We start from the raw sequence: 115000 nt of genomic DNA, 5'->3' as shown, positions 1-115000 counted from the left end.
CAAGAGTGTGGAACCAAGGGAGATGAAATAAGTGTCGTGTTGTATTGGTGGTGCATGCATGTTTCTCCAAAAGGAATGGAGATGGCTAGTTAATAAATGAGGAAGTTAATGATAGGCAAGAATACACAAGGTGGGGAACCTCTGCAAGTCTTTTTTTCTTTTTGTTTTTTTTAGTTTTTTAATATTTATTTATTTATTTTCTCACTGCTTTTTTGGCAATCACAAGTAGGGTTACAATGTTTTATTTTTTTATTTATTTTCTCACTGCTTTTTTAGCAATCACAAGTAGGGTTACAATGTTTTATTTGAGGTTAGTGGGGATCTAAAACTTGTTTTAGTAATGGAGGGGAAAAGATTGGGTGGTCTACAAGAATGTAGAAACAATCATCAAAATGAGATTGTGTACCTAAGTTTCTCATTTGATACACTTAGGGAAAACTCGAGCAATTTAAGAGCTTCTTGGTTGCATCTTTCCCAATTGTAAAGGGTTGCTGGCATATGAACTTGAGGAGGACATGTTCCTGCACACTTCTTTCCATTTGCTTCTTCCATGTGCTTTTTGAATATTTTAAGTGCACTAAGTGCTCTTATAAGCATATGTACAATGAAATGCATGAGAGTGAGCTAATAAGACTCTTGATATAGCTACTCTCGTAGTCAAAACCTGTGGAGAGGCATGAAAGAATTAAGTTAACTTGTGAGGCTAGTAAAAAACTTCTTCACCTTCTTGAGAGAGGAACGCTAGGCTCATTATGTAAAGACATTGTTTTTTAGAGGCCCCCATTTTTGGTGAGATTTAGAATTTGACATAGTGGCATCATTGAAGACAACTATTCTACTTGCACATTTTCAAGGAAATACAGGTGATGGGTGGTACCATGGACTAGGTTTTTGCCCACCATGGTCCCCCATCTATAGATGTACCATGGACTAGGTTTTTGCCCACCATAGCCCCCCATCTAGAGATGTACCTGGAAGGATGTCGATGGTGGCGAGGCATGCATACTTGCATTTACATTTCATTAGTGTGTCCACTCATGAAGTAGTTGCATTTACATTCCATATCAAGAGTGTTCAAATGAATAATGTCATGACTCAAAATGTTCAAAATGCTTTTGGAGTCTAAACCATAAGTAGTAGAAGCTTAGTGGTAGACATAAGAACTTCCTCTCTCAAAAAGGAGGGTAGGCACAAGAACCTTTTGCTAATAAGTTGATAAAAATTAAAAAAAGTGAGGCTTAAAAGTTGTCTACCTAAACAAGGTAGAATGCCACAAGGTCTCTCCCACACATGAGAGCAATTTAGATCCCCATCAAAAATCTACAAAGCTCCTAAATAAAATCCAACCACATCAATAGGTAAGCTATTTGGCTTGCCATTCTTCTTTTCAAGGATGTGAAAGCTTTGAATGGTAGCTCTTCAAGTGTTGAGATAGTAGGCGAGGTTACCTATAACTTGCCCTTGTTGATGGGAGCACAAGTATGTTCTTGCAGCTTCTCCATTTTTTTGAAGAGGGTTCTTGTGGTTTCTCTGGCCTCCACACTATTTGAGACTTTGCTGCACTTTTTATGAATAAGATTGATGGCAAGGATTTTCTCTCTTTATTACACTCATATGATGGAATTGCCATCATAATACCCTTGAGCATAGAATAGACACAGGGGCACCTATCTTTCTTGAACTTTTTGGATCAGGGTTTGGTGTCTTTACTATTGGGGCTTCTTCGTTTGTGTAGGCTTAAGGGGGCTTGTAGGTTTCTTCATAATTCACACTTTAAGGTATCCTTGAGCTTGCAATTTGTTCTTTGAAATCCACGACTTTTGAGTTGACAGAGGATTTTGCGGGCCCCTTGTATGGGTTTTCATGGAAGAGGTGGTAGGCTACCCTTGTTTCTAGACTTTTAAGCTTTAGAGGCTTGCTAGGTTAGAGAGGTAGCTGCCAAATTGGATTGCTATACCTACATAGTAGTCTTGAGCTACAAGCAACTAGATTTCCACCCATCTTTTGATTCCTTGAAGATATCTTGAAAATGATCTAAGTGGTGGATATACATTCTTTGGTGGAGTTAAAGGTTTGGCTCCCTTCTTGGCATTATCTTGCAAGACATCTTGTGAGACATCATTGGGTTTTTTAGGTTTAATGATGAGATTTGGGTCTAGAATAGAGGGGTTCAAGATGTCAAGGGAATATTATTTGGGTCTAGAATAGAGGGGTTCAAGATGTCAAGGGAATATTATTAGATTTACCTTTATCAGCTCTATAGAGATGACCTTTGGTGTTATCATCATGACTTAAGGATATTTTCTATAGAGATGACCTTTGGTGTTATCATCATGACTTAAGGATATTTTCTAGAGGTGCTGATGCCAAAGTTTTGCTAATAGAAACCTTTTTTTTTCTTTGGTGAGGTTAGTTGAAGAGGGGATCTTGGAGTGGAGGCTTCATCATGGGAAACCGTCGACACATAGAGGATAGGTTTTGATCATCTATGATAATTGTGGAGATGCTGTATGCTTGCAAAGGCTTAAATTAAGGTTAAGGATGGGTGTGGAGTTACCTTTGTCAATGTAAAAATTTGACCCAACACCAATGCATGTTGTTGTAGCTGAAATGTGTCATCCCTGAACTCTTCAACCAGCTTCTCCTGCTTTGCAAAAAAACTCTCCCACCATGCCAGAGAGCTCACTAGAAAACACACATGTGCAGTATGTAATGTCTCCTTGATCTCGTTCAAGTATTGCAGAAAATCAATAGAGCGATTTTCTTTCTCAGCTTTTTGTGTCTCGCTTATTGTAGAGAGTAGTATGTACTTCATGGCAAGGAAAAAATAGTAAGAACTTCAAACCCTCTACTAGAAACCAATCTTCAAAGTTTGAGTATTCTTTGGACCACATGAGTATGTTCCTCCCCTTGCTTAATTCTAAATTGATGCTGAAAACTACGATCTTGAGCTGTGCAAATGATTGCCTGTTAGTGGCCTCGCTGGTTGCAAAGCATTTAAAATCATATGTTTCTTCTATGATTTTGATCAAGGGTTCAAGAACATATGCATCCTCTAACAAGGTGTAGATCTGTGGAAGGTCAAATGCCCTTTTCTTTATCAATTTGATTGAGTGTACCAGCATATTCAAGTACGGAAGGAGAACTTGGTTTTTGTTTTCTCTACTAGTGTTATCCAGTTGTAAGTAGAGAACGGGTGGTAGTTCACCTTGTCATTGTCCGATGATGTTTTGAATGATGGTGATTATCAAATTAGGATCATTATGAATGTTAGAAAAATTAACAAAGATCCTTGATGACATGGCACCATTGAAAACTAAGGCTCCTACAACACGGAGTTGGATAAAATTTTCCTTGACGCATAAAATGAGGCAACATGGTTTTATTTTGATCCATGCCATCAATGATAAGGCCTATTTCTCCTTGTTCTCTAAACACTTTTTCCTATATTTTGCTAATTTTTTGCGGTCTGTGCTCTGCTACTCCCTGTGGATCTTCAAGGCATGTAGAATGGGCACTGCAAAAGAGATTCAAGTGTCAATATTTTTTCAATATAAGAAATTAATTCAAAATAACCAACACAGCCACTTTAAAAGATCTAGAACTTCAAACTTAACTTACATTTTTCTTCTGTAGTCTTTACTATGTCTCGCTTTACTTTCAACTCCGCTAATATTTGGCAAACACCCATCCTACTCTTCTTGGGAATTTTTACGTGAGAGAAATGTTGTCTCCATATTCTCAAGAAAGATGGAAGTGAGAGAGTGGGGTTTAGACTCTCTTTTTGTGACTCCATATATAAATTGTGCACCTCTCTTTTCGTAAAATTATCGGGGAGATGTGTGAAGTTTGAGTTAGGTAGTACTTCTCTGTTAAAGGTGATAAAATTTCCCAACCATTGCTTTAGGAAATAATATTGGGGGGTTTCATGTGTGCTCAATGTTAAAGAAAAACTTTCTTGGAACATCTGAGACCGCATATTTAGTTGACAAGGTGGAGTGTCCCACACAAGACCTTAAGAACACATTTTGTGGACCTCTTCCTAAATTGAAAAAATTCCTACGCTCTAATTAGATGTACTTAAATCTTAAGCTCCTCGAACAATTTCTGACACAACAAAATCTCTACATGTCTCTTGAATCACTAGCCTTGAAAGAAGCTGTTGCTTTCTCTCATCACTTGCCATTCGAGGTCGTCGTTGCTCATAATCTCTCATTGACTCCTACATTCCAACTAAGTTGTGATTCTTGTTCGACCACATCAAAAGAAACTCTTCTCTTAAGCACCATCTAGAATAAGTAGTTTCTTCATTAGCATTCAAATTTGTGTTTACAAAAGGTGTTAGTGAGATAGAAGGGCAAAAGGGTTGTAAATTGCTAAAACTACTTAGATGCTCCATTTGTTAGAGTGTGACAATCAAAATGAACTAACTTGGACTTTTGAAGGGGTGCCTTAGTAGGGTTATTCTTTTTTCAAATTAAAATAATTTTAATATTTAATTAAAAAAATAATTCCAAAATTAGAAACCATGAGGCTTTAAAAGGGGAGGGAGGGGTTTATTTTTTCACATGCGCAAGTTGTGTTTGGAGCTTTGGAGCACTTGACTATCTTCTCTACAAATGTGTCTTTTTTGTGCAAACTCTACTTCAAGGTAAGCATATCTTTTTTAAATTTGAATTTTTAGGAGTTTTTTAATTTTTGTAAAATTATTACATTGCCTCAAAATCCTAAAAATAAATAAAAAGTATTAAATATTCTATAATTACAAATTAAAAAACAAATATTTTTAACCTATTTTTTTATTTTTAATTTTTTTTTTAAAATTATGTTGGTTGCTTGGAATTTTAAACTAAAAAACGACTCTCTTTTCTAAATTTTATTTTTTCAAAATTTTGGAGTGAAAAATAATGGTCTATATCTCAAGTGGAAAAAACCTTTGGATTCCAAAATCCTATTTGTAATTTTGTTAAAAAATAAAGCTTATTTTTTTGGGTAAAATGAAATCCAAAGTTTTAAGAAAAATATGTATTATTGTTAAAATCTTAATTGTTTGGTAAAAAACTAAACATGAAGTGGATATTTTATTTAAAATCTATGCTTTGAGTAAATTCTGATTCTAGAACTCAACTTGTGAGACAAAGTGGATTCTAGAATCCTGCTTTGGGATAATCTAGATTCGAGAGTCCAACTTAGCTTATGAGACAAAGTGGATTCCAGAATCCTACTTTGGGATAATCTGGATTCCAGAATCAACCTTAAGAGCGAAATTGGATTCCAAAATCCTACTTTGGGATAATCTGGATTCCCGAATCCAACTTAAGAGTGAAATTGGATTCCAGAATCCAACTTAAGAGCAAAATTGGATTCCAGAATCCAGTCTCCTTGAAGAAGTAGATTCTAGAATCCAACTTGATACAAAAAGTGGATTCTAGAATCCAACTTGACTCAAGGAGTGGATTTTGGAATCCAACTTGACAAAAGAAGTGGATTTTGGAATCCAACTCGACACAAAAAGTGGATTTTGGAATCCAACTTGATAGAAGAAGTGGATTTTGGAATCCAAAAAGCACTAAAAGTACAAGGGTTTGTGAGGAAGAAGGAGAGAAAACATGCAAGCTTGGTAAGGAGAAAGCTATTGAGCAAGTGGAGGCTACAGCTCTATTGAAGGTTTCTTGTGGTTGCTTTTGTATGAAACCCTTAAGCTAAGACACAGCTTTGTTGAAGCTATTTTGCCCATGTTGAAGTTTTGAAGGTTTTGTTCTGATTAGACAAGAGTCCCCAACGTTGTTGCGTGCAAGCTATGACCAAGGGTGAGCCATCTTATTTTGTAAAATTTGCTTCCATGATTTGTTTTAAAAATTATTGTTTTGTTTTTTGTTTGTGTTGGTTGCATTGGGAGCGCCTTCTCTTCTTCTCTTGGTGATTTTTTGGCCACAAAAGCAAGCTTTTTTGTTCTTGTTAACGCACGGGCTGCGGACATGGTGCTCTCCTCTTCTCTTGGTTGTGGACAAGTTGTTCTCCTCTTCTCTCAGTTGTGGACAAGTTGTTCTCCTCTTCTCTTGGCTGTGGACACGGTTTTCTTCTCTTCTGTCAGCCGTGTAACCATCGACTGCCACATTAGGTGTGGTGTGTGGCTTCCAAAATAGCCAGAGCAGGGGCTGGTGTGTGGCCATCCACCCTCAAGAGAAGAGAAGACGCGGGGGGTTGCATAGCGATTACCGCCGCCGCTGAGACCCCCAGAGCACACGCCAGCAAACAATCTCCGTCGAGAGCACACGCTAGCCAGACAATCTCCTTCGAGCACATGCTAGCCAGAAAATCTCCTTCGAGCACATGCTAGCCAGACAATCTCCTTCGAGCACATGCTAGCCAGACAATCTCCAAAATCCAACTTTGTGAAAATCTGGATTCCCGAATTCAACTCAAGAGTAAAATTGGATTCTAGAATCTAACCTCCTTGAAGAAGTGGATTTTAGAATCCAACTTGACACAAAAATTCTAGAGTCCAACTTGACACAAAGAGTGAATTCTAGAATCTAACTTGACAGAAGAAGTAGATTCTAGAATCTAGCTTGACACAAGAAGTGGATTCTAGAATCTAACTTGACAGAAGTAGCGGATTCTAGAATCCTACTTTGTGAAAATATGGATTCCATAAATTAACTCAAGAGCAAAATTGGATTCCAGAATCCAATCTCCTTGAAGAAGTGGATTCTGGAATCCAACTTGACACAAGGAGTGGATTCTAGAATCCAACTTGATAGAAGAAGTGGATTCTAGAATCCAACTTGATAGAAGAAGTGGATTCTAGAATCCAGTTTGACATAAGAAGTGGATTCTAGAATCCAACTTGACAGAAGTAATGGATTCTAGAATTCAAAAAGCACTAAAAACACAAGGGTTTGTGAGGAAGAACAAGAGAAAACTCTGTTGAAGCTGTCTTGCCCATGTTGAAGCTTTTTGCCCTTATGAAGCTTTGAAGATTTTGTTTTGGGGAATCCACTTTCTTCCCTACAGTGCTGCATGCATGCTACGAGAGGAGGTGAGCCGTCTTGCTTTGCAACCTTTACAACGTTTTTGCGTAGTGATTTTCTGATTTAATGTACTTGCGCTAGCACTCCTCTCCTTCGTTATTGTGCAAGTATTGGCCACACAAGCTTGTGCTTTTTGGCTACAAAGCCATGCGCTTTTGCATGTGCAAGTGCTATGGATTAGGTATGGTGGAGAAGGTGAATGCGCAAGGTATGCAAAGGCAAGCGCAAGGGAGGCCAAGGCAAAGGCAAGCACAATCTATGCAAAGACGGCTGCCTAAGGAATGCCACGGCTGTGCAAGCGCAAGGGAGGGTGGCTGCACAAGTTAGGGTATGGCAAAGAAGGTATGCAAAGGCAAGTGCAAGGCATGCAAAGGCGGCTACGCAAGGGAAGCCAAGGCAAAGGCAAGCACAAGGGAGGCCAAGGCAAGCGGTGACTACGCAAGGGAGGCAAAGGATTCATGGATGGGCAGAGAAGGCAAAGGTTGCTATGTACTCATGGATGGGTAGAGAAGGTGGCGGCTTGAAGCTTGGCGACGGCTGCGCAAGGGAGGCGATGGCGATGGCGATGGTGGCGCAAGGGAGGCAAAGGCAAGGGAGCGGAACACCGGGGGAGTGCACGGAGGTGACATGGAGTCAAAGGGCTGAAAGGGCAAAGGGGGAGGGGTGGGTAGGCACCAAAGAGAGCGGCCGGCGAGGTGCGAGGTGCGACCGGGGTGTGTGTTTGGTTATGGCTTTGAGGGGCCCCTATGCAATCTGCTGCCATGCTTAACCCATCCTGCTAGGCACATGGGTGGTGGGAGGCCAGGGGCAAAGTTACACAGCATACTTGTTTTCTCTTGTTGATGCACTGGCTGTGGACAGGAGGGGACTACCCATGTTGAAGCTTTTTTGTTGGATCTTTGAAGCTTTTGAGTTGATTGATGTTCTTAGCTTTGGATGGGGCTTGAGGGATGCAAAGAATGGGTTCATCCACACTATGAGCTGCTCCAAATACATTGCCCCGATTCTGTTAATACAGTCGATCCCATATTTTTGTACTACCAAACCTGGTTGCCTGCACTAACGTATGTGCACTATCAACCACCCTGCTTTGTAGGATTCTAGAATCCCACTCCTGTTTCTAGTATTTTTTTATTCTAGTTTTGCCAGTCACTTCTCTTGTCCTCTCTAGTGGATTTCAGAATCCATGATTAACTTTTAACCATAGTTGTTACTTTTTTTTACAGATCATGGCTTCTCAATCTCAAGTTTTTTTTCCTATTTTTGGATTCTAGTTTTGATGATCACTTCTTTTGTTCTCTTTGGTGGATTCTAGAATCCATGATTAACTTTTAGCCATGGTTGTTTCTTTTTTTTTTGTAGGTCTTGGCTTCTCAATCTCAAGTTTTTAATGCAAGCAAGAAGTCTAAAACTTCAAGGCAAGCTTTTGTGTAACCTCAACCTGATTTGAGCTCAAGGAGGGGACACTTAGGTGCACTGATGTCTTCTCAGTTGGTTCCCGCACCATGAAGTCCAGGTTTTGAAGTAACAAGGCTTTTTGAAAGTCCATCTCATTCTTCTCATTGAGAGCTTCTTGCTGCTGAATAGTTCCCTCACGAGCTAATGACTCAGCACACCAAAGAGCATGGCCAAAAGGTTAGAAAGGAGCAGGCATGCTTGGACGCTCAACTTTGGGCGTCATGGGGAGCGTAGGCAATTTATTGATTCAACAACCCCTTTTTTTATTGTTACTAAATTTTTCTCATTCTCTTTTGTACTTTTGTCTCTCTCTTTTTTTTGAAATGTATCATTGATTTCATTGTTTTTGGTTGTAGACATTTGGGAGAGCCTATAGTGAGGTGCTAGAGGGTTTTTTTGGCTCAAATAAGAACTCTTCAAGTGAGTGCATTGAAGAGGAAGGAGAGTAAGAAGAAGAGTCAATTTCTTCAAGTGATAAGGAGGTCGAGGAAGAACGCCCCCCCCTTCTCCATTGATGCAAATCCCTATCATCACAGGCAAGAAACAAAGCAAAAAGTCAAATAAATCAAAGGAGTCTAAGTTTCTTCTTGAATCAGCGATTGTTCCATCCGGTCCTGATGCCTCCTTACCCACCACAAGAGATTCAAGATCTTCCAATGTTTTAAGAGAGAGGGTCAAGCAAAATAATATGGTGGATCCTTTGCCTATATTTTTGCCCATAAGTTTGATTGAGTGTCCACCAATGGATCCCCAAATAGGAAGAAGACCCTTAGAGGTTCACACTATTGTTGAACATTATGTTCATAATCTTAAGTACAAAATGAAAAATAAGCCAAATGTCATTGTGTTACCCTTACTTGTTTTAGTGGATAGACAACAGTGTCCTAATAAGGAATCTTGGATTAAGGCCAATGCTGAGTCTTACAGATATTGGGTTCTTGGGGGAACTCATTCTTTGCTTGCCAAGCAAGAGCTTGCTACCGTATATGAGCATGTTGACACTTACAAAATGGCAATGTGTTGGGTGTATGTTGGTTTAACAAATAAGGAAGCAAAGGTACGTTCCCTTGACCATAATATTGACTTAGACTTTCGAATGGAAATGACTTTCATTCAAAAGATAAGGTTCTTTCATAATGAGTGGATTGATTCCTTGAAGCGTAGTGAGAAAATTGATGACAAGTTTCGAGCTGCACTTTGTGTGAAAAGTGTGATCTTGAATTAAAAAAGAAAGGTAGTCGTCGTGGAGCAAGTCCGAAGCCCAATGTGAAACAATATGATAACTATTTTCAACTTGCCTTTCGTAATGGAGAAATTTGGGATCGACAATGATATTTTTAAGCTACATGAGCAGGGAAAGTTAAAAGGTCAAAAGTTCAGCAAGTTGCCTGCAGCTTCCAAAGGCAAAGGTGCCTTAAGTGATGAAGCACCAAAACCCATTCCCAAAGAAATGAAGGTAACAGTGTGGAGACATTTACAAAGAAATCATTGATCATTGCAGTTCTCTCATGTGTGAAGAGTGGAATCATCTATGTAGAGCAAATGGGAGAAGAATTTGAAAGGTTTGTTTATTAAATTGACTTTTGAAGTTTTACTTGTTTCATCAGCTCTAATTTCTTTGGTTGTCTATTAGGCAAAAACCATGCTTCACATGCAGAGAATAATGATTGAAAAGTTGAATTGCTCTAATTGGGATGAGGTAGTGCTCTACCATCCAGACTCAAACAAACCCCAAGTGTTGGAGAAGTACATATTATTATTTGGTAACATGGTGAGTAGTTCATCTTGCTTTCATCTTTGTTTAACAAAACTTTTTTTTTTCACCTCTCACATCTTGCTTGTTGTTTTTTTTAGAACAAAGATCCACGAGTTGCCACCATCAAGCAAATCCCTCTTGACTTTGAGCAATTTCTTCCCTGTTGTCATCTAGAGAGGAGGAGGAGACAACCACCATAAAGCATTGAAATCACTCCTGGTCTCAAACTTTTCACTCATAATGATGTAGAGAAGTCTCCAATGCATTGGTGTGTTCATGAAGGAAGAGTTGAAGACATGGACACTTTTGTCACAACACATTCTTACACTTTGGCCATTGGCAGATACTCCTTATGGTTTTTGTGCTCCAAACCTAGTCAATGAGATGATGTGAAGTACGGAGTATCTACCTACAAGTCATAGAGGCTTTTAGCAAGGTCACTACTTGTGACTCTTGGGCACTAGTATTTTTTCATGTCCATGATCAAATTACTGCAGCGTAAAAAGCCTCCACCAACTCAAACATGACATGTCAAATGATGACATGGTAAGTAAAACCTTTGAATATTTTGATCCTAGCATTAAGGCATTATTATGTGTTGCCTTGTGTGTGTACACACACACATGTATATATTTATATTTACTCATGTAAAATAATATATACATATATGTATATATACATGTATACTAATGATGAAAGTATTATCAAGAGATACTTAATATATATATATATGTGTGTGTGTGTGTACACGCACATGTATATATTTGTATTTACACATATATGTATAAAAATATATACATATATAGATACGTGTATAGATGTATACTCATGATGAAATTATTATCAAGAGATACTCAAGAATATCCACCAACAAGCATCCACCATAGCTATACTTGAGAATAAACCACGTTGCTTAGTACGAGTCTTTGGATCCAGAAAAGACATGGAATATAATAATTTAATCAAAGGCACGTGTTTAATTCAACTACTAGGCTGCCATGAAACATTGCTGAGTCAGTAAAAACATTGTACTTTGATGGAGCGTTTCTCTCTATAGATGCCATGCGAACATCTCCATGTCCTTTGATGCATACTCTCTCTTAAGGAATAGATTTAAGAGCTCCTTTTGGTTCTCCATACCTCAAACACACAATAGCACCCCATATAATAGCCATGCTTCTACACCCAATAAGCATCTCTTTTGGCTCTCAAGAAGTAGAGAGCCGGGGTTCGAATCCCCGCCCCAACAACAAACCTTCGCAGAAAAAAAAAGAGTGAATTTAAATCCAAATTGAAGCCGTCGTGATCTACTCATTTTGCTTTGTCGGATCCGTCGCCTTGTATACCTGGAGGCGAGGTAAGTGTCCATACCATTTGTCACCTTTTTGCTGCATTTTTAACACTTTTCCATGCTCTTTCAAAGCTCAGTGCGCTTGTCAAGATCAGAAACCTTCGATTCTGGGTTCTTGAAGTTACTCGCAAATCTCTGTCTTTGATGATTAATGCTTGTTTGTTCTAATCCATACATGCTAAAACAGTCACTCTTGCATAGAGAATAGCCAGCCATAATGGCCTTTTCGGTACCCAAAAAGTTCATGCACATGCCCATCAACAAAGAGGCATACATTGGGATGGGTGTCACATTTGTCATTTATCCTAAAAACAAAACACAGTTGCATCTCCAAGCCCTAAAATATCAACAAGAATATGATAGTAAGCTCCTACAGGTCGCGGGCATTCGAGCATGACTCAACCTCCGAGGGACAAAGGACATTGCTGTTGGAGAGCATGGAGTGCATTGGTATGTATACTGACCACACAGCATGAATGGGATCAATCAAGAGGGCGTGTCTCCTTCCAAGTCAAAGTGCCCTCATGCCTTAGATGGGATTAATCAAGAGGGCGCCTCTCCTTCCAAAATGTTCTCTTGCCTTTGATGTCAAGGGTGCTCTGAAATGAGAATTCCATTAACATGCATAACTTGTTACGCCTTTGGCAATTGTTGCGTGGATAAGGCGATGTGATGAGATGCTACCACGTGACCCTTCTCTTTGATGCATTAGTGTTGCAAGTGTTGTCGTACTGGGTGGAAGCATTCTTGCAAGTGGATGAATGCATGCTTTAGTAAGAGTCTATGGATATTCTGTCTTAGCTGGTCCCATAAAACGAACAAATTAGCTTCGGGTTTTGTGGAGCTTGTTCATTCCATAGAGTACGGGCATGAAAAGCACCTTGATACCATGTGACAGAACACAACTATGTTGTGTGACCAACTTCACACTCACATGCAGGGTCTTTCCTGCAAACAAATCATGCGCAAGGTTACACAACAACAAAGATGGAGAATTTTTTTTTAAACTATTGAATGTCCCTGCTGATTCAGCAGATGGCCTGCAATTTTGGCACATGCACTTAGTGATTGAAGCTTAAATGGCTCTTAAACTGCAACCACAGAGGTTGTGAATGCCGGTCCTCAATGTGGATGAACATGTCCTCCCTTGAGGAAGAAAAGATGGTCATCTGTTGATGCTTGGAAGAGGCCAATACCGATGATGTGTCAATCAATCTCGAGTAAGCTAGTAAAACCACGATTTGGCATATCATGCTCTTCAAGAAATGGGCATTCATAATTGCATCCAGGTTCTTGTACTCCTCCGAAAATCTGAAAATAGTATTGACATTTTTCATTGATGCTTTTTTGTTTCTCATCCCTCCCATTGACCATCCATCACATTTGGCATGCATCATCCTCCCTAGTGGCAGGTCAAGTAAACCATTCACATTTTAGGTTTTGCATACTTCATTGTACACTCTTTGGGCTGAAACACGCTCTTGGAGCTGCTCGCATGCACACATGTTGGTGTTCATCTCAGTGCTAGGATATGCATCATAACCTATATAGGGTTGGTTGAGTAAGGAGCATGCACTCAAGATATGACTAGCTTGTACACCAATTAGACATAGACATTATCATATGCTAGATGGATTCAAGAGTCTTCCTAGTCTGCTACATCACTACATGTGAAGAGTCATTGGTGCATTGTGTGTTTCAATTCCGAGGAGGGAATGTCCTTGTCAAACCAAGGATCGTGTATGAAGGAGCGTCTTCAATGCTTTGGCCAAGTGCATGGGGTTAAAATGTTAGTTAATAAAAAAAAAGTGTAATACGAATTCCCCCATTAGTGCAGAAAACATAATTGCAAGTAACACCAGCCACAGTTTACAGTTTTGATAGGGCTTTCTCACGCAGTGTTTGGTACAAAAGTTCAGAGGTACCTAAGTCAGATAGATGCTCCTTCACGTTGCCACCTTTATAGGCATCGAAAGCCCCTTTAGGAGGCATCAAATCCATGCTCAGTATGATCCTCTCACGAGCTGGCGATATCACACCATTAAAATTAAAAAGGATTTTTGACTCCAGTGATCATTTGTGCTGTTCAAGGTTTGATCAAGGGTAGTGTCAAGCAATTGAACAAGGCAGCTTGTCTCTCAGAAGACTCAGGAAAAGTTATCAACAGTTATGAGTACTTGTTTAATTGCTGGAGATAAATGCTTGGGTAACTTAAAATTTGATTCTCTTCCTAAAAAGAAGATCCAGATGGTTTGGTGTGTTCAACGAAGGACACAGTTGCCAGTTCTTCATCTAGCCATTCATGGTTCCAGTCAGTGGAGTTTCGCTCAGATTGTTATTCGCAACGTTTTTACAAACAGTTCCCTTTGTGAAGAGAATTTTCCCAAAGCGATTTTGAAGACTTGCTCAGCGTTCAAAGGTGGAAGACCCAAAAGCTATCATTGGAGATACTCAGAAGCTGTTTGGAGTCGCAACAATAAGTAGATTTTGTGGAGCTTGAGTTGAAGGTGGATGTGATTAAAGTATGAACAATCCAGGTGAAGCGTCGAAGGTGTCACCTTGGCCTCATATTTGAGGGTAAGTCCGGAGGGGATGTCAGATGCATGTGCAATGGCTATTGATGCCATGTGTAGTGTAGACTAGGGAGAGACCATTGTGAGGATTATTAAGTTTACAGATAGGACCCTGCACTAGGGTAGCAGATAGGAGTATGCACTAGGGTAGCAGTAGATGCATGCTTGTGATTGGAGAAATCAAAGGCATATGAGAATGTGCAGTCCATGAACAAAGAGCAAAGAATGGAAAGCTAATTTGGGGCAAGAGAAACGAGCAGCAGTTTATGCAGTCAAAAGTGGTGCAAATGGGCTATAAATGTGATAGAAAAGTGCCTCCACCTCAGTATATGTTGAGCTGAGCCCTAAAAGTGAGCTTAAGGGTTTCTTTGTATAGGTGAAAAGTGGTTTAAAAGGGCTGGTTAGCTGCAATTACTTTATCCTCTAAAATTATTCAGCATCTATGAGAGGCCACTTCTCTTCATTTGTTCATTCAGTTCCCCCTCATCCCTCAACCCACATAGAGCAACAGAAACCAGTAGCAATCAGTCCCAAAACTCATAAAGTCCAAAAGTTGTCCTGAAAGCTGTCTTGTGCACATCTTCTGGCCTGATGCAAATTTGATGATATCCACTCTTTAGATCAATGCGACTGAAGTAGGTTGCTCCCTATAATCGATCCAAAATATCATCGATTTGAGGTATTGGGAATCTGTTCTTGATGGTAATCTTATTCAGTGCCCTGTAATCAATGCACATCTGCCAAGAACCATCTTTCTTTTGTACCAAAAGCACTGGTGAACAATAGGGTGAAGAGCTCGGCTGAATCAACCCTTTGTCCAATAGATCACGCACTTGGCTTATAATCTCTTCTTGTTGGACTTCACTCACCCTATAGGGTGGCTTATTCGGTGGTGAACTTCTAGGAATCAAATCAATCCCATGATCCTCAGGCCTAGCAGGCGGCAATTCCCCTAGCAAAGCCTCTGAAAAACAATCTTGAAAACTTTTGAGAAAATCCAATCTTTCCTTATCCAACTCAGGTAGGTAAGAATCTGTAGTATCCTGATTCTCTTTAACAAATAGTAAGTAAACAGAAAGATGTTTCTTTATTAGACGAGAAATGGCCGAGGCCGATACAACAGGAATAGATTGCCCTTTAAGCTTTACATCAAGAGTGTGTTCCTTATTCTTATTAGTGAGAGAGATTTTCCTGTTGAAAGTATCTACTACCGCTTTAACCTTATGGCACCTAGGCATACCCAACAAAACATCACAACCCTCCAAAGGCATTATGAAGAAATTATCCTCTCTGTTCGTGTAAGTCTGCACACTGAGACGCAGTTTCCCAATGATCAGTGTAACTTCAACCGAATGTCTAGGACAAGCCAAAGTAGCCTCATGTAACACACCCATCTTCTCTGGTTTGATGCCCAACTTTGCTGCAAGCTCGGGGATGATGAAGTTTGCACGAGCCCAGATCGAAAAAGATCAAGACCTCCTGATCTCGAAGTCCTCCCCATGCTCTGCATAACTCTGAAGATGCATCCCCTTGCTTCATCTCTATCAAGTCAGGTACTAGTCCAGTAGATGGTTTCTGTTTCTTTACTTTAGGCTCTTCCTGTGAATCATCTGCGTTTTCAGGTGCTCTCTTCGGACACCTATAGTACCGATGCCCTGCTTCTCCACAAGAGAAACATTTGTTGCTAGCTAAAAGCTCTTTCCTTTCTTCAGTAAGGGCTGAAATTTTCTCTTCTTGGATTGCCCCTTCTCTCGTGGTTCAGTGTTTTTGGTCTCTTTCGACTCCTTTGATGCTTTCTTGGAGAAGAGATGTTGATCCTTGAATCCTGACATCTGACCAGTAAGCATGGCATATCCAGTCTAAGCATTTTCTATCATCTGAGTCATATTAATGACCTTAGTTTTGATGCAATAGTCTCGAAGCTCCTTGGGTAACCCACATCAATAAGTCTCTATTTGTCAACCAGTGACACAGGCCTAAAGGATGTGACCGGTAGCAGAGCATCCCAAAATTTCTTGTTATATTCTTTCAGATTGTTACAATCTCTGGAATCTAATCGATGCCAAGCTGTCATAACATCCACCTCAAAAGTTGGTGTCAACCATAAGGACGAGAAGATTTGCTTCAGCTCCACCCAAGTGCTAGGTTCTATTCCTTGATGAAGAAGTGTCGACCACCATTGAAGAGCATTACCCTTTAGGAAAGAAGCTGCCTTTCGTACCTCAGATGCCTCTGTGAAGTTACCACTAGAAAATGCCGCATCAAACTGTTGAATGAAGGTGAGAGCCTTCAAACGATCCTTTGCACCACTAAAAGTATCAAACTTTACTGCAGCACCACCCTCTTTATAATCTTTTGGCTTCTCGCCTTGAACAAGATTATTATAGGGATGTGGTTTGAGAAAAGAATTGCCCACAGCATTAGATCCCATGCCCATCATACCACCTCCCATACGAGGCATACCAAAAGCACTTCCACCACCGCCACCATAAGTTCCATACATACCTTCTAGCATACATCCATGCATACTTGGTTGCATACCATAGCTCCCAGTCATGCCCATGTTGGGTACACCCGTCATGGAATGAAAGACAGAGACTCCGCCAAAGTAACCAAGATGAGAAGTATCGAAAGGGTTTCCATGGATAGGTGGGGGAAAAGGAGAAGAAGTATCAGGGTATGGCTGAAAATTTGGGTGGATGGGAGCCGAATGTTGAGGCTTAGCTTTCTTCTCAGACCCCTGCCTCCGTGGTTTAGAATCAGCTTTGAAGTTTCGTGGAAAACGTGAGTCCTTTGCGAGTTCCATTAATCCCTCCATCAAACTCTGCATCTTTGCTTCATAGGTGGCATCATCATCTTCAAGTTCTGGCATATCGGAAGTTATTTCTTGCTCACTTTCCTCGTCTTCATCGAAATAGTAGTCGTCCTCTTCCGAAGATAAATCCTTCATCTCCGCACTAGTTCCAGCCATAGAATTAAATGTGTCGATCATCACAGGCTCGCCCTCTTGAAAAAGTTGACAATGAATCTCGGCAATGCAACCTTGAAACTGGCCTTCAACAACTTGATGGGCGGTGAACACACTTAATCACACAAAGAAGTGGAGCTAGAGTGCTCTTGCACAAAAGACCAATTGGCCCCAAAGCGTGGCACCCCCGTAGGTATTTATTTATAATTCAAAGTCGGCGTAGCCCTTGCACAACTCCCGAGGAGATTCCTCCTTGATCCATGGGGAGGAGATCTCCTTCAAGCTTTCACCCAAGATGTGTTGTGGAATACAAGGGCCTTGGCCTCTTATTTATACAAGTTTGGGGGAAAAAGCTATGCTTTTCCCCAAAAATCTACTAGAAGAGCTTTTCTCAAAAAGACTATTGAAAAGCTCTTCTCTTCTTTAAAAAAGAAAAAAGAAAAAAAGAAAAATAAATGAAATACATGGCGCTTGAGCGTTTTCGAAAAAAAGAAATCCACGTAGCTTTTTTTCTCTTTTTCGCCGTTTGTTGCCCGGTGTTTCTCTTTGGCGCTTTTCTTTGAGTTTTTGGGCTGCCCGTCGCCTTTGCGTTTAGCTGCAGCCCGGCGCTTCTCTTCGCTGCTGTCCAGCGTCCACGCTTGCTGCACGGCGCCTTCTCTCTTGCTGTATGCGCCCGTAGGGCTGTTTGCTACAGGCCGCCTATGATATGCCTGCAGCCAGCCGCCACTCACACGTGCGCTGACAGTACCCGCAGTCCAGCCTTCGCTTCGCTCTCTCTCTCTCTCTCTCTCTCTCTCTCATCACTTGCAACCAGCCACACATCAGTGCCTGTACCTGCCATGTCAGTGCCTACACACGTGCAGTCCAGCCTGTGCAGCCGGCCATACCTGCACACGTGTCATCTGCCACGTCACCTGTGCCACGTGACAGTGCCACATCAGCTGCCTTCCATTAGTGCCACATTGTAGTGCCACGTGTCGGCTGCTTGTACCCGGTTGAACTTGCAGAACTAACCCACAGGATGCCTCAGCTGATGTTCCTGCAACAAGATAAGAGAAACACACATATACATGCATATGCACAAACATATGAGCATGCACACATGTACACACACACCAAACATGTATTTGAATCCACACACATGTACAGCCTTACACATGCATTTATTGGATTAAACATGATTAGTGAATGCTTAAACATGCTTAAAACATAATTACAATGCTTAAGACAAAGAGGTAAAATACTCAGTCCTGTAACACGTTCAGATTCGTCCTGGGAGCTTGCCTTTTAGGTGGCTGTAGCAGAGACTTGTCCACGTGGCTATCGTTTGAGTGATGCATGTGATATGAGACCAGCAACATAAAGCATGCCGACCTTCCCTATCAGTGCCAATCCATACTTTCAGCAGTTTTCAGCAATGATTATGCGGTAATCGAGATTTGGAGAATGAAATCGATTGGCCAAAATCCTAAAAAACTCGTCTTTTCTGCTAAATTTCAGCAATTTCAATAGAGTAAAGGTCAAATCCAAGGTTTTGGGACCAAATTGATCAGCAAATCACTATGGTTGTGATTGCAAAGTGATGTAAACCCCCAAAATTGTCATGTGTATCCCATGTGAGTACCACATGGACATGCTTCCTACTTCGAGCTGCGTCAAGGACAAGATGCTAGGAAGAGCATGGGCAGATTGTACCGTTTTGGGACAGCCAGACATGTGCTCTACAGGGCAGACAAGATGTTAGGAAGAGCATGGGCAGATTGTACTGTTTTGGGACAGCCAAACATGTGTTCTACAGGGCGGACAGAAAGGTGCCAAGTCCATTGAATGTGGTCAACTTTTAACATTGTATCTAGATTTACAGTTGGCACAGTTGGCCAACCAGCCAACCTTACCAACCAACCAACCCCTATAAAAGAGCTTCCATGGACAGTTTTGTATCACCCCAGTGAGATAGCTATGTTTATGTTTTCTTTCTGTGTGTTTTCCATTCCATGATAGGATTTTTTGGACATGCAGTATGGCTTATGGATTATGGATGAGATTGATCATCTCCACCACAAAGCACATACGCTTTTGCCTATCCTCATCTAGAGTTTGTGTGATTTTAAATTCTTTGGCCTGACCTTCCAATGGGCTGAACTCCTTGATCAAGTCTTCTTTGTCGGCTTGCTTGACTAGATCTACAAAAGTCCAACACCATCACGCTTCCATCGGGGGGTGTTCTCAACATGGACATTATTGTATCACTTTGGTCTCATAGGCCCATTGGGTCTTTAGTAGACGCTTAATATATCTTTCTCTCTCTCTCTCTCTCTCTCTCTCTCTCTCTCTCTCTCTCTATTTTTGCACATCTCTCTCTATGTTGTGTGTTATCTTCGTCTGAACGATTGCTAAATTTCTAAACATTGAAGTTACCGATTCTTCCACCAAGGTTCCGCATGTTGTATTGGTATCAGAGCCTTCTTCAAGTGCGAAGATTCAGCCATAAAACCATAAAAAAAGATTGATTTTTGTTCTGGCTTGTGTGGTTGGTTTCTAGACTCCGGAGGCCGGAGGACCACCCTTTTTGGTGTGACTCCTATCCCTAGAAGGACGGTTGGTTTTCAGCCTCCAGAAAGCCTCCCACATGCATAGTGGATGGTTAAATTGCGTTCCGGAAAGGAAGTGCATATTCCTACTATGGCGAGCTTCGACAAAGAGAGAGAACAAAGAACTTTGGAACAAGGAGCATCAAGGAGTCCTTTGAGTGCAGCAGACATGAGTGCACGACATGTTCCAGACGATGATGTGAGCAATCTCAGACCAGAACACCAAATTGGAAGAGCAGGTGTACATCTTGGCCTTGGAAGAAAGAACCCATTTTCTAGCCCCTTTTTCTCTGTCTCCTTCTTTTTTCCACATCCCGATAGCAGATTCTCTACCGGATAACCGTTTTGAGGGGTTACGACCCCAGCCGAGTTCGACCGTCGAGTTGCAGATGCGAGCAATGGAGATTCGATTGATGGAAGACCGTGCGGTAGCACAAGAAGACGCCACGCGATGCATGGAGCACGAAAGATTTCTTGTGGCTTTAGATGCAAGAGCAATACCAGCGGCTTCGTCGAGTCATCCTTCCAAGAGGATGAACTTCAGTAAGTACAATGGTAAACTCGACCCCACAACCCTTTATTCTTGGTTGCATCAATTTGAAGCTTATTTTGCTGCAGTTAGAAAAAATAATACTAACAGAGTGATCTTGGCTAGTTGGTATTTGGAAGGTGAAGCCATTTCATGTTGGACCTAGTGGGCTCATGCCCACACTAGATTAGGTATAGTAGCTTATGTCTGGGATGAGTTTGTCCTTGATCTTAAGCGACAGTTTCTACCGCCCCATTACCTTGAGCGACTCAAAGATGAGTTCAGGGGGCGCGTTTGACGCGCAACCAATCCTGTAGTTTGCCAATAAAATTTCTAACTTATGTTTGCAATTGGGCATATCTGACAAGGATAAGAAAGGGCAGTTCCTTTACGGCCTTGACACACAAATCCAGTGGGAAGTGCGTATATTTTGGCCATCCACCTTTAAAGATGCACTCTTGCTTGTGCAGAGTGCTGAAATGAACTACAATGGCAGAAAGCCCAAGACTTAGCCTTCCACTGTGAAGTGATGTAAACCCCGAAAATTTGTCATGTGCATCACCCATGTGAGTGCCACATGGACATGCTTCCTACTTGAAGCTGCGCCAAGGACAAGAGGCTAGGAAGAGTATGGGCAGATTGTACCGTTTTGGGACAACCAAACATGTGTTCTACAGAGTGGACAGAAAGGCGCCAAGTTCATTGAATGTGGTTAACTTTTAGATACATTGTATCTAGACAGTTGGCACAGTTGGCCAACCAGCCAACCCTACCAATCAACCAACCCCTATAAAAGAGCAGCTTAAAAGTTTGTGTTTTGACATCTCAATCTTGGACACCGGTAAGATGGCACAGCTGGCTAGAGACAGCCCTCAGCAAGGAAAACAAAAGCATCTGTAGATTATCAGAGAAGCTGTGAATCAGCGAGTCATCATTGTATGCATTAGAAGAAAGGTATGCATAAGCAAGATCTAAGCCAAGATCCAAGTTCATCATTGTAAATATTGGTTATGTTTAAGTCTTCCGCTACGTCACTCGTGTGACATTGGTATCCTAGCCTAGTGCAATCCTTATGGTAGTCGTGCATTAGGGTTTTCTGAAATCAGGGTTTGCAGCTAAAATTAGGGTTTCCCTGTTTTGCATCAGATAAGCTCTTGCATCAATGTTTTCAGCTCTAGCTTTATTGTGCAAACTATTGTTTTATTTCCTGATAAAGTCATCCATCTAGGTCAAGCTTGGGGAACCATGAACCACTTCACGGAAGAGTTCCTAAAACAGTTCCGTGTCAGCTTCAAGGAGCTTCTGAACTAGGCGTGAGCATGGGCAAGCACCATCATGGAGTCACCTAGGGTTGAGGAGCAGCCGAAGACCGAGAGCGTTGATCGAAGTGAGGGAGAACTTAGCACTTGGGTGACAGTGTCACAGGTGAGGAGATTCCAACAGATGTTTCATTGCCCACGTTATCAATGCTTGAACCACGGACACCAGAGAGCCAGTAGGTTGATCTCTCCAATCCTGAGAGGAGGACAAGGTCAGCCTATCAGTTTTCGTGAAACTTCCGAAGAGTCTCTTTGAGTCCGATACAGAGGTTACATCTCTGTAGAAGATAACTGAGCCTGGAAGCTTGGAGATCAAGCTGGTGGATATGGAGCAGAACCTACAGATGGACTGGAATAGAACTAGAGCAAAGGTGCATGATTTATCCTAGTGCTCCAAGTTTAGCAAGAGGGGATGCTACGTGATCACCCATGTGAGTGCCATGTGGACATTGCAGCTGCCTTAAGGGCAAGATGCATGGAAGAGTATGGGCAGATTATATGTGTTTTGAGACATCCAAACATGATCCATAGGGCAGTCAGATTGGTGCCCAAGTTCACTGAACGTGGAAAACTTTTAAATACATTGTATCTAGACATGCAATTGGCACAATTGGCCAACCAGCCAACCCTACCAACCAACCAACCCTTATAAAGGGGCAGTTTATAGTTCATTTTTGACCTCATTCTTGCACAGTTGTGAATTGACATAGCTGGTTAGAGGCAGCCCCTCAGCAAGCAAAACACAAGCATGTGGGGATCATCACAAAAGCTGCGAATCGGCAAGTCATCTTTGTATGCATCAGTAGATAGGTATGCATAAGCAGGATCATCACTATAAATATTCATGTTTTGCAATATGTAGTACATTAGGTCTATTTCTCCTTCTCTATTGTGTCTTTCTCAGTTTTGATCAGTGTTAATCCCTAGTGTGCTTAGCATTAATCTATAAATAAGTCTTCCATTGTGTCACTTACGTGACAAAATTGATCAAGGGAAAGCGGGAAACAGGCTCAATAATGCACACCCTTTTCATCAATTTTACAAATCCAAGCATCAAACGAAGGCTACTCCGACATTTGATAGGGATATTTATCCCCACATGCAAGTTTATTGGCCGTAATTGCCCCTCACGTGATACACCAAAGCAGCCTGAAATGAGCCTTGAATAGGAAAAATTGGCACAATTTCATAAGGAAATTGATTGTTTTTATTTGAATAGATCTCCCACAATCCTTGAGCGAAATTTTCCCACAATCAAGCTATAGATTAGATGTGATACCAATTGAAACAGACATGGAGGGAAGGGGCGGCTAATCATTGTAGACTTGGACCAAATTCTTGTAGCTCAAACTTACGAATCAAACCAAGCATAGCAAGGACCAATAAAGGGGGAGCTGGCGGCTTACCATCCAGCCATATATCCAAGTCCATGGATCTCCCTCCAAGTCTGACATCAGCCAAGCATTGTGCCCTGTCCTCGGCCACAACCCCTCAGTCCTATACCACATGGGTCCACCGATTCAGGTGTTAGGTTGAACTGAGCATAGGCCTGCTCTAGGTCCCGGTGTCCTAGGGAATCCTCCCATGGGAGCACCTACAATTGAGCTCTCAACTCATATTTATGGACCCGCCAGTGGTGTCCCTAACTTATGGCCACTTTGCACTTGTAACTTTTAATAATAAGTCCCTTGCTTGGACCTAGCCTTAGCGTATGACCTAGCCTTAGCGTATTGTGAGTGCCTATTTCACAACAATCTGAGTGCCAACGTCTACACTTATATTTTATAGAAGGGAAAGACTGTTGCCATTGCCACCTTCATCAGGCCATCATTGAGAAGCACTTGGTGGACTAGGCACATTCACACCCAGTTAGACACTAGCTTTTCCTAAGTTTTAAAAAATAAAAATAAAAAAATAAAATTGTGTAATCTCATTGAGCCTGCCTGAGCATGTTTGTGTGTTTGTTTGTCTTTTTTGGGGTGTGTGTGTGCATGCGCACATGCGCATGCATGCACTTGCATGTTACATTTTAACTTATTTCTGACCATCTATTATGGTTGTGCTTTGCTCTCAATTTCAACAAAGCACAGTGGTATTACAATGGCCTTTAGTTACCATTCCAGTTACGGTAGATGACTTGCACACTTTATGTGGTTTTGTTTCTTTCCCAACCAGGGAATAATAAGAGTCAGGAATCAACCAAATTTCAAGGAAAGTACAATAACTACTTGCAGAACCAGTCAAGGATATAGTGCCAATTGATCCTAGTAACAAAGACAGAAAAAGGGGCTGACACCCTGGATACTTATATAAGCAATTCATTTGGCCTCTGCTGACCTTTGAATCCTATTCCAAATAGAAGAGGGTATTTGGTGAGTGACCTTAGTAGCCGCTTTAAGTTTGGCCTCTGCTGACCTTTGAATCCTATTCCAAATAGAAGAGGGTATTTGGTGAGTGACCTTAGTAGCCGCTTTAAGTTTGACCCTCCAAATTTTCCAAGCTGTCAAGCTTTCAATAATTTTCCATGATCAGAGGAGCATCATATGGCCAGAACCCTTCAGTGCTTTTCTAGCATGTGTGAGGTCACAGGTCATTTACATTTTTTTTTCTTTGCTGCCATAGCATTTAGGGGCGTATTACAAATTGTATTACTGTACTTTTTTTGATCTCATAGGCCACTTTGGTCTTCTGCAGATGGGCTGCATGTCTATCCTATCTGAGTTCCCACGAGAGGTTTTCTTGAGTCTGCACCACGCTCTGATGATGGAGGTCATGAAAGGAGAGAAGGGCAACCTTTATGAGTTTCTAAAATAAAAATGTTTCCTTTGACTTTTTGTACATTGTGTGAGATGTTGAATGCTGTTTTATGTGAGGGTCCAGTTATCATTCTTGAAACGATCAAGAAGGTTTATTTGAGACATGCATTTACTTGAAAATACATTGGAGTGTGCTTTGATTTCTGGTCATACTTGCCCAAACATTCAATAAGTAAGTCATTGAGGCTAATCAGGTTGAAGATGACTGGGGGTGAGGAGCCTGCTCCAGTAGTGTTCAAGAAACCTTGGAAGCAAAAGAGAAAGGCTGCACGGAGTGGACATGGCTTTAAGGAAGTCGAAATATTTGAAGGCAAGCCTGTTACTCCAGGCCCGAGCTTGCTAGAGTTGACGTCAGCAGAAAATGGTTACATACAGATCATATGTATGAATGATTGCAACTTTTTGGTGCCATTAAAGGTGGTGGACTCCTTCAAATGTATAGATGTTATTCTTCACAGTGAAGGTAGGTGGATACGTTTTTCGTGTTTGCTCAATTGATAGCCCCATGGACACTTAGCTGACACTAAGCTTGAAATTAAATTTGAGTGAAAATCATATAATTAAACCTTTTATGGCCTTTGACAGTATCGTTCAAAGAGAGACTGGAAAATGTCATTCGTTTTCCAGATATGAGCCCAGAGGTAACCTCTTCAAAAGCATCTTAAACAATCTGTTTGAACAGTCGGCATTTATCCATACCTTAAAATCTCTCTTCAAGGCTTTCTTTTTTTGGTTGCCTTAGTGTAAAAAATCATCTTTTATTGGCTTGTCATGCACATGCTTCGACTTGTTTTGTTAAAAACAATGTTGCCTTTCCAAAACAATTGAAGAAGCGAAGCTGTAGCTGCCCCATCCAACTAGTAGGGGCTATAGAAGCTCCATCCAAAAGTTTCAAACCTGAGGGGAATTCATGCAGCAGTAGCACCTTGGATTGAATCACATCCACCTTGGATTGAAAGGAGAACATGTTGGAAAAATTCTCATGGTCATTTATAATAGAGCTCATTTATGGGACTCAAGTTTTTTATGTAGATAGGACTCCTATCTTTTGTGGAATGTGAAGCTCATTCTTGAGATCAAGTTTGATTGTTACAACGCTGGAGTCACATCATCTATTGGGTGGCTGCTAACTTTTTATAACTCTTCAGCTACCCTATCCCTCCAGGGAGAGAGTATCCCTGACTCCAGACATGTTGGCGCCTCAGATGTGTGACGTTATCAGAGAGAGGGTGCAGGTCCTCCAGAGGGCCAGATGCTTCCACCCTCAGAGATCCAGGCCAACCTCTTGGAAACTAGAACTTGAAAATCTGATCTAGGTACATGAGCAGAGCGCTCTCATATCACCCTAATACGAGAGAGAGAGAGAGAGAGAGAGAGAGAGAGAGAGAGAGAGGGGGGTGGGTGGGGGGCGGGGGCAGACGGCCTGAGCACAGTATGCAATAGAGCTTAAGTATGAGAAAGAAAGAAACTTTTATTAACGTCTTCAAAAAGACCACTAGGGTCTATGAGACAAAAAAGGTGTTACAAAGTATCCAAGCGTTACACTGATCCTGGTAAAACAGAAAAATAAAACACTGGAAAGAAGACTACTAGCTACAAATACAAGTAGCATCCTTAGGAATACATCATCAGGAATGCAATAGCACGTGTGGGCATCTTTGTATTGCCGGAGCAACTTGAATGGTACTCATTGTATGTAGAATGAAGGACCCAAGTACATGCTTTTATAGGCACCAAGGCCTTTGTCTTTTGACCCTAAACTTAAATAAGGGGGTGTTCACACCACAAAAGACACTAGACTAGACTCCAGACTAAGTCCGAAATATCCAACAGTTTTATGAACTTAGTTTACACATGGGTCATATGTACCACATTTTTGGTTGCATGGACCGATTGGGCTCTAGTCAACGTTATAAAACCTTTCTTTCTTTCTCAAAGCGAAGTTGTGATCAAGATTGGTCCTGATGGGTTGTAGAGCCATGAAACTCAGAGCTCTATCAGTCAATCAACTCATAACATAGACTTACCTCTTGGGCACTGATCAAATGCCTAGCTCTAGATGGGTATCTTCAAACATGTTGAAGATATTGTAAGACTTTGTTGTGAGGTGCCCAAGCAGAGATGGAATTGTGCATTTCTTTGACTGCCCACCAAGCAGCACAATCCAGTACTCCCAATACTAGGTCAGTGTTTTGTGTCCTCCAATCCTCTAGGAGCACTCATCCTAACTAGAAGCGAGGCAAACTACCTGACTGGCTCCCAATACTAGGTCAGTGTTTTGTGTCCTCCAATCCTCTAGGAGCACTCATCCTAACTAGAAGCGAGGCAAACTACCTGACTGGCTGTGGTGATATCTTGAAACCAGGCTAAACTGCCAGGCACACACCAGTTGCTCGTATATCACCATGCATGAAAAATGCATTTTGATGGACAACCTTGTCTCATAGACCCCTGATGTCTTTTGTTGGATGGAAATAAAACTCTCTTTTTTTCCCTTCATACACTAAGCTTAGTACACAGTTTTACGACTAGGTTCTTGCCTTGGATCCCAGTGTTAAGAGGAACAATAGGCAAAGCATACTCAACCCTGTCTGTAACACGACTTGCAGGTGATGGAAACTGTCCTACGTTTTGTCTTCACGGATTACTTGAACAAGTTGAAAGCAGAGAAGTATTGGGGCTCTGAAACTCCACGCCTTGTTTTCCAGTTTGAGGTGTGCAAACTTTTGACTGGATTTTGCTCATGTGCTGTTAATGTTTTGTGAATTTGTGCTGCCAAACTACTACTCAAAGTTATCAAGGATGAATGAAGTTTAGTTCGGTGTGGCATCATACTTATATTATGCCTTGTATAATCTTCAAGTGCTATGTCAGTTTGCAAACAAGGGTTGTGTGCCTGTGTGCGCATGCAGGCCTTGTGTTCCCTTTAAGTGCTGTGTCGATTTGCATACAGAGGTTTTGCGTGTATGGGTGTGTGGGTGTGTGCGCGTATGCAGGTGTTTAAAAGGGCCCTCTTACTTCTGTCCTCTACATAATTGTAAATGCCGAACATAAGAAAAGCGCTGACGTGTTTCATTTTGGTCTAAAACTTGGTAACCCATATATGCACATAGTAATAGATACCAAATCAGTTTTGAGTTCACAGTTCTGCTTGGTCATGTGTTAAAAATTGTCCAGGCTAGTTGTCTGACTTTTTTGTAACACCTGTTTTCTTTTTTATTCTTGTTTTGTTCCTTAAGGTGGCACCAACACAAGCTATGGACCTGATACATGCGGCTCATTTCCTTGGAGTAAAACATTTGCTGAGTGTGGCTGCAACAATGGTGGCTCACAACCTCACAGGTCAGCTCTATTTGCAAAGCAATCTATAATGGCATGGTGTTTCTAAAGAATAAGCATTATATGATCATCAAGACAAGCTGTTCCTAAAGGATACAAAAAAGAACCCCTAATTTCTAAAGTGAAAGACGAAAGATACAAAAAAAGGGTTATCCCATCACAGAGCTCCTCCACTGGGTTGTTTGTGACACTACTCTACTCATGCTTCTAGTTAGTTATTTATGTAATCATTTCTGCCATGCAGATGTGCTGGATTTGTCTTCTTTGCCTCCTGATCTTGCATGGTGCATTGCCGAACAGTTATCGGCACAGGATTTGTTTGTTGCAGAAGAACGCTTGGATTTTTTGGCATTGAACCTTGGTAAGTCCAAGACTCCATCATTGTGACATGTCAAATCTTCAAATGGGAAATCAAAACCATTGTGTGGGAATGTTTGACTAGAATTAGTTCTTCATAAAAGTGACTGGGAGCTTCAATACGAGGCACGCGCACACACACACACACAGCCCCCCACCCATCTACCCCCTAAATACAATGTACATACACTCACATATAGATATGCATCCAATGCATACTTATGTAAACATATGTGTGTATGTGTGTATGTATATATGTATGTGTATCTATGTATGTATATATGTGCGTATGCATGTACGTATGTGTATATCCACATGTACATGGACAACACACACACACATACACACATACATACATATATATATCACGTGTATATATACATACATACATGCATACAAACATGCATATGAACATATACATATACGTATACATATAAGTATAAAAATATATATAGATTTATGTGTGTATGTAATATATATATATGTGTGTGTGTGTGTGTGTGTGTGTGTGTGTGTGTGTGTGTGTCTGTATGTATGTATGACTATCATCCATGAAAGTATGGGTTGTAGCATGCAATAGGTTGATCGTTCGTAACATGCAACAAAGCCTTCTTAATGCCGTGAGTTTATGCAATTCCACCTTATTTTGAGAGAGAGAAGATTGAGAGTCGAACAGTATTGGGTCCCAATTACCCACTGAAGGCCCCCCGCGGGCCCCCTCAAGCAGGAGTATTTGCTTGTATTTCTTTGGAGAACTCTGTACAATGAGTATGAAAGATGATTGAGGACTGCCCAATGCAAGGATGAAGTAGACTGAACGCAGGCTGAGCCATATGCTGTCCAAGCTCCCTTGAATGCCTTGGGACTGTAGCATAGTAAAGTGCTGAATGCTGTTTGTATGTGCAAGGGCCGGAGGCTCTACGCACACATCACAGCTCTTTTACTGCTTGTAGACTGATTTGTAATGAATGATTTTTACTGTAAACTTGGTGCTTGCTTATATGGATTTTAGCTGCTGGTCGGTTTGCTACTGCTGCTGTCAGCCTGTTTATTGGGCAAATAATATGCTATTTAATAGCATTAAATGCTGTGCATATTATCAATGCTGTCCTTTATGCTGGCCAACTACAGTGCTGGCCGACTGATGCTTTTGCAAGTCTTTATGCTGGCCGACTAATGCTTATAAGCATGTTTTTTTTTTTCCGAGAAAAGATCCTTTCATTAGTTATAAAAAAACGCCCACTGGGCTACAAAACCCCTCTTCTGCTCATAAGAAGGCAGAGCAGAGATCCAATCAAGGCAGCTAGGGAGACTCTCCTCAGGTGCAAAAAAGTACAAATAACTGAGAGGCTATATCATACAATAGGAGGGGGGAAAATCTACGCAGGTGGCCTGTAGTGCCAACGGGGGGTACCCGTGTGTAGAGTATAGAAAGGGTTGCTGCGCCAAGTGGTGTGGAAGGCCTGGCGCCGCAAGATCGCTCGATCCGAGTCGCCACGGATGCGGTCATACTATCCTCGCAAGGTGTGGATCAACTCTTGCCAGATAGCCCGAACAGTCTCTGCTGGTGGCTTCAGTCTCCCCTCAAAGGCCCTGAAACAACGGGCTCTCCAGGTGAACCAGATGGTGAGGCTGCTGATGAGGAGCTCCCATCGTAAATCCCTCTCCTGTGTCCAGCCGGTGGACGAGAAATCCGATGAGGGAACAAGGCAAGGCTGGCCCCTAATGAATCTGATGGCCTGGCTGTCCTGCTCCGTCTCGTATCCCAGAGCAGGCCCTGACGAAGTCGACCAGGCAGCGGCTCCCCACCTATACATGCCCTCTGGAGAGGGGGGGGCCAAAATGCGCAGCATCCTCAGCCAAATCTGCTGCGCCTGTGGGAAGTCCCAAAGGCAATGTCTCTGTGTCTCCAATGGGTGGCGGCATCGGACGCAGGCCGATGGAAGGCCACTGTAGACAAGCCAGGTGCCAACTGCAGAGCCCCTGTGGGCAACCAGCCATTGGAAAGTCGAGATCCCGTGTGCCTGTCGACTAGCCCAGAGCCTAGTGCAAAAATCCTCTAGGAACTCCTGTGAGAGTCCCTGTAGCCGCCAATGCTCTGATGCAGCTGGAGAGACCCTCCTCCTCGCAGTCAAAATATGCCTCCCTAACCGAAAAGTGTACTGGAAGAAGGTGATCTCTGTGGCCTCAGGGGATGCATAAGGATCGTGCCACTCGTACTCGCCAGGGTCCCACTGGAGCCGGGCCAAGGGGCGCGCAGCATATGCCCATATGCGCCAATCAGAGTCCACATCTGCAGGGTCTGGATCAATATGCCACTTCCGAGAAGCGGCGGCCACTATCCGAATGCTCTGAAAGATGCACTCTGCAACCAAAGGCGACTCTGCCTCCACTCTCTGAAGTCTGCCCTCCTCTTGTATCTCATAGTAGAGGCATCTGCCATCCTCAGTGCAAGCTCTGACAGCAATCAGGATCTCCAACTGTGTAAAGGCTCCCATCCACCGTGGGGCCGCTGGCTCGAAAAGCGTGAACCACTCCTCAGTGAGTGCCTCCTGAATGTCATCCCTCATAATCAGCCCCCCTTTGAAGTGACTCAGCCTCTCCGCCTGGATCTCCTCAGGGAGACTGCAGAAGGCCTGCCAATCTCCAAAACTGTGTGCTAGGCCTGCTGCCAATGGTCCCCAGGCTAGACGAGGCCGAGAGCCCAGCATATGACCCTGCTCTGTGCGTACCTCGGGGCTCCAGATGAGTGGCTGTCTGGCCCGCTCCTCATCACAAGTAGGAGGTCTCTGAGAAAGCCCCGGTCTCAGAAGCTCCCAAGCTCGCAGGATGCTCAAGGCAAATCTGTCCTCCGATCCTCTACTGAGACCTGTCCTCCTCATCTCTATGAAGATCCACCGTATCTCTGGTGCCCAAGTGCCCCCTGCTGGGGGAGCTCTAGCCTGCAACCGTTGAAATAGAAGCTCCTTCCAAGGCTCAGCGCCTGGAAGCAGCCCCCGAACAATAAGCTTCCCCAGCAAGGCTCTACTCTGATCAGCTGGATCTATAATGTCCAAGCCCCAGGCCCGCGGAAGAGTAATAACTGCCCAAGCAACCTTAGCCCGGGCCGGCTGACCATCCCACCGAGACCAAAGAAAGTTCCTGATCAGCCTCTGTACCTGGCTGATGCAAGAGCTCGAGAAGATCCAGCAAGACATGATGTACCACATAGTCGCTAAAAGCACCTGATTTGTCACCACCACCCTCCCAGCCAAGGATAGCCGAGCTGTACTCCAATATAAAAGCTTCTTCCGAATGCTCAAAAGAAGCGGGGCGATCTGCTGCTCAGGTGACAAATCAAGTCCAATCTGGCAACCCAGATACCGCACTGCTGTACTAGGAGGAATCCATCTAAAACCTGAGTCTGGGCTCCATGCCGGAGTGGGAGCGCTACTAATCCAAAAGGCGAGTGTCTTGCGCCAATTGATCAATGGTCCCGAAGCCACACCAAAAACCTTTATAGCGACTGCTTTACCATCTGTAGGTTGGCCTCCTGGCCATGCAAAAACAATCCCGTGTCATCAGCAAACTCAGAATCGAGCAGGTCCTCACCCCGGACTAGGAGCTGCAGTCCTCTCAAACCAACCTCCTCTGCTGTCAGATACTTGCAAAGAAGAGAAAAAGGAACGGGGCGAGCGGGCATCCGTGGCGGACTGATCTGGTCAGCTCAAAACTCGGCCCTCGCCCTCCTGCCATCAACACCTGGCTACGAGCTGTGGAATATAGAGCCGCCACTCCTCGAATCCAGTCTGGCTCAAAACCCAGGCGAAGCATAGTGCCCTCTAGGAAACCCCAATCGACTCTATCATATACCTTCTCAGAATCGAGAAGCATCACGACCAAGTCCTCACCGAGAAATCTAGCTTGGGCTGTCGCCTCCCAGAAGGTGAAAATGTTGTCAAGGATACTGCGCTCCTTGACGAATCCTGTCTAGGTAGCATGAATCATCTCCCCAAGGAAGGGCTGGATCCTCAAACTCAAGGCCTTTGCTAAGACCTTGTAGACAGTATTGAGGATCGTAATAGGCCTCCAATGCCGAATATCATCTGACACTCCCTCCCCCTTGGGGATAAGAAAGATCAAGCCCTCTGAAAAGCTCTGCGGCATCACCCCAGTGTCCAAAACATACTGAAAGCTCCTGCGGAGGCCTGGCCCCAAAAGGTCCCAATAGCACATAAAAAAGGCAGGCGTCAATCCGTCCTCCCCAGGGCAACTATCACGCGGAAGGACCCTCAAAGCCTCAGCAAGCTCATCCTCTGAAAGGGGCTCACCCAAAACTGTGCGCATACGGTCTGTGACGCTCCTCTGCACATGGGCCCACACAGTCTGTCTGCAAGCATCATGTGCCTCCGTGGTTGGCTGGCTCCGCTGAAAGCAGGTCTCTATAGAACTCAGTGGCAATGGCTCTAATCTCCCCGGGCTCAGTGGCTAAAGATCCGTCCTGCCTCCTGAGCTGGCGTAGTCTTGCTCGAGCATGGCGGGGTCGGGTAATCTCAAAAAACTCCCCAGTCACTCTATCACCAAGCTGCGTCCCACTGAGAGGCCTGGCGATGATAGTAGAACTCATGTCTGTACTCCTCTGTCTCTCTAACCTCCTGGCGTGCCTGGCTTAGCTGGGACGCCACCCACTCACATGTAGGCAGCTGCTTCTGAAGACGCTGGAGCGAAGCAAGGCTACGTCTCAAGTGACGCTCGTGTCTGTCGTCCCAGTCGTGTCAAGGCTGTAGCGTGCAAAAAAGAGCTGAGCTCGATGAGTCCCTGGGCGCATTGGCCTGCTGCATCCATGTCAAAGCTGTGGCTATCATGCCATATCCCTCAATGTCCCCAGAAAGACTGGGATTTGTTAGTATCCTCTCTGGGATCCTCAACTGCAAGCTGGTCTCCCGTGTCCTCTCCTCAAGTGTCAAAATAACTGGCGCATGGTCTGAAAAAGAGGTGCCGGTGAGAATGCCAACGGAGCCACCACGCTCCCCGAACCTGTCGCCCACATAGGAGCGATCAATCCGTGATAGATTAGTCCCTCCCTGCCGGCGATCCGACCGAGAAAAACTAAGACTGTCCTGAGAGCGGGAGAAAGCCTCATGCTACCATGCATTAGTGATCCGCAGTGTCATACAAAATCGCTCCCAAGCTGCAAGCTCCGTGCCGTGCACTGCATATGCGAACCACCAAATGTCGAGTCCCGGAGGCATCCGCACTCCCAGTATCAAAGAAATGTGCCAACTCCGAGAGTCGGCCTATCACGTCTGTCATCTCCAGATCGCTCACATGGTGAGAAAACTCAACTGCCTGAGTATTCAAAATACTAAGAGCGAGATCGAGAGTCCACTCCCGGTCGCTAGTGCCGTAGAGAGGGAAGGAGAAGGCCACTGCTGAATCAAGTGCCTCCTCCCCTCGAGCCGGGGGTATCCCCACATGAACTCGGATGGGTGCTGGCTCATGGGGGCCCTCCGCTCCAAAGAGGCGTGTGAAGGAGTAGTCGAAAGCCTCCGAGCGCTGTCTAGTGTCGAGACTACTCAGCCGACTGCGGATAGAGGATATCCGTGAAGCACGAATCGGCATGGTAGGTCTCCTCTACGGTGCTCGAGCAAGGTCGGTGCTCAGTGCCCGCCGGACTGCAGGTGAGCGCTAGAGTACTGCCAGTGCCTCTCGGGGAGCAGAAGCGAGCGGAGGGGGAGGAGGGGGTGGGGAAGGAGCCGCTGAGAAAGTGGGATCGGGAACGGGAGGAGGCGAAGGTGGAAGCGAGGCGGGAGGGGGGGACCGGGGTGGGGTGGGGGCGAAGGGGGGGGTGCTGCCATCTCCTGATCCGCAGTCTGCGTTGGGGTCTCCTCCTGGAGGGGAGCAAAGCTGTTCCTCACGGGAGCCCATTGATGCTGAGGCTGTGACTGTTGCTGCGTCGGTCTCTGGGCATGCTGCTATGGCTGTCTCCCTCTACGGCGCCCCTGTCCAGGGTGCCAATCCAAGGTCTTTGTGGGCTGAGCAGGTGTCCCGAAGGCTGCCTGCCAAGCCGCATCTGTGGGCGGCGGGCCATCGGTGGTTTGCTGCTGTGGTGAGGGTCGGGGTCTCTTGCGAGGGCAGGCCTTGGCCAGGTGGCCGACCTGCCTGCATACGAAACATTGGTTCGGGAGCCCCAAAAACTCCACTCTCTGATCGATCCACCCCCCCCCTATCCTAGGTAACTGAATGACCTTCGGAAGGGAGGAGATGTCAGGAACCAAAACTCTGACCGAAGGCAGGTCAGCTGCTCTAGCCACCACTGAAGCTGCTGTGGGGCCAGTCTCAAGCACCGAGCCCACCAATGGGCAACTTTCTTCATTGCATGGAATGCCTCGAGTGCTTTGCCTGTGGCGGAGACTTTTTGTCGCGATGTGTCTTCATGCCCTTGAGCAGATATGCCCTTGCTTGGGGCAATCCCGGGTATAATGATCTTTGGATTCGGGTCAATGCTTGTAGGACGGAGCACCTTCAGGAAGGGGACTCTGGCTTTGGTAATGACCATATTCCCTACATCTATAGCAGAGGACGGGGCGATTGTGGGGTTGGGGAGGGTGAGGAGAACAATTCATGGGAGCTGATGCCATGGGGGCTGGTGCAAGAGGATTAGGAATGAGCGGTGGAAGGTAGGTCACCTAAGGAGTGGGTTGGCAAGCGGGAGGTGTAACAGCGTGGAAGATTTGTGGAACGGCAAGGGCAGCTGTAGCATAATGGGCTAGGTTGGGGATTGTGAAGGCGGGGTGAGGAGTTTGTTGTTGATGAAGTTGACGAAAACCCTTGAGGTAGTAGCAATCTTTGTCTTCATGTCCTCCTTTTTCACAAAAGGAGCAGTACCTCCTTTTTGGGCATTTTTGAACAATGTGTCCAAGTGACTGGCATATAGCACACCATAGGCCCTTCTTGGCTTCTTGTTGAGTCTTCAATTCTTCAATCTCCCTTTTGAGTTGGAGCAGGGTACTTTCCTTGCTCGGAGTTTTCTGGCTCACTTTGAGTGCCTCCAGCTGCCATGTCAGCTGGGGTCATCTGATGGCGTCACCGTTGGATGTACAAAGTCCGCATCACGCTCAAACATGACCCATGCAAGCGGGCCGCCAACACTATGGTCTGTGTCATGAGTTCCGACACCCTCTCCCTTGGTAGTAGTTCTAGCTTCCCTAGCTCGTGGAGAATGCTGTCCTCGTAGTTAACTAGGAGGGAAGGTGCGGATGAAGGTGTTCTTCAGAGTGGTCCAGTCTGCAAAGTGGTCGATTGGAAATTTACTGAACCACTTGTCTGCAAAACCTTGGAGAGTGGACGGAAAGAGCACCAAGAACGCATTCTCCCGCTCAAGGCCCCGGCTCTTGCAGATGGAGATGAACCGTCAGATATGGTCATCCACATCCTCAGTGGATGATCCTTTGAAGGTTGGAAGCTTGACATTGACTCGGCCCAGCACCATGGAAAGGGGTTCTGCGCTAGGAGGATTGGTTGGACCAAAAGGGTTGGCTTGGCCTCCCGCATTGTTACCAAGTGTGGGATTACCAAGGTTAGTTGCCATAGGAAGAAGTTAGGTGGTACATAGTTGAACCTCTTCCGATTGTAGTAGCATATTGAGAGAGGACTTTTGGATGGGTTGACCAGACCACCACGGGAGTGTGTATTGGGCATGTAGAGAGGACGCAACGCAGAGAGAAGGGTGAGCTAACAGGACTCCAATTTTGAGACTCCCACCGGGCATACCAAATTTAGTGTACCTGTAGAGCAGGGTTGGTTGCCTGGCACACTAAGTGGTGGCTCTTCTGTCGACGATATGTCCAGAGTCCTCGATGCTCACAGCGCGACACAATAGACACTATAGAGCGTAACACAACACAAGAGAAGACTGCAAGAGGAACAAGAACACTTGCACTACTCCAAGAACACTGATACATGTCCATTGTACCGTGCGGCGTGCACACTCAGCAGAGGTCACAGTGAAAAGGACGACACACAGCTCAAGTTGATGACAAGTGACTGCCAAACACAGGCTACAAAGTGGTATGAAGGATGAAGCATGAAGGATGTCCAATGATTGGCGAGGGATGAAAGATGTCCGATGATGGGCGAGGGATGAAGGATGTCCTCCAGGATGAGTCGAGGGACCATATAAGCTGTTCGGGGAGACGAGTTGGGTTAGTGGAGTAGGTAGCATCTCCTATCTTTGGTGGATGCTCTGACGTGGCAGCCTTGGTAGAACCTCCTATCTCTGGTGGATGCCCTGAGGTGGCAGCCTTGGTAGAATCTCTTATCTTTGGTGGATGCCCGTTGGAGTGTCGGTTGGTGCCTTCAACTCCAGTGCGTGCACGCTCTTTGTCCGTTGGGGTGCGCCTCTGATGGTCTCCAATACTCGGTGCCTTGGGTTGACCCCTTGGTGACGGTGTGACAGTGTTACGCTGTTGTGGTTAGTGTGACACTGCCACGCTGTTGCGGCAGTCCGTCCAGTAGTGTGGGCACCCTCAGTGGCTACAATTGCTCTGCTTCATGTGCACATATTTTACGATGAGTGAGGGACTGGTTTAGTCTCTGAGCCTGTTGGGCCGAGGTTTGTTGGCTCATAGCTACGTCTCGTAAAAGATGGGCACGTGTAGTGCGGTACTCGTCATCATACCAACTATTATGGGGCATCGTCCCAGTCCGAGGTTTGGCGGTGGAATGAGAGGTATGGGGGAAGCTAGCAATAGCAGATGAATGGAGTGGAGAAGTGCTGTGAGCTGTTAAGTGAGAGTGTCAAGAGGTGCAGCTGGATCCATTGATAAGAGCCGTGGTAGATGTGATTGCAGTGGTGGTGAGAGAGAAAGTGAGGTAGGCATGATCTACTCCAAGTGGGCATGTGGGGATAGTAAAGGCTGATATGTGCTGTGCCATCTCCATGGATCTCAAAATGTAGTCAACTGTGCTGGATCCCCCTCCATGTGGAAAGCAAGCAAGCCCTCAGGAATGTGGCCATTGTGTCATCCTGTTGTACGTCCCATGATCCTGAGAAAAGCGCTGGCCTCCTGTGTCTACCTGGTCAAGGGTGCGGAGCTGGATGGGATCCTCCAAATCAGTTCTCTCATACTGTTTGCTCCTGGTCCTGGCGTTGAATTCCCCGAGTAGGAGACCTTCACCTAGCCGCATAAGCTCGACAATCTGGTCGGAGATTGATGTATATGGTAAAACACCCCCCCTCCCCTCCTCCTCCTCCTCCTTCTCATGGACCATCTGAGTGTGCTGCTGAGGATATCGTGAAAAGTAGCATACAGCTTTAAAAAGTGGCCTGGTGGGTGTGAGCTGGAGTTGAATCCACATGTATCTCACCTCCTCGTCTCTCCGGACTATACTGATCATCCCCTGTAACTGGTCTCGAAAAAGGACTGCTACACTTCCAGATCCTCAAACTCCCCTGGATGTGTGGGTCTTCTTGCGGTATGTAGACTCCCACTGATATCCTGCAACCGTGGGTAGACCTCTCTCAGGACTCTGGTGTGTCTCTGTATAGAAGATGACATCTCGTCTAGTGAAAGTATCCTGGAAACCACCTACATCTGACCATAAAGTGCCATTGCAGTTCCAAACCGCCATGTCCAGGAAGGTGACTGGTAGCGTTCGCTGAAGCTTTCGCTCCCCCCCCTGCTCGCGCTGCCGCTTGCACGCACTCCCCCCCTCCCCGCCCTCGCGACTGCCCCCCCCCCCGCCTACCCTGTCCTCTCCGCCCTCGCGTTTGCTCCCCCCCCCTGCCTGGTCTTCTCGCGCCCCCTGCCCCTGCTCTGTAGCGCCCGCCGCCCCCTCTCCTTCGCGCCCCCCTGTTTCCCCTTCCTCAGCGACCCACCCCCTCCGCCCTCTCCCCCCCACCCCCCCTTTCGCGTTTCCTCCACAACCCCCCCCCCTGCCTTTTCGCCGCCGCCTTACGCCCCTCCCCCTCTTTTTGTGTTTTTCTTTCCGCCCCCCTCTGTTTCTCTGTCTTCCGCCTTTCCCCCTCCGCCTTTTGTGCAGCTCGGCTCTTGCAGGACTCTCCACCTTCGCTTTGCCTTCGACTTAGCTTCAGACACTGATGGAGGCTCCTCCCGCCCCACCTTAGAGGGACTCTTCCGCAGCCCCCTCGCCCGCCCCTGAGGATACCCCCATCAAGCTTTCTCTTTCGCCATAAGAGGAAGCGAGCCTCGCCGCAGAGGTGGAACGCCTCCAGGCACATTCCACCATCTGCAGTATAGTCGGCACTCGCCCCAGCAGAGGGGAGATCCGGGATCTTCTCCAAGCCCGCCTTCTTGCAGATGTGGGCAAGATCATGGACGTTCAGTTACTGGGCCATGGACACTACCAGATCGAGTTCGAGACAGCCCAGAGTATGGCCTAGGTCCTAGCCATGAGTCCCCTTGACATCAAGGGCGCTCGGGCATTCTTCAGACCTTGGCAGCATGGCTTCGACCCAGCAGCGGCCGAGCAGGGAGAGCATCTATTCCATGTCACAGTTTGCTTCCCTGGACTCCGCCGCGAGTACCTTCCGCTCCTTTCTAGGCTAGGAGCATTGGTGGGCTTGGTGCTTGAGACTGGCCCCACAGCAGCTTCAGTCTCAAGCATTGGTGGGCTTGGTGCTTGAGACTGGCCCCACAGCAGCTTCAGTGTTGCTAGAGCAGCTGGTCTACCTTCGGTTAGAGTTTTGGTTCCTAACATCTCCTCCCTTCCGAACGTCATTCAGCTACCTAGGATAGGGGGGGGATGGATTGATCAGAGAGTGGAGTTTTCGGGGCTCCCGAACCTGTGTTTTATATGCAGGCAGGCTGGCCACATGGCCAAGGCCTGCCCTCGCAGGAGACCCCGACCTTCACCACAGCAGCAAGCCCCCGATGGCCCGCCCACAGATGCGGCTCGGCAGGCAACCTCCGGGACACCTGCTTAGCCCACAGAGACCTCGGAGTGGCAGCCTGGACAGGGGCGCCGTAGAGGGAGACAGCCATAGCAGCATGCCCAGAGACCGATGCAGTAGCAGCCAGTCTCAGCATCACTGGGTTCCAGTGAGGAATAGCTTTGCTCCCCTCCAAGAGGAGACCCTAGCGCAGGCTGAGGATCAGGAGATGCCAGCACCCCCTCCTTCGCCCCCACCCCCCCTCCCCCCTCCCCCCGTCCTGCCTCGCTTCCACCTTCGCCTCCTCCCGTTCCCGCTCCCGTTTTGTCAGCGGCTCCTTCTCCACCCCCCTCCCCCCCTCCCCCCCCCCTCCTCCCCCTCCGCTTGCCTCAGCTCCCCGGGAGGCCCTGGCAGTACCCTGGCGCTCACCTGTAGTCCGGCAGGCACTGAGCATCGACCTTGCTCGAGCACCACAGAGGAGACTTACCATGCCGATTCGGGCTTCACGGATATCGTCTATCCGCAGTCGGCTGAGTAGTCTCGACACTTGACAGCGCTTGGAGGCTTTTGACTACTCCTTCACATGGCTTTTTGGAGCGGAGGGCCCCCATGAGCCAGCACCCATCAGAGTTCATGTAGTGATACCTCCGGCCCGAGGGGAGGAGGCACTTGATTCAGCGGTGGCCTTCTCCTCCCCTCTCTGTGGCCCTAGCGGCCTGGAGTGGACTCTGGATCTCGCTCTTAGCATTTTGAAGACTCAGGCAGTTGAGTTTTCTACCATGTGAGCGATCTGGAGGTGACAGACGTGATAGGCCGACTCTGGGAGTTGGTTCATTTTTTCTTTGATACCAGGAGTGGATGCCTCTGGGATTCGACATTTGGTGGTTCGCATAGTGGCAGACCTAGCACGCGACCCTGGTTATGTATGCATACACGAGGTTGCTCTCTCTGAGCGGGAGGCAGTCACCATGGGACACAGCCATTGGCACTTGATCCGAGATTCTTGCAGCACATCGGGTGGGCAGATGTAGCCGCTCGGATGGGGACTATTCTCCATCCAAGCCACTTGCGAAGGTCCGCCGTACGGCGGAGACAGCCTCCACCTCAGCAGGTCATCCATGAGGATCATCTCATGGAATGTACAGGGCCTTGGCGGCGCACACTATGTACGTTATCGTGGCTGCTTGAGGCAGGAGCTTCAGAGATGTCTGGTTGGGGCAGTATTGATATTCTGATGATGCAGGAGCACCATTTGAGTGAGAGCAAGATCCGGAGATATGGTTCGGTGATGCCTGGTAGATGGGACACATTTTGGTCTGTAGGGTTTGGCCCCTTGGGTGGGCAGGGAGGAGTATGTATGGTCATTGCGGATGTATGGCGACAGGCCATTGTGGATCGCGGGGTCATTGTGCCTGGTAGAGCACAGTATGTTATTCTGAGGATGCATGATGAGCTCTTTGGCATGCTCAATGTCTATGCGCCCAACCATGCTTGTGCCAGAGCAGAGTTCTGGACCCTTGTTACGGATGCATTGCCCGAGGCCGCACATTGGTGTGTCGGGGGAGACTTCAACATGCTTGAGGACCCGGCCGATAGGGTGGGAGGCAGTCATGTTACAGTGTACGGCACGGAGCTTGCAGCTTGGGAGCGATTTTGCATGACACTGCGGATCACTGATGCATGGCAGCATGAGGCTCTCTCCCGCTCTCAGGACAGTCTTAGTTTTTCTCGGTCGGATCGCCGGCAGGGAGGGACTAATCTATCATGGATTGATCGCTTCTATGTGGGCGATAGGTTTGGGGAGCGTGGGGGCTCCGTTGGCATTCTCGCTGGCACCTCTTTTTTAGACCATGTGCCAGTTATTTTGACACTTGAGGAGAGCACACGGGAGACCAGCTTGCAGTTGAGGATCCCAGAGAGGGTACTTACAGATCCTAGTCTTTCTGAGGACATTGAGAGGATATGGCATGATAGCCAGAGCTCTGACCAGGATGTAGCAGGCCAGTGTGCCCAGGGACTCATCGAGCTCAGCTGTTTTTTGCATGCTGTAGCCTTGACACGGCTGGGAGAGACACGAGAGCGGGAGTGTCGTTTGAGACGTAGCCTTGCTTCGCTCCAGCGCCTTCAGGAGCAGCAGCCTACATGTGAGTGGGAGGTGTCCCAGCTGAGCCAGGCACGCCAGGAGGTTAGAGAGGCAGAGGAGCAGAGACATGAGTTCTATTATCATCGCCAGGCCTCTCAGTGGACGCATCTTGGTGATAGAGTGACTGGGGAGTTCTTTGAGATTATTGGACCCCGCCATGCTCGAGTAGGAGTACGCGAGCTCAGGCGGCAGGACGGATCGTTAGCCACTGAGCCCGGGGAGATCAGAGCCATTGCCACTGAGTTCTATAGAGTCCTGCTTTCAGCGGAGCCAGCCACGGAGCCACGGAATGCTTGTAGACAGACTGTGTGGGCCCATGTGCAGAGGAGGGTCACAGATCGTATGCGCATAGTTCTGGGTGAGCCTCTTTCAGAGGTTGAGCTTGCTGAGGCTTTGAGGGTCCTTCCGCGCCATAGTTGCCCTGGGGAGGACGGATTGACGCCTGCCTTTTTTATGCGCTATTGGGACCTTTTGGGGCCAGGCTTCCGCAGGGGCTTTCAGTATGTTTTGGACACTGGGGTGATGCCATAGAGCGTTTCAGAGGGCTTGATCTTTCTTATCCCCAAGGGGGAGGGAGTGTCAGATGATATTCGGCATTGGAGACCTATTACGATCCTCAATACTGTCTACAAGGTCTTAGCAAAGGCCTTGAGTTTGAGGATCCAGCCCTTCCTTGGGGAGTTGATTCATGCTACCCAGACAGGATTCGTCAAGGAGCGCAGTATCCTTGACAACATTTTCACTCTCTGGGAGGCGACGGCCCGAGCTAGATTTCTCGGTGAGGACCTGGTCGTGATGCTTCTCGATTCTGAGAAGGCATACGATAGAGTCGATTGGGGTTTCTTAGAGGGCACTATGCTTCGCCTGGGCTTTGAGCCAGTTTGGATTCGAGGAGTGGCGGCTCTATATTCCACAGCTCGTAGCCAGGTGGTGCTGATGGTAGGAGGACAGGGGCCGAGTTTTGAGTTGACCAGATGAGTCCGTCAGGGGTGTCCTCTCGCCCCGTTTCTTTTTCTCTTCTTTGCTGAGGCTATGAGCATGTATCTGACGGTAGAGGAGGTTGGTTTGAGAGGACTCCAGCTCCCAGTCCGGGGTGAGGACCTGCTCGATGCTGAGTTTGCTAATGACACGGGATTGTTTTTGCATGGCCAGGAGGCCAATCTTCAGAGGGCAGAGCAGTCGCTACAGGTTTTTGGTGCAGCTTCGGGAGCATTGATCAATTGGCGCAAGATAGTGGCCTTTTGGATCAGTAGCGCTCCCACTCCGGCATGGAGCCCAGACCCGGGTTTTAGATGGATTCCTCCTGGCACAGCAGTGCAGTATTTGGGATGCTAGATTGGACTAGATTTGTCACCTGAGCAGCAGATTGCCCCGCTTCTTCTAAGCATTCGGAAGAAGCTTTTGTATTGGAGTACAGGCCGGCTATCCTTGGCTGGGAGGGTGTTGGTGACAAATCAGGTGCTTTTAGTGACCGTGTGGTACATCACGTCTTGCTGGATCTTCTCGAGCTCTTGCATCAGCCAGGTACAGAGGCTGATCAGGAACTTTCTTTGGTCTGGGCGGGATGGTCAGCTAGCCCGGGCTAAGGTTGCTTGGGCAGTTATTACTCTTCCGTTGGCCTAGGGGGGCTTGGGCATTAGAGATCCAGTTGATCAGAGTAGAGCCTTATTGGGGAAGCTTATTGTTCGGGGGCTGCTTCCAGGCGCTGAGCCTTGGAAGGAACTTCTTTTTCAGCTAGGGCTCCCCTAGCAGGGGGCACTTGGGCACCAGAGATACGATGGATCTTCATAGAGATGAGGAGGACAGGCCTCAGTAGAGGATGGGAGGACAGATTTGCCTTGAGCATCCTGCGAGCTTGGGAGTTGCTGAGACCGGGACTTTCTTAGAGACCTCCTACTTGTGATGAGGAGCGGGCCAGACAGCCGCTCATCTAGAGCCCAGCGGTACGAGAGCAGGGTCATATGCTTGGATCTCGGCCTCGTCTAGCCTGGGGACCATTGGCGGCAGGCCCAGCACGCAGTTTTGGAGACTGGGAGGCCTTCTGCAGTCTCCCAGAGGAGATCCAAGTGGAGAGGTTGAGTCACTTCAAAGGGGGGCTGATTATGAGTTATGACATTCAGGAGGCACTCACTGAGGAGTGGTTCACGCCAGGTATCTCCCATACTCAGTACACTCCACCTCATCCTGTGATCTCCGGGTCAAACACATCTCCTCCACATCTCTCTCTCTCAACATCTCCTCTGAAGTGTCAAAGAAGGAGGTCTGGTACTGAGCCGTTTGAGCATTAAAGTCCCCAAGTATGATAACATCTCCCTCCCTGGAGAACTCCCATATGTCCTTATCTAGAATCATATATGGAGATTGCCCCTTGGGCGCTGCATAATGAGATGTGCTGGGTGGAAAGTAACATATAGCAATGTATAGGGGTCTACCCTCATCTGCCCTCACTCTGACCCACATGTACCTCGCTCTCTCATCACGGCGCATAACATGGATGAGTGGCTGAAGCTCCTCTCTAAAAAGAATTGCAACTCCTCCGGATCCGCGACCACCATGCTTCGAACGGGCCTCCTGTCTACAAGTCGTCTCCCATCTGTATCCCGCCACTCTGGGTAATGTGCTGCCTGGGGCCTGATGTGTCTCCGAGTAGAAGATGATGTCCCTATCTCTGAAGCTGTCCTCAAAGGCCCCCACATCCAGTCTCAATGCTCCATTGCAGTTCCATACTGCAAGTCTCAAACTGGTCCCATAGGTCTCGCACCGTCAGGTGGTGCGTCTCTCTAGTATCACCACTCTGCCTCCTCTGTAAAATGCTAGCTTCCCTTTTTCTCTGGCTGCCCTAATCTCCGGCATGCACTCCCTCATATATGCTAGCCGTGCCAAGGTGAGGTCATCTCCTAAAAAGATGCCCGTTTTCTTAAGGGCGGAACACTTGGCCAAGAAATCCTTCTTGGCCTCCAAGGTGGGAAAGCGTAAAATGAGAGCTCTCTCCTTCGAGCTCTCTCCTCCATTCTTGTCTTTCTTGCCCACTCTCCAAGCCCCCGTGTGTGTAGGCCTCGAAATGCCCATGCGTGTGTATAAATCTTTGGCTTCCTCCTCTACATTGTCACTGTCCTTAAGCCCCGTGATCCGCACATGAAGTTCCCTTGTCTTTCTTCTTTGTTCCTCCTCAATGGTTAGATTGATAATCTTCGAGGTAGATGTGCTTTCGGCCTCCTTGTTCTTACCTTTCTTGACCACTTCTATCCATTTCTCCGCTTTATCTACTTGCTTTTGCGTCTTCGTGAGCACCTCCACCCATGAGGAGGTCTCAGGGGCTTTCTTTTCTTCTCCCTCTTGAAGTGTTCTCACTTGGGCCTTGATGATGTTCAGCTCCTCCATCATGACGGGCTGAATTTCACCTTCCTCGAGCTTATGTTTAGCACGTGCCTCTTCTATCTCTATCTTGAGATTTGCAGTCTTTGCATCTTGGGCTGCTATCCGCGCTTCAAGCTTCTTGACTTTGTCAAGAAGGCTCTGGTTGACCATATTAATTGCATTGTCCGTCTCTTTCTTGTGTTGTTGGATGGCTGCCTTGATCAGGTCTTCAATGTCAATCCTCTCCATCTTGTCTTGGGCTGTAAAAGGCTGGTTTCGGGTTAAAAATTAATCAACCCTTGGCCATAGGAAGAGCTCTGTGCTTGTCTGCAGCGCTTCCCACAGAGAGAGAGAGGCCAGAGGGGGCTGTTGCGAAGAGAGAGAAAGATAAGCAGCAGGCGGGGGAGAGAGAGAGAGAGAAAGAGAGTTATGTTGCTGCCTTGGGGGCCATAGCAAGGGTAATTGGGGAAAGGGGAGCGCAGAGGTGAAGATAAGCGAAATGCAGGCGGGCGGACAGGGAGACGAGGTGAACAGAGAGACGGGCACACGCAAGAGAGAGAGGGAGGCGAGGCGAACGGTGAAGACAGGCGAAATGCAGGCGAAAAGGCGAACAGAGAGACGGGCACACGCAAGAGAGAGAGGGAGGCGAGGCGAACGGTGAAGACAGGCGGGGAGAGAGAGAGAGAGAGAGAGAGAGAGAGAGAGAGAGAGAGAGAGAGAGAGAGAGAGAGAGAGAGAGAGAGAGAGAGAGAGAAATGAAATGAAATGTTATATTAACGTCTTCAAAAGGCCATAATGACCTATGAGACCAAAAGTTACATCATGGTGGATCTGATACAATGTCTGGATAAAAAACCCCAAAAAATGAAAAATAAAGATGATACTACTGGCACCTAGAAAATGAAACTGGAACTGGAAGGTACACTATGGAGGTACCTCCATCTGAGAGAGAGAGAGAGAGAGAGAGAGAGAGAGAGAGAGAGAGAGAGAGAGAGATTTTATTAACGTCTTCCAAAAGACCGAACTCGGCCTATGAGACAAATCGGAGTACCTGTATGGGGTATCCTCTGTCATCCCAACAAAATGAAAAAGTACTGAATAAAAAAGCTGAATCTGGGTGTGCAGGGGATGGAGCTCTATTACTAGGAGAATGCAAAGCTATATGCATGGAGTATACAATCATGATATGCAACCTAGCTAGCTCCATCCTGGGGGTATAAAATGGTATACATCAGTGAGGGGGACAGAGTGAGAGAGTGTGTTGGGTATGAGTCTCTTGAGAGATTCGAGAGGGGGAGACTCAAGAGAGAGAGATTGAGAGTGCTCACTGGATGCTTCTGTTGCCTACAGCCTCTGGTGGCTGTATCAAATAGCCCAAAGCCTGCCGCCTGCACAAGAGAGAGAGAAGATGGAGAGTCAACCCAGTATTGGGTCCCAATTACCCACTAAAGGGCCCCCCTTGCAAGCAGGAGTATTTGCTTGTCTTTCTTTGGAGAACTTTTTACAATGAGTATGAAAGATGACTGAGGACTGCCCAACGCAAGTACGAAGTAGACCGAACGCAGGCTGAACCTGAACCATATGCTGTCCAAGCTCCCTTGAATAACTTTTCAATGACCACTATGCAAACTGAGAACTGAGGGATGCACAAATGTTGGCTGAATGCTGAAGAGGATCTTCGCGGAGGCCTTGGGACCGTAGCACAGTAAAGTGCTGAATCCTAGTTGTATGCGCAGGGGCCAGAGGCTCTTTTACTGCTTCTAGACTGATTTGTAATGAATGATTTTTGCTGTGCACTTGGCGCTTGCTTATATATGGATTTTAGCTGTTGGTCGGTTTGCTACTGCTGTCGGCCTTTTTATTGGACAAATAATATGCTATTTAATAGCATTCAATGCTGCGCATATTATCAATGATGTCCTTTATGCTGGTTGACTATAGTGCTGGCCGACTGATGCTTTTGCAAGTCTTTGTGCTGGCCGACTGCTGATTGGAGGCATCTACAGGCAGCCGATTGGCTGCCCATGCCATCCATGATGCTTGATGATGGTTGACATGCTTATGCTTGGTGGCATAGGGTTTTTAGACCCATATGCAAGATTTGCCCATTATGGGGTGCCTTATGGGATGGCCCATGTGCATATGCCCCTATAATGCTTGCTAATGCAATACCTAAGGCTAGGGTTGACCTCCACATGTACCTATCTAATGAATTCTCCAAGTGGGCAAGAGGACCGACACATGCAGACGCTTGATGGCTTTGGAGACTGACCTACGTAGCTCGTGCCGGACTGGGGCTCACAATGGAGCCACGACATACGACAAAATATTCCTAAAAAGGTAATACTACTGTAGAAATGTTGCACTGATGTAGAGCCTGTGTGTCACATAGCACTCTAAGGCAGGGTGCATGTGACATGGGTAATAACAGAGAGCAACCTATGGGTCCCATGCTTTCTACATTTTAGGAAGTGATATAGTTATTTTCCTTCAATTCTTTCGTTCTGCACCTTCGTTAAGGCTCTATTGATGTTGAAAGAATCAATGCCTTGTGGTTCTAGATCATTCATTAGGCTAAAAGGTAGAAGTGTTTGAGGTGCCTATTGCCCCTTCCGATTTCCAAAGCTCCTCCACCTCTTTGTGTCCCTTAGAGACTGTCGTCAAAGTGCTTATCGCAGGTGTGCTTTGGTGTAAAATACGGAGGCCGATGGTCCCATGACTATTTAGCCTTAATTTCTGTTCCAGTCTCCTTAACCTGTACGTACATACCTAGGTATGTGCATGCATATATATATATATATATATATATATATATATATATATATATATATATATATATATATATTTATATACATATATATGTTAGTTTGTATGCATGCATGCATGCATGTACAGTGAGAAATGGCTTTTTCAATGCCAAAAATTTTCTCTGGTAGCATTAATGGCATGGTTCAAATAATGCTTGCAAAACAATGTCATATTTTGCATGGGCAGATACTGAGAGGCTTTGGGAAAGGTATTGTAAGAACCATCTTCAAGAAGATATTATACCTGTTTCTTCTGCCTCTGCATATCCGCTATACGATATTTGGGATGTCGACCATGGACCACCCCCCACGTCGTGGAAGTCTCTATATGTTGCAACCTATTTGCAGCAGCTTGCAGATCGTCAGAATGGAGGTAATTCTCCAGGAACTTTGCCTTCCATTTGTTGCTGTTTATACCAAGGAAACTCTGAATATTTGTTCTGTTGTATGAGTCCAGCTATTGAATGTTTGTTTCTAATGAAGTATCAATGTGTTGAAGGTGACAATGAAACGTTCATGGCTGAGGTTTCTCAAAAGGGTCAACATGCCTATTGTCACTCGGTATGGACTTGCCATTACTTGACCCAATGTTTTGTCATGTTGTAACATAGTAGTTAAAAATCACAAGTATTACTGTTTCAAAGCAGGCAAAGTTACTAGAGGTGACCTTTGGCCACTATACATTGTTAGGATATGGTTTTATCCTAACATGCTCCCAGCCAAAATGACTCTATATAGAGACCACTTTCTCACGGTGATAGAGGAGGGGTTTATTTAGATGCCAGGATACTTGGGGAGTCACCTATCACATGCATTGAAGATTTCTATGGGTCAGCTCCATTTTTCATCACAAAAGTTGCATGTAGAGAAGGGCTAAGAGGTGGATCTCAGGAGCTTAATGAGCTTCCAATATGCATGGTATGCAGTACATAGGAGCTGCAGTTAGAAGGAACACAATCTACTCCATTGGTCAGCATCTTATGAGATTCAAGGGTGCTATCATAGTTTGTCAGGGAGGGGTTGGGTCCTCTACAGAGAGTCAGCAAGTATGAGGAAGATATGTGTGGTTCTCTATGTGTATGGGGAGTGACTCTTGAAAGGGCACAGTTGCAAACAGGAAGACATACATACTCTTGTAACATTAGAGATGGCATTTGGCATGGATGCAAAAAAAAACATACATACATTATGTATGTATGTATATATATTATATATATGCATATATGTATATATTGTGTATATATACATATCTTTATATTTATATATATTTATACATATACATACCTATGTGTGTTTGTGTGTTTGTGTGTGTGTGTGTGTGCGTACATGCTAGCACGTAAGGCCACATTGCTTATTGACTTTGTCCGTCAAATGCAGCCCTTGACAAAGATGTTGGCAACCATGTGTGCACACATGAAAGTAGATGCTTATGGTCACTGGGTTTTGGATCACTCGGATGTCATTTTTGGTCATATTACTGGGCGCATACCAGGTTGCCCTTATGCCACTTCCTTGATTACAGCTTGGCAGCAAATCTTATGTTTCATCCATTGGTCAGGTAGACCTCCACATACAGGGAACTCACTCTGATCCCAAAGCATTCATTGGAGTCGAGCCTTTCCTCAACCTTTAGCGCTGGATCACCCAAGAAAGGCTTATCATCTATTGACTTTGGGAGTACGTATGGTACAGGATGTGGTTGATGAGCATGGTATGGTTCTCTCTTTCCCTAGGGCCACCAAGCAATGGCATCTGGGCATGTATCATAGGCCAATATGGCGTGCCATAGCTGAACTTCTGGCTCCACTTCAGCCAGTACCCCCTCTTGAGGAGGAGGATTCATTACAGGATTGGCATTTTGATCGTCAGCAATCGGGTTATGCCTCATTCCCATTCCATCTCCTCATTGCTTCCTCCAAGACCTACCGTTTGCTCATTCATCAGCCTTGGATAGTGGAACATGGGAACATGCTATGGCACTTGGATAAGCCTTTGCCCTGGTGGAAATCGACTTTAAAAAAGGTGTGGAAGTCAAAGTTGCCACTTAAGCAGCGGGTCTTTTTTGGTGATGCATTACGGGCGCACTACCGGTTGGCACTCTATTGGCCCAAAGGCGTATTGCTCCAGCTTTATGTCGGTGTTGCCGCCTTATGCCCGAGGCTGTACCTCACTTGTTGTGGAGTTGCTTGCATTCCCGCGATTTTCTTCACCATTTGACAGCATTGCTGCGGTATAGATTCCCTTGACAGCACTTTGGGTGCCTTTTTTGGATTTTTGGCTGATTGTCCCCAGCTTCATCGGGGTATGATGATTTCTTCGCATGGGTGCGCTTCTGGGCTCTTTGGACCATCTACTCCACCAGAAATCATCTCCAGTTTTCTGGTGATGTTGTTCATCCCTTCCCCTATTTCTGTGCTGCCCTATTCCGGTCTCTTCGAGATTGCTTTGATTTTGACGAGCTTTCTCTCCAGTAATTTGAAGAATTTTCAAAGTTTTTCTAGTTCGTTCTCATAGTTCCACCCGCTTCAGGTGACTATGACTGTACAATTTACTATTTAATATAAATAGTGGTTTCACAAATAAAAAAGGGTGTTTGTGTGTGTGTGTGCGCTAGCATGCGACCTGCTCATCTCTGCTCACCTGCGATCTGCTCGATTGCTGGTCTGCTTGCCTGCGAGCTGCGTGACTCTCCTGCACGTCTTGCGACCTACACGTCTTCTTCTTCAGATGCAACCTACATGTCAGACCTGTGACTTCTATCCTGCACGTCTACTTCTTGCAAACCCTTTGATTTTTGTCTTTCCTTTCTCTTCTTTGTACATGAGTGTGTGAGTGTGTGTGTGAGGAAGGGTCTGTGTAGCCAGCCTGTGTACAGCTGTGTGTGTGTGTGTGTGTGTGTGTGTGTCTATGTTTGCTGGTCAGGGCTTTCTTCATGGAGCATGTGAAGACTTTTCAAAGAGGCGACCTTAAGCTTCGCCAGGTTTTGTTTGATGATGCACTTGCTCGCTGTGTGAATCCGGAATTACAGCCTTTTGCTGTCATCTTGCAAGAAGGGTTTTCTGAAATTCAGCAAGCTTGGGATGAGCCAGAGCCGGCTTTTCGTGTTTCTATCCCAGGACAGGTCTTGTATGCTCCAGTAATGAGTTTGGCACAGAAAGCGGTTGTGTTGTTCTTTCCAAGCCTCATGCCTGATGCGGGGGGATGTTGCACTGTGGATTAAGTCTTTGCTTAAAGGATGCTTTGTTACAGGCTATTACAAAGTTGCTCGTGGTTTTTATGAGGTCATTTTTAGTGAGCCACATAACAAGCAAATGCTTTTGGAGAAATCTCCCTTGTTTTATGGTTGCTAGTTGGTGCATGTTTTTCCTTCAATGCCAACCAAGGATGAGCAAAATCTTATCAGGCACAAATGCCCGGTTTGGGTGGAGGTGTTGGGACTTGCCTTTGTATTGCAGATCTGCATTACCGTTCTTAGCCGAAGCACCGGGGAAAGTTGTATGTCCACCTCGTTCGAATGGCAATGTCAATCGTTTTTTTGTGTTGTGGGACAGAGATAAACCCACTCCTCCCCATGGTGCGTTTCAGATCGATATGCCTGGTATGCCATCTCAAGAGGTCTTTTTAAACTCAAATGGGGAAATTTTGCAGACTCCTACTTTGAGTGTGGAAAGTTTGGTCACATGCAATCTGATTGTCCCCAAGTTTTGTTAAAGCCTCCACCTGCTGCCGTCCAGCTGGTAGACCCTCCTCTTTCGGGGCCCTCATGTGCCACTGCCTTGCAAGAGGTTCTTGTTGGTTAATAAAAGTTATCTCAAGCATCAGTGCTTCCAGTTCATGGTACATGGACTCATTGATCGCCTTGTTTTGCATGTTTCTGTTGATGCCGACTAGGGATGGGATCGTTTTTCCATGGGCATGCAAGATATTATCTGAGACTATGGCAAATGCTACATGGGAGGCTTATGAACTCGGGTGGCTAGTGCTAGGTCTCAACTACAACAGCTTACAGATCTTAGTCAGCAACGTGCCCTTTTTGTTCCTGAACAATCCTGCCTTCAATCCACACATCATTGCTTGGCTAACAATGATAAACGTAAACTCCACAAATGGCAAGTCCGTTCTCGTCATAAAGCATTGCAGGAAAATGGCTGCTCCTCTAAGGCTTTTGTCAAAAGCCTCCACACTTCCCGACATATGCATTCCCTTCATAGAGTGCAACGGCATGATGGGACTTGGACTTACAATATGCAGCAGCTTGATGGTGTTGTCCAACAGTATTTTTCTGATTTTTTTGCTGCTCCTAGACCCTCCACCTCATATGAAATTGCAGCACGTGATGTGTTCTTACGCCGAGTGCATCCTATTCTCTCCGCGGATGAGGAAAATTTGTTAGGGATGCCATTTACTGATGAGGAGTTGACAGCTGCCTTGGCCCGATTGGGTCGCTTCAAATCCCCATGATGGGATGGGCTTACAGTTGAGTTCTTTGCTGAGTTTTGGGATGATATGAGCCTTGTTTTATTGCGCATGATTAACGATGCTTGGCTTTCTGGTGTGATGCCTCTCTCATGGAAAAAGGGTTTGCTGCATTTGCTCCCTAAAAAACCGTTGTGTGAATGTCTATCGGATTGGCGTCTGATACTCTGATGCCAGTGGTTTATAAGTTGGTTTCTAAGATGCTGGTTCTCCGGTTGTCCCACATTTTATATGCTAGTTTGCACCTTTCCCAGTATGGTTTTGTGCCTCGTAGGCAGATTCTTGATAATATTGCTAATACTTACATTGGGATAGAGTATGCCAAATACACTGGTTAGGATGTTCTTATCATGCAAGTAGACATTGAGAAAGCTTTTGATACCATTCGATGGGATTTCATTGCAGCTGTTCTCGCCCAGTTGGGCTTCGGTCGTCGCATGCAACATGTGATGCATTGGCTCTATGAGGATGGCTCTGCCCGCCGCTGCCTGTTGGCTGATTCTCTCTCTTCCTCTTGGACATTGGGCTGCTCCGTCCGGCAAGGTTGTCCTCTCAGTGCCTTGCTATATGCTCTCGCCACTCATCCGTTACTACTATAAATGGATGCTTTGGTTTCGGAGTAGCACTTGCATGGCATTGCTATTCTTGGGGGACGCCTTTTGTTAGCCAGGCTTATGGTGATGACTTTGTTTTCTTCTTGCGTAATTCTCAATCAGATCTTCAGCAGCTTATGCAAGCCCTTGATCTGTATGGTTTGGCGGCGGGGTTAAAAGTTAACTTTGCAAAATCAAAACTCCTGCCTTTGCATGAGCATGACTGGCATCGTTTCTTGTGGCCGGGCCTCTTGCTTCCTCTTGATCATATGGTGTGGCATTTGGGGCCCATTTGTTGGCACATTTCTTTGGCACAGGAGAGACAGTGGGTGCTTCAAAAGCTTTGCCATAAGCTAGACTACTGGGAACTTTCCACTTGGCCACTTCATGTTCACCTTCAGGTTGTGGAGTCCATCATTATGGCTTATGTTCAATTTCATCTGCCGCTCATTCCTTGGTCCTCTTCGGACATTCAACAGTTTATGTCCAGAGCGATAGAATGTCTTTGGCGTACCAAAACTGACCGTAAGGCGGTGCGTCTTCTCAAATGCAGTTATGTTTGCACGCCAAAGATGCATGGGGGCTTGAACATTCTCAACATACATGTTCATGTGCTTGCTCGCAAGGTCATGCTCTTGCCTGCTTTCTTGGAACAACGTCAGCCCTGGATACTCATGCTTTCTCATTTGTTTGCCTCTCTCAAGCCAAGAGCATTTGGGCATTGGACACCAGCTATCCTGGATGTTAGTTTCGGGCATTTTCAAGGCCGCAATCGTGGCTGTCCTTTTTCTACCCGTTTGATTTCCGATTGGCAACAGCTTTTGCCACATTTATCTTTGTCTGGCTGCCCTCCGGATCTGGGCAACTCGCTTCGTCAGCAGAGTCTACACTGGAGTCGGGTTTTTTATTTCCTTTTGGCACTTTTTCAGCCTCATAAGGCTTATTTTTTGCATCGCTTGGGCATTTCTCTAGTGGATGATGTAGTGGATGACAGTGGCTGCACACTGTCTTTTCCACAGGCCGAGACACAGTTTCATCTGGGCATGCATCACTAGCCTATATGGCATGCTATTGCTGAATTGCTATAGCCTTTCCAGCTAGTGCCTCGCCTGTTTTCTCTTCTTCCATTGCTTGATTGGAAGTTTGATCGGGGGCTACCAGGTTATTCCACTTTATCTTTTGCCGATATGTTTGCCAAAAAAGTCTACCGTCTTCTTCTTCCGCAACCATGGATTCAGGAGCATGGCAATCGTTTTTGGCATTTGGATAGGCCGCTTGGGTGGTGGAAAACATGTCTTCATTGTATTGGAAAAGTAAGCTTCCCCTCAAGCAACGGGTCTTTCTGTGGCGATGTCTAGTGGGGGCACCCTTCCAGTAGGTGTCCTTATGGCTGCCTAGCGTATTGTCTCCTCGGTTTGCCCTACTTGTTCGCATCCGCATGAGACGGTTCTGCATCTTCTCTAGGCTTGTCCTACCGCTCAAGATTTGCTGGCTCGTTTGACAACTCTTCTCCATGCGCGATTTCCCAGCCTTTCCTTTGGCAGGCACTTTTGGCTTTTTGGTAGATATCCCTCTACCCCCGATTATGCTCTCTTTTTTTCGTGGTGCCGTTATTGGGCCTTATGGAGTTTATACCATGCCCGCAACACTTAGTTGTTTGGGCACACTTGGTGGATGTCTTTGCCTTTTTCAGATTTTCCTTGCTCCAGTCTCTCCAAGATGCCCACTTTCTTGGAGACCTTTCCATGAGTTTGAAGTGTTTTATCACTGTTTCTAGTTTTTCATAGCAGTTGCTCCATGTTGGGGCAGCTATGAATGTACATTGCATTTATATTGAAACAGTGGTTTTCACAACAAAAAAAAAAGTGTGTGCGTGTGTGTGTGTGTACACATACATGGATTCAACAACATGGCAATCACTTATGGCATCTAAACAAGCTTCAAAGGTGGTGGCTTGATGTGCTCTCACGTATTTGGAAAAGTAATCTCTTCTAAGCAAAAGGTCTTTCTATGGAGATTTGTGGTGGGAGCATTGTCGATCGGGGTTTTCTTAGCCCGTAGGCGCATTGCATCGCCAGATTGTAGAAGATGCTCTTGAACACAGGAAACAATCCCCCACATGCTATGGTTTTGCCCCTCTGCTCGTCGGTTCCTCGACGATCTCTCGACACGTTTACGCATCAGATTTCCAGGTCGAAGATTCGGTCGAGACTTCTGGCTATTTTTCACAGTTTCACCACCATACTAGATTATACACCCTTCCTTACTTGGATGAGATGTAGGGCTCTATGGACTATCTACACGGCCCGGAATCATCTTATCTTTCATACTGCTGATTTCTCTTCCTTCACTTACTTCAGGAGATCTCTTCTTCTCTCTCTTCAAGATTGCCATGGTCTTGGAGAGCTTCCTTACAATCAGTTAGAGGTGTTTTATCACTATTTCTAAGTAGTGTGTGTCTTGCAGTGAGACATACTCCTTTGTACATTTAATTAATAAACAGAATAGTGCTTTCACAAAAAAAAGTGTGTGTGTATACCATAGTTTTTTTCATACCCGTATGTTTCAGGAAACATACGTTTGCAAACGTTGAAAAAAAAAAGCGTATGGTATTCATAACATACTTTGCCGAGCGTATGTAAAAAAATTGACGACTAGGTTTAGGTGGAGAAATATTTGCCGTCGCTTCCGAGTCCCAACTCGTCGCTGCAGCCCGTCGCGCCCGAGTCCCAACTGGTCGCTTGGTGCCACACTGCCAAAACGTGCAGGGCTGACTCTTGAGGGCCCAATGCCCATGCCGCAACGGCCAACCTGCTATTGTTTTTGTCAAACATGCTGATGTCGTGACAGTGTGATTGCAGCGCCCACGCCGCCCAGCGTTCTTAGTGCTCACTGTTCAGTGCTCTGTGGTTAAACTCAGGAGTCAGGAGTCAACAGTGAGCAAAGTTGCAAACAACACTCTCAGAGCCAGAACTTGTGTGCTTTGTGCACTGCACTGCAGTGAGTCAGACTTCAGTGACAGCTCTGCATTGTGCAGTGACCACTGACACTTGTATTGCAAGACTCAAGTCATGGGGAGAAGAAAGAGATGCGAGTGGGACTATGTGACTGTGGTGAATAAACTCCCACGCGGTATGTGCACGATGAGGTGCAATTATTGTGCACATGAATGGGATGGCGGTCCTTCCCGCATTAGAGCACACATTTTGGGCTTGAAAGGTTATGGTGTTGACAGATGCAAATGTCCTCCTCCCGATGTACAAGAAGCTGTCCAGCGGTTGCATGTTGGAATGGATGCAAATCCACGAGGTGCAAATGTGGACACTGAGGTTGCTGACTTAAATGAGTCTGTTGAGGCTTCAACAGGTGCAAATGATGCAGGTGTGTCTAATGTGGGCTCTTCTTCCAAGAAGAGAAGAGTTAGTGGCACTGGCACTAGCACTGGCACTCTTACCCAAGCTTGGGCTTTGCAGGCAAGAAAGAATGCAGACATGGCTGTACGTAGATTCTTTTATGCAGAGGATATCCCGCATTTCAAAGTGAAATCTATCTATTTCCAAGACATGTGCAGAGCAGTGGGGGAGGTGGGGCCTAGCTATAAGCCCCCGAGTTATCATGCATTGCGGGGAAGGCAGTTGGTTGCAGAAGTACAGTGCATTGATAAGGATCTTTATGGTGTGCGAGAGAAATGGAAGAAGTATGGATGTACAATTGCATGCGATGGTTGGTCAGATAATAGGCGAAGACCTATTATCAATGTCATGGCTACTTCCATACATGGCACTGTGTTTTTGAAATCTGTTGACACTAGTGGCCAATATAAATCAGGAGAGTACATTTTTGGTATTTTGAAAGATGTTATTTTGGATGTGGGACCAGAAAATGTGGTTCAAGTATGCATGGATAATGCGGCTAATTGCATTGCTGCTGGCCAAAGAATTGAGCAAGAATGGCCTTCTATTTTCTTCACTAGATGCACATGCCATTGTTTAGACTTGCTCTTTGAAGACATTGGCAAAATAGGCTGGATTGCACCCATTTTGGAGAAAGGCATAAAGATTGTGAGCTTTATCACAAAGAGACCGACTATCTTGGCTCTGTTTAGAAAGTACAGTCAAAAGGAGTTGTTGAAGCCTGCTACCACTAGATTTGCATACATGTATATTGTGTTGGCTAATCTATTGGATGATAGAGTGTACAATGGTTTGCGGAGATTGGTTGTTGGTCCTGAATGGCAAAGACTTAAGGCTACTCGTACAAATGTGGGTCAAGAGATTGCTAACATAATTTTGGGTCCTATGTTTTGGGAGAATGCCAAGTTAATTGTCAAGATTTGTGGTCCTATCTTGAAGATATTGCGATTAGCTGATAGAGAAGGTGCAACAATGGGGCTGATTTACGAGCTTACTGATCGCATGGTGGAGAAGATCGAAGCCCTTGAAAATGTGGAGGAAGCAAGACTTAATGACATTAAGAGTCTGTGCATTGATCGATGGGATATGATGCATTCACCGTTGCATGCCACAGGTTTTGTTTTGCATCCTCTTTGGCGTGGCAAGAACCAAGAGAGTGATGAAGAAGTGAATAATGGATGGATGGAGGTAGTGCTACGGTATGCAAAGTATGATTTGGATATGCAAGGGGTGATCATTGATGAGCTTGATATTTATAAATCAGAGGGTGGCTCTTTTTCCCATGCCATTGCAAAGGATGAAAAGCGCATGCATTATCCTGTGAAATGGTGGGAAACCTTTGGTGCTAGCACCCCCAAATTGCAACAGCTTGCTATTCGAGTTCTTTCCCAAGGGAGTTGTGCATCCCCATGTGAAAGAAATTGGAGTACTTTTTCTCTTATACACACAAAGAGAAGGAATAGGTTGAAGCCCTCACATACAGAAAAGCTAGTATACATTCATACTAACTTAAGACTTGTGTCAAAGATAAAGGAGAGGGGCTATGAGAAGATGGAGGTGACCTTGGCAATGATTAATAAAGAAAAGGATGATGAAAGGCTGATTACTTTTCAAGAGCAACAAGAGGAAGAGGAAGAGATACATGCTAATGATGCCATTGTTGATAGTGGGGATCATGCAGGCACTAGCTCTATTGATGATGATGAGCATGATGACCAGCTTTGTGATTCTTCTCAGGAAGAAGGGCAAGATGATGAAGATGAAGATGCTGAGCTAGAGACTTAACTTTTGACATACTAATAAGTTAATAACTATGGTCCTATGATGATTGATCTATTGCTAGGCTTTTTCATGTACTTATTGGCAGCGAGTCTTGGCCCTTCAACATTCGAGTTTACTTTTCTATAATGGGCTGCTTACATATGAGTGAGATGTTGCTGGTCAGTGCATATATCATGTTGTCGGCCTGTTTTAAATGCCCACGACTGAAGAAAAACAGCATTAATTGCTGCACTTTTCACATGTATGCTGGCCGACTGCTGTTGGGTGACCACTATGCTGGCCAACTGCTCTTTATGTGGGCTGACCTGATGTTTAGGTGCTCTATAATCCTTAGCATCATGCCAAGGCAAAGCCCATGCAATGGGCTGGCCCATGTTCTCTTGCCTTTATTTAATGCTTCTAAATGCTCTTTCATGCATCTACAATTACTGGATTGACTCCTACATGCAGTATCCTTAGGTGACTTAATGCTTCTATTCTCTTCAAGTGGGTTAAGGGATTGAGCTTGACACCTATGGCTGGGAGAATGACCTACGTAGCTTGTGATTCGCACCGGGGCTCACAATGGGGCCACGGCATATGACAGATAATCCTAAAAAGGGTATTAATATTGTATGATGCTACATAAAATGCTGAGCCAGTGTGTCACATAGTGCCACAGTGCAAGGTGCATGTGACAATATACATACATATGTGTATATACATAAATATGCACCTGTGTATATGTATATATATGTGATGATATATCCTGATGGTTCAGATGAATCTGCTTTCTCATAGAATACTTGAGGACCTGACTGGGTGAGAGCTAGGCAATTGAACTTCAGGTTATGTAAGTGATGGATGATACACTTGTACCTATAGGCTGTCCATCCCGAATCAAATGGTCCCTTCCCCCCCTGCCAATGATAGAGCAGACCACCAATATGATTTGCAATCATTTTAGTTGCCAATTTATAGATAATTCGCATTAACGTGATTGGTCTCCAATCATCAAAGGATTGTCCCAATGCCTTTTTAGGTACCAAAGTCACAAGGCCTTCTTTCCAAGAGTCAGGCATACATCTTGTTTCCCATGCAACATGAATCATGTTTAAGATCGGAAGTTTGAGCTCATCTCAAAAGGCAACAAAAAATTCAACCGTCAAACCACCCAACCAGATGACTTCCAACGTCCCATACCATATAACGCATGTGTGAGCTCTTCCTCAATAAAGGGAAGATCGTGCCCATAGTTGTTTCCGTATGGTGTACAACGCCATATCGTACGGAATACCGTATGGTACGATACCGTATGGACTCGTACGGTTTTTTCTGGGGAAAAAATAATTGTTTTTCTCGGTTTTTTTCCAAAATGTTTTCCCAAAAAAATAAAATAAAATTGGGGGGGGGGGGGTAATGGTCTTGTTTTTGCTTGTCTATGGCTATTTGAGCTTCCTCTGTACTATGATGCTTCCCTCCTTTTTAAAATACTCCATATGTCAAAATTGGAAATACCTTAGTTCATAAGTATTTTTTTAAAACACCGTATTTTATCATACGATAAGAAATTTTTTCATATCATACCGTATTTTCCCGTATAATATCGTATCGTACAGTATTGTACTTGACAACTATGATCATGCCTCAAAGCAAATTCATTGTCGTACCAGATGAGTTTGATCGAGGAGAATGAGGTGGCGAAGGTGAGAGGAGTGCCTAGGGAAAGGACTCATTCGCCCGAGTTTCTCACCGTTCGCTTCTCTAGTTTTGCTAGTTAAGAAGAAAGATGGTTCTTATCGAATGTGTATTGATTACAGAGCCTTAAATAAACTTTCTATAAAACATCGATATCCCAGGGGTGGTATAGGTAGCCCGCCCGAAAGCAGTGAGAAGATCCGCCCTAAGACGATGCGTGCCTCCAAGGAGCCCAGTCAGGACTCGAACTAAGTACCCCCGTGTTCTGAGTGAGTGCATCAAACCTCTAGGCTACACCTTCTTCGGTCAAACCAAATGGATGGTCTCTGTATGTGCTGAGCAACATCGGCAAAAAGTTTCAGTCCCAAAGGTTGCGCTCCATTGATTAATTGGAATTCCCTCATGGATAGGAAGCAGAAAACATAAACATTTTCTTTTCTAAGCTCTATGTTTTCATGGCATGGATAACACCTACCAGCTCCGTATTAGTTCAATGCATACCCTTTTAACTTTTGGCTCGTGTGCAATAGCATGCCCATTCTCGTGCAAGATAGCTCCCAGTATATATTTGCTGGCGTTGAAATCCACTTGAAATGGCCTGTGTGTCATAGCCAACACTAGCACTGATAAGGCAGCCTGCTCCAACTATTAGAAACCTTTCGAAAGTCTTCTTTGTGGCTTGCAGCTTTCGTTTCCTGGTCGTCACTCCTACACAACGCTAATTAATGGTGTTGGAGTGTTGTCAACATGTCCTTTTGAAGCTTGGGCATGTTTGATGAATGTAGAAGTCCCAAGCATCTTTGGGAGTTAAACCGATCCACAGTAGTGGTCTAAGAAATACGATTAGGGCCAATATGTAGCTCAAATACGAAACATCCATCAAAAACTTCTGCTTGTTTATTCCTTCAAGAGATTCAGCACTTTTTCCAAGTGCTCTAAGGACTCTGTTGGGGTTTTGGACAAAACCAAGATTTGGTCGTGGAAGACAAACACATTCTTTACAATCAAGGTTGTATAACCTGCATCATCATATTGTTAAATGAAGCAGACATGCTGGTTAGCTCAGATGGCATCACATGAATCTCATAATGACCTCTCTTTGTCTTGGAAGCCTTTTAGTGAATGTCCTTGTCAAGTTTGACTAAGAACTGTTTGTAGGAGCAATTGAAGCTTCTAGTAAGCTCCACATTATCAACTAATCATACAATGCTGAACTTAACCAATTGCGTGCTTTCGTTTTTCTTCTTTGAATGACCTGTTTTCTTTTTGATATTAAGGTACGCCCAATTTTTTGGGAGTGGGTAGTAAATGGTGATGTGGGCTTTTTTATCACATACATATCCTCCTTCAAGAATATCTTAAAGCTGAGTAAGTCTTTTTGGCAAACCTTTATTCATGTTTTTATGTAATTGAAATTTAAAGTATAAGGCATGACAAACACACAAACACATGCATGTACGCAGGCACTAACAAAGGGAAAATTCCATCTTATTTATGGAAAAGGCTGTTTGTAATGGCTTCAAAATAAATTTGAATCATTAAAAAAAAAGTTTTGTTCTTTGTAAAGGTTTGTACAGGAAAGCAATAATCTGTCTCTTTCTTTCAATTTGTGTTATGAGGAGCTCAGGTTTGTTGAAGCTACCATTAGGGAAGCTTTCAAAAGACGGTGTCTTACCCTCTTCGAAGCTTGGAGATCTTCTTGACTTGCTTCCACTGTTACAATTTCTTGATGTCAGGTGATGTGTGGTCGAGGTTTGTTTTAGAAACTCAAAGCAACAAATTTTAATGTGAGATGCCAAATGTGAGAAATTTAATGTGGTGGTTTATGCATGAAGCTGGGCATGTCTTTCTCCTAAGACCTGCAGTTACTCTTGGGTGCCGCACAACAGGTGGTCTATGCAAAGCTCAATGCTTTACAGCTTTGTGTTGAGATTCTTATGAAGTTAAAATGGCACTTTGATTCTTTGTAATTTGAGGGGGTAAACCTTTCATGTTGATGTATCTCTGTGAGGAGAATCTGTAACAATATGGTAAGACTATAAGGGAAAAGTGGCCACCTTTATGAAGAGCATAACGTGTGCCCACCTAGAATGGCTGCTGGTAGTTTATTAATCTTTCTATGCAATGCACACATCCTTCAATGCCCAACAGCATCAAAAATCTTGTCATGTCAGACAACGTGCATGGTCTTCCTTGTGGATTAGAGCTCCGCCATGCTCAATCAAGACATATGAAAGGAGTACCATGTCCCCTTGGGGGGGGGGTGTAAGTTTGTTTAGAAAGGGCCACACTGGGGGCTGTGATGCCAAATGCAGGGTCCCAGTGGAACTCGCGGGGCCCGGGGGACTAGGGCCTTTGGTACACTTGTTGATACCATCAATGCATATTAAAACATTTAAACATGGCCACAGCCTTAGCACATATCCATCATCACTTTGCATAAAACATAAAGCTGGACAAAACATCCACAAATGCTGAAAATGGAACTTGCACATGTGACACCGCATAGAGGCTTGAATGGCCGACCCCCCCCTTGGAGTATTTTATTACCCATGGAGAATAATATCATGTACAAGCTTTGAGGGCCTTACTCTCCCCATGGGAGATGCTGGATTATCCATATACAAATGCCATAACACAGCCCAACACGAGGCAACCAAGCCGGAACATAGGCCGTACAAATGCCGAGCCAACAATATAATCCATATACCTCCGTGTGGGTACTGATTCTTCCCCAAAAACTACGGGTCTTCATGCAATAGAGCCGGTACAGCAAGTACAACTCTCCATTCAGCCGGTACAACAAGTACAATGGCTGGTATAACAAGTACAGTGGTTGGTACAGCCGGTACAGTGGCTAGTACAGCAAGTACAGTGGCTGGTACAATCGGTACGGTAACCGGTACAGCAAGTACAAATGTTGGTACAGTAGGTACAAGGGCTTCAGTATTTCTTCGCGATGGAAGCCTCCAAAACAGTCCCCAACAGCCGGTATTCTTCATGGGCAGCCTTCAAGAGAGAGAAATGAAATGAAATGAAATGATATATTAACGTCTCTAAGAGGCCATAATGGCCTATGAGACCAAAACTGAGAGTACATCTGAAGTTGGCGTCTCATCAAAGAGAACAACTAAATGAGACTAAAAAGTACAATAAACTGATTGTCCTCCTACAGTTATAAGAACAGAACTGTAAGACTCTGAGATGATACTGAGTAGAAAATACTGAAAAGTGTATATCAGGTAGATCCATGTATGCTGATCAGTTGAAGTGTTGCCCTCTCCTTAGATCAAGTATCTCCGCCATGGGGCTGTCTAGAATGGAGAGGTTGTAGAAGTGAGGTAGGCGGCTCCGATGCCGAGCAATAATGGCTCTGATCTGGCGATGGTGAGGATGCCGTGGTCGGGATCTTGGTGGGCGTGGCCGACGAGCACGACATAAGATAACTGCTCTATCAGTGGTGACTCCTTGGGAGCGTGGTCGGTGCCCTGATGGCCCAATGGAGGATGTATCAGGAGGTGTGTGGGCTGGGTTGCTCGTGCTAGTGCCGAAGAAATCTGTCAAGGTCCTCTGTCTAGGTACATCATGGCTCGGCCTCCTGTCTGCCAAGAGGGTCTCTCTGTGTCTCCTGAGCTCAAGTAGAAACAATCCCAGGCATCTTTGATCCTCAAACTCCATGACCCTGCGTAACGGCCCAAAACCCTCTCGGAAGAGGCAGTGAGAGAGAGAAAGAGAGTAGCCATCATTAGGGCAGCCTGTAACGGTGGTAGAGGCTAGTATGCAGCAAGAGAACCTCTATTAATGCTCCACTTTATAGATTTGGGCCTCCCATGAGCTAAAATGGCAAGAGAAGGCTACAATGACAAGTGGAGAGCCACACAATAGGTGAAGTGACAAGTGTGAGACCACTTGTCTCACTTTGATCCACTTTCTGACAAGTGTCAAGCCACTCGTCTCACTTTGGTCCACTTTCTTGCCACATGTCCCAATCTAAGAGATGGGTTCTCCCATAATCTTTACCTCTAAAAATATCCCAACTAGTAGACATTCGGTCATAGGCACTTTGCCAACTCTTTGTATCCGCTCAATTCCAGATGTAATGACATGAACAGAATTTCCATCGGAGTCGGTTCCAAATATTTAGACATCCTGGAGTCCACCAGACCCCTTTCATACTGGCAAATGTCCACGCTGGTGACATCCTCCCCAACTTCTTGAAAGTTGTCCGCAACTTTAAGCTTCAAGACATATATTCAAGATATTATCATGTCCCATCAAGTGGGCGAGACAAGACAGTCTCATAAATCCAATATAACTAAAGAATCCATGTCCCAAAGAAATGGGTGAGACTAAATAAGTCTCCATAATACCAATATCAAAATCATGTCCCAATGGGTGAGAATTCCATGGAAGATATGCTAGACACAGGCACAAGAGCCAATTGTGTCTCAATTATCAATATCAATGAGATAATCATATGCCAATGAAAATCACCAACCAAGTGCTAAGACACTTAAATAAGTGCTATGCACAAGAAACTAGTGCCTCGCACAGAAACATGTGCTATGCACACAAACTGGTGCTATTCAAGAGCACAAACCATGGTGACAAAAAAGCTGGTTCTCCATAGTTCTAGCAATCCTTTCTCCCAATCCCAACAATTTCCATGTTCTCCCATACAATCCCAACTCTGATCAACAAGCATGGTGTGGAAACAATGAAACACTTACTCCACAATCACAACACGAATCCACGTGTATGGTGGAGTGTTCATTGAATAACCCTCTCACAATCCCAACGTGAATCCACATGTATGGTGAGATGAACAATGAACCTCTTGGCCTCTGTATGGGGAGATAGTGATTCTAATATGGCTGGGAAAAAAAAAATCCATGTCCCAAATAAATGGGCGAGACAAAACAATCCCATAAGTCTAGATATCATAATCATGTCCCAAGTAAATGGACGAGACAAATCAGTCCCATAAGTCCAAATATCATAATCCATGTCCCAAGTAAATGGGTGAGACAAATTAGTCCAATAAGTCCAGATATCATAATCCATGTCCCAAGTAACTGGGCAAGACAAAATAAGTCTCCTGCCAACAAGGCATCGGTCCACATGACCCTTGGCATAGACATAAGTCCTGTGCCAACCAAGCGTCATGTCCACTTTACCACTTGCACTCCGTGTTGGTACTTTGACCACACAGAGGTGGGCTCAAGTAACAAGATAAAACAATCATTCGCAGGCATAGATAGCCTGGTGTTCCATAAGCATTTTTGCTACACATAGTTTATAGGCATTTCGGCCACCAATAGTTTGTAGGCATTTCGGCCACCAACTCACACTACCCTCTGAAGTGCCCATGTTCCCTTCCCTCTGCTCTCTATTGTTCCACCCATACATGGTAAAAACAATCTTCAAGAGAGCACGTAGGACAAGAGAACACTACACAGGGTATGGTGTGCTTGACACTACTCTCTGAAGTGCCCATGTTTCCTTCCATCTGCTCTCTATTGTTCCACCCACACATGGGAGAAACAATCTTCGAGAGAGCACGTAGGACAAGAGAACACTACATAGGATATGTGAACAATGAGTTTCATAAGTCCAATGCATCCCAAATAAGGGAGCCAAAAAGAATAATCCATAAATCTGAGGATGGATCCAAATCCCTAGAAAAGAAGTCGAGGAGTCCATAGACCTGTATACCATAACTCTTACTACATGCTCCGTGCTAACGACACACCTTGGAATAGAGGTGGACTTTTATCCATAAAAGCATCATATCCATGAGATATCCAAATATTTCTTCTCTATAAACCAAGACAGATTCGTCCATAGAAATTGCTTGTGAAGCCCAATATCTATATAAATCTCGTCCAAGAAAAAAATCTCCATAGATATAATCCATTTCAATAAAGGGAGCCATAAACAATGTTTCCCTGAAACCATCTCAAGGCAAACAAGAACACCTTTCTTCTTGCATGGCTATACAAGGGTTAGTGAACATTAAAAGCACTTCACAGTAAATAGAAAAAGCACCAACTTTGCAAACTTAAAGTATACTTAGCTTTTCTTTGCCAGGTTGGTCATGAAGCCAAAAGAAATGTCTCCTCACCATATCCTTAAGATATCCTGAGATATATCTCCATATAGCTTACCTCTAAGCTTGATAACATAATCCACAATATCCATGTGAAAAGAGTGCTAAACATGTGCACATAAAGCCAACTCCATACTTCCAAGATAAATTTTGTGAATTCATAAATCCTTAGACCAAGCTGTCTATTGCTCATGCTCTTGCTACATAGGCCATGCAGTGGCTGGCCATGCTTAATAGCAATGATGGTAAGTGTGGTCCCCACTTGAGATCTTTTCTCTTCCTTATTAATAGAAGGACGCCTCCGCTTCCAAGAAAGCCTATGCTCTGATACCAATGATACTTGCGGCGCCTGGGGGACTAGGGCGTTTGGCACACTTGTTGATACCATCAATGCATATTAAAACATTTAAACATGGCCACAGCCTTAGCACATATCCATCATCACTTTGCATAAAACATAAAGCTGGACAAAACATCCACAAATGCTGAAAATGGAGCTTGCACATGTGACACCGCATAGAGGCCGGAATGGACCCCCCCCCCCGCGGGAGTATTTTATTACCCAAGGAGAATAATATCATGTACAAGCTTTGAGGGATTATCCATATACAAATGCCATAACACAGCCCAACACAAGGCAACCAAGCCGGAACATAGGCCGTAGAAATGCCGAGCCAACAATATAATCCATATACCTCCGTGTGGGTACTGATTCTTCCCCAAAAACAACGGGTCTTTATGCAATAGAGTTGGTACAGCAAGTACAACTCTCCATTCAGCCGGTATAGCAGGTACAGTAGTTGGTATGGCAAGTACAGTGGCTGGTATAGCTGGTACGGTGGTCGGTACAATAAGTACAAATGCTGGTACAACAGGTACAATGGCTTCAGTATTTCTTTGCGATGGAAGCCTCCAAAACAGTCCCCAACAGCTGGTATTCTTCATGGGCAGCCTTCAAGAGAGAGAGAGAAAGAGAGTAGGCATCATTAGGGTAGCGTGTAACGGTGGTAGAGGCTAGTGTGCAGCAAGAGAGCCTCTGTTAATTTAGAGATAGGGCTCCAATTTATAGATTTGGGCCTCCCATGAGCTAAAATGGCAGAGAAGGCTACAATGACAAGTGGAGAGCCACACAATAGCTGAAGTAACAAGTGTCAGGTGTGAGACCACTTGTCTCACTTTGATCCACTTTCTAACAAGTGTCAAGCCACTTGTCTCACTTTGGTCCACTTTCTTGCCATATGTCCCAATCTAAGAGATGGGTTCTCCCATAATCTTTACCTCTAAAGATATCCCAACTAGCAGACATTCTGTCATAGGCACTTTGCCAACTCTTGGTATCTGCTCAATTCCAGATGTAATGACGCGAACAGAATTTCCTTCGGAGTCGGGCCAAAAATAGCAACTCTCCTAAATTTTAGGAGTGTGGTCCTTTGTATTCTAGGATAATCCCCCATTCCCAAAGCTTGTACTTTCCAAATATTCAGACATCCTGGAGTCCACCAGACCCCTTTCATACTGGCAAATGTCCAGGCTGGTGACACCCAGGCTCTAGGTACAAGTATCTTCTAGATTTGTTACAAGTCATAAATTCTCCTAACCCAATTTATTGTACCAATATACACAATATGTCGCAACCAATAATAGTCTTGTTCGACTATTTATTGAGTCTCTAAGCATTGAATGGACATGTTTACGGCTCTTTTGGAACACATTTATAATCCCTCCTGGCCTTCCATTCCCTTCCAACAGAATGTTCTGTACATTTGGAACTTGGTCCACTTACTGTACAAAATTCCCCCCTTAAATCTCCCCTTTTGAAGCTCCTTAAGTGCTACCATCAACAGGGACATATCTGTTGGATTTTATATTTCAGACATTGAGGAACGTATCTAGGGAGGCTTCACTTGGATTTCCTGAGGGGCCACTACCAAATAGTTGGTTGTTAGGTGGGTGTGGACATCATTGCAGTTCGCACCTATAATGGAGAGCATTTGTATATCAGAGTTTGGTTTGCATCAACAGCGGTGGTTGTGAATCAATTGCTCCTTGCTACAGCCATGTATATTACTTCTTGTTGGTGCTTCTCACGGCCATAAGGCATCAATGCATGAAACAAGCAATTACAAAGGCATATGGGCATACGTATAAAAGTTGTTTGGGTGTAAGCTTGTTTTGAACGAGGTTGTGGCCACCTAAACCTAGGTCATGCTGCAGAAAGTCATAAATGATCGTGTTTTCTGTTCTTGCGTGGTCAATCTAGACGCCTATGCTCCTACATGTTGGAAAAATGGCAGGGTAAATAAGAAGAGCTTATGGAATATCTGATTCCGTCTTCTAACACATTAATAGAAACATCTGTGAGAAGCAAGTTGCATGGAAGAGGAGGAGACCAGCCAGAATGGCCTTTTTTTGCCTTAAGATGTATTTACCTGGCTGCTTAAATTTGTGACCAGCTAAAATGAGGATATTGTAGATCAGGCTGCAAAGTCAGATATAATAATGTGATTTGAGGGTTGAGGGCTTGTTGAGACTATTAAATGTATGTGCAACAAGGTGTTAATGTCCAGGATTCGCAGTGAAATCCTTGATTTGCGTAAAGGCCACAAATCAAGGATTTCAATTCGAATCTTGGACTGACAATGAATACACCAATAAAATGTATGACGTATAATGTAATAGGGGTTGAATAACCCAAGAACTTGGAGATTGGTTTGGAACTACATGTACAGAATGAAACCGGATATAGCATGTTTGCAAGAACATAATCAGCATGCTCTAGTTGGGCAAACTGGTTTTTTCCAGGACTACTATATATATTATGGTGGTTTGAGTACTTTTTTCTGGAGTTTGTGTGCTAGTTAGACATGTAGTGGTTTATAATGATCTAGATGGCCATTTGATCATTATACAGTGTATGTTGAATCGCCAGGTTTATGAATTTGCATCGGTCTATGCTCCCTCAGTTTCAGCCCAAAGAGCTATGCTTTGGCAGAAACTTTTGCAGTATCCATGGCTGGCAAATGCATTTATATGTGGGCTTTAATAATTTGCCACTACATGATGACAACACTGGTGGTCATGATTGCAGCTGAAAGTGTATCATGGACAAATGTAATGCGTCATTTGAATGCAATAGATATCTGCAAAGAAAGTTGTCCAGACAAAAAAGGTTATACATTTCATCATAATCCCTTTATTGAATACCGTGCCAGATTGGACCTTTGGTACGGTTTAAATGTTGATCACATTGATCAAGTAACATACGGTATGTGGGTTGATTATTCTCTGGGACTCTCAGATCATGCTGCCTTATGGATGAGTCTCTATTAGATGTTTCTATTGATGATGTACAGGTGCTAGAAAAGAGGCTTTGCCTAATAAATAACAGCTACCTCACTCACCCCTTGTTTCATGATATGGTGCATGATATTGTCAATGCACTTCAAACAGAAATGTATGAGGACATAGATGTTGCTTGGTATCATTTTGCAATTCGAATGTAAGGAGTAATAATTGACTATGGAAAATGGTATTTGAGGGAAGAAAGACAGAATTACTAGGCTAAAAAATCAATTACATGCTCTTGAAGAGCTCAACCATACTCATGTCTTATCCCCTCAAGAAGAATTGCAAATGCATTATGCCAGGCATGAACTCGACAAAAGTGATCAAAGGAAAGCTGCAAAAATGGTAAGTTTGATCACAAGAGAAACCTCTTTTGGACAAGGGTTGTTCTTCGAAAGCCTTCTTCAAAATTTTACATGCAACAAGACAAAAGCAATGCATTTCAAGACTTCAAATGCCAAATGGGCAATGGACACAAAATCTTATACAGTTGAAGAAAGAATGTGTTGCTCATTTTCAACATTCTTTTGCAACACCTTCTCAATTGACAGATAGCGCTTCTTTTTCTCGTGCCAAGCTGCTTTCTCATGTGAAAGAAATCATGGATATACAAGCAGCGCAAGATCTTGAAGGTCCTTTTTCAGAATTAGAACTCAACAATGCAGTTCAATCATTGGGTCGATGGAAATCCCTAGGCGGGATGGTTTAATTGTGGAATTGTTTCTTTAGTTGTTGGAAATACTAGAATAGCCACTCTTGCTTATGATGAATCGATCATGGTTACAGGGTATTATGCCATCCTTTTGGCAAGAGGGATTATTAGTCAAAATGGTGCCAAAAAAATGAATGTGTCCAAATATCTTTGATTGGTGCCCTATTACGTTGATGCCAGTGATCTATAAATTAATCTCACTAAAATGATCACTCACTGCTAGGATCAAAATGATTTTGAATAGGGGCCTACATCTAGCTCAATATGGTTGTCCCTAGGCGATAAATTACAGGTAATATATGTAATGCATATGTGGGGATAGAATATGCCAAACATACAAAGCAGGATGTCTTATTATTGCAAATAGATGTGGCGAAGGCTTTTGATATTGTTCAATGGGATTACATTGCTGCAATAATGTCATTTATTGGCTATACCAAGATAGCACAACACAGTGTATACTACGCAAAGGTTTGTCCTTTCCTTTGGTATTGGGCAAATCGGTTATACATGGCTGCCCTTTGAGTGAATTGTAACTCATCCTTTGTTAATTTATATGGATAAACTCACTGACAATGGACAACTACATGGGTTGTAGCTTTCACAGGGTTGTGATTTGGTAGCTCAGGCGTATGCAGATGACTCATTCATCTTCCCTAAAAATACGTAGCATGATCTCAGTGTACTTATGCAAGCACTTGAGCTTTTTGGTGAGGCTGCAAGGCTATTCATAAACTTCAAGAATACGCAGCATGATCTCAATGTACTTATGCAAGCACTTGAGCTTTTTGTTTAGGCTGCAAGGCTATTCATAAACTTCAGGAATACGTAGCATGATCTTCAATGTACTTATGCAAGCACTTGAGCTTTTTGGTTAGGCTGCAAGGCTATTCATAAACTTCAAGAATTCAAAATTGTTGCCCTCAAAGGAAGTGGATTGGCACAACATATTATGGCTGGGACAAATTCTTCCACCCACTGACATGTTCAGGACTTAGGATATCCATTAGGATGGAATGTGTCTCACCAAGACGCCATTGAATGGGTCATTCGAAAAGTGCAAGAAAATTTGGATTATTGGCACTTCTCTACTTGGCCTCTTCATGTGTGAATTGTGCAATCCATTCTTATGGCATACACTTGTCATTTTTGATATGGCCAAAAACACAGATTGATGGTTTTATGTCACAGATAATGGAAGTATTGTGGAAGACAAAGCATCATAAAAAAAGTGTTGAGACTTCTAAGATATGAGAGAGTCTGTTCGCCCAAAATGCATGGTGGACTAAATGTGCTTAGTATTCATTATCATGTATTGGCAAGAAAAGCAACGTTGCTACATTCTTTTCTTGCAGAGGAACAACCTTGGGCACTCATGGTAGCAACAATACGTACAAAATTTCAAACATCCTCGTTTGGCAAATGGCAGCTACAACATTGGGACAATATATTTGGACATGTGCATGGGAAGCTTCCTGGATGTCCATACACAGGCAAATTGATTGTTTGTTGACTGGAAAAAAGTGCTCCATTATCTGCATCGGTCTCTCTCACAAATCACAACATTGAGAGTCTACAAATTGATCATTCCACGGCCTTGGTTCTTGGACCATGCAAACATGTTATGGGATATGAATAAGTTGGCAACATGGTGAAAACAAAATTTGTAGAAAGTATGGAACAGTAAATTGCCATTAAAACAACGGGTATTCTTCTACACATGTATTACAAGAGTACTCCCTCTTGGTACAACTTTGGCCAAAAGAAAGATTACTATTGCTCAATGCCCAAGGTGCTCATGCTCTAATGAGACCATTCAGCACTTGCTATGGTGTTGTGTTGACACCGAGGATTTCTTGAATAGTTTATTTGTGTGTTTGACTGCTAGATTCCTAGAACTTATTTCACCAGGAATTTCTAGATCTTTGGCAGATATGAGAGGACACTATCAAGAATGGCAGCTTTTTTGGAATGGACAAGATTTTGGGGTACGTGGTCATGTTGGATTGCACACAATCGATTGGCTTTCTAATCACCCCTGATTGACAACTACCACTACTTTTTTCAATCATTGTGCCAATCATTATATGATTGCCATCACCTAGAACAGAGGGGTCAAATACATCTAGATTTGTTTTTCCATTGTTTTTAGTTTTGTGAATTGATGAGAAACACTCTCATGAGGGTGCTCCTCTCCGTACAATAAAGTAATAGAACAGTGGTTTTACCAAAAATAAAAACAAAAAATCCTTGATTTGCCTATTAGATGCCATATTGAACTTGTTCCTCCCACCAGCCCACGAGTTTATCCATGTGGCACCACCCTAGAGACCAACTGCCTAACATGTTTCATGGCTGACCGAGTCAAATACAAAGATTCAGTCTTCATCTGCTGGAAGTGTGCATGGAAGCCATAATTGCATCTTATGTACCGGAAAACCACCCCCTCCCCTTCCCTGCATCCCTTTTTTGTTCTTCCCTCTGGTGCGTGTGGGTGTGAAAATATTATGAAGCATTTCATAAGTGTTTGAGACTAGCGCCAATGAGGTAGGACCAAGAGGTCCTAGGTTCAAAACCCCGTTGGTGCTTCGTCAGCAGCATCGCCTATGGGTGGATAAATAAGCACTTACATGCGGCTGTCTACGGAAGGTGAAATTTGGTAACTATGGGAGGATCCTGGGCCAAAGGCCAGTTGGAAAAAAAAAAGTGTTTGAGACTAGCAAAACTAGTATAGAACACATTCCATGTAACCGGTTCCACAAATATGTTGCAACTCACACACTCATGGGGCCACTTGCACGAGAATCTAGGGTTCTTTGCAATGAGGGCTGCGAAGAAAAAGGCAACCAGTTTCTGGGAGAGTGGGATTATGGCATCTTTTTCACTACCACTCGTATGGGACCTTGTTGGCAGCACAAGGCACATGATTGGTTGAGATTTCCTCCTTGTTAGGTTCTAAATCTCCCTTTTGTATATTTTTTCGTAGTTATAAAGTCTCTTTTTGGGAAAAAAATAAGTGTGGCAAGTATTATGAAAGAAATGCCACCATGACTCTAGGTGTGTTGGTGATGGTTCAAGGCTATGGATTTTATGGATAATTTTGGTTTGAGAAGACCACACCAAGGTGAGCATAGTATATGCTTCACAATCATGCATGCTCCTCTTTGTCAGAGACCAGTTCTCCCAATGTTGACTGTTAGGTCTTGCTTGTGGTAAAAGGTCCACATGTATAGAAAGTGTCATTGCAAGCCTTATGCATTGTGAAATAGCAGTGAAGCTTGATGAAACGTGTGTAATTTTTTGCAAAACATCTGCAGTCACATTAATACATGATCTCTTTTAGCAGACTGTTCTTTAATATTTGCAAACGGCATGGCGTGCAGTGAAGCAGGCATAGGAGTCGAAGGTGCTGTTTCGCTAAGCATGGGCCTCAGACAACATAAAAGGTATTCCTTCTTAATAGGGCATTCAGTATCAGTCTGATAATCAAATCAAAACACTTAGGTTTGCAAGACATAGCTTTTACAAGAGAGGTGAATCAACTTACTATCGTAGTTTTTTTTTTTTTTTTATGCGAAGAATCCAGGTCCTTTGCCTTGCTTATAACAACATAGAGACGTCAGGGTTTTCTGCTATTACTCGAGCACTTCCTTCTGTCAGGTGATTGCTATGTCTTCACCTTGGGTCCCATTCTGTTGGTTCTAACTCCATGTGCATTGAGAGTTGGGATTGTGTTTGACTTGCAGGACACTTAAGGTTCTTGATGTACGTGAAAATGTTGTCGGCGCATGGGTGGCCTTGGAGGTTGTAGAGGCATTACAAGAAGCTGCTCTAGAGGAGTTAATACTTGATGGTATTATTGTAGCTGAATATGTTTTCTTAAAAAGCTAAAAATCCCATTGTGTGTGATAATGCAATTGATCACTCATTTCATTCATTTAGGAGAGTACATGGATAATATGCAAATTTTTTGCTTTGTTTGTTTGTTTGTCTTTTTTTTTGCGGGGGGGGGGGGGGGGGGGGGCAGGGGTGTACATGTCTTATAATATGTGGTTGGATATGTATATTTTAGAAGTCTATTGGGGTCTAGGCTAGTGATTGAGGTGGCCTAATGTTAAATGAAGAAGGTTAGGGGGTAGGCTGAAGGCTTGGAAGAAGTAATCAGTTATTCTCAGAAATTGAGTCAATTGAATTCCATTGAGCTGCCCCCCCCTCCCCCCAAAAAAAAAAAAAAAAAGTTTCTTTGTTCTTGGGCATTTCTCGTTTGGCAAGCCTTGGCCACTTCTGGTCTTCACCCCTCAGGAGGACTCCATGGCAGCCGCTCCGTCATGCCCAACTGAGACCATCATCCCTTACCTATCTTTCTCAGAAGCGGACGTCCAGCTCCTCACTACGACAGTTGCATCTTTAGAGGCCTCCACTCTGGTATACTAGATTGTTGGTAGCCGCCCTATGCGCAGACAACGCAGAGATCTTCTACAGGCTAGCCACCTTAGAGTGCCTGCAAAGATCACAGACATTCATCCTTGGGGGCACGGTTACTACCAGGTTGAGTTTGACTCGCCAACGGCATTAGATTGAGTTACGCAATTGAGACCCGTCGCATGGTGTACGGCCTAGGCCTTCTTTGTGAGGTGGCAGCACGGCTTTGACGCTCCATCCAATCCACTGGCTGGCGTTTCAGGCTTTCCCATGACAGCCTCAAGAAGGAATACCTTCCTCTTCTCCCGGTGATTGGTGGAGCCATTGGGAGAGTGATGGAATCCCCCCCCACTATAGCTTCATCCCTCGCACGGACGGCCAGTATTGCTTCGCCGGAGACAGTGCCTCACATCATATCCCTTCCTTCTCTTCGACAAGACCCCATCCTGCAGAGAGTGGAGTACTCAGGCCTTCCTGGCCAATGCTTCATTTGCAAGCAGATGGGACATCTCGCCAGAGCTTGCCCTTGGCACCAGTCCAGGAGACCCCCCCCCCCCAACCACATAGCCCCAGCTCAAATCATCATCAAGGGGAAGAGAGAGAGAGGCAGGCTCTCAGGCAGCCGAGCACCAGGACCCGACTGCGGACGACTCTGCTACCGGAGAGTGGCAGACTGTTGGCCAGTGCCAGGGCCGCTAGCCGACTTCCAAAGCTGAGCACCATCGCCACGGCGCGCCAGGTTGGTAGAGTACAAGAGGATTCGGTTCTGTCAAAGAACCGTTTCGAGCGATTATTGCAGCACCCACCCGTCAGCGATGGGCCCCCTCCAGTCACTACAAGGGTCCCACCTCCGGCCCCTTTTGTTTGGCGGCCGTTACCCTGCCGAGACGACTTCAGTTCTCAGTTTCCAGTGAGGCCAGCTGGCCCCATTGAACCCCCGGCGAGCCCCTCCCTGCACCCTCCCTCTCTGATGGATCACTCCCAACCACTCCTATCTCCCTCTTCCCCGTCTCCCCACCCCCCTCCACCTACTCCCCTCCCCCTCCCTCCTCATCATCCATCCTCGCCGCCAACTCTTCCCGTAGCAACCCCCCTTGCCCCGTCCTCTTTCTCTGAGCCTGCAAAGTAAACCCCTTCCACGAAGCATCCCCCAAGCCTGGCTTTTATCCATTGACCAGCATCTATTGCAACAAGCATTTTATCAGGGAAGAAAAGAATTACTACTTTCTGTGACAGTTTCGTCACAAGATCAAAAAGAACATGCCCCGGGATTTTCAAACGAAAATCCAGCACATGCACATCCCGTGCTTGTTGAATGTCTGCAAATCCTTCCTCAAGAGTGTCCTAGAACTGCTGCAGTTCTGGATTGTCACAACGAAAGGCTGCAAGTCAGATTGTAATTGCTTGCGTTTTGGCTCAACAGATGAATATAGCTTCAATGTATCCATGATGCATTGACATCATGTTGTGTGTTCCTGGGAAAGGAGGAGGAATCATCTGCATACGCTTGACTAACAAATTGATTAGCTCTTGTAATGTCAATACCATGTAGCCCCCCTTCTACAATCAAATTGTCCATGTACAAGAGCATTGGGTGAGTAGCTATCGCATAAAGCAAGGCATTTAGTGAACATCGTCGTCTCACAGATCGTCCAAGCTTCCATGGAGAAGAGAGTTCATTTCCAATAATACATTGGGTTGTCTCTTCCTCGTAGAGCTAGTATATGATATTCCTCATTTTTGGACCAAAACCCATTTTGTCCATCACTTGAGGTATGAATTGCCATTGAACTGTGTCAAACGCCTTTCCAATATCTATTTGCATTATGAGTATATCGTGATTTGTGTATTTAGCATACTCAATGCCCATGTAAGGATTTGCAATGTTATCCATGATTTGCCGCTTAGGCACAAACCATATTGAAGAGGATGCAAACCATCATGAAGGACATCTTTCAATTTGTTGACCAGCATTTTAGCAACTAGCTTGTAAATGATAGGCATAAGTGTGATAGGTCTCCAATCTGTCAATTTATCACATAGGTGTTTTTTAGGGAGCAAATGCACAAGCCCTTGCTTCCAAGAGGCTGGAAGCACACGAGAGTGCCAACAAATATTAATCATATAAAGCACTTCATTTTTTTTGAATCCCGATACTCAAGAAAGAAGAACCCTACTGTAAAGCCATCCCATCCAAGAGATTTCCATTTTCCTAAGCCACGCAGGGCATCATGCAACTCTTCCTCTATAAAAGACACTTCGTGTAACAATTTGGTTAACTTGTTGCAAAAGAACACGACACACATGCAAGGTTAACAACATTTTAGCTACTAGCTTTTAAATGATAGGCATAAGGGTGATAGGTCTCCAATCTGTCAGTTTATCACATAGCTATCTTTTAGGGAGCAAACGCACTAGCCCTTACTTCCAAGAGGCTAGAAGCACACCAGAGTGCCAACAAATATTAATCATATAAAGCACTTCATTTTTTAGTGAATCCCAATACTCAAGAAAGAACTCTACTGTAAAGCCATCCTAGCTAGGAGATTTTCATTTTCCTAAACCACACAAGGCATCATGCAACTCTTCCTCTATAAAAGACACTTCCATTTCCATTGCTTTCTGAGGTGTAACAATTTGGTTAACCTGTTGCAAAAGAATGCGATGCGCATGTAGGGTTTGCTCCAATGGCTATATAGGTGAATCAAAAAGGGCAGCAAAATGGTTCAATACTTCTATATCTAGCTAATGTTTATTTTGAGTTCATTGCCCATTGTCCTTTTTGAGTCTATGAATGGACTGACTTTGCTTGGAAGTATGCATATTCTTAAAGAAGGGCTTTGAAGAGCAACCTTTTATCCTTGAGAGTTTTTTGTCTTGCCGTAATTTGCCATTTTTGAAGTTTCTTGGCATCATTGCGTTTCAGGAAATTTGGGGCCTCTAGAAGATCATCTTGCTCCTGAGCATTCAGTCTCCTATACTGACTATACTCCGTCAGTAATTGTATTGTTGATTTTGCATTCAACACATTTTACCTTTCTATGCCCATATACCATTTCCCATATTGTTGAATAACATCCTGGAGTAGTCTGATTGCAAATGTGTACCATGCCAAATCTACATCTATATGCATGTGGAGCTCTGCAAGCTGAATTTCAGCCTCCACCAAAACTTTATGCAAAGTCATGCCAAAATACAAAGTCATCCGTAAAGGGAAATGATCTGAAGTTTGCATGGAGAAGTCTATGGGCAAAGTACAAGTAAAGGCATCAAACTAATCTCCATTTAGCATATATCATCGGTCCAATTTGGCCCAGTAGCCATTGATTGCATTGCGATGGAATCCTTTTTGGGTAGGCATCACATGCTTTCATGCTTCAAAGTACATTTTGCCATGTCCTTTTCTCAAAAGCAATCATGTGTGATCTATGAGAGCTATTGTCTTCATAGTCTGGTGAATTATATAAGAAAGCATTTGTGACCCATGGATATGCTTGCAATTGTTGCCACATTTGAGCTCGGATTGTAGATGTTTGTGAAGCTTATACAGTTGCAAACTCAAATATTTCACCATTGACCATACATTGAATGATCATCCATCTGCCTTGAGGATCATTATAGGCTAGTTGAGGCTGCAGCTCATGCCTAACCAATATAGTAGCCCCAGAAAAAGCATGATTATCGGCATAAAAGATACGAAAACCCACAAAGCAACCTTCCCTCTGATCAAAGGAATGCTAGTTGTGTTCTTGCAAGCAAACTATTTGCGGCTGAGTTCTATGTATGTAAGCCCAAATCAGCCTCCATTTATTTATTTGATAGAGACCTTGTACATTATATGTCAAACATCTAAGTGGTATATACATATTTACATGTTTTGTAATGGGAGCAACAGCTCTAAATTTCCACCAACATGGTTGCTTGGCTCCCCACATAGCCATGCTCAACATTAACCATAGCATTTGAATCACTTGCATTTCCACGGTCATGCACAACATTTGCAAGTAGTAGTGTTTGGGTTTGCTCATATAATGGATCAGCCATGACAACTATTGACCAAAGTTGACTAATACCCGTAACATCATTAGCTATTTCATTGGTGTGACGTCCACTAGTCGAAGCAACCTCTGTCTAATTGCACAAGATAGCAGGTCTCGGTCTTGCTATTTTTTTGGGGGATTCTACCAAGCATTTGTATCCTGCTTTAATTTCTCCTTAGGTTTTTGCATAGGATAACTAGTGGATGCAACTTTTATTTTTCCTCTGTCCATGTTGGCATTTGGGGTCTATTGTACATTTTTCACCTTTTGGGGTTGCACTGTTCCAACCGGAGTGTTCTCATTCGATTGCATTGCAGCAACCGGTGGTTGCAATAGCACAATCAGGCACTCTGATTGCATATGACCAAAGTTGCCACAAGTGAAGCAAGAGCCAACAAATCTTTCCGATTTAAGTTTAAAAAAGAGATCCTGGGAGGGTATGCCAATCATTTTCACACCAAAGGCAACATCTAGCGGTGTGGGTTTATCAGTATCCCACAATATGCAAAACTTATTGACATTTCCATTCGAGCGTGGGGGGCATACAACTTTGCCCAATGCTTCTGCCAAAAATGGTAGTGCGGCTCGACAATAAAGCGGGAGATCAACTACCTCCACCCGTAGAGGGCACTTGTGCCTTATGAGACTCTGATAGTCCTTAGTTGGCAGCCAAGGGTAAACATGCACTAGTTGCTGACCACAAAACAAAGGCAATTCTTCCAACAGCGTTTGCTTGTATTGTGGATCTATGAATATCACTTCAAAAAAGCCAAGGTCAGCTTTATGCACACGGGCTACAAAACAACCCCCAAGCAATGCTTTAAGCGACTATGGGACTGGGTCTGGCATTTTCATAGGGAAAAAAAGGACTACAGCCTTCTGAGCCAAATCCATCACAGGATTAAAGCATTACATGTCCAGGAACTTTGACACGGAATTGAGGTGCAGGAGTTTCCGAAACTTTTTTGATTTCAGTAAAACCTTCATGGAGAGTGTCTGCAAACGGCTGCAATTCAGGATTGTCACAGTGTAAAGGGCAAGCATCCGAATCTCCAATGAGCACTTGTTCTCCTTTTTATCTCCAGGCTTGAAAGTTTGAATTGGGTCCATAGCTGAGAGACTGTATAGAAAAAACCAACACATGCACACAAGGTGCAGAAACCCTAAAATGCAGCCACAGTGCAGTTCGTTTTTTTGCTGAAACTCTAAAACGCAGGTACCCCACACACACACAGGCGAGGAAGCAGGTTACAGGAAGTGACCGACTTGCTTGGACCGAGAGTCGAGAACGCATCTACGACAGTGCAGTCAAAGTTTTCCCCAACACACAACACACACACACACGTGCATAGCTGCACACAGCTGAAGGAGACCCCTTGCACAGTTGCTGTACAGGTCGCTTGAACAGATCTTCTCTGTCTCTACAGGCAGACGAACAAAGATAGTCCACCACATACACACACTCACACACACCGGTCTCACACAGGCACACACACACACACACACACGCACACACACAGAGGCAGGCAGAAAAGAGGCTACACGTCTCTCCACAAAATGCAACTGAGATAGGGGACTGAAGACGACAGCTAGACACACACACACGCACTCACACATGCATGCATGCGGGCATGCATGTGCACATATAGATAGACTTGTAGGAGCTTCACTAGGCATCATGTTAGGATTCACTGACTTGCATCATTTTTCAATTGTTAATACAATGTATATATCCTCAACAGAAGAATTAAATTTCAATCATATAGAAATGTGTTTCAGGTAACTTCAAAGTTATGAACAAGTCTTTGCAGTCATCAGTGCCTGCTATTTCACCACCTACAGCCAGGAGCATGCACGATGACCTCAATGGATCAGGGGAAGTTTCTAAATTTGAAGTATCTATGAGAGATCTCATCATGAGTGGACTGCCAAGAGGCCTGAAGCGCCTGCAATATGCCAAGTGTGAGCTAAATGATGTTCGAACCAAAATTTTGGTCAAGAGCTTGAGCTGCTTATCTCAGATTCAGGTTTGTGTTTACTGCTCATATGTGAAAGTCGCCACGAGCTATTGGTTGATATTGTCCTTGATACATATGTGTTGTGTGTGGTAGTAGAGAACTCTTATCTGTGATGTCTTGCAGAAGCTTGACTTGAGTGGTAACAAGCTTACTTCAGAAGGTGCTACATCAGTCTTTCTTTGGTTGCAGGTTAGAATTCTACACGAATAGTCCTTTTTTGGATGTCTCCATTCATTGTAAGAAAAATGGGGGAGAGACAAAGCTAAAACTGAAACTGAAATGAGAGCAAGACTAAAAAGGAAACACAAAGCTTAGACATACCTTGAGATGAGTGTAGACAAGACACAAGATAGATACTTTCATTGATGTGACACCCACAATATATAGGTGAGAAGTACAAGATAGAGTAGAGTGACTTATGGGACAATTATAGAGGTGCCACGTGGCACACCCACAATATATAGGTGAGAAGTACAAGATAGAGTAGAGTGACTTATGGGACAATTATAGAGGTGCCACGTGGCATACACTGAGATGACCAAGACTAAAAGTACTCCTATTGAGCACTTATTTCCAACATTCATTTCCCCCCCCTTTTTTTCTTATTCTTGTTGACTGGCAAGTACCTGAGAAAAAACAAGAGTTCCTCCAATGCTTTCTAGTTTTGGATTAAGTGGAACGTAATGAAAAGTGGTGATAGCCAGTACGTAAATCTATCTTCGTGAAATATTTCGCTCCCGCTAACCGGTCAATCAGGTCATCTGATCTAGGGAGAGGATAACGGTTCTTAATGGTCAGCTTGTTCAATCTCTTGTAATCTATACACATTCTCCAGGTATTGTCCTTCTTTCTCCTAAGCAACACAAGTGCACCCCAAGGTAATTTACTTGGACGGATCTGGCCCATCCTTAAATAATCTTCGAGTTGTTTAGCCAACTCATCTTCCTCAACTTGGCTCATCCTATAAGGTGGAATACTCACAGGATGAGCACTAGGGATCAAGTCAATACGATGATCTATTGCCCGTTCAGGTGGTAAACCCGATGGCAGTTCCTTAGGAAATACGTCTTGAAACGAATCAAGTATCTTCTGTAATTCTTTGCTTTCAAACACACTTAATTCATTCACATCCATGGAAGGGATGAGTAAAGAAGAAAGTGGAATCAATACACAATGGAAAGCGGTATACAAAGAAGAATCCATTATATTTCCAAAATCAATTGTATTTACAAGAGATTCCTGAGAGGGATGAATACAATCACCTAAAATACTATACTTGGTGTCCCTATGCTGAAAAGAAAAAAATATGACTAGACCAATCTATCTGGACTTCAAGAGTCTTAAACCACTCAATCTCTAATAACAAGTCTATATTTTCCATATGCATTACATAGCATTCCAGAGTATCGTTGTAGTCCTGAATCTGGATTGGAAGCATCTCCACCTTGCGATCCCAAACTTGCCTTACCGCAGGTAGGCGTACCTCATAGGTATGGTCGTTGAGTGTCGTATCAAGACTCAATTTCTGCACAAGTTTGTAGTTAACAAAGTTATGCGAACTGCCAGGGTCTAAAAGAATGTGAATTTTATGGCCATTCACTTCTCCATAAACTCGGAGAAGATCATGCAAGCCAAATACCTTAGAATTGAACAGACAATCAGAACAAGTACTAGGGCGAGAAAGTACAGTAATTGACGTACCTGTCAAAGACAATTGGTTAGCTGCCTTTGGCTTGGGTCCTGCGTTTGTCTTGGTACCCTTTTGCTTTGGGCACTCGTTACGCATGTGTCCTTTTTTTTCGCAGATAAAACGACGTCCTTCCTTCTTGAGCTTTAAAGCCCTAAGGAGTCGTTTTCTTCTTCGCTGGTGTCAAACTTGAACTCTTCGAAGGTTGGTCCGAAGATTTTCCTTCTATCGTGTTAGCCATAGGTGCGGAGAACTTTCTTTTATGCTTGTTCCCCTGCTCGGTAACGGGTTTTGACTTGGAAGAGACCATCGTATCATCATAGATACGAGCTGAATGAATGGCCTCGTCCAGTGTTTTACATTTGTTATTTTAAACCTGGAATCGGTACGAGTCTGGTAAACCAGCTACTACGAAAAACCCCAAAAGAGTAGTGGGATCCATCTTTGTAGCTTTCATCTGCAAGTCACGAAACTTCTGGAGGTAGACCTCATAAGTGAGGTGCTGCGAGGTCATGGTCAAAGCTGAAAACCGGGCAACAACATCATAATCATCCTCTTTCTTGAGGAATTCTTTTTTGAAGACGTCTTCAAATTGTGCCCAAGTCGTTGGCTTAGGGTTGAGTTCCTTCCACCAAAGCAAAGCTTTGCCAGACAGGAAACCTGCTACTAATTGGATCCTCTTTCCAGCATCATATGGATGAAACTGAAAGTGAACTTGCCACTTATGTAGCCACGTGTCCACGATCTCCTTGGCGCGTTGCTTTTGCTCGCCCCCGAACGGTTCCAAAGTAATGTTGGGGCCTAAAGCTAAAGCGAAGGTATCTATACCCGAGAAAGTAGAGAGGGTAGTGGTCAATATAGCGATGGAGTTCTGCAAAGCTTGCATCTGGGCTGCGATTTGTGCCTGACGTTCCGTCGAAGAAGCTTTGAGAGCTACTTTGAACTCTTGGAAATCTGATTTTGACACAAAATCGTCAAAAAGATCGGCATCGGTAACTTCCGTAGCCGGCAAGCCTTCGCGTTCCACAAGGGGCTCCAACTCCGATTCTTGGGTCGACATCGTGAAGAGGGTACGTGGAGAGAAAATTCGATCTTTGCACAATAAAAGTGCGAGGGAACTTGAGAGCTTGAGAGCTTGAAAACTTGAGAGATGTGTGGCAAGAAGCCCTCGTGAGGGGGTTTATAAAGGTTTTCCAAAAGCCAAAAATCTCCAAAAGCTAGGCTTAGCTTTTGCTTTGCTTTTGTGTTTTTTTTTTCTTGAATATATATATATATATATATATATATATATATATATATATATATAATAAGTTCTTAAAAAAATAAACACTTTTAAACCTTGGAGGAGGGGTCTTTTAAAACTTTTTTAAACAAATTAAACTCAGAAAAGCGAAAGCTCTTTAAAAAAACGTGCTTTCCTTGCTTTTTTTTCCCCCCTCCAAGATTAGCCGGTGCCCTGCTGCGTTGCTGACGTCGAGTGCTGCCGGCGCTTGCTCGCCTAGCCGACGGCTGCCGACATCTTGCGCCTCCTCGCCATCCTACGTATAGGTGTGGCCACCAGTCCACGTGGGCCTGGGCGCTGCCCGGACCGGCTACGCAGGCCTGGCCGCCTGGCATAGGCGCTGTTGCGCTGCCTGGGCTGGCTGCGCAAGCCGCCTGGCTTGGCAGGCCTGGCCGCCTAGCTTGGCAGGCCTGGCCGCCTGGCTACGCAGGCACATGCGCCTGCGTGCCAGCCTCCGATAGCCAACCAGCGTCTCCTGCCATCGAGCGCACAAACCTGCCCACCTTCTCACACGTGCTCTAACGCTCATTCGTTCAATGAAAAGCAACATGCTTTTTCTGATTCTCTCCTTGCAGTTCATGCGTTTGCACAAACAAGTCTCTCTTCTTTGCAAAGCAAACGACCCTTCTAATACTACCATCTCCCATCAACATGGGTTTCTTTGATGAAGAAAAAACTCATACTGTGCACAGAAAAAACAGCAAGCTTTTTAACACATACCTTTCTTCGACCTCATCTTCTCTACCTACCGACTTGCTCGTTCACGAGGTATGCTCTGATACCACTGTCAAATCCCCACGGATCTCCTCGTGATCGTTCTTGGTTCGAGACTCGAATCCTGCAAAAACAAACGAACAAACAAACAACATGGGGGTGCAGGCCTGACTCACCTCCCAACCATGACAGCCGTGGGCAAGCCCATAGTCTTGGCTGTCCCCACCAAGCCACGAGCTGAGCTAACTAGGATGACGTACCGACCAATCTCCCCCTCGCGACGTCCCATACCGCCACGAAGCTGCCCTCACGGGCCTCGAGACTGCTGTCGGCCTCGGCTGCGTAAAGCAGGTGCACGTTTGCACTAGATCCAGGCTCCAAGACCATAGAGCTCTCACAAACTCGCAAGATTCTCTATATCCCAATAACTAATCTTGGCCACCCTTTTATAGGCTCTTGGCCGGTCATCGGGCGTCCACACTTGGGCGCCTGCCCTTCCATACTTGGGTGCCCGCCCGTTAGTATTTCCCTAACTCAGCTCGTCAATCAGCCTGCCTAGTTCCAAGCTTCCCCAAGCCTCGAAACTAGTCTTGCATGCGTGTAGCACACGGTAGATACACACTGTGCACATGACACTTCTTAACCATGACCTTTAAGTATTCCGACCTATTCAAGAAAGCAAGTTACTAATGAGAAGGAGACTAGGATGATGAAAACATGAATGATGAATTAGCAATGATCGATTACACTTTCCTAGCCGCTTCAAAGGCAATGTGGTCGTGGGAAGAAGAAGCGGGCCACCGCCATATCCACCTCCTCCTTCAACTTGGGGTTCCAGTTCTCCCCAAGTGTAGATTGTCACCGTGGGCCACGTAATGGTTGAGAGGCCGTGGAGATGGAGGGTGCCGGCGTCATGAATAGAGCAACATTCTGACTCGATGGTGAAGGTGATGGCATGCATGATCCCGATCCACCACATGACTCCATTGTAGAGACTTGAGTTCCTCTCCCCATCGTCGCGGGATCCACGGCCACTCGTGGTGTCCTTGCCACTTCGACCGCCTTGTAGACGGCAAGCTTGTCAAGAAGTTCCCATCTCTTCTCGGGCATGACATTCGTGCAAAACCTCACCTCATGCCCACTCTCATGCAAGAGGTGGGCTCGCACTTCGTCGGCGCCACCCGTTCGCCGGTACGGGCAAAGCTTGCATGCCCATGGCCAAGAACCGCCTCCATGAGCGGATGGGGTGTAGTTAACCTCCTCCCACCATGTCCATCTCATTGTCCTTCTACGGGAAGCCCCGGCACGTGAGAAGGATGCCATGGTTGAAGATGGCTTGAGCCTTGAGCAATGAGAGAGAGAGAGAGAGAGAGAGGCCTAGAGGCTTGGTCCTTGGAAGTTGGAAGACTCAAGAGGCTTGAGGGAGAGGTGAGAGAGAGAGAGAGAGAGAGTCTAGATAGTAGAGAGTAGGGCCTTGTGTGAGAGGCTTGGAACTTGGAAGTTGGAAGCTGGAAGTTAGAAGAAGCTCGAAGGAGAGAGACTAGAGAGAGTAGATACACTCATAGAGTGTGGCTTGACTCTTGAGGCTTGAGGCTTGAAAGTTGAGAGAGAGTTGTTTGAACTTTGAAGCCTTGAAGCCTTGAAGCCTTGAAAGTTGAAGGGGTGTGTGTGTGCTTGTAGCCTTGTTCTTATATAGATATTAGATAGGCAAGAGAGAGAGGCAAGGCCCAAGGCCCAAGGCCCCAAGCCTAAAGGCCAAGACAAGAGAGAGGCAAGGCCCAAGCCTCAAGGCCCAAGCCTCAAAGGCCAAGCCTCAAGGCTCAAGGCTCAAGGCTCAAGGCATCCCCAAACGGCCAAGCCAAACATCCATAAACGGCCAAGGTGTCCCCAAACGGCTAGAAACGGGCAAAAAAAACAGGCAGACTGCGCGCAACGGCTCCCTGACGTCACCGTTCCTGCAGCCGTCCCCGTCCCTTGTGAGGGACGCCTCCAGGGGGACGTCCGACCATCCCCTTCTTCCCTGTTGCTGATCCGTCCTAACTCGGCGTCCCTCCGTTCCAAGCGTCCGTCCCTTCCGTCCCTTGTGACTATGAGAGCCAACCTCTGACTCGCGTCGAGTGGGATCCCTGGTGAGTGGGAGTGGTAGGACCCCTTCAGCAAGGACGGCCTGACCTCCCCCTTTTTTCATTACATGGAGAGGATGGGTTGCAGGATCCAGATTCACGAGATTGATGGCACCCCAGTGGAGGCAGACCACTGGGTATCCTAGGGCATTTCCTCGGAGATTTCTAGAAGCGGCTGTGGGTCAGCTATTGGCCTGGGAAGGTCACCCTCTTCCTCTGGGAGTTGGCCCACCGCAGCCTCACTATCGGCACTTGGTTGGCCATTGTAAGCCACATTCGCTGCGGGCACCCCACAGAGTCGCAGCGGCACTGCCTGGGGGACTGTCCCAAAGTTCAACAGGTTTGGCAGAGGGGATCCTTCACCTATTCACGACGGTGCAGTCCGTGCCAAGTATTATAACATGGGGGGCAGTAGCCTGGGTGACTGAGGCTGGGCAGCAGGGGGAAGACCCTCCCACTCCCTCATTGCAGGATTGGTAGTCCCCACCCTGGGAGGTCGGCAGAGCCCTGGGCCCCGGGCACCAGTCCAAAGTGGGAGATCATCAGCAGCATAGCTACAAGGCATATATGGTGGGCCCATTGTAGTGAGGCCATTGAGGGTACTCTCATCCCCCAGTTGAGTCCATCCACTCATTTGGACTGACATCATTCATACCCTCTATGGTTAGTGGGGGAAGCTTCAGGATGGGTCGGATCACATATATAGGCAGTAAGAGGCCATCCTGCGCACATGGCGCACATGGCGCACAGGTCCCTTTCTCACTGATCGAGCCAGCAAGATTACTTAGCATTACAAGCCGACGGTGTTCCAACCCCCCTTCCCGCTCCCCCCCTCCCCCCCCCTCTTCCCCGGCTTGTATGAGGTAGTTTTCCCTCTGAGAGTGGCCAGCCATGGAGAGAAATACCCCTCCCCTCTTTGTTTTTTGCCTCCTATGAAGGATTCTTTCCTGGAAAAAGAAACTTCATTTTGCAGTTTTGCTTTCGCTTTTTTCCCCTTAAAGTAGATGTTGCTTTTTGAACTTGTGACTTTATTTAGGGAATGAGGTGAGACTTTTGACAAGAACCGGAGACTTGTTTGAAAATTTTAACACTGCCCAAATTGCAATTTTCCAGTGCCTTTCACCCAGTCCACAATGGTCATATAAAAATTATAACTAGTTGTGTGCATGATTGGCAGTCAAAGTGGGAGGAGTGTTTGCTTTTGGTGCAAGCCACTTTGAAGGACTCCATATGAGGCAATCTTTGTTTGTGCCACATGTACTCTGAGCGGGTGGATGCAGCATAGAGTGATGGAGGTTTATGAGCATATTTGGGAATCTGCGAAGCAAAGGATTAGTGTGGCACATGCCATGATAAGCTGAGGCTTCCCTTTCCCCAAAGCTGCGAGGGAGCAGGAAGCAAACAAGTAGTTGAAGGTCAGCCGGGTGCTCTCAGCATAATGCCAAGCACCCTTTTCCCTTGCTGTTTCGCCAGTATCCATGTGCGGCGTGCTGCCTCTTTGTACTTTTTTTGCAAGGATTGCTTGAAGCCCCAGAACACCTTTCCATATAGGAGTCCATTGGGGCTGTATGTCTCACAACTCACAATATGCATGCATGTTATCAAAAGAAAACAGCAACTCACAATATTTCATAAGTTATGTTTTAATGTTGTACATTTTTTCCCAGGAAAATTCAACTTTGCAGGAGTTAAGCCTTTCAAATAATAACATCACAGATTCATGTGCCATTACACTGAGCAGGGTTATAAGCAACCACCCAAGCTTAGAAAAGGTTCTATATATGGCTATGGGACTCTTTGTTTTGCAGTGTACATGTGTGTGTGTGTGTGTGAGTGTGTGTATATATACATACATATGTATGTATGTATTAGGGGGGGGGGGTTTGTGTTCACACTTACGGTTTACTTACTGAAACATGTTATTTTGCAGCTCTCTCTGATGGAAAATTATTCCTACAGTGAATTCAACTTGCATGAGGTATATTCTAATAAATGCATATATGAAACAATCAGTGACATATGAAAGGCTCTAAGTTTATACAGTGTATAAGGTCTCAGTGAGTCCCGCGCGACTGGCCTTTGGCCCAAGATCATCCGGTAGTTATTGTTTGGTGCCTGCCTGTAGGGGATGCCGCCAAGGAAGCACCTTGTGGGGTTTTGAACCCAGGACCTCTTGGTCCTAGGCAAACACCTTCACCACTTGGGCTATCACCTCATTGGCCTCAGTGAGTTATTCTAACAGTAAGTCATCCACGCTTGTAGCTGAAAGGGCATGAGTTGAAATTCCACCATAGGCAAAGGACATGCGTGTGGCTAGCAATGTTCTCAAGTGTGGTGGCCTAGTGACTCCTTTCCGACAAGAATCTCTTGTAGCTAAAGGCCCAATCATATGTAGCATGGATGGGGCCCAAGTGCAAGTTTTGTGTGACTTTGATGCATAGTTGCATGGAATGGGAACAGGAGTGTAGTAGAGAACAAGAACGGGACAGGGTAGGAATCGGGAACGGAATGGAACGCCACGATGTATATACAATCGTGAGGAAAAGTTATGGGAATGGGAAACAGTGTTTCTGCATTCCATAGGGTCAGACATTTCTTGCAACTATGCTTTGACGGGATATATACTCACCTATCATCAGGCTCCTGCCAGCATGAACTCCTGACCCACCCTTCCCAAAGGTCGTGAGTTTGAACCCTGACATCTGTGGTGCTTGCCCACATCAAAGAAAGAGATGTGCACCATTTAAAAAAATAGATACTCCTTGCCTATGGAATGGGAAGCAATGAAACAACATGCGATATAGAAACCACGGCCTTCAGCCAAAAAAAAGTCTGAGTATTTTTTTGTAATCGACATTTTGAATATATTTTTGAGTGTATGAATTGCAGGTGTTGAATGCAGCCATGGAAAGAGGCATGAAGCTTCAACTTGCAGGCTCCATAAACTTCACATTGGACCTGCGATTAACGGACATATCACACTTGACTCAAGCAAGAATTCAGAGGCAAATAGGTCTCTTCTCCTGTGTAAACTTGTTGATGTAGTACTTCCTTACTCTATTTGGGTACAAAAGCTTGTATATGTGAGAATTGTTGAAAAAGCTCCATGTGGAAACATTAGACCCAGCAGCCAACACCTCACACAACAAGGGCACTATGTGGTTTGGTTTTTTATCACTGCCTCCTCGTCTCACATTCTCCCCCTATCTGCATCAATTGGCTGTGTAGAGATTTGACTCAATGCTCAGCTCTGTCTACATTCACCAAAATGGTGAATGGGATGTGGTGGGCGAGTTTGAAATCTGTGAACCTAACTCGCCCAAAGTTTCCCCTGTCCATCCACTAGGAATCTCCCATGCTCTCCCAACAAGTCTCTTTCTTTGTTGGTCCTAAGCTCTTGAATTCTATATAAACAAATGGTGGTGGACTCAATGTGGCTTGTATGGCAGCACACAAGCTTGGCATGTATGTTGCAAGTACCATTCAAAAATGTAACCAAGACTTGTAATATCTTATGTTAGTGGAAAGATAAGAGTACGTGATATACTGGAGATCCCATATACCTTGGAGAGGGTATTCTAGCCATCATGACTTTGCTTCAGCCATTTGCACCTGAGTCTCTGAATTGCCAATAATAGTAGAAAAACTATTTTGAAGTGTTGATGATCCCTGATAAATTGTGGAATATTTAGTCAAGCTTTCCTCCAGTAGAGTAGTGAAACACCTGACTTGTCAAGGTTGTATTGTGATGTATAATCTATATGCAACATAGAAGTGCACCACATGACTTGATTATATGCTAGTAAAACCATCCTTGATTGCCAAGCATAAGCACATGCTTACATACTTTTTCTTAATGAAAGTTGTTCGTTGTCGATGAAGCTAAGGAACACTTACATATGTGATGGACCTACAAAAAAGCTCCACAATGACACTACATTTCTTGCTAGAAGGGGAGGTCAATTAAATACTATTTGCTTACATAGTGCCATACTTTGACTTACTTCAAAGCACATAACCACTAACAACCAATGCGGTAAACTGTATAGACCATTAAACAAAAAAAACCTTTGTGTATCAGAGAACAAAATAAAATGAGAATATGAGCTTACATCCACAAATGTATCCATCACATAAGGTAAGCTGACTGATGTCATACTAAGTAACAATAAGAAGACCATATTAGGAAATCTAGGAAAATCACAATTCCCACTTTAAAATATTGAGAAGTTTAAGTCTATTTTATTGTTTTATTTAACTATGCTCCTTGAAATTGAGGTGTTCAAAGTAGCAACAATTTAACTATGGACTACAAAAACAATTTAAGATTGTTGTCAACTAAGAGAGGATCTCAGCTAACTCAATAACGTGTGGTATTTATTACAAGCTTTTAAATTGATTTTGGAAAAATTTAAACAGTGGAGGATCATCTTTGCCTGATTCTTATTTCTAGTTTCTACATGCAAAGCAGTAGAGCAGCACTACCTTTTTCTAGTTCCTTCTCAGTGATCATCTCTATAGATATATGGTGTTAAAAAACACCTTTATTCACTTCCTCAATGGGAAAGCTACTCAAATTGAATGCTTAGCTATGCACCATGAGTTTTTATGATGATTAGGGCAAAGTTAATGTAGTTCTCAAGCAAGCATTGCAATTTTAAAAAAGATCGCATATTGAACATTGCTACATTAAATATTGCAGCTACATATATTTGCATATTGAAGGTTTTACTAATCACAATAAGTTTTCATCTCTTATGATGGAAGTAATGATTGTTATCTAACATTGCAAGACTACAAAAGAAATCCAGACAATAAACTTGATGTAATTCCTAATGCAAGAAGACACTAATGATCACCATGATTACATAGTTTTAAGAATGTGTTGATTATCTTGAGAATTGTAAATTTTGCTATTACATCTTAAATTCATAGTCAACTAGTAACTCCTCACCATCTTTGATATAACTTGTTTCAACAACAATGTAGTCATATCTGTGCTAACCTTCTCCACAAAGCTTTGTAGCCATACATAGCACACATTTGTCCTATGTTCACAATGAATTGATCTATTTATATAACCTATAATATTCCCATCCACAACATCATCAACAATGTAAACTTGATTCTCTTGTGGAGCTACATGAGTGAAGTTACATAAGAGACCTCAAGGAGGGGACATTTATGTGTTCTTGGTTGCAACCAACCATCATTGTAGCAATGTTTTGATCCAATGTAGTGCCACAATGATTCCACATCCAAATGTATGAATAACCGAAGACCAATCCTTTGATAGATGACATTTCTTATCTCATACTTAACACCTTTGATCATCAAAATATTCTCAATTAGAATTGAATGTTTCTTTCCCCATATTTCATCTAGTATTAGGAAAATGATATTTGAAATTATCATTTTGGTATAGCATAGATAATTATATAACTAGAAATTTGTATATACTTTCCAAATGTATACCACATCACGTAGAGTAGTAAGGACTAAAATGTGTTAATAGTCTTGTTATGTAAAAGGTAATCAAACAATGCAAAATCCCTTATGTCTATAATCATTCCATAACACCAATACCTAGATGAATTCAAGTCCTGGACTCGAGTCTAAGACTCGAGTCCATGACCTCGACCCTATGAGGCTTGTTTTGAATTCCATAACAATAATGCATCCCTCATTACCTAGTAGAATTGAAGTTTAGGATTTGATTCCATGAGTCTAATCCTCTTGGTTTTCACACATAGTAACAATGTTGATTTCAACATTACCATGGTATGCTCCTCTTGTTTTGTACTTTGTTAATACCAACTTTCTACCTTGAGTGTAGACCACAATGTCTTCACAAGCCCTTTACATTTCATGCTTTAAGTTTTCATTCAACTAATACGTCTACTTGGAAAACCATTGGCATTTAGAATACAAATTCATCAAAGTCTATAGTTAGTGGCATCCTATCCCAACATTTCCATAAAAACACAATCCATGTTCTCAATGTAGTGCTTCAAATCACTAAAACTTAGTCAAGTTCCATAGTCAAAGGCCTTCAATTTCTCTATTGTTGGGAGGACCAATGTAACCACTCTTCTCTTTTAGCGAAGTACAAATTTGGATGCCACCCCTCATGTGCAAACATTAAAGATGTATTCATTCTCCCTATAATATGCCTTTATAAAACTCTTGGTGAGAAAGTGTACCTTATGAAGCCCGATCCTTCTCCTCCTCCTCATCTTCTATTTTGTCGTCTTTAGTTGACATATCCACTATTGGTGGTTTTTCTTTGTGTTGCAAGTACCTATTCATATCTTTGTGTGGTAAGCAAGTGTTGTAACAACCAATGTTTCATCCATATCCATGTGTTTGCTATCCTTTAGCTTTGCTACTACTAATTTTCTTTTAAATCCAAGATTTCTTCTCATAGAACTTTTGTCAATCCTTTAACTCGTTGTTGACATATTGAGTAAAGGTCTTGGCTTCTTTGAGTAAAGGTCTTGGCTTCTTCGAGTGTTGCCTAGACAATACCTCAATATTTATACTTTTTAATATTTTATGAATCTATATATTCCTATAGTTTGTTTTTCTCAGGGTTAAAGGGCATCAAATCTACATATTCCAGTGCTTTCTATTTTCTCAGAGTCATAGGGCATCAAATCTACATATTCCACTAGTTTGTATTTTCTCAAGGTTAAAGGGAATCAAACCAACACATAAAAAGGGAGGTCTAGAGGTTAAAGGGGATCAAATCGGCACATGAAAGGCTAGGTCTAGAGGTCCTAGCAAAGTTCTCCAATAGAGCTATTACAAGGTGCATATACATGTTAACAACTCTATCGGTTAACATGGTCTACCTCTCACCGACCCATCCTATCATCATAAGGCACTTTTGCCATCTTACCCACATGTATGTTAACAACTCTATTGATTAACATTGTCTCACCCACCCGTCCTATCGTTGTAAGGCGCTTTTGACATCTTACCCACACGTTGCGGAAGCCTATCCTTTATAAGATGACACTGGACTTTATGAAGTAGCCTTACCTTGTGCTTATTAATGATGCATAGGGAAGTCGCAAACTTTGTGTACATACGTTTTTAAGGCTAGAACTAGTGGACATTGATCTATTTAAGTTTTGTATGGCCTAGTGTGAAAGCTAGGCATTTGTATATAATTGATTTTTGGCATTAAGTAATAATCATTCATTCCCTTGCATTAGAACTCAAGTGAGTTCCACATCTTCTCTAATCTCTTGCTTGCTTATCTTTTGGGGAATATTTGCTTAGCTTGATGGTAGATAGGATTGAGTGTATGCTTCTCCCTTGCTTGAGTTTCTCTTCTATCCTCCTCTTGTGGGGTAGAACCACTATGAACGATATCCTCTTCTTGCCTCAATCCAGGCAAAGAGAGCTCCTCCTCCTTCACTCCCATAGTCATGGAATCTCCTCTATGTGTGACCATAGAGAGTATGTGAAAGATGGGCTAGTGTACCCACATGTAAAGTTGCTTTTGCGGCTCTACATTAAAGTGCCAAAATGGCACTTGTTTCAGTATAAGGTAAGGTAAGCTCTTATCTTGAACATATTTTGGCACAAGGTAAGGTAAGCTCTTGTCTTAAACATATTTCGGCATAGGCTAAGGTAAGCTCTTGTCTTAAACATATTAGGTGCTACTGAGAGGGAAAATCCTAGGGCTTAGCTTTGAGTTCCATCCATTGGTAATTATTTGGTTTACCAAATATCGTCTACTAATATGTCACACCCCGAACAATAACCAAACAATACCTCGAACAATAACCTAACAATTTTGGAGTCTTGGTTTCTGCTGTTTTTTTAAATTCTTTTGTTTTAGGTTTGTGTTAACCCCATTTTGGGTTCACTAGACGCTTTTGTTAACCCATTTTGGGATTAACACAACTACCACCACTAAAGAAAACAATTGTTCTATTTTATCCTTATTTTGCTTAGATATGATATTATGAATCTATTTATTCATTATTCTCAAATCATGCTAAGAACTAGCTAGATAGATTTAGAATGCATAGTTGTATTTAATAGTTGTAAATCTAAGAGATTTGTATTTTTGTAGAAAACATTTAGAATAAAACTAGTGCTTAGATCGGCTTTTTGGTTTGATTTGTATTGCTTTTCTTGTAAATAGAGTAGATATGTAGATTAATAAAGAGTAATAAAGAAAAAGATCAAAAAATAAAAAATAAAAGAAACTCTAGATTTTTGCTAATTTTTACTAATCCACTAGTTTTCACACTTAATAGAGTCAAGAGATGAAAAATAAAAAATATGATGTATTTGGGTCTCATTAAGATCATATCCCCATGTCTAGGAGAACGAAACTAGATGCTAAGGAATGAGAAACCATCAAGAACACAAAAAGAACCAAATCTATAAATTGCCTAATTTTTCACGCCCATGAAAAATGTTTGAGAAATCACATAATGGTTGTAAGGATTACATGGCCAAGAATATGCCATTAACCAGATAACCTATCTAAAAGCCATAGTTTTTGACGTTGTGAAAAACCAAAGTTTTACATGGTACTTCCATTTCATGATGTGCAAGTTCACGACAAATTTTTTCATCCTGTGAAAATGAGTTTTTCAAGTTGGATTTTTTCATGACTATGTCCAATTCATAGTGTACGAAATTTTTACATAAGAGATTTTCATGCTATAAAGAACCATTGTCTTTTATGTCGTGAAAAACCAAAGCTAAGGTCAAGAAAGGTACATAAAAGTGCAAGGAGCAATGGGGAGAAACTCTCCACAAGGTTAGAAGATGTGGAGGGAAAAAATTTCAGACTCACCCCCTCAAAATGGACTTGAGGAGATAAGGGAGATATTTTCTTTGAAAAATGTGAAGTGACTTGTCTTCACCATAAAAGTTGCACAAAGTATTCACAAGAAAACCTCCACATTTTGGGTTTACACTATTTTTAAAAACTCCAAGGTTAAGTGTCCTTGAACACAATATACATATAGTTTGGGGTTGTGAGCAAGGAAAGCTAGACTACTTGGCCATGCCTAGGCCTAACTTATGGACTCCATGATGCACACAACTGCACCTAGAATCCCTTTTTGAGGGCATACATGCATAGAAATAAGGAGAGACAAATTGTCTCAAATTTCAACAGTGTGCATTCTTAAGCACTTGTGCTTACGTTGACATCTTAAAGACCTAAATTAGATTGGTTAGCACAAATAAGTCTCTCTTGTCCTATCAAGTCAACACAAACACCCAAAATATCTAGAACCTCAAAAAATCCAACAAGTTACAAAACCAAAAACATCCAAATAATTTATAAATTAAAACAATTCAAACAAATTTAAAAAATAAAACCCAAAAATACTACCTGCTTTAAAGTTATGTATCAGCTCATCAAGGAGTATTCATCACAATGCAAGCCATGGCCAACTTATGAGGATTAAAATGTGCCCCTGAATTTGACAATTGAAATATACCAACCCTTGAGATCCATCTCAAGTACAACTCCCAATCACATCTGATATCTGCCATATGTATGCCCAAACTTTAGCCATACTAAACAATACAAGAAGGGTGGTTACACAAGCAATAAACAATACTCTAAACTTAAGAGGAGTTACACATGGCATTATTGAGAAATGTGGCCATCGAAATTTCCAAGCTCATGAGAAAATATGATGGATCTACTGATCACGCTCAATTCTTCATATAATTGCTTGAGCATTGATGTGAAGCTTTTAAGGACAATTATGAACCCAATCTTTATAAGTGAACCAAGGAATGAAGATTCAATACTTATGTCTGAAAGTGAATAAGAAACTGAAACTAGAACTGAAAATGATATTGAAATTGAGACATCCGTGATTCCATTTGAAGAGTTTTTGGCTAGACTTCCCATTGTGAAAATATTGAACATAAAAAAGTAGTGATTAGTCCTAAATCTAGTCACAACATCGTATTAGGAGAAACTTGGGTGTGTTTTTAGGGCAATCTGCAAATCAACCCTAGATACATATGTGGTGATAGATACTAATGGAGAATACATTAAAATTTGGGGCTATTTCCCTATTCTCATTGAGGGGATAAACATGGAATTTGAGTTCAGGTTACTCTTGATGACCTTAAGGAAATTATCTTAGATAAGTGTAGTTCTCAGTACTCTATTGACTAATCAATGCAAATTGTCACATTAGAACACCCATTGTTTACATTTCACACTACTTTTATGAGAAGAGGAGCAGTTAACAACAAAAATGGGACCTTCACAACCTAAACCGATGGAACTTCTCAAGGGTATAGCCTCTCCGATAATTGCCACTACTAATTAAGACCTAACCTCTACATTGAAAATCCCAAATGATGAAGCCTCTACTCAAAGAATCCCTCTTCAACCAAACTCACCAAAGGAGAAAATGGTTTCTATGACCAAAACTATCATCAACAACCCCCTCTTGTAAGCATTCTTAATGCATTGATAACACTGAAGGCCATCATTGCAGTTGACAAAGGTAAATCTAGTGACATGACCTTTTGACATTGGCAATTGGACACCCGAACCTCATTATCAATGCTAAATTCAAGATCTTCCTTGCATGCTCATTTTGTTAATCCAATTCTAGGATTAACAAGAGCTACCACCATTATCTTACATCAAGGATTCACGGTAGATACACCAAGGGTCATACATTCAAGATATGAAGCAATAGTGTCCAAAGCTACAACTTGGACAGGAGCCCGTAATGGTGTGATGGAGTATTTATGGCGATTCCCACTTCAAGACATGTCGTAGCAAGATAGGATGAAGTCCTAAGTGATGTACTTCATGGATATATTATGAGAGTAGTCATTGTAATAGCATTAGGCCTCTTATGAGCCTAAAATGCCCAGCCGGCCACAATTTAAGTGAATGTGAACACTTATGGCCATGTATATAAGTGAATTTCTCTCATAATACAACATACTCTTCCATTGTGCAATTAAGTCTTGCTCTTGCTAATCCTCTTGCTAATCTCTCTCCCTAATACATGCTAGTGAGTGTGTGTGAGTGAAGTAAGGTGAGAGGAGGGACGAGGACCTGTAGTGCAATGCCGCGGTGTGACAACGCTCACGCCGCAGGAGACGCGGTGGAATTGCTTCTCAAGGAGTTGTAGAGCTTGGAGACCTCAAGGGTTATGAGCTCGGCCATTAGAAAGATCCTCATGACAGTTGCGGTTCACCAGGTAATCTCTTTTTAGATGTGTTTCAAGGAGGGTTAGGGTGAGCCATAACATTTTTGGTGCCGCTGCCAAGGAACCATCCCTTGGCTTTTTCCATCATTTTGCCTCTAATCTACGCATAACCCATTGCCATTATTTTTATTATGAAAAAGATGTGGATTTGATGGTGATTTGTGTGAGATTTGGTGTAGAATAGCTCTCTTTTTTGTTTTTGAAAAGAATGCTTTTTGCTTAATTTTTAGATTAATTTATTATTTTTATTATTATTTTTGTGGTTTTTCATGTTCTTAGGGCTTGCACATAGTTTGTATTAGGCTTAGTTTACATCCATTGCTGCATCAAACAATGCAAGAGAATGTAATTTTTAGTGAATGTTAGCTCTAAGTGTTAAACATAGAACTAAGATCCTTTTTTTTTTCTTAATTCTGGCCGTAAAAATTTCCGGCCGCAAAAGAAATTTTGGCAAAAAATTTCGACCGTGAAAGAAATTCCAGCGAAAAATTCTGATCGTGAAAGAAATTTTGGCAAAAAATTTCGACCGTGAAAGAAATTCCAACGAAAAATTTCTGGCAAAAAAATCCATCCGGCCATGAAAGAAATTCCAGCAAAAAAAATCCGGCCGTGAAAAATCAGGCGTCAACAAAAATATATATATATATATATATATATCCAATTTCCTGTGGTTTGATTCACTGCGTGAATCTTTGGAGGCCCGTATCTCCTAAACCGTATATCCAATGAAGGTGCTCTAGAGCTCATCGGAAAGCTGACATTGAGCTCTTCGACTTTGGCTGGCCATCCAAAGTCAAAATTGACCATTTTGGCCTCCGACCAATAGCCTCAAAATTTGACCCTAAAATCAAGGCAAAAAACAATCATGAAAAATCGTAAAAATTAGTGCGATAATGACAACGAGCCATATTCAGGCTACTTTTTGAGGGTCTAAACGACAACATCACGAATGGCTTAGGGAAACAAAGTTGTAGCACTCCGAAAATACTACAACTCCCTCATATAGAGTTTTTTAAAATTCCTTTTGGAACACCCTCAAAAACGTGCTGTGAAACAGGGAAAAAATTCTCTAAATTTTTTTCCGTCTTGAGACAGTGATGGAAAATAGGTTTTAGGACATCCTCTTCCATCTGGGAAGTTCCTCCCTCGTATAGAGTTTTTTAAAATTCCTTTTGGAACACCCTCAAAAACGTGCTGTGAAACAGGGAAAAATTTCTCTAAATTTTTTTCCGTCTTGAGACAGTGATGGAAAATAGGTTTTAGGACATCCTCTTCCATCTGGGAAGTTCCTAGCATACGCTTTTTCTGAAAAAATATCTCATATCGTTCACGTGCGTATAGTGCCTAAGCTAATTAGGGCAAAAACGGACACCCATTGTTTGACTCAACAAAGGGACGCTAAGCCTCTTGAGGCTGTAATGGGCTGCGGGAGAATACCAAAAAAAAAAACTGTGATTGCTCATTAAGAAGCATTTAGGCACTCCGACATGGCCACGATAGAGGGAGTGCCAGGAATCACACAAGGACTAAATCCAATGGCTGACATCTTCGAGCCATTGAGATCTATGCTGCAAATTCACCTCCCAATACCATTGGCCATGTCTATAACAAGCGTGTCATCGGTTTTACACCCCTATCGCTTCGATTATTCCACCGAGCTTTGGCCCCTTGCCTAACATTCTCGCAAAATTTATAAGTACCAACCCTTTCCTGGTGGATGCCTACACCTTGGACATACTAACTAGTCTAGGAAGGGGGGTGGCCCAAGGACTCACTGAGTCTCTTCCAACAAGAGCACTCATATACGGCCTCAGTGATTCATACAAAAATACGGCCGTACAAATTTCTAAAATTATGGGCAAATATGACGGAACAATAGACCTTGTTCAATTCATTCAAATGTTTGAACAGAGATGTGAAGCCTTTGGGAAATCCCAACTGCCCTACTCAGGTACATGCGTTGAACTATGCTTAGAGAGAAAAGCTAGTCGATGGTTCATTGCATTGATGCCAGCGATCAAGACCAACTTCAAAACCTTGAAATTAGCCTTTATACATGGCTTTTCCAAACAAGGTGATCGGTGGAGTGCAGTAACAGAACTCTATTCAATTGAGCGTCAACCAAATGAATCTATTAGAGATTTTATCCTTAGGATAAAACTCTTGGACTCACGTTGTGAGTCATGGGAAAAATTAAATAATGTTTAATTGAAGAGATGTTTCATGATGGGCTTGAAGAATAACAGGTTACACAACTTGATCATTGTATCCAATCCGGAAACATTCGATCAATGGTGCAAAGAAGCAATACGTTTAGATGACAACATGCTAGAAGATGATCATGCTACGAGGTGTTCCCTATCTAAACCAAGTGAAACAATGGCAAAAGAAAGATCGATCTCGGAATTGACATTCCCAGAATTTTATGCAGCCTTGCTTAAAACCTTACAACCAACATCTTTAAGAGAGGATGAAAACCTTCAAAACCAGACATCCTTAATGCCTTTAAAAGTGAGGAATGAAATGCCTTGTGTTGAATGCAATCACTTACGATCATCCCAATCCTCATTGTGCATACAAGGCACCTGTTATTCTATAGTGCATATATTGTAAAACCTTTGACCATGATACTAAAAAGTGTTCCGCTTCATCCACAATGGACTCAAAACCTTCATCTCCCGTGCACCAAACAGAAACAATCCAAAGGGTAGAAACTTCTCAAGAAGCAGTCAATCGAACACTTCAGTGTTTCTATTGTCGTGGACCTCACAAGGTGGTAGACTGCACAGTTTGGAATACTTCCATGCCCATAGTCACTGACACCTTGCGACCAATGTGTGAACAATGTGGCATTGAACACATGTTCCAAGATTGCCCAAGTCGAGTTGCTTCAATGCAACTTGTCTCACAAAATACAACTCTTAACATCTTAAGTGTACAAAATGGGCAACTGGCCACGGTACCCTTGAATGTGCTTACAAGCCAAGGCACGAGAAATAGTCAAAAAGAACGCAAAAGTCAATACCTCAACATGGGTAGAAGAACATGCTTTATAACAGAACCCAAAAGAGAAAACAAAACCTTCTAAAACTAAGAAAAACAAAGGACAACAAACTGTCGAAACTAAGGTCGAATTTAAAAACAGCGAAAAGGAGCCTATAGAGGACATAAACCCAAAAGGGGACATAAACACAAAAGAGCCAAAAGCTATACATGATGCAGAAGCATTTACCTCAAGACCACCACACTAACCTCGACACCCATATGTGCGCGACGACACAGGATACAAAAACCCAAAAGAAAATTCGATCTCGTCACATGGGTAAACGTAATGAAAAACTGACAAACCAAAGGAAGTTAAAGAATGAAACAAGCTCTAGTACATCACTAAGTGAGGATGAAACAAGTTCTTACTCTTCGCTCAGTGCACCACATAAACTAATCAAGAAACTAGAACCCACCCAACCACCCCAAATGGATAATAATGATCACATGACATATGCGGAACGCAAAAAGCAAGCTCAAGAGAGCATGCTTAGCTTGGTTAAATGTCTTACAGGGTCACCGGTTGTGATTGAACCTCATAATGCCAAACCTAAAATAGCAACCAAGATACAAAGCCTAGAGGAGTATCACTTTCCCTTTCAAGAGGAAGACATACTTTACAAAAGAGTCATTTGAGACAGATTCTACGAACTATACGCTTGAGAAAGCACATGAGGAATTCGATAATTCCCTTACAAGATTAAAACAGTTTCTCAAAACCTCATTCAGAGGAGTGCTCTTCTCTCATGAAGCCAGCGTCACATCAGCACTTGCACCTTTAAGGGCCCAACCTGAGTTATACCAAGACATAAAGAACTCTATAAAATAGGACTATGAGGATTCACAAGTTTCCAAACAGACCTCATTAAAAATTGTCAGAGGGCCAAGTGTGCCAGTGTACGCATTGGTGGGTACTCTTGAAAAAGCTGAGACCCAAGCAGAGGATGAAAGTGAATAGGAATATGAAACAAAAATAGGATCTGAAGCTGAAACAATAACCGAAACACCCATGGTTCCTTTGGAAGATTCTATCATGGTATGGTTGGATTTCCCTACAGGCAATGATGTTAAGTGCAAACGTGCATTGATTAGTCCTCAAGTATGATGTCATCCTTGGTGGAGCTTGGATAAGTGAATCGTTGTATTCACTAGATGAATCCATGCAAATAGTCACCTCGAACACTCCTGCAAGCAATGTACAATTGCTATCATGGGAGGAAGAAACCTTGAAAGAGCTGGAACTTCCAACATATCTTACTGAAAAGATCCCTAGGATTTTGGTGGGATTGGAAATTTCAAATAAAATCACCACAGCTCAAGCACAGCTTTATCCAACATGAGAACACAATCTCATGACCCTCGAGCTATGGGATTTGTTAGGTCAACCAACACTCATCATGACACATCCTGCAAGGATTACCTTTACAGACAAGACTTGAACATGCCATGTTTGGGGTACTTTGAACATACAATGTACATTGAAACTAACCCCCTTACTTGCAAGTTTTTGTGGTTGAGTATGTATTGGAAGCAGATTTAATCTTGGGTCATAAATGGACTGTTGCTGCCCAAGCACCATTGTGCTTTGCTAGCGATAGAGTTATCATGATGGTCAACGACAAAAATTTGACAATACCATATTGCAAGAAAGAGGATCCAACTTTAATGGATATCTATGATGCTGAACGCAAAAGGATACAAGCCTCTTCCACAAAAGCCCCTCTACACAATGACCTACCATCTGCGTCAACTACCGACTCCGATAAAGCATCTACTCCTTCAACCCCATCCTCACCTACAAAGTTCGATGCCAAAACCTTGCAAATCAGTAGCTATTCCTGAAGAAGTTCTCTAGCCAACCATCTATCTCTAACAAGGAAATCAAAAGGAAAGACCCCGGAGCCTATGCATCTTCATCGACAAACCCCACCAAAGGAGGCAACCACATGCTCAAAGGCCTCGTCATCACAGCCACTTCACAAGAGACTCTAGCCTCATCATCGTCATCAACAATGCCCCTAAGTCTCAAACCTGCAGCCTCAGCGCCAACCAAAGTCAAGGAGAGCCCCAAACCTTCCACATCAACCCTAAAGAAAACTCTACCATGACAACCACAATCAAGGTACCTTAATAGTATCAAGATGTGGGTGGAGAAGCAGCTACTTTTAGCTCAAGGCTACTATGAAGGTGCCTATCAAACGTGGGTGTCTCGACAGTCAAAGTCTCTTCCTCAACACAGCACTAGGGGGCCAAGGAAGAAGAAGAGTACTCCACAATACCGTCCACAAAAGTCTATGCGAGTTCCTCAAAAAACTCCACCAATGCAACAAGTGTAGGTACCAAAAACACTACTACAAGCACAAGGGTACTACCAAAGAAATACCACAACTTGGGTACCCAAGCACATAACAAATTCCCCTAAGCTTGCACAAAGAAGAAAGCCTCAACACCAAGCACATCGGCCACTAGTTTATAATGTTCATCAAAAATGGGTGCCTATGCCTGTGCTTCAACAACAAGGATACTATGATGGTAATTCCATCATATGGTTGCCAAAATCAAATAATGTGAAGAACACCTCACCACCGACTTCAACCCTAACAAATTCACCTAAAGTTTGACAAGAATGGAGGCCCAAGTAACGACAAGCAAATCACTCAACTCTCGTGCATTCAGCACCAACACAAGAGCTTGTGTGTTCAAGCAAACAATCAGTCTTCCATACTGCCTCGACAATATCTGAGCAACAAATTCAAGAATCAATACCCACATCTGCAAACGAAGACTTATGAGTGCATCAAGGACAAAATAACAATGCTCTTATCACCCCTTTGGATGAATAAGTGCATAGGATGCTGTTGCTCACAAGTCATGACCTAGTTAACCCATAAAATTTATTTATTTTTTTAAACTATCGAGGTCAAAACCTGCAATCTCACGAGTTCAGGTTTCTCAAGAAATACAGTTTCACGGCATAAGCACTTGCACTTTCATGATTTAAGCCTCATCTCACAGATTAAGCCATATCACACATTACCACATTCCCAAATGATCTTCAATAGCCATTATATATTTGTTAAGCTTCTTGCTTAATATTCTTTTGGCTAAATTAATGTAGCAGCTGCTCCATGAGTACATATCCATACTCATGCATTAGAGAACATTTGTACCAAAGCCTCACCATCAACAACTTCCAAGTATATCTCTGGATGGGGGGGCCATGGTGGGCGAAAGCCTGGTCAATGGTACAACCCATAGCCTGGAATTTTCCTTCAAATTACAAACCTCTCCAAACGACGCTACCATCTTCACAAATCAATGATCTTCAATCCTTCATAAAGATATCTATATTAGCCTCGCACAAGTCGATGTAATTCTTTCAATCCTCACTACAACAAGTGGCTAATTCAACATAGAGCAGTTCAATAAGAGTCTATATGACTCAATTTTTGTACTTCATGTAAATCTCCTTCATCAGAGCACTTAAATATACATAAAAACATAAAAAGCACATTAGCAGAAGATGACACGAATAGGTCCTACTCAATAACATTTCACAAGAATCCTGCCACCACACAAAGGGACATCATCGAAAGCCAGTTACTTCAAATGATGAATGTCGCTTCAATGAATCAAATGAGGAACTAGGAATCACCATCTCGTTCTGATGATTAAGTCTACGTTTCTTCGGAATCCTTCCCTCTCTTCTCTCCCATTATTAACATCTCTTAGTGTCCCCACTAACAAAAATCACATGTAACCGATGATTGCCAAAAACAAATTGAGCCAAAAAAAAGGCTCACACAAATATAAAAATGCAATCATTCATAAAAAAACCCCACCCCCCACCCCGTTAGGAATTCCCAATACACCACTAACCTCTTCATTCATTAACTAGCTTTTCTTCTTTCTTCTGGGCGGAGGAACAAAGACCATTAAACATCACTCACCATCAATGCCATCAACAAAGCTTGTTCACTCTCCCTACACAAAGGTCTTCGATGCAATCACGAGGACGCGATCGCCAAAGCTACAACTTGGACAGGCGCCCGTAATGGTATGACAGAGTATTTATGGCGATTCTCGCTTCAAGAGCATATGGTAGTAAGATAGGATGAAGTCCTAAGTGATGTACTTCATGGATATATTATGAGAGTAGTAATTGTAATAGCATTAGGCCTCTAAAGTGCCCGGTTGGCCAGAATTTAAGTGAGTGTGAACACTTATGGCCATGTATATAAGTGAATTTCTCTCATAATACAACATACTCTCCCATTGTGCAATTGAGTCTTTCTCTCGCTAATCTCTCTCCCTAATGCACGCTAGTGTGTGTGTGAGTGAAGTGAGTTGAGAGGAGGGAAGAGGACCCGTAGTGCAACGCGGCGGTGTGACAACGCTCGCGGCCCTCCTAATTTCTCCTAGGTTGCCAACACCACCCAAGAGAAACTAGCCACCAACACTCACAAGAAAGACATGGATGCCCTCCTAGTTTCTCCTAGGTTTCCAATAAGAAACTAGCCAACACTCACAACAAGCAGGACATGGATTCCCTCCTAGTTTCTCTTGGGTTGCCAAGGTCACCCAAGAGAAACTAGCCAACACTCACAAGTAGGACATGTATGCCCTCTAGCTATAATGCCAAGCACTAGAAATAGCCAAGATTGTGGCAACTTAAGCATATGAAGCCTAGTGAGACCAACTCCTAGATGAGGTCAAGCAAGATAAAGCTGAAGAAGCCCAAGTCGATCCATGTGGCTAACCAATTTACAAAGGAGTGTGAAATTTAACATGCAGACAAAGCCCTCATCAATTTCCATGTGGTGTATAACCAAACCATGGCCAAAGGGGTAGAACTCCTCCACCATAAAGAAGTCCTCATCACTAAGGCACACACTCTGAAATCTATAAGTTAGAAACCATTACCTTGAATGATACCCCCTTAGAATGAGTGAGACAAAAAGAAGCTTGACATGCCTTTTTCATGGGTCGCGGGGGGAAAACTAGATTAATGACTAATTAGGACGCTAATAATTTTGCTATAGGGTTATTCTAGGGTGCATAGATGATTAAGGGATGATGGGTGGCTCCGATACCAAGTTGAATTTCATGCCTAGAGAGGATTAGGTTGTGTAGAAATGGATTAGCATCAACATCTTAGCAAAATAGAAATGCAAGAAAGAGATTAAGACTAATAGGAAATCCTTGTAGAGGCTATACACATAAGTCTTTATAATGTAGTTGGTGCATTGGTAAAAACAAATGATATTACTTTGTACACAAATGTTTTCCCCTTCTCTGTAGAGAATATTGTTTTGTGTTGGTCCTTCATGCATATGGATAATTAGAAATCCATCTAAGAAACTATAGGCTTATTTTGTTGCCACTCTTTCAAGCACATGTTCAGTGTATGGCAGTGGGTAATGATCTCTTACCGTGCTTACATTTACCTTTTTCAAGGTAGCACACATGCAGATCTTACCATCCTTCTTGAACATGATCATGACTGTCGATACCCAATCTATATGCTCAATCTCATAATGAAACCCATATTAATAAGTCTATGATGTCGACTTCTTCTTTGTTCACTTTGGCATAGGTCTCATTATACGTGTATGATCTTTGTTTGACCAGCCTAGCACCATCCACTAAAAAGGAGAATTGTATGGTGGCAAACTTCTGGAGGGACTCCTTTTCAAATCAGCATAACTCCAAGCAAACACATCTTTGTAGTATTCCTTAAGAATCGCTACTACAATCTCGATCTCCTCCTCTTGAGTTAAGTTTATGGCTTTCCACACCAATTTGGGCTACTCTCCAAGAAATGATAAATCCACCTATTTTGTATCATCTAGTCTGTCAAATAGGACACTGCTGGTTCTTCGAGTTTTTTCCTTTTTGGGTATGGGGCACCTTTTGGTTTTCAATTTTATAATTCTTGAACCGAGAGGGGACTTGTTTAGAGTCCTCCTCTTGATCACTGGTTGTTGGGCTCAAAGATTAGCCTCCTTCTAGACTCTTCCTTCCTTTTATAGCCTTGTTTTATCTTCTCTATGCAAACTTGGACGTCTTTTTGAAGTCTACTGAAATTGTATCGTAGGGGTAATCATGGGCTAGAACTTCAACTATTATTTACACCAGGTCTTTTCATTAGATCCTTCCAACTAGAGCAGAACTCCAATGTTACCTTCAAGGCTTCCACATATTGTAAATATTGTTCTTTTCCCTTGAGGCTTGGTGGGTCTCTAGCTCTAATCTTTGCTAGTTTTTTGGCTCTTTTGAGTAGAGCTTCTCTCTTTTTGAGGGATTCATGTTCAATACTTCTCCTTCATCGCCTTTGCTTTCTAAGGAGCTACTTAGTGCAAAACTTGCACTTAAGCCCTTGATTATTACCATTTTCTACTCTTGGAAAGAGTTTTTTCTCGTTTTTTATTTCTCCTTCCTTGGCAGAATTGGTGTCTCTATTTTTGGAAGCCGTGGGGTCACAATCCTTACTGGGATTATGTCTCTACCATTTTCATCACAAAACTATGTTCCCATGGGTGTATGGCATACATCCATCGTGGCTAGCAAGTGCATCTAGATTTCCTCCTCTTCGGGGTTGAGTAATGAAGCTATGGAAGCTTCATCCTCTGATTCGCATCTGATTCGCATCTTTTGTCGCTTTGTCCACTAAATTGGTGCATATGTATTAAATCCGAGTGAGCAGTTGTATCTACCCCAAGTAGGCATTATGGTTACCTCTTTGTATTTATGCTCTTTTAGGTTTACCTTAATGGTATTTCCCTCTTGACAAAGGCAAATGACATCATATCCGCAATTGTGAATCATCGACAACAACTGGTGCATGAATTGTCTTCCCAATATTACATAGTAATTAGTGGGCCTTCTAAAGTCGACAATGGCAAATGTATACTCATAGGTCAGCAGGCCACACGAAGTTACCTCAACATCCTTCAAGATCCCCATAGTTCCTAAATTCCCATCCACTAGCTTGAGGACTATTTTTGCTCTTTTAAGGGGCTTGCTTTCCCATCTTTGCCACATGTATTTGGTAGTATTGCTCACTCTCCCACTCCCCCATCGAGGATTTAGTGCTGGTGGGGGCACTCCTCCCAATTTGATTAGATTGGTGACATTCATATCATCTCCCTCATAGGACTTTCCAACCACACTAATTGGAACATCCTTGAATGTTCATCGTGGGTTTTCTATTTTAGCTTATTCTATCTTCTCAATTTCTCCAATTGGTATGAGATTTTCTTTCATCCCACTGATGGACCTCATCCCAAACTCATGGCTTGCATGCCAAGTATTTGGCCATGGTTATAGTGATTGGGACTGAGAGAATTGCTCTCAAGGCTCCCATTTCTCCTTTCCATGTAAGCCTTGAAGATGGCACATTTGCAACTCTCATCGAATCCTCACTCATACCCATGTAGGATGGTGTAGTAGAGGTAACAAGATAGGTTTAAATTTATGTGGCACCCATGCCCATTCTGAAGGTAGTCTCTCTGTGTATCTTCCCATTAGGGATTCTCCTTAGTCATGCCCATTCTGAAGGTAGTCTCTCAATGTATCTTCCCATTAGGGATTCTCCTTAGTTTTGCCTCTCTCTTATGATGCGTGGAGCAACCGCATATTCTTAGTTTCCTCAAGCTCTTGGAGCTCTTCTAATACTTTTGTCTTGTTTTCAAGCTCTTCCTAAGGATCTGGAATTTCTATAGTAGGTAATTCTTGCTCACTACTTCACGCACTCCCCTCATGTGATTCCTCTTTGACAAGCTCTAATAGTGTTGTGATGGAGGTTCTATGTGGAAACATAGAAATTGGTCTACTAGCTCTTCTAGCTCTCTCTCTCTCTCTCTCTCTCTCTCTCTCTCTCTCTCTCTCTCTCCTACCACAATCCACATTATGCTATATGCAGATGATATTATTTTGGTCTCTGAGTCGCAGATGGGACTACAACATCATCTCCATGCACTTGATGGCTTTTGCACATAGAGGGGACTTACAGTGAACCTTGGGAAAACCAAGGTCATAATTTTCCACACCTCAGGGCCGGTTTGACGATAGGCCATCTTCACACTAGCAAGAGGATAGGTAGAGGTGGTAGACTCATATGTGTACTTGGGGATTACATTTGCGACTCCGCCAAGAAGATTTACTATGGCACAGGCAGCCAGGGATAGACTCACATGAGGGTATGCAGCTCTGGCCATGCTAGAGAGACAATGTCACCAGGCACACTTCCAGGAGCCCCACACAAAGGGGTGGTTGTTTGACACACTAGTCACCCTTGATTTGATGTATGCTGGTAGTATGGGCACCTGGGCTAACCACCTCCACATGGTCTCAGATAGAGAGGCCTCAGATTCTCATGCTCTCACGGATGATCCATAGCAAACCCTCTGTCCCACATGACATTGTCCGAGCGGAGTTTGTTGCACCTCCTATGCTAGTAGAGGCCCTCTTCCAAACAATCTGCTTCATACAGAGGATCAGAGATATCATAATACCAAATCACTTGTATCCACCACTAACATGGCACACACGGGCAGCCCCGATATAAAATAAATAGTATAATTGCCAATAACTCAATAGTGATTTTCATAACATTCCCTCTTGCTTGGGTTACAACTATCCTCAATTACATAAATACATGAGAGGATGGCTTCATGATTGGTGTGGAAAACTCGACCAACACATAATGCAGATATGCAAATATCCACTCAAATGAACATATGTAAAGCAACTCTAAGTATACCGTACCACAAAAGGAACATTCCACATACACACATAAGATAGTATATGCACCACCATCTTCAATGGGACATCCCTCACTCCGCCAGATCATGGAGTCCGCAGACCAGCGTAGATTTGGCCAATTCTTGCTAGAGACACAGTGCCACACAGAGAGACAGTGCTACGGACTCATACCATAGGGAGAGGTGGGCAATAGCTCCAGCTCATTGATTTCTTCCAAAGATCTATCCCAGTGCCTACCTTGACACAGGAGGGGGTTACACTTCAGCGCGGTGTAGATGGAGACTGAGAGCACAAGGCTACCAGACTCCCAAACTACATCAGAGGGAGATCACAAAGATACGGGCTCAACATCAGCACCATATCTAGGAGCAGCTCGCTCACTTACACTCACACCCGGAGATCATGCTCCGAGGGATTTCTGCCCCCCATTATGGTACTGGTTGGAGCTAGACAGATCTGCATTGCATTCTTGTATACCCTATGCATATAGGTTGCATTCTTGTATACCTTATGCATATAGGTTGCATACTGATCCTCTAGCAGTAGTGCTCCATCCATCACACCCCCCCACTACCTTAATACTTTCATAGTTTATTTCATGTTCATTTTGTCCTTTTTTTCTGGACATCCATGACATTTGTACATTGATTTGTCTCATAGGTCGAGTTCGGCCTCTAGTAGACGTTAATACAGCTTTCTTTCTCTCTCTCTCTCTCTCTCTCTCTCTCTCTCTCTCTCTCTCTCTCTCTATATATATATATATATATATATATATATATATACATACATATATATATATATACATATATATATATATATACATACATATATATATATATATACATATATATATATATATATATACATATATATATATATATATACATATATATATATATATATACATATATATACATATATAGTATACACACACACACACACACATATATATATATATATTTATATATATGTGTGTGTTATACATATATACACATACATATATACATACATACATGCATACACACATAGACACACATATATACATACATACATACACACACACACACACACATACATACATACATACATACATACATACATATATATATATATATATATATATATATATATATATATATATATATACATATACATATATATATGTAATATATATATATATATATATACATATATATATGTATATATATATATATACATATATATACATATATATACATATATATATATATATATATATATATATATATATATATATATATATATATACATATATATACATATATATATGTATATGTATATATATATATATATATATATATATATATATATATATATATATATATACATACATACATACATACATACATATATATATATATATGTGTGTGTGTGTGTGTGTGTGTGTGTGTGTGTGTGTGTGTGTGTGTAAATGTATATATATATGTATATATATATATATATATGTATGTATGTATGTATGTATGTATGTAATAGATAGATATATATATATATATATTACATACATACATATATGTATGTATGTATGTAATATATATACATATATATACACACACACACACACACACACACACACACACACACACATATATATATATATATATATGTATATATGTATATATATTACATACATACATACATACATACATACATACATACATACATACATATATATATATATATATATATATATATATATATATTACATACATACACACATGCATAATATATATATATTTATATATATATACATACATACATACATATGTATGTATGTATGTATATCTTTCTCTCTCTATCTCTCTCACTTAAAATTTTCTCTCTCCCTCTTTTTCACTCTTATCTCTTTCTCCCTCTCTTTCATCCACCTCTCTCTCTCTCTCTCTATTGCTCCTTTTCTATACCTCTTTCTAATCCCCACCCTAGCATTATACATGACTAAAGACCTACCATTATATCAAAATCCGGCTCATATATCAGGCTTAAGTTGTATTGGGAACATGTTTTGGGCACCGCATAAGTGTGGACTAGCAAAGCCCAATTGTATATAAGAGTCTTATAGACTTATGGGAGTGTGTAAAGGTACTTTTGATAATACAATCTACATTTGAGCACAAGCTTGGGAGCTCCTTCATTCTTGATTGTCTTAATACCTTTTAATGCTTGCATGCTTTCATGTTTATGTTAGTCACTAGCTATGGAGTCTTGTGGGGTAGCTTTCTTGCATGGATGAGTGCATGAGTGTGTGTGTGTGTGCTTGGGGTGAGCTTGCTTGATTCTTTCTTGTTATTAGCTAGATGTGAAATATAATAGAGAGAGAGAGAGAGAGATAAAGGAAGCTTGCTAGCAGCATTGGATTGGTAGGGCTTGAGTGTTTTTGTTAGACATCATCTCCTTATTGCTGGTTTCATCTCCTTATTGTTGGTTTCATGTTTGGTGTCCTATTTTAGCCTCTAGGGCTGATCATGTTAGCTTGAGGGGCTAGTCACCCCTCACTTGTTTTACCCATATTTTATCACCCCTCACTTGTTTTACCCATATTTTATCCCCATTTTATGGAGTCTTAGGGGCTAGTCACCCCTCACTTTTTTTACCCATAGGGGCTAGTCACCCCTCACTTGTTTTACCCATATTTCATCCCCATTTTACGGAGTCTTAGGGCACTTTTCCCTAGTCATGGAGGAAATTCTCCGTAGTCGGCTACCTTCATGTTGGCATATATATAGCTGGCTTGCCTTCCTCGTTCTTCACTGCTTGCTTAGCATTGTTTGTTGCAGTCCCTCACATATGAGGATTTTTGCCCTCTTACTTGGGACATGTATTCCTTTGGATGATGATATTGAGATCAGGTTCTCACATGTGTTTCCTCTCCATCTCTTTCTCTCTCACTCTCTCTTCTGTGTTTCCACTTTCCCTTCTTCCATTGCACATTCTATCATGGTATCAGAGCACCGGTGAAGAACAGTGTTGGATTCTCCCTCCTCTCCCTCCTACGTTTTTGCATTTTCAACAAGGTGGACAGATCTGCGTTTTTTTTCTCTCAGGTTGCTGTTGGTCGCCTGCCTCTTTCAGGCGCTTCTCCATTACATCCCGTGGTCATCCATAGCCAATTTGACCTCCTAAGACTTCCCCCACACCTGTTTTTTGCTCTGTTTATAGGGCCACAGCACCTAGAGTGCTACGTTTTTATTCAGGTGGTTTCTACTATAAATTGCAACGTTTTTTCAGCATCTCTCCCTTGTAGTGTGAGCTGCATGTTCTATGTAGAACAGCAGCAGCATCTTTGCTGCGTTTTTTTCTCCTATAGGTTTGCTGGTTCTGTTTGCTGGTTTGAGGACTTGATGGTACCATATCTCTTCTGCTTTTCCAGAATTTGGCCTATCTCCTGCCCCAAACACTTCTACGTTTTCAGATTTGCAACCATGGTTGCTGCGTTTTTTCTGAGTTGTTTCTGCTAGTAGCTCTACCTTCACTTGGGCTCCTCCCGTTGGACCCGAAGGTACCTTCTCCTCTTTTTCCTCATAGGAGGTGTGGACACTGGGTGGCCTGAATTTTCATGTTTGTAGCCCTTTTTTGGCTGTGTTTTCTTCTCTAGTGGACACAGATCTCTTGTAGAGGGTGTTTTGTTTGGATTGTGGCTTTGGAAGCAGTTTGGTACTTGAGGAGGACACTGAATTTCTGATTTCAATCAACGTTTTGCTGATTTTGGAGCATCTATACCTGTGTTTTGTTCTTGGCCTTCACAGTTACTGGTTTCTTCATGTTCCTTGCCTTTAGTTGGTGGTGGAGTGCTATTTTTTGCTAGACAACAGTGTTTTGGCTACGTTTTGCTTCCCAAAGGAGTTTTCTACACTCAGACGGGGCCCAGCTCCAGCTACTTCACTTGGGGAGGATCAGTTTCGAGAGCTATTTTTGTATCTATGGAGACTTCTTCTGTGATAGGAGTTTACAGTATTTTGGAGGAGAGTAGTGATCTTTTCAGAGATCCTGAGCAGAGTTTATTTTATTCGAGCCTGTGTTCTTTGCAGTGTTTGCAGAGAAAGGAGGGTGTTTTTCCTATGAGCTGTGATCCTTTCACATGGCTCACTTGTTTGTTTTTGCTAATTCTTGGGATCTGATTCTACTTATGGACCGTCTTCTGCTCTCAGTGATGCTCTTGAGGACTTTGTCACTGCAGTTTATATTCTTGCTTCCCTTCCTCATTGTAAGGGGTCTACCTCTGCCTCTCTTTGTGATGCTTCTGAGGATGCCCCTCCCCTTGCCAGTTTAATGTGGTGTGCAGGTTTGTTGTTTTGGAGGATGGGCTTTTGGACCCGATGGTATGCTTTGGATCTGTGGTTGTTGTTGCTAATGTGCCTGGGGCACAGTGGTACTTCCAAAGTTTTTTTTATTTGGATCAGAATCAGGTGGGGCTTGTACCAATCCGAAGACATCATTTTTCAGAGGGGGATGTGGAGCTTTTTCATCTGGTGATGCCCACCTCAATGGAGTGTGCTTATGTACATCATTGGGAAACTCATGGTACGGAGTTTGAGCAGATAGACCCCATCTTTTCTTCAGAGTCTTTACATCTTGCGATGCCGACCTTTTTCCAGAGGATGCTTCTTTTTAGCATTTGGCAACTCTTGTTTATAGAGTTTGAGCAGATGGACTCGGAGGGTTCCAGTGAGGAGTAGCCTACTCCTAGGATTAATTTTCTTTTCAGGATCTAATCTTGGTTGGTTATGAGGTTTTTCATACCTTCTCCAAGTTGGATACATGAATTCTACTTTGAGGAGTGTTCTTACACTTGGGTTTGGAACCATTATTTGGAGCAGCACGTGGCAACCTACGTGGTTGTTTTCTTCCAGAGGAGCGATATACCTAGCAGCTTGTTATGTTGCTTTTATAGCTGAGTTGCTGAGGAGATTGCTTGTGGAGCTTTCTTGGTACCTGTTTCTGCAATCTTTCATCTTTGATCGAGGATGGCGTCTCTGGCTTCTTGGAGTTCACTCAACATTCGATGCTGAGAGGGGGTGTTATACATCATCTCCCTGGCTTCATGTTTGGTGTCCTATTTTAGCCTCTAGGGCTGACCATGTTAGCTTGAGAGGTTGGTCATCCCTCACTTATTTTACCCATATTTTATCCCCATCTTATGGAGTCTTAGGGAACTTTTCCCTAGTCATGGAGGATCTTTTCCCTAGTCAGCTGCCTTCATGTTGGCATACATATAGCTGGCTTGCCTCCCTCATTCTTCATTACTTGCCTAACATTGTTTGCTGCAGTCCCTCACATACGAGGTTTTCTCCCCTCTAGCTCGGGACATGTTATCCTTTGGATGATGATATTGAGAGCAAGTTCTCACCTGTGTTTCCTCTCCATCTATCTCTCTCACTCTCTCTCATGTGTTTCCACTTTCCCTTCTTCCGTTGCACATTTTATCAATTTTGACACCCCTTGAGGTTTCCATTCCCACGTTCAATGTGCTTTCATGCTCTAAGCAAATTGTCCTCCTAGGTGAAGATAATGCATGTTGTGAAGCTACAACATCCACGAACAAGAGGTGTTGTACAGGGAGTAGAGCTAGTACTAGAGTGGAATAGAGACACTCTATTGATCCATTGCTTGTTTTAGTTTGCCCATGAGTCACAAGACTTGTGGTAGATTGACTTAGTGTTGAGACTTAGAGTGATTAGTGTGGTGAAAGTGTGATTAGAGTATGAATTTCAAGTACATATAATTAAAGCAAAAAATATCAATAATATAAGAAATATAATTGAATAGGGTTATGTATGTGCTTCAACTTACCTACATGCTAGCGCATACTCTTGCAAATTCCATCTCTTGCTCACTAATCCTTTCACCATTATTCCTTGCTTGCATAAGAGCATTCTCTAGCCATCTAAGTGACATATATATGGGGAGAAGTGCAAGCTTAGTTGGGTAGCTTGGGTGGGTATGGAAGATATATATGTCTTCTCCTAAAGAGTCTTCTAGCATTTGTTCTTTTCACACGTGCCTCTTTATACCTATTAAAATTACTCTTTTTACATTTCTTAAAATTAAAGACCAAAATTTATTACTTTTATTTTATAGGGATTCATACATCTTACAGGTGATCCCATTTCCTTGTGGTACTTCTCTAACTATACAGTCATTACCTTTGTTCTGCCAAAGTCAAGGTTAACACCGATCTATTTGACTATGAAACTTTGAGATATATACCAGTGATTCTTGAACTAGCCAACCTTCTACCGTGCTCCCTTCAAGCCT

At 43.5% G+C, this 115000-nt stretch overlaps 4 protein-coding genes across 6 annotated transcripts; 2 read left to right on the top strand and 2 right to left on the bottom strand.

Moving 5' to 3' along the window:
- Nucleotides 1-11437: 11437 nt before the first annotated feature.
- Nucleotides 11438-89320, top strand: LOC147639932 (uncharacterized). 3 transcript variants are annotated; one of them, XM_086775468.1, is made up of 19 exons: nucleotides 11438-11605; nucleotides 24274-24348; nucleotides 24590-24858; nucleotides 24981-25036; nucleotides 27005-27109; nucleotides 27635-27737; nucleotides 27979-28095; nucleotides 47459-47644; nucleotides 47771-47832; nucleotides 60490-60580; nucleotides 60840-60948; nucleotides 72762-72824; nucleotides 72958-73038; nucleotides 73125-73231; nucleotides 79620-79867; nucleotides 79982-80047; nucleotides 87332-87436; nucleotides 87595-87642; nucleotides 88554-89320. In XM_086775468.1, exons 3-19 carry the CDS (start codon nucleotides 24597-24599, stop codon nucleotides 88707-88709), a joined length of 1965 nt encoding a protein of 654 aa, XP_086631594.1. In that variant the 5' UTR covers nucleotides 11438-11605; nucleotides 24274-24348; nucleotides 24590-24596; the 3' UTR covers nucleotides 88710-89320. The 3 variants fall into 3 exon arrangements, with proteins under 3 accessions (XP_086631594.1, XP_086631600.1, XP_086631586.1); XM_086775474.1 differs by lacking the exon at nucleotides 24274-24348 and adding an exon at nucleotides 11976-12049; XM_086775460.1 differs by lacking the exon at nucleotides 24274-24348.
- LOC147639935 (uncharacterized) lies at nucleotides 43250-43858 on the bottom strand (the record flags this gene model as incomplete). The annotated part of the gene is made up of 1 exon (XM_086781758.1): nucleotides 43250-43858. A coding segment is annotated over one exon (609 nt), but the record flags the coding sequence as incomplete, so codon positions are not given.
- On the bottom strand, nucleotides 43798-44491 carry LOC147639934 (uncharacterized). The gene has a single exon (XM_086822725.1). It carries the CDS (start codon nucleotides 44489-44491, stop codon nucleotides 43871-43873), a length of 621 nt encoding a protein of 206 aa, XP_086678851.1. The 3' UTR covers nucleotides 43798-43870.
- Nucleotides 55163-58164, top strand: LOC147639933 (uncharacterized). Its single transcript, XM_086822718.1, has one exon. It carries the CDS (start codon nucleotides 55412-55414, stop codon nucleotides 57536-57538), a length of 2127 nt encoding a protein of 708 aa, XP_086678844.1. The 5' UTR covers nucleotides 55163-55411; the 3' UTR covers nucleotides 57539-58164.
- Nucleotides 89321-115000: the final 25680 nt, after the last annotated feature.

The sequence above is a fragment of the Cibotium barometz genome, chromosome 3, assembly GCF_041138505.1.
Source record: "Cibotium barometz isolate CiBa-2024 chromosome 3, ASM4113850v1, whole genome shotgun sequence".
NCBI classification, from domain to species: domain Eukaryota; kingdom Viridiplantae; phylum Streptophyta; class Polypodiopsida; order Cyatheales; family Cibotiaceae; genus Cibotium; species Cibotium barometz.
Note: the sequence above shows the minus strand (reverse complement) of the source record. Positions and strands in the feature narration are given on the sequence as shown.

Bases quoted from the DNA above. Each gene is read 5' to 3' on its own strand.
- LOC147639932 (XM_086775460.1), top strand. From the start codon at position 24,597: ATGACTGGGGGTGAGGAGCCTGCTCCAGTAGTGTTCAAGAAACCTTGG. The intron at 24,859-24,980 runs GTAGGTGGATAC...GGCCTTTGACAG, and splicing joins TGTTATTCTTCACAGTGAAG to TATCGTTCAAAGAGAGACTG. The intron at 87,643-88,553 runs GTATATTCTAAT...TATGAATTGCAG, and splicing joins GTGAATTCAACTTGCATGAG to GTGTTGAATGCAGCCATGGA.
- LOC147639934 (XM_086822725.1), bottom strand. From the start codon at position 44,491: ATGATGGAGGAGCTGAACATCATCAAGGCCCAAGTGAGAACACTTCAA.
- LOC147639933 (XM_086822718.1), top strand. From the start codon at position 55,412: ATGGGGAGAAGAAAGAGATGCGAGTGGGACTATGTGACTGTGGTGAAT.